Source organism: Neoarius graeffei, chromosome 22 (genome assembly GCF_027579695.1).
Source record: "Neoarius graeffei isolate fNeoGra1 chromosome 22, fNeoGra1.pri, whole genome shotgun sequence".
In the NCBI taxonomy this organism is placed as follows: domain Eukaryota; kingdom Metazoa; phylum Chordata; class Actinopteri; order Siluriformes; family Ariidae; genus Neoarius; species Neoarius graeffei.
In genome coordinates, this window is record NC_083590.1 from 55,174,446 (window position 1) to 55,318,624 (window position 144,179).

General features: G+C 42.5%; 5 protein-coding genes across 11 annotated transcripts; 2 read left to right on the top strand and 3 right to left on the bottom strand.

Moving 5' to 3' along the window:
- Positions 1-607: 607 nt before the first annotated feature.
- Positions 608-36,180, bottom strand: kdf1b (keratinocyte differentiation factor 1b). Of its 4 annotated transcripts, none has more exons than XM_060904105.1 (4): positions 35,963-36,180; positions 25,403-26,355; positions 25,021-25,089; positions 608-1,355 (listed from the first exon to the last, which is right to left on the bottom strand). In XM_060904105.1, exons 2-4 carry the CDS (start codon positions 26,334-26,336, stop codon positions 1,252-1,254), a joined length of 1,107 nt encoding a protein of 368 aa, XP_060760088.1. In that variant the 5' UTR covers positions 26,337-26,355; positions 35,963-36,180; the 3' UTR covers positions 608-1,251. The 4 variants fall into 4 exon arrangements, with proteins under 4 accessions (XP_060760088.1, XP_060760091.1, XP_060760090.1 ...); XM_060904108.1 differs by having other exon boundaries at positions 36,149-36,167; XM_060904107.1 differs by lacking the exon at positions 35,963-36,180 and adding an exon at positions 35,765-35,951.
- A 6,630-nt stretch (positions 36,181-42,810) lies between these two features.
- Positions 42,811-44,439, bottom strand: tpbga (trophoblast glycoprotein a). Its single transcript, XM_060904109.1, has 2 exons — positions 43,912-44,439; positions 42,811-43,733 (listed from the first exon to the last, which is right to left on the bottom strand). Exons 1-2 carry the CDS (start codon positions 44,169-44,171, stop codon positions 42,884-42,886), a joined length of 1,110 nt encoding a protein of 369 aa, XP_060760092.1. The 5' UTR covers positions 44,172-44,439; the 3' UTR covers positions 42,811-42,883.
- Positions 44,440-48,308: 3,869 nt separating this feature from the next.
- On the bottom strand, positions 48,309-84,977 carry tmem222b (transmembrane protein 222b). Of its 4 annotated transcripts, none has more exons than XM_060904981.1 (6): positions 84,848-84,977; positions 75,259-75,343; positions 73,626-73,657; positions 71,813-71,909; positions 71,547-71,677; positions 48,309-51,720 (listed from the first exon to the last, which is right to left on the bottom strand). In XM_060904981.1, the coding sequence occupies exons 1-6, from the start codon at positions 84,964-84,966 to the stop codon at positions 51,633-51,635; spliced, it is 552 nt and encodes a 183-aa protein (XP_060760964.1). In that variant the 5' UTR covers positions 84,967-84,977; the 3' UTR covers positions 48,309-51,632. The 4 variants fall into 4 exon arrangements, with proteins under 4 accessions (XP_060760964.1, XP_060760965.1, XP_060760963.1 ...); XM_060904982.1 differs by lacking the exon at positions 48,309-51,720 and adding an exon at positions 51,770-51,998; XM_060904980.1 differs by lacking the exons at positions 48,309-51,720; positions 84,848-84,977 and adding exons at positions 70,559-70,805; positions 76,447-77,806.
- Positions 84,978-98,214: 13,237 nt separating this feature from the next.
- On the top strand, positions 98,215-116,095 carry sh3bgrl3 (SH3 domain binding glutamate-rich protein like 3). The gene is made up of 3 exons (XM_060904110.1): positions 98,215-98,321; positions 108,833-109,000; positions 114,328-116,095. Exons 1-3 carry the CDS (start codon positions 98,277-98,279, stop codon positions 114,391-114,393), a joined length of 279 nt encoding a protein of 92 aa, XP_060760093.1. The 5' UTR covers positions 98,215-98,276; the 3' UTR covers positions 114,394-116,095.
- Positions 116,096-134,625: 18,530 nt separating this feature from the next.
- Positions 134,626-135,798, top strand: tmem200b (transmembrane protein 200B). Its single transcript, XM_060903961.1, is given in 1 exon segment — positions 134,626-135,798. A coding segment is annotated over 1 exon segment (1,170 nt). The 5' UTR covers positions 134,626-134,628.
- The last annotated feature ends 8,381 nt before the right edge of the window (positions 135,799-144,179 follow it).

Genomic DNA, 144,179 nt, shown 5'->3' on the forward strand with positions numbered 1-144,179 from the left:
ATGAGTCCCTAAAGTTGTAACCAACTGGAACACCCTTGGCCCCTCATACTTTTTTCGAGGCATGGAACTGACCTGTGTGTGCTACTGTTTTCTTGAGTAGAACTTTAAACATGTTTTTCTTGAATCTTCTGATATTTTCTTGTAAATTATAGTCAATTTGTAGTGTAATTAACAACTAATGTTGAGTGTAATTTGGCCTTTGAAGATCACAAAAATGTGCCTGGAAATAGCCGAGAAGCCATCTCCAGGCATCTAAAGCCCTTCAGCTTCCAGAACCCACCCTGGCCACATTATTCCAGACCTTTGGTCTGTCATTCAGACAGGCTGAAATTTGGACAGACAGAGACATTTCAGACTTGTCTTTTCTGTGACAGTCTGCTTAAAATTCCTTATTCCCCCCCCCCACACTACATACCTCTGTTAAACTGAGTAATATTCATCCCGGGAGCTTCATGATGAGAACTGTAAGAGTAAGTTTGTGCCAGAAAATAATAACCAGCCATCAGCACACACATTCATGTCCAACACTCCAACTGATCTGAAGGTCAACTTTACTCTTAGAGGCTTGCTGTTGAATTTAATTTACATTTTATTTACAAAAATCCTATGCAAGACAGAAAATGAATCAGATCACGTCTCAGAATCAATTCAATTCAACATTACTTACATTTATCTTGAACTGTTACAGATTAAACTCAAACAGACTAATAATTCTCTGAGACTAAACTGGAAAATTCCCATCATGTAAATTCATCCAAGACTAAGCGAAGGACTAAAGGCTAAAACTGAACATTTTATACAAATACATTTTATTCATCAGTATACAACCGGAGTTAACAAAACCATCCAGACCAAACATTTATCTTCCTTTAAATCACCTGTCTGGAACATAAAACTTCCACGCACGTGTCACAGATGCCCTAAACTATTATTTACATGCTTCACCTGTGCATCAACTGAAAGAGAGCGAAGACAAAGAGCAGAAGATAACTGGCCTTCAGTCATTATCTAGGAAAAGTGCAGCAGTGGTTCTTCTCATGAATAAAATTAAAACAAAATGCTAACCTAATCCTGATTTTTTTTTAAACCACATTTCACAATGATTATTCTTTTTATTTCATGTCCGCTAGTGTTTAACCATCATGACTATCTACTGGCTAGAAAGCACATATTCTTCATCCATCAGTCCCAGAGATCGAGAGACAGGACTTTCTTGGAAACAAACAAACAAAAAAAAAAACAAATGCAGGTTTAGTGTCTCACTCCATGAAAGAGCAAAGGAGTGTCTGATGTGACGGGCGTGGCGTTGTCCGTGCAGCTTGCTGAGCGAGATGCAGGAAAGCTGGACGAGTATGCTGCAGGCAGAGAGAGAGAGAGGGGGGGGAAAGCATGAGTATGGTCATTTTAACACCATAAGTGTCCAGGATCAAATGCGTCTCGAGATCCAAATCACTCGGATGACATCCGGTAGTGGTCTGGGTCACATGCAGCCACATTAGATCTTTACCAACGTGTCCTGAAGCGACACGGACTCCATCTAAGGCCCCGTTCACAATTCGCACCTGGTATTAACATATGTCCTGGATGATCCAATCGTAAATGGACAGCACCAAGTACAGCTGTAAACGGGGTCCACTGTGTCTCAGAGCTGCACTATGATCCAATCTGATCCCTCAAACCACCCTCACGCAAATCAGCACATAACATCCGTAGCGTGATAGCAAAAGTGCTTTGTTGTGTCCTGTACAACACCGAAGGAGCTCCTAATCCACTGCGTCATTGTCCTTGCTGGAAAATATGCAATCATTGCGAGACTGTATGGATATGGATCTGACTGGTAAAGTTCACCACCACTAGGCTAATTATTAAACGGTGATACTATAACAGCAGAGACGGAAGCAACCGCTTTTTGTAGTTTACAAGATTCTTTAGCAGCCCACATGTTCAAAATGGTTTTAGCCTGTACAAGATATGATAGATGGGACATTTCTCCCTGAAAACAAACGCACGGGAAGACGGAGGGGTAAACTGCTGCGTTTTGGCCGTGCACTCGTGATTGGATCACTTGAGACGGATGTTAATACCAGGTGTGAACAGGACCTGCTGAGTGCAGAGTCGCCAGCGCTGCCAGGCCGAACAGATTTTTAATCAAGTTAATTAAACTACAGTTGAGGTCAGACGTTTGCATACACGGACATGAAGGTCACGGCAACATTGGGCTTTCAGTGAATTCTTTGAGTGTTCTTTGCCTGTGGTACAACTTGTATCTTTAATAGAAATAAAACCACAAGAATTTGGTGCACAAGTTTTAATTTACAATCCCAAAAAAGTTGGGACGCTGTGTAAACTGTAAATAAAAACAGAATGTGAAGATTTGCAAAAATCATGGAAACCCTATCTTTCATTGAAAATAGTACAAAGACAACATATCAAAATGTTTGAAACTGAGAAATTTTATTGTTTTTAAAAAAATATGCTCATTTTGAATTTGATGTCAGCAACAGGTTTCAAAAAAAAATGGGATGGGGGAAACAAAAGCCTGAAAAAGTTGTGTAATGCTTTAAAAAACAAAAAATAATAAAAATAAATTTGTTTAATTGGCAGCAGGTCAGTAAGATGAGTGGGTATAAAAAGACCCTCCCAGAGAGGCGGAGTCTCTCAGAAGTAAAGATGGGGAGGGGTTCGCCGCTCTGTGAAAGACTGCGTGGGCAAACAGTGCAACAATTTAAGAATAGCGTTCCTCAATGTAAAACTGCAAAGAATTTGTGGATCACATCATCTATGGTCCATAATATCATTAAAAGATTCAGAGAATCTGGAGAAATCTCTGTATGCAAGAGACAAGGCTGAAAACTGACACTGGATGCCTGTGATCTTCAGGCCCTCAGGATACACTGCATTAAAAGCAGACACGTGTCTGTAGTGGAAATCACTGTATGGGCTCAGGAACACTTCAGAAAACCATCGTCTGTGAAAACACTTCATTACTGCATCCACAAATGCAAGTTAAAACCAGATATAAACAATATCCAGAAACACCACCACCTTCTCTGGGCCTGAGCTCTTTTACGATGGACTGAGGCGAAGTGGAAAACTGTCCCGAGGTCTGACGAATCAAAAGTAGAAATTCTTTTTAGAAATCATGGACACCACGTCCTCCAGGCTAAAGAGGAGAGGGACCATCCGGCTTGTTATCAGTGCACAGTTCAAAAGCAGCATCTGTGATGGTATGAGGGGGCATTAGTGCACATGACATGGGTAGCTTGTACATCTGGGAAGGCATCATTAATGCTGAATGATATTTACATGTTTCAGAGCAACATGCTACCATCCAGACAAAATCTTTTTCAGGGAAGGCCTTCCTTCTTTCAGCAAGACAACGCCAAACCACTTTCTGCACATATTAAAACTGCATGGTTCCATCGTAAGAGAGTCCGGGTGCTAAACTGGCCTGCTGCAGTCCAGACCTGTCTCCCATTTAAAACAACATTTGGCGCATTATGAAGCATAAAATATGACAAAGGAGACCCCAAACTGTTGAGCAACTGAAATTGTATATCAGGCAAGAATGGGACAACATTTCTCTTTCAAAATTACAGTAATTGGTCTCCTCAGTTCCCAAACGTTTACAGTGTGTTGTTAAAAGTAGAGGTGATGCAACACAGTGGTACACACACCCCTGTCCCAACTTTTTTTTTTTTAAAACGTGTTGCTGACATCAAATTCAAAAGGAGCATACATTTTCCAAAAAACAAAACAATAAAATGTCTCAGTTTCAACATTTGATATGTTGCCTTTGTACTATTTTCAATGAAATATAAGCTTTCCATTAATTGCAAATTATCACATTGTTTTATTTACAGTTTACACAGCATCCCAACTTTTTTAGAATTGGGGTTGTATTTTGGGTTTTCTGAAAGAAATACAGAGTCCAAAATTATACATTCACCCACTTAGATTATTAATTCAGTGGTGTTGAGAGTCCAAAATGTCTCAACTTGCCAAGGCCAACGCCTCTTAACTTCCTGTTAGTGATGACTGACTGCAGCTGGTATCTTCTCTGTGCACAACATAAAATGGGTTTGTATTTTTTTGGGAGGTGAAGTCACACTGCCAAAATCTGGAAGAAGACTCAAACTGTCCCCCCTCAGTTGAGAGGAAACTGGTTCAGATGGTCAGGAACAACCCAGGAACCACTAAAGGCACAGACCTGCCATGAACTGGAAGCTGCTGGAACACTGTCTACAGTCAGCTGAGTTTTATATCACTACGGACTGAGAGGCTGTTGCCCAAGAAAGAAGCTCCTGCTCCAAAATCTACACCTTCAAGCTCGAACAAAGTTTACAGTTGATCACATGGACAAAGAAGCTGCCTTCTGGAGGAAAATTTTCTGGTCAGATGAGGGGTCAATCCATGTGAAATCCCCAGAGGCCTCGCCACTGACCATCTCAGATTCGCTTCATACTTTCTTGAAATATTGTCAGTGTGCCCAGTAAATAGTGTACAAAATTTTAGGCTTGTACCTTCATCAGTTTCTGAGATATAGGGGCTTTAAAAAAGGGGCGTGGCCCCAATTTCACTGTTAAAACGCGTGCTACAGAAAATTTCAAGGATTGTTCTTCAATCCCGGATGCCTTTAAATACTGAAACAGAAAGTTCACAGTTCAATATTTTCCAAGTTTTGGCTTGCTGAAAATCGTTAAAAATAATAATAATAATAATAATAATAATAATAATGTCTTCTATCGTGCTTTGGAGCAACTTTGACCCCCCCATATCTCCACATTAAAGCACACCAGATCTTTCAAATTTTCTTATTTACTACTCATGTTATAGTACTCTTTAGGCAACTAGGTATGTGTTCAAAAGAAATCAAACGTTCTGATTTATTAGGCTTTAAAAATTAAAAAAAAAAAATTTTTGCACCTATAATTCAAATGCATATTACAAATGTATGACAAAGGTCTACCATAAAAACAATTGTACCACTGGAAAGAGCTTGTTTTGATTAGCAAATGCACAAAATATGAAGTTGTTGGTACCCTAAACCAAACTATAAATATTAAGGTATCAAGTACGGCATGTTTTACGATAGACGGAAATGCTGTTTTAAGGCATATTACAATACAATTACAAACCTACAGTGTAGGAAAAATAACCTTAAAAATACTTTATTTGAAGAGCTTAAACAGTGTATTGATTTGCTTTTCCACATCAGATGGAAGTTTATACTGCCTGCCAGTTGATGTAAGTGGGGCATCAATGATTTTCATGACATGCACCAGAGCGACCCAACAGTTATCATCTCTCCTGGGCCAGCTGTAAGTCTGAGAGGGACCATGAGGATGCGTAAATGTTACTTGTACATCTTGTTCCTCCTCTGATAATGAACGAATGTTGCCCATCCACCACTGTCTGCCATCTAAACATACAACATATTTACCAGGAATTGTATCTGCCAGAGAGACTGCTGATTTAACAGGGGTTTTATGCGTTACTTGTGGCCGATTCCCACTCATATCCACAATGACGCTAGGACCACCTGACACCCTGCTGACCAGCAGATGGTTGGACATGATTGGAACGAATGAGTGGTTGTCTCTTGTTCCAGGAATAGTAGCTGACCTTGAAAATCTTGTCTCCAATGCTTTTCCACTCTCCATAACTTCCCCTGTACCAACCCAGATGAAATGGATGTTCTTGATGTTTTTCTGCCCACAAAAACAGATCAGATGGGGTTAGTATGTGATCACTCGTGACTGCCTGTAAGCTAGCTCGAGCTGCTGACCGCTTTACAGTGCCTCCAATACCATCACAGGGTGATTTACCATGAGAAGTGGCAAAGAAATGCCATTCTGCCAAAAGTCCAAAATCGTCTGCATGCTTTATTAGATTTGTGAAATTTTTATAGTTTTTGTATTGGGCTGCTGATCCGTCACTGAAGTAAATTACCTTTTTCAGCTGGGGATGTAAATGGCATACATATGGTAAAACCTTTAAGAATGCATGCACGGCCACTGTATCATGCTTAAGGCAGTCACTTATTATGCAGCTAGAGATGCATTTCGTTACTTTTGTACCATCTTCATTCTTCGTTCTAACGTACACTGCAAATGGATGAAGAGTGCATTGGCTGTTGTCCCAGTGGGATCCCTGGGCAGAATCCTGTACACAGTGGAGTTGCAATATGATCGGTCAATGTAGTTCTATCTGTAGATACCCACTGCTTGTACTTGATGTGATCAACCTCATCACTGATTTTACTCTCAAGAAACTCTTCTAGACTGACTGTACCCGGGCAATTCTCACATCTGTGTAGCATGCATGCACTACTATCTGTAGAAGAAACCAGCTGTTTCAAAAGATCATGACAAGTCAAGTTACCATCAGTTAGTGGAAATGAGGCAAGCAAAAGTTTAACGTTCTGGTGCAGGGTACAGACACTTACAGAATGGATTCCTCTAGCTCCAACAGTTGTACACTTCTTTGGTCTCATTTCACAAAACTTAGAAATACCAATCTGTAGATTGGGGTGTCTAGTTTTGAACAGTTGATAAGCTTCATTTAGGTTCATCAACAATAATCTTTTCTGCTTCTGTGTGTTCCACCCTCTTTCACACTTTTGAAGTCCTTTGAACCAGGCATTAATCTAGAGAGATGTCATCCTCGTAGAAAAAAAAAAAATCCACAACGTGCTTGATTGTTCCATCACTAATAGGTCGACCTTTCTTGGTGGGAACCTCTGGTAAGATACCCTGCTCATTTTGTAGTTGCCTTGCCTTTCTTACTATGTATTTGCTTACTCCAAATTCTTCCATTACCTTAGGAATAGACCAACTTTTTGGAGCAAGGCTTCGCAGCGAAATCTTTTGACATTTAGATGATATACTGACTTTCTCCTTCAATGCATCTGTAAGGTATTCCATGTCACTGTCAGCAGCAGGCCTCGGTCCGACTTTCCAAGGACTTTCCAAAGCTTCAGCAGGTACATCAGCACAAAGAGATATTATTTCTTTTGATATTTCCTGTACTTGTTTCACCTTTCGTTTAGCATAGCTTAATTTGTCCCTTTGATGAAGCCTGGTAACTTTACATGATGCTCTGATTTAACTGTTCTTCTCTTTCTACATTTGGTAAATATTCCTCACTCTCTGTATCCATTAGCTCGGTCTCTGTTAGATGTTCCTCATCTTGTGGGTCACATGGAACCCGCTTTTCGGTACAACATACAGTGCACAGCTTCATACCAGCCTTAACAATCTGATGTCCTATCATTATATTTATTTCATTAGCTTGGTTTAGTGTCACTATTCTCAAACCTTTTCTCCTGGCATCCTCATGTACTTTATATGGATTGCAACACTTCTTTTGTAGACCTGAGTACAGGTCTAAGTAGACTTTCTTGTGGTGTAAACATATGACTGCCTCATCTGGGAAGGACTCCATATCACATCTGTGGAGCAGCGATTCCTGATCTCCGTCTGACAGTTTTTGAATCCTAATCAGATTCTTTGGTCTGTAATAATGAAATTGGTAATATTAAATTTTATATAATTTATAAAACTACAAGACTTCAAAAATCTGCTAATATTTTTAGGCACTAATAGTAGACTCATTAACTCAGTCCTCAAAGGGCTATCATTTACATTATTAAAAATATTACAAAATCAGTGTTTAATAATGGGTGAAAAGGCTACATATTTAAGTTCTTTATGTCCAAGTGATCACGAGTAGGCTTACCTTTTGAGGTTTTTCACATAATCTAGTTTGTGACAATCTTCGGGGCAATTTGCCAATTGTCCAATTGATCATGATGCCAAAGATGAAGCCATGTTTTATCCAGGTTTGTGTAGCATTGTTGGAAAGCGAAAGGACTACTGAACCAGATTATGGTGATCCCTTTTATAAACATTGAGAGAATGCTGACATCGGCCTCCAAATCTGGCTGGCAAGTCTGGTCATGTTTAGCGGAGCTCTGCTGAGATGGGCAGAGCTCTGCTGACATCAGCCACTGTATCTGGCTGGCAAATGGAAGCTCAAATATGTGCTTCTAAGGGATAGTGATAAAAATCCTCAAGAATTTTGTGGTTTTTCAGGTTTTATGCATCTCTGGATGCATCCAAGTAGATTATACGCCTTAAAACAGCATTTCCGTCTATCGTAAAACATGCCGTACTTGATCTCATCTCATTATCTGTAGCCGCTTTATCCTTCTACAGGGTCGCAGGCAAGCTGGAGCCTATCCCAGCTGACTATGGGCGAAAGGCGGGGTTCACCCTGGACAAGTCACCAGGTCATCACAGGGCTGACACATAGACACAGACAACCATTCACACTCACATTCACACCTACGCTCAATTTAGAGTCACCAGTTAACCTAACCTGCATGTCTTTGGACTGTGGGGGAAACCGGAGCACCCGGAGGAAACCCACACGGACACGGGGAGAACATGCAAACTCCACACAGAAAGGCCCTCGCCGGCCATGGGGCTCGAACCCAGAACCTTCTTGCTGTGAGGCGACAGCGCTAACCACTACACCACCGTGCCGCCGCCGTACTTGATACCTTAATATTTATAGTTTGGTTTAGGATACCAACTTCATATTTTGTGTATTTGCTAATCAAAACAAGCTCTTTCCAGTGGTATAATTGTTTTTATGGTAGACCTTGTCATACATTTGCAATATGCATTTGAATTATAGGTGCAAAAATGTTTTATTTTTAAAGCCTAATAAATCAGAACGTTTGATTTCTTTTGAACACATACCTAGTTGCCTAAAGAGTACTATAACATGAGTAATAAATAAGAAAATTTGAAAGATCTGGTGTGCTTTAATGTGGAGATATGGGGCGATAGAAGACATTTTTTTTAATGATTTTCAGCAAGCCATAACTTGGCAAATATTGAACTGTGAACTTTCTATTTTAGTATTTAAAAGGCGTCTGGCATTGAAGAACAATCCTTGAAAATTTCATGTATCTTGCATGAATAGTTTAAAAGTAATGACTTATGGAAGTTAGGTCCGTTTTCTGGAGCATGTGTTTCAATAGTGAAATTGGGGCCACGCCCCTTTTTAAAAGCCTCTACATCTCAGAAACTAATGAAGGTACAAGCCTAAAATTTTGTACACTATTTATTGGGCACACTGACAATATTTCCAGAAAGTATGAAGCAAATCTGAGATGGTCAGTGGCGAACATTTTTCTAAATCTGGTGATTTGGGGCAGAATTACCCTGAGACAAAAGACTGAGTTGTTTGACCAGAGGTATGTTTGGAGGAGTAATGGTGAATCATTCAACCCCAAGAACACTGTCCTAACTTAAGCATGGTTAAACAAAGTGGATGGAAATATGAGGAAGGAAGATTACTTCACAATTCTACAGCATAACCTCAAACCATCAGGTTGCCAGTTGAACCTTGGACACAGTTGTGTGTTCCAACAGGACAACGACCTCAAACACATTAAGGCTGGTTGTGGAGGATAAAGCAGGAGAACATCAAGCTTTAAACAAGCCCTAATGTCAACCCTGTCAAAAATACGTGGACTGTGCTTAAAATTCAGGTCCGTTCCAGGAAACACACCAATTTAATTAAACTCTACCAATTCAGCCAAGAAGAGAGGACAAATATCCAACCAGAATTCAGACAGAAGCTTGTTGATGGTGAACAAAAGCATCTGGTGAAGGAGAAACTCACTAAGGGACATTTAACCTAATATTAGGTGGCTGTATGTATAATTTTGATCCTGTGTTGAGTTCAGAAAACCCAAAATAAATTAAAACTTGTGCACCAAATTCTTGTTTTTTTTTCTTTTAAAAGATGTATTGTACAATCATTCTGCCACAGAAAAAGAACAGTTCAGAGAAACCACTGAAAGCCTGAGGCCATTATTAAAAAATGTTCTGTTTCCGGTCCACCGGCCGGGTGAGTGCCGTTTGTGCGGTTGAAATTTTTTTTTTTAACGCCGGTTTTTTGACATTTTTTTCGGGTTCGTAAATCTAAAATCGAACTTGACATTTCCGCATTCCCAGGGCTTTCCACTAAGGCTCATACTAGCCAGCCATGACAAATAAGTAGCCAGCCGGGGGGAGTAAACACAAAATAAACTCCTGTGCACGCAGTTCCCAGGATTAAATGTATTTTCCACAGACCGTTTATTTATTCACTTTACTCAAATACAAAGTAAAATGGCAGTAAATCTTCTTTCTTTTCTTGCGTATTGCATCATGAGGCGTTCCTGGCTTGTAAATCTCTTATTTTCGGTGCATGACACATTCACGCAGCTGAGCATGCTATGAATTAACAACGACAACGGTCTGCAGTGGGGCGACACAATTACACACTCGGCCAACATTTCTCCATTTGTGTATGAAAATACACTCCAACCACTCAGTTTGGGTTCATTTACAACCAACGGTGTCTTTTGATGCCAGCACGTAATTGAACAAGAGAAGACTGGTTTACCGGAGACAAAATAAGCGTTATCTCTGCTTCTGTTCCCTCCGACACACTACTGCCTCCGACACACTACTGCCTCCGACACACTACTGCCTCCTCCGAGTGCGCGGGCACACACCGCATGTCGGGGCCGCGGATGAGTTACTCTCCCTGATCAACGAAGTCTGCGGGGAATTTGTGGTTATTATCGGTACAAACAGCGCGAATCACAACTTAACCTCCTAGGGCTTAGCGGTCACATGCGTGGACAGCACTTTATAGAAATTCGGAACAAGAATCCACATATGTGGACATACTTTTTCTCTAAAAGTACATCTTATCAAAAGATGATGCTTAGTTTTTATTCTAATCAGGTTCTAATAAGCCCAAATAGCAAAGAGAAATAAAAAATGCATGTAAAAAAACAGCTTGGGCCTTAGGAGGTTAAATGAGTGCGGTTCAGTTTGACATTATTGTCAGTCCGTTAGATAAACATTTAATTTTATTAAAATTGAAAATTAATATTTAGAGCCTGTGGGCTACAAAAATAATAGTCATTAAAGTAGCCGGCTGGACTTAATTGTGCGCTTGTGGAAAGCCCTGCATTCCGCGCAGAATATAGAACTGAATCAGCTCTGCGCATGCGCCGTGCGGCACAAAAAACCGGCAGCCGCCATGAAGGAAGGAGATCCGGAGTTTTCAAACATTTGCTTAAGTGTGAAATCGCAAAATGGTATTCTAGCGAACAACAAAATAGTAAAGATTCAGAAAAACAAATCATTCAGTGATGATTTTAATAGTGTAATTTCATCCGAACTCGGCCTAACGCTCTATTTAGAACTACAAAAAGTCAGCGTGTCGGACATTTTAAGTACCTTTGTAAAAGTTTTGCAAATGTTGCAGTCAGCATTTAAAATGCTAACTTAAAGTTTTTGTACAAGTTTCAGTTGATTAAACTGTCATTTTATTAAATGTGTCTGCTTTTGTAATAAAGTACTGAAAGAAAAAGCAAACAGCATTGCGATTTCTTATCCATCCATATAAAAATAAAAAATCCCTCCCTCCCTCCCGAAAATTTTTTTGCTCACCCGGTGGACAGGAAACGGATTTTTTTTTAAGGATGGCCTGATATTACCCTGAGATCCCTGTCCATGACGAGTGTCTGTAAACTTCTGACCTCAGCTGTATATTCACACATGCACAGCAGCCACACACACTCCTTTCATATGAAAACACCGTTATCTTCAATGTAAACAATGGCTGATCATTATGATATGAAAATGTATGCCGTGTGTATCGGTGACCTTTACTCAACTATTCTTCATTTATTACAATCTACAGTACACTCACCGGCCACTTTAATAGGAACTTGTTGTTGATGCTAAGATCCCTGTTCTTGGCTGCAGGAGTGGAACCCAGTGGGTTCTTCTGCTGTTGCATGCTGAGATGCTTTTCTGCTCACCACGGTTATAAAGAGTGATTATATATGAGTTACTATGAGTTCCTTCCTGGCAAAAAAGCTCAAACCAATCTGTCCATTTCCCTCTGACCCTCTCTTATCAACAAGGCGTTTGTTTCCACCCACAGAACTGTCGCTCACTCACTCAGTGTTTTTTGTTTTCTGCACCATTCTGTGTAAACTCTAGAGACTGCTGTGTGTGAAAACCCCAGGAGATCAGCAGTTTCTGAAATACTCAAACCAGTCCATCTGGCTCAAACCAACACCCATACCACAGTGAAAGAAAGTCACACTTTGAGATCACAGTTTTTCCCGTTCTGATGTTTGAAGTGAACATTAACTGAAGCTCTTGATTTGCGTGATTTTATGCATCGTGCTGCTGTCGAGGGATCGGCTGATTAGAGACCTGCAGAAATGGTCAGTGAGTGTATGCAATGATGCAGGGTGATTTTATCAGATCTACAACACTATAAAAGGAAACATTACACTGCCAGTCAGAATTGGTGTATTAAAGCTGTCCTGGGCATAAATATTCAGAAAGCACACACGTACAGTTCTTTTTGTTTGTGCGACTATTGAAAGCACGTGAATCATGAGCTTCGTTAGATGAGCAAATTACTGAATGCATGAGTAAAACGTTCAGTGACCAGTCTGAGCACCTGAGGGTTTATTTAGGAAATACCGTCTGACGGATTAATATAAATAATTCGCATGCATTTTCATTTGGCATTGGGGTTTTCTGGTACTGGAATTCCTGGGCTTGGTTTTTAATGGACAGTGGGTTGTTTTTGGCAGGTGTGGTAGCTGATGTTACTGATGAAATGCACAAATGGGCACAGGATGAAGACACATCAGGGACACGTGGAAGATCCAGGTGTGAAGGGCTCTCTGTCTACCTGAGACGCATTAAGTGTAAACAATAGGACACAAATGGCAAGTGTGCTCGAGTACTGAACAAATACAAGGCAACATTACACAGCTGACAACATCTGAAAAATTACATGCTGTAATTTATTTAAGGCATGTTCCAGAAAGTAATAATTTAACGGTGTATAAAACACATTGTACTGTCAACGTACCGTGAGTTGGCCTAGCGGTTAGCGTGTCCACCTCTTGACCGGGAGATCGCGAGTTCTACTTGTGGTCAAGTCATACCAAAGGCCATCATAAAAATGGTACCTACTGCTGTCTGGCAAGCAGAGGTGGGTAGTAACGTGCTACATTTACTTGAGTAACTTTTTGGATGAATTGTACTTGTAAGAGTAGTTTTAATGCAGCATACTTTTTACTTTTACTTGAGTATATTTGTGAAGAAGAAGCGGTACTTTCACTCCGTTACATTGGGCTATATTCTGCTCATTACTCGCTACTTTAGTTTTATTGATCCGTGCGATGCGTGGTCTGTTTGTTTATGTTTTGTCGAGACTTCCAGCAGAGGCTCTGTCACATGACCGCATCTCACCGATCACATGTAGCAGCCAGAGCCATAGTGGGAGGAGCTATGGTTTAACTCCGTTTCGCCAATCAAACAGAGCCAAGCCGCCGCGCGTGCCCGCCCGCACACAAAATTCCCGCGGCAAGACCAGTCCAGGTGGAAAAGAGCACGGAGGCAGAAGAAAAATGGCAGAGACAGCGGCCAGCGTTTCTCATCAAGCTGAAGAGGCACACCCCTGCCCACACATACAAACCATGTTCACTCTCCAAACAACAACAAATAATAGTTATGCTATGCGGTGTCACATGTGTCTCCCCAAACCAGTGGACATTTCAGCTTATAAAAACTCAACGCCGAATTTGTGCGTGTGTGTATACAACCCTGATTCCAAAAAAGTTGGGACAAAGTACAAATTGTAAATAAAAACGGAATGCAATGATGTGGAAGTTTCAAAATTCCATATTTTATTCAAAATAGAACATAGATGACATATCAAATGTTTAAACTGAGAAAATGTATCATTTAAAGAGAAAAATTAGGTGATTTTAAATTTCATGACAACAACACATCTCAAAAAAGTTGGGACAAGGCCATGTTTCCCACTGTGAGACATCCCCTTTTCTCTTTACAACAGTCTGTAAACGTCTGGGGACTGAGGAGACAAGTTGCTCAAGTTTAGGGATAGGAATGTTAACCCATTCTTGTCTAATGTAGGATTCTAGTTGCTCAACTGTCTTAGGTCTTTTTTGTCGTATCTTCCGTTTTATGATGCGCCAAATGTTTTCTATGGGTGAAAGATCTGGACTGCAGGCTGGCCAGTTCAGTACCCGGACCCTTCTTCTACGCAGCCATGATGCTGTAATTGATGCAGTATGTGGTTTGGCATTGTCATGTTGGAAAATGCAAGGTCTTCCCTGAAAGAGACGTCGTCTGGATGGGAGCATATGTTGCTCTAGAACCTGGATATACCTTTCAGCATTGATGGTGTCTTTCCAGATGTGTAAGCTGCCCATGCCACACGCACTAATGCAACCCCATACCATCAGAGATGCAGGCTTCTGAACTGAGCGCCGATAACAACTCGGGTCGTCCTTCTCCTCTTTAGTCCGAATGACACGGCGTCCCTGATTTCCATAAAGAACTTCAAATTTTGATTCGTCTGACCACAGAACAGTTTTCCACTTTGCCACAGTCCATTTTAAATGAGCCTTGGCCCAGAGAAGACGTCTGCGCTTCTGGATCATGTTTAGATACGGCTTCTTCTTTGAACTATAGAGTTTTAGCTGGCAACGGTGGATGGCACGGTGAATTGTGTTCACAGATAATGTTCTCTGGAAATATTCCTGAGCCCATTTTGTGATTTCCAATACAGAAGCATGCCTGTATGTGATGCAGTGCCATCTAAGGGCCCGAAGATCACGGGCACCCAGTATGGTTTTCCGGCCTTGACCCTTACGCACAGAGATTCTTCCAGATTCTCTGAATCTTTTGATGATATTATGCACTGTAGATGATGACATGTTCAAACTCTTTGCAATTTTACACTGTCGAACTCCTTTCTGATATTGCTCCACTATTTGTCGGCGCAGAATTAGGGGGATTGGTGATCCTCTTCCCATCTTTACTTCTGAGAGCCGCTGCCACTCCAAGATGCTCTTTTTATACCCAGTCATGTTAATGACCTATTGCCAATTGACCTAATGAGTTGCAATTTGGTCCTCCAGCTGTTCCTTTTTTGTACCTTTAACTTTTCCAGCCTCTTATTGCCCCTGTCCCAACTTTTTTGAGATGTGTTGCTGTCATGAAATTTCAAATGAGCCAATGTTTGGCATGAAATTTCAAAATGTCTCACTTTCGACATTTGATATGTTGTCTATGTTCTATTGTGAATACAATATCAGTTTTTGAGATTTGTAAATTATTGCATTGTCCCAACTTTTTTGGAATCGGGGTTATATTATATATTATATATATGGAGTGTTTAGTCTATGTCTAGTTCTTCTTATCTAGTGTTTATACTGTTAGGCTATGTCTAATTCCTATCTAGAGTGTTTATACTGGTTATATTGTTTGTTTTTTTCAATTATTCTATTTTTATTTATTGCATTGCCTGTTTGCACCGTGGGTCAGAGAGGACTGAAATTTCATCTGTGCTGTATGTCGAGCATGTATAGCATATTTGACAATAAAGTTGACTGGACTTGAGGAAACACATTGCGGTAAGTAGGCTACGTGCTTTTGGCTGTCTTCGTAGGCAGACGTTAGCCCTGTTGTAACATCATAAATAACTGTAAAATACATTGTTTTGTGGAAATGTATTGACGCACTGCGGCCTCAGACGGCAAGATAACACACACACCAGAGAATCAAGAAATAAAACTACAAAAAAATCTTCCTAACAATCACTTTTTATTGATGTGAAACCAAAAAATGCTCATGAAAATACGGTAAGGTTGTTCGCCTAATGCCAGCTCCTCAATAGCGTTACAGTTGTACACGGCTCTGGTCAAAAACTGGGAATGGAAGACTGGTGAAAACTTACTAAATAACAAAACGTGTACCATATCGTTTGTGAAATCTCCATTTTTCAAGCTGCTGTACTTGTTGTGGATTCGAGGGATTTGTGAAGACTTTAGGTGTTTTTTTCTGCGAGATTTGTTTCATCACCCAGCCAAGCTGGGCACCGGCAGCTAGTTAGCAACCTTTCTGCTTGTTACTTCCACTTGCTAACTCCTCTGTGAGATGGAGCCAGTAAACAACTTTTTGGGAGATGAAAGGATTAACATCGTTGATCGCATCTTACAGGATTATTTCCAGTCTTTTTCGTATGAGGAGATATTACGTGTGATGTTCAGCTGCTGTTAAAGCTGAACAGTGGTGGGGATTGCTAGCAAGCGGTCAAGCTAATGCCCTTCCTTTTGTGAACAAGCACTTGTAGACAAATAATCACTTCACGGAGTGAACATGCACGCGCGCGCACACACACACACACACACACACACACACACACACACACACAGTGTTATGGTTTATGTGCAGACTGCCTTGAGCTTCTTGTTGTTATTGTTAATACAAAGAACTACACACACAGTTTGTGTGTGTGAAATATATAAGAAATCTCTGCCTGTTATGACATCCTGATCTAGGGTTGCCACCATTCAGAAATGAAAATAAGGGACGCCCACCACGGCTCCTTGGGGCCATGACCACCACGGGCACGACTCCCATGGGGTGGGGTGCCCGCAGCAGTGGTATGCTTTATTTTCTAGGTGTTTTTAGTAAAGGGGTGATCGAGAAAGCAATTACTCATACTTAAAGCTTGAAATGCTTTACTGCCAATGCTGTAAAAATGTATAATGTACAAGTGGGCAACAATGAACTTTTAAACTATAATCTAAATATACTGAGAACTTAATATCACTGTAAATGTAAGTGCATAACTGTTCTTGGTGCAGGGACTCTCTTTGTGAACCTTGGGGACATTTTTACTTAGAGAGGAAAAAAGAGAACAAAAAAACCCCACAACAAACATGTATCTGTTTACAGTTTGCTCTGTAGCCGTCTGCACTCACGCTGTCCAGCCGAGGATGTGCCTCTTCCCACTCGCGTCTGTATTTTTGTAAGCGTTTACGCTTTCGAGGACGTGCTGGAGTCCCGGGTGCAGCAGACATTTTTAAAAGGCCCGGGTTTTTGAGCAGCGCCGGTGTGTGTCGTCTGTCTCTAGGCAACCGTGACAGCGCCACACGCAGTGACGCAGGCAGCCGGGCACAGACGCACAGAGCGGGACGCAGAGTGGAGGGTTTGTGTCCTGGGTAGATCCCGCAACGGAGTATTTCCTGTTTTATTTTGTTCATTATTGTTAGATTTAGTGTTTATGTGTGAGACAGACATGTGTATTGGACATTTATGAAAATACGGAACAAATCGTGTCCCGTATCGGTTCAATACGGGACACAAGATTTAATTGCCAAATAAAGGACGATTCCGTATTTTACGGGACGGGTGGCAACCCTATCCTGATCAATCAACAAAGAAGTTACTCAGCAGTTACTCAGTACTTGAGTAGTTTTTTCACTTAGGCCCTGTTTACATTATTTCGAATCAGCGGATCGTCAGATTAACGTTTTTAAAACGATTAGCGTGCACACAGCAACGCCAATACAAGGATACGCTAATCACATGACTAATTAGACGGCACGCAAGTTGAAATGTGTAAATAAACTTCAGTGCGGCTCAGCGGCTGCGCTCCAAATCACTCCGCCCTGAACAGCGAGTGCCCTCTGGAGGGTGCGCACTCCCCGGCCCTGCGCAGCTCACAGAGCACGCGAGTGAAGCGCACGAGCAGTGATTCGGGACTGAGCCGCTGTGTGCGTGATCCCAGTGCATATCGGGCATGCGCAAGTCACTCACCACTTGCAAGTGGAAGGATGGCAAGCCTAAAGACAGACAATCATAACTACACAATGGGCAGTATTTGCATCTTACCATGAACAACATTAAGAATGACAAAGCAAAGCATTATATTCATACTTTTATACTCTTTAATGAAAAACAAAAAGGTGATACAAGGTGGAAACAATAGCAGGAAATGAAATCCGCGCAGTTTTTCAGCAGTCGCGTCACATGACCAACGTGGCATGACCAACGCCAGCGAATCAAGAAGGTGGATGTCACAGTGACGTTGTCCAATGACGACGCCAGCTAGAGCTCAGTACTGCGTTTCCTCGTTTCTCAATGTTTACACAGCAACGGTTCAAATACGAACTGGGCTGAATACGTGGGCCCTGGCGGATTCAAGTTGTTCCGCCTGTGGAGTCGTTTTCCAGCGTTTTAATGTGCACGGACAGTGCATCCGCGAAGAAAACGAGACAGATACGGTCTAATGTAAACACCACCTTAGTACTTTTTACTCTTACTCAAGTAATTAATTGGACGACTACTTTTTACTTGAGTAATATTATTCTAAAGTAACAATACTCTTACTTGAGTACAATTTTTAGCTACTCTACCCACCTCTACTGGCAAGGCATGCTGCAATACAGATGCGAGTGGGGAGTCAAACCCTCACCGTTACCAGAGGACCCGCCCACTGTAACCCTAGCTGTATAATAGGCAAGAAACTGAGGATTACGGAAACGGAGATCAGCACCGCCCAATGCGTGTCTTAAGGGCCTGGTTAGTACTGGCGCAGGAGACTGCCTGGGAAGACCAGATCCTGGCACCAGAGGGACTTTGACTTTCAGTGGGTTATGGTGTACTGCATTCAAAAACATTCATTACAAAAAGCAGTAAAGCAAGCACACGGAGAAGGAAAATGTCATTGTGCTGTAGAACCATGACCTAGAACGTGCTAGTGTGGGTGCACTCTTATACACAGGTTTCACATAAATATTAAAAAATTAAGAAACAAACCCATCTCATGAACACATGGGCTTGGATGCTTGGTGTTTTATTTTGGAAGCCAACAGTCCAAAATCCACAATCGTATTTAAAAAAAAAAACCCAACCCAGGGAAGGGGTCAAAGATACTGGTGTCAGTCTAATAAAGGGATCAAAGGTACGAGTGAGCAAACATGCTGTGGGATGAATATAGACAGAACAACAGACCCGAGCGTCATTTCTGTACAAACACGAGACATAACAAGAGTGCTCCGAGAGCACAAGATCCCCTGCTAATAATATACTGTAAACTAAATTGCAATGTGTGCATTACTGTCCTTTTGCCAAGTTTCATGAAATTCCTCCAAAAATTGCGAGAGGAGTTGATTTCAGAAGGTGAGAACCCTTTCCGGGACGGATGGACAGACTTTGCCACGACATGATTCCCCTTTAAAAACAGCAGAATAAACGAGCCGTCCTTTTCACTGATGTGGATTTAAGTGCTGGATTAAAAGGAACAGCCCATGTCGCATGTCATACTTTAGATGCAGCATGAAATGACACCGCCACTATGGCGAGCGTGATCCGCCTGGCTGACGTAACTTACGACAATATCACGAGTCTGCTCGGTAGACGTTTTAGCAAGCTTTGGAGTTAACCTAGTTTTCAACACCTGGAATCAGTTAATCAGCTCCCTTTTGGATCGACTTTGACATAAACTGAAAGTAGGATTGGGACTTGACACACAAAATATCATACACTCAACAACCACTTTATTAGGAACACCCATCCACCTGCAGGTCTCTAATCAGCCGATCCCTCGACAGCAGCACGATGCATCAAATCACGCAGATACAAATCAAGAGCTTCAGTTAATGTTCACTTCAACATCAGAACGGGAAAAACTGTGATCTCAGAGTGTGACTTTCTTTCACTGTGGTATGGGTGTTGGTTTGAGCCAGATGGACTGGTTTGAGTATTTCAGAAGCTGCTGATCTCCTGGGGTTTTCACACACAGCAGTCTCTAGAGTTTACACAGAATGATGCAGAAAACAAAAAACACTGAGTGAGTGAGCGACAGTTCTGTGGGTGGAAACAAACGCCTTGTTGATAAGAGAGGGTCAGAGGGAAATAGACAGATTGGTTCAAGCTGCCAGAAAGGATATAGTAGCTCATATAGTCACTCTTTACAACCGTGGTGAGCAGAAAAGCATCTCAGCATGCAACAGCAGAAGAACACATTGGGTTCCACTCCTGCAGCCAAGAACAGGGATCTTAGAATCAACAACAAGTTAATATTAAAGTGGCCGGGGAGCAGAGGTGGACAGTAACTAAGGACATTTACTTGAGTATCTGTACTTTGAGTATTTTTTTTGGAAACTTCTGACTTTAACTTCACTACATTTGAAAGGCAAATATCGTACATTTTACTCCACTACATTTCTATCAAGGTCCTCGTTACTATGAAGTGGCTTTGGAAGTTTTTTTTCCCTTTTCTTTTCCAAAACTTGATTGGTTTTTCCTCAGGTGACACGTGTCCCTTTTCCACCAAAGCAGTTCCAGGGCTGGTTCGGGGCCAGTGCTTAGTTTGGAACCGGGTTTTCTGTTTCCACTGACAAAGAACTGGCTCTGGGGCCAGAAAAACCGGTTCCAGGCTAGCACCAACTCTCTGCTGGGCCAGAGGAAAGAACCGCTTACGTCAGCGGGGGGGGGGGAGGAGTTGTTAAGACCAACAACAATAACAAGACCGCGAAAGATCGCCATTTTTAAGCGACGAGAAGCAGCAGCTGTACAAACGCAAAGTCATCCATTATTATTATTGTTGTTGCCGCTGCTTCCGTGTTGTTTTTGCTTCGATATTCACGGCAAGGTTTATGTAAACATAGTGACGAATACAGCGACGTAATGACGTGGCTCCGCTTAGCACCGCGAACTATGGAAAAGCAAACTGGTTCTCAGCTGGCTCGCAAGTTGAACGAGTTGTGAACCAGCACCGGCACCGAACCAGCCCTGGAACTGATTTGGTGGAAAAGGGGTAACTGAGAGCCGATCAGTAATCACTAGGGTCACGTCACGTCTGTAGACTGTATAAAATCAAGTTCAGTGATTTCTCAGCAGCGTTATTTAACATGATCAGTCGATGCCAGAATGGAAGGAGGCGGTTCTTCTTGGGAACGCACGCACCCATGGCCCATAAACCCATATTTCAGTTTCCTGAAAGATTTGTTTCGCTTTAAATGTTTGCCTAAATCGAACCACATCACGGCCTACAAAAACTCGCCGTCTAACCTGCGGAAGCATACTGAGGTGTGTAAATGTTTTATTCCAAGAGAAAGCTTGCAATGAAGAAGTTGTCAGTGCTTTTAGAGCTAGCGATAACGTTGCAATAGCTATGCAGTCTGGTTAGTCAAATGACTTTCTATGGATTTTCCCGCCAAGTTGCTGTAGCCTTGTCCACGGCTAACGATAACACATAGCTAGTTAACTTGGACACTTAGTTAGCATGTAAAAACGTTAACTTATCTGAAATTCTTTCGGAAATATATGTTTTAGCATAATCTTGCCAAATAAACAGATTTCTACATTCTTTTCTAGTAACGTTAGCTACCCAATATGATTTCGAGTTTGAAAAGCGTTTGCTAGCTCTACAGGTTCTACAAACTAGTCAGTAAATCCAGTCGGTTGCTTCAGAGGCGTTAGGTTTTGTAAGCGCTGTGGTAATAATACAACAACGATGCGTTGACAGAAAATGTACTTTTAATACTTAAGCATTTTTAAAAGCAAGTACTTCAGTACTTTAACTTAAGGAAAAAATTTGACTGTAAAATTTTCACTTGTATCAGAGTAACATTTGACCAGCGGGGTCTGTACTTAAGTAATGAAGTTGGGTTCTTTGTCCACCTCTGCCGGTGAGTGCACATACAGTTAGGTCCATAAATATTTGGACAGAGACAACATTTTTCTAATTTTGGTTCTGTACATTACCACAATAAATTCTGAACAAAACAATTCAGATGCAGTTGAAGTTCAGACTTTCAGCTTTAATTCAGTGGGTTGAACAAAATGATTGCAGAAAAATGTGAGGAACTAAAGCATTTTTTAAACACAATCCCTTCATTTCAGCGGCTCAAAAGTACCGTATTTTTCGGACTATAAGTCGCACTTTTTTTCATGGTTTGGCTGGCCATGCGACTTATACTCCGGTGCGACGTATATATGTTTTTTTTTTTCACCGCGGAATAACTGGAGCTGATGCTGAGTCTGACGACAGCCACGCAGAAGAAGAGGAAACGGCGCTTCGTCTGCCGCTGGAGTTGGCAGAGTTGTTCAGAAGCGACACCGAGGATGAGGAATTCAATGGATTTGCTGATTTGGAGTGAAATCATCAGCTTGATAAACTTGATTGACCTGTGTTTTATTATTAATAATAGGGCTATAGTTATTTAAATAAGTTATGTAGTGATTTTAGGCAGTGCTTAATTTGTGAAGTGGGAGGTCCCAGAACGCAGGAGGTGGGTGGGTCCGGCGACTCAAAAAAAAAAAAAAAAGGCGGGGGATGGTTTACTATAACTTTACGCACATGCGCTTATTGTGTGTGTAAAATAATAATAATAATAATAATAATAATAATAATATCAGACATTATGATCTTAGAAAACGCTTTAGTGACAAACAGTTACAGACAGTAATGTCGTGATATTATATTATAAAATATTAATTTTTATTAGTCTATATATTAAATTATATATTACATTTATCTTCTAAAATAACAGACTGTACTCATCACAGCCGGTTTATTTCACCATTGGAGATCAGATCACACAAGACATGAGTTAAATGACTCATTTTAAGGATTTAAGTAGGGGATTTAAAAGCGGTTGTTGTTTTTTTTTTTTTTTCACTAGACGGTTGTTTTTACTACCGTACCTGTCTTTGGAGATGATATACCTATAGCCTACTTGGCCTCTGATTTGATGAAATAAAATTCGACAAAAATGAAGAATAACACTCCTCGATGATGACTACAGCTTTAATAACACAGATGAAAGAGCCATGGGGCGATAATAAGCCCTACCGGTAAAAATATTCTAAAAGCAAACTGATTAATGCATCAGTAATAGGCTACTAATATTAGTTATAATAATAATATAGGCTATTAGTAATAACGATAGTGATAGTATTAAAGATAGTAGTAGATATTTAAAATAATCAGACTAGGCTACTTACAGGGCAAAGGGCGCGTTATCACTGCTCAGCTGTTCGTTTATTAAATAAACAATGCAGTCATGCAGTAACCACGCGCCGCTTATCAGACAGAGTCACAGATTCTATGGATAGAATAACCCTTCAAAAAAGTGCGACTTATAGTCCGGTGCGACGTATATATGTTTTTTTCGTCTTCATAATGCATTTTTTGGCTGATGCGACTTAAACTCCGGAGCGACGTATAGTCCGGAAAATACGGTAATTGGACAAATTAAATAATTGTAAATAAAATGTTCATTTCTAATACTTGGTTGAAAACCCTTTGTTGGCAATGACTGCCTGAAGTCTTGAACTCATGGACATCACCAGACGCTGTGTTTCCTCCTTTTTAATGCTCTGCCAGGCCTTTACTGCAGCGGTTTTCAGTTGCTGTTTGTTTGTGGGCCTTTCTGTCTGAAGTTTAGTCTTTAACAAGTGAAATGCTGCTCAATTGGGTTGAGATCAGGTGACTGACTTGGCCATTCAAGAATATTCCACTTCTTTGCTTTAATAAACTCCTGGGTTGCTTTGGCTTTATGTTTTGGGTCATTGTCCATCTGTATTATGAAACGCCGACCAATCAGTTTGGCTGGATTTGAGCACACAGTATGTCTCTGAATACCTCAGAATTCATCCGGCTGCTTCTGTCCTGTGTCACATCATCAATAAACACTAGTGACCCAGTGCCACTGGCAGCCATGCATGCCCAAGCCATCACACTGCCTCCGCCGTGTTTTACAGATGATGTGTATGCTTTGGATCATGAGCTGTACCACGCCTTCGCCATACTTTTTTCTTTCCATCATTCTGGTAGAGGTTGATCTTGGTTTCATCTGTCCAAAGAATGTTCTTCCAGAACTGTGCTGACTTTTTTAGATGTTTTTTAGCAAAGTCCAATCTAGCCTTTTTATTCTTGAGGCTTATGAGTGGCTTGCACCGTGCAGTGAACCCTCTGTATTTACTTTCATGCAGTCTTCTCTTTATGGTAGATTTCGATATTGATACGCCTACTTCCTGGAGAGTGTTGTTCACTTGGTTGGCTGTTGTGAAGGGGTTTCTCTTCACCATGGAAATTATTCTGCGATCATCCACCACTGTTGTCTTCTGTGGGCGTCCAGGTCTTTTTGCATTGATGAGTTCACCAGTGCTTTCTTTCTTTCTTTCTCAGGATGTACCAAACTGTAGATTTTGCCACTCCTAAAATTGTAGCAATTTCTCGGATGGGTTTTTTCTGTTTTCGCAGCTTAAGGATGGCTTGTCTCACCTGCATGGAGAGCTCCTTTGACCGCATGTTTTCTTCACAGCAAAATCTTCCAAATGCAAGCACCACACCTCAAATCAACTCCAGGCCTTTTATCTGCTTAATTGAGAATGACATAACGAAGGAATTGCCCACACCTGCCCATGAAATAGCCTTTGAGTCAATTGTCCAATTACTTTTGGTCCCTTTAAAAACAGGGTGGCACATGTTAAGGAGCTGAAACTCCTAAACCCTTCATCCAGTTTTAATGTGGATACCCTCAAATGAAAGCTGAAAGTCTGGACTTTATGTCCATGATATAACTATAACTTGAATATGTTTTAGTAAACAGGTAAAAAAAAGAAAATTTGTGTCAGTGTCCAAGTATATATGGACCTAACTGTATATTGTATGCTAATAAAATTTAAAATTGTAGCGTTTATCAAAAAATACCGTTAGGAAAACATGCATCTGTTAGCTTAATCGTTCATCATCGTCCATAGTTCACACTACAGTGTAAAACTGTCAGCGTTCAGATTTTTCCTAGAAGATTTCAGTTGTTCACAGTGAAAAGCTTTGATTATGAAGAATTATGAAGAAGGCTGTGGCTCATATTAACGCTGATTAAGAAATGAATGGGTTGAATGGACGGAGGGTCTAATGAGAAACTGTGGATGTCAAACAGTTAAGGAAGTGAAAGGAATAAGCCCAGTTCTTGCAATATGTTGCTATTAATCAGTAATAATCCAGGATTCAGCTTCTATTTGATTTGGCTGATTCACCGGAACATCAGCTCTGGGTGAGCAGCTGAAAATAACTTACACTGCTTACTGCTGTTCCGCAGGTTTCGTGCCTCTATGTCATCAGATCTCTCCTCTGAAATCTTTAGACCTAAAAGACAAATCAAAATGAATAAAACTAATTTCCCATGCTCACGGTCAGTGACAACACATCATATTACCTGGGACAGTGTCTGCGTGTCGTCCTGGTCCGGGAACTAACAAAACACTGCTCATCTTTAAGGACACAAATAGCTGTATAGCAGAAGCAAATCTACACGTTTACAAGCTGTGACCACCTAGAAACCTGACCCATAGACTGTTATGGTCATTCTCCTTCAAGACAGACGCTCATGTTTAAATTTAGCATGCTTCATTTCTGCGATAAAGCCGAAAAAGTAATAAAGCAGGCGGGTGCCACTTACTGCCATCGCTCATGGAATTGAAGCTGTTCTTCTTGCTGCTCCTCTTGCTGCTCCTCCAGGTGTCGTTGCCACTGTCTCTCTGCAGCTCCTGCTGTCTGACTGGCTGTTTCTTCTTGCCCTTTCGTGTGCTGATGCGGATGATCTCGCGCACTAACCGGCATTCCGCTTCCTGCTCCTTAATGTTATGCTCCTGGACAATATCCGAGATGAGCTGACTGATCTCCTGGGAGCGCTTTAGGAACATCGAGTCAGACGTGCATTTTGCTAGCTCGTTGATCTCAAACTCGGAGAAAACCTCAAGTAGCTTACGTGTGATTAGCGAGTCCACATCCTCGTCTGCGCCTTCATAAATAAAGTCCTCATCTTGTAAACCACTAAAATGCTTGCTGACACTCAGATATGTTGGGCTGTCCAGCTCCATCCTAGGAAGACTGAACGTGACCGGCTCGTGCTCTTCCACGAGCGTTGATCGGCCCACTTTGACACCACCGATACAAAGATCAGGATAAAAATCGTTCTTGTCATCTGGCACTGATGTCACAGTTTTTAGAACTTCTGGCTCGTCACCTTGAGTTTCTCCAGACAGCAGACATGGCATTTGCTTACACACCCGATATAGTCCACATGTCAACACGCTACACACAAACGTTCTACAGCTTTTCACTGAGACACAGGGACCACACTTGCAGGAACCAGATGTAGACTCGGTCTTTCCAGTCAGAAAGCTCACGGCCTCTGGCTCAGTAGCATTGCCATTAGCATCTTTTTGATAGACTTTGTGGACCGCTCCAGGGTACTGGGTCTCAGGGCTGACTGGGTCAACACAGCGCTCTTCATATACCCTGCTCTTAGTGCTGCAGCTCTGCATGGACAGTGCTTCAGAACTTCCTGCCCTCTCCCACCTCTGAGAGATGTTTTTGCCATCGCCTGACATGACGTAGTAGCGTCAGGGTCTGTCAAAGAGAGAAACACACCAAGATATCTCACAGGAAATGGAAAGCCCATTTCTATTGAACAGACCTCACTGCTGGTGTGACCGCTCTGCTCCTGCCTGGTTAGCATTAGCCGGTTAGCACCACTATGCTAATAAGCGGTTGTCGGATAAAACAATCCAATTTCATATGCTAACACACTGGGAGCATTTGTACTATACTACTATGCTCATGGCATCTATGAACTACGGGACATTTCATAATTAGAGCCGACCCAAATCAATTAACGCTGATAACAGAATGGACTGAATTACGTTTGGGAACATTATACAGCAGAGCCTGGAAACATGGTGTAAAGCCAAGTGTTATGACGTACGATAATTCTGAAAAAGTTGAGCGTTATAATATTTGAACATTTGACTCACTTGACAAGAAATATGTCTAGAATAAAGAAAAAAAAAAGTGTGTGTATAGTATTAAACGTCCTGTACCAAACTAATAAAAAACTGGCACTTTGTTGAAGTAATATTTTCGACTTTATCAACTTTATTACACCGGGAAAAAAAACCCCTTTATGACCATCATCCAACATGCATTAATGTAATCTAGAGCTGCACTATATGTTCAAAAGTATGTGGACACATGAGATTGTTAGAGATTCCATTCCAAACCCATTAGAGTTGTCCCTGCTTTGCAGCTATAACAGTCTCCACTCTTCTCTTCTACGAAGGCTTTCCACACTTTTTTTTAAATTTATTTTTTATTATATTTATTTTTTTTCTTTCTTTGTCTATAATTGTAAAGCGTCCTTGGGTTTTTTGAAAGGCGCTATATAAATTTAACTTATTATGTGTGGAAGGGGCGGCACGGTGGTGTAGGGTTAGCACTGTCGCCTCACAGCAAGAAGGTCCGGGTTCGAGCCCCGTGGCCGGCGAGGGCCTTTCTGTGTGGAGTTTGCATGTTCTCCCCGTGTCCGCGTGGGTTTCCTCCGGGTGCTCCGGTTTCCCCCACAGTCCAAAGACATGCAGGTTAGGTTAACTGGTGACTCTAAATTGAGCGTAGGTGTGAATGCGAGTGTGAATGGTTGTCTGTGTCTATGTGTCAGCCCTGTGATGACCTGGCGACTTGTCCAGGGTGTACCCCGCCTTTCGCCCGTAGTCAGCTGGGATAGGCTCCAGCTCGCCTGCGACCCTGTAGAAGGATAAAGCGGCTACAGATAATGAGATGAGATGATGTGTGGAGTTGTGTTCATAAGTGAGATCAGACAGTGATGTTGGGATGTTGAGACTCCAATTCCTGAACACACCACGTCTTCATGGAGCTCCTGTGCTTTGTGTACATGGGTACAGCATGCTGGAACAGGACGGGTTTTTCACCAAACTGCCACCATAAAGCTGGAAATGTACAGCTGTCGAAAATGTCTTTGTATGCTGTAGCATTAATATTAGCATTCCCCCTCACTGGAAATAAGGGGCTCAAACCCTGAAAAACAGCCTCAGACCTTTATCCCTAACCTTGCTCTGTGCACTTGTGTGATCTACCACTTTGTACCTGAGCTGCATCCATTTCACAATAATAGAAGAAACCTTTATTCATCACATGCACACTTCAAGCACAGTGAAATTCATCCTCTGCATTTAACCCATCTGAAGCAGTGAACACACGTGCACACCCAGAGCAGTGGGCAGCCATACCAGAGCGCCCGGGGAGCAGTCAGGGGTTCAGTAGCTCGCTCAAGGGCACCTCAGCCCAAGGCTGCCTCACGTGAACCTAACCGCATGTCTTTGGATTGTGGGGGAAACCGGAGCACCCAGAGGAAACCCATGCAGACACGGGGAGAACATGCAAACTCCACACAGAAAGGCCCTCACCGGCCGCTGGGCTCGAACCTGGAACCTTCTTGCTGTGAGGCGATCGTGCTAACCACTACACCACCGTGCCGCCCAATAGCAATTACAGTTGACCAGGGCCGATCTCCCATCAGCTGTCTTAAAGCAGGCACCCTCGGACAGTATCATGTTCACTGAGCTCTTAGGGCCTCTGCATGCTCTTGCGACAAGGCTTTCGCAGATAGCTTTTCGCAGACAGTTGTAATTTATCGTTGAGCGGGGAGTAATAGGCGTGCGCGATGTTATTCACCGCCACAACGCAAGGGGGCGCGAAGTCGCGAAATCGCTAGGAGTAGTTGGTGGGTGTGGTTAGTGGAGTGTTTATCCTCCGGTTACTTATAATGACTAGAACTGGAGTTGTATAGATGTACGTACTTCCTCACTTCCTCGATCAACCGCTCTTTGTGCTGCTCCATCTTCGCTCATGTTTTTAAAAATTGCGGTCATGAAAACAAAACAAACCGGGAAAGTAGGGAAGCGGAAGTGCGTGTACAGCGGATGTAGAGTGAACCAATCAGAGCCCTCTTGTCTACGACGCTGTCTGCGGCGGTCACAATTTTTTGGGAGGTGCGCGCAGAGCGTCTGCGAAGGGGGGGGGGGCTACGCAGACGCCATCTGCGACACCATCTGCGAGGACTGCGTTGTCAGCATAAATTGGCCTTTTAGTGTTTATCTCTGGAGTCTGTGTGGCAATGTGCTCGATTTTATCGAGCATCATTAGGAGGTGTGTCCACATACTTTTGGCTATGTTGTGCATAAATAATGCACAGAGTTATACTAATAAACTAATCAATTAGGATGCAGCAAATTCTTAAATTCCATACACAATTGTGGTGTGTTTGTGACCTTTTTGGCTTTCCATAGTCGCAGCTCAGTGTCTAAACAGCAAGACCAAGTATTTCTCTACAAGACAAATCATCTCACGAATAAACTGCACCATTTCCTAACACTCTGACAAATAGTTATTTCAGCTTTTAACGTCAATGTTTTATCCTTTTTTTTTTTTATATTCACGAACCCTACCACTCCACCCCTAGAAAGACGAATAAATAACCCAGATGTACAATTATAAGCAGCATGAGCAAGGTGTGTGAATCCTGGAGCTGACATTTCCTCAACCTCAGCTACAGCGTTCCCATTCTTAATCGGTCTCAACTCCAGATGCACTCTGGAGCGTTTCTTAAAATCCTTCTTGTACATTTAGTATATTTGTTTGTACCTGCCTGCGATAATTTTATAACATTTAGTTCCATTTCCCAAAATGTAAACAGCGGCCTCACTGAAACCACCATGACCCTGACCAGCTTGTTACTCAGGATGAACGCATGAATGCTGTAAATGTATAGAGTGTCTCGGTTTGTCCCACTTACTGGCACCAACATAAAAGGTCGTGTCACACTGTCCCTTTAACCCTGTAACATGCTCACTTTTTTTTTTTTGCATTATTTAAACATTAAGTGCCATTTGTTTAGCTGGGTGTATTACATCTGGAGTCCTCACATGGGCATAATTATAGACTACAGTAGATGATATTTGCACTCGGGGTGTCGGTCACCAAAAAGCGATTTGTACCCAGGGTGGATAACCAGCAAGGTTATTTACACAGAGAGACAACACAAGCATCCAGGCGTCGAGCACTGAATTTACACCCAAACCAGTTGTAAACCGCTGAAAAGCTGCCACATGACTATTCTCACCGGAGTGCAAATAATTACTTAATTTCCAATTATATTGATATATAATGATTAGGTGTAACACACAACCCTGGTTATAAATTTAATACATTTGAAGTTCTTCATACTCCTATAATGTATGTAGCCTCGAAAAATAAGTCTACGAATTCCGTTACTTATTATTTACAGGCCCCCGGGGCCATATTCTGAGTTTCTTTCTGAATTTGCAGATTTTATCTCAGATCTGGTTATTTCCTTAGACAAAGCTTTAGTTGTCGGAGATTTTAATATTCACTTCGATAACCCAGAAGACCCTTTAAAAACAGCGTTTGTGTCCATTTTAGATTCAGTCGGGATTAAGCAGAGTGTCATAGGACCGACCCATAATGGTGGTCACACCCTCGATCTAATACTAACATTCAGATTAAACGTAGACAATATAGTCATACTTCCACAGTCTGAAGTTCTCAGATCATTATCTCATCTCATTCAAAATATGTCTGAGTAATAATATATGCACCTCACCACGCTACTGTATTAAACGTACATTCATGTCAACTACTGCACAGAGCTTTATAAATGATCTCCCAGAGTTATCAACTTTGATTGGGTCACTGTCAGCCCCTGCAGAATTTAATCAGGCAACTGAATGCTTACACTACGTTCAGACTGCACCCTGAAACGACCCATATCCGATTTTTTTGCCCATATGCGACCTGTATCCGATTTGTTATTAACAATCTGAACGACACAGATCCGATTTTTTCACATGCGACCCAGGCCGCTTGGATATGTGGTCCTAATTCCGATGCAGATCCGTTATTTTCACATGCGACTGCAGTCTGACCGGACACGTCGCATTCATGCCACCTACACGTCATCAACAAGAGACAAACGTCACTATTCTGCGTTGGCTAATCCTGCCTCTTTGGTGGAAAACAACAACAACATTTGTACAGTTTTCAGAATTTAAATAGACTTTTATAGAATTGATCAAGCTAATGGTGGATTTGGTAGGGACCTGGATGTTAAACCATCCTGTATTACAAGATAAGATTGTTCTGGAAATTTCCAGTAATTTGACACCTTCGGTCTCATTAGTCTGCTGCCCACATTAATCAGATTATTGTGTGAGTTCCGCTGCCGCCGCCACAAAAACCACATCGCCAGGTCTCGCCTCATCTCCATGCTTTACTTGCAAACTTGAAGAGTGCGCTTTTTTTTTGTTTACGTATTACGTAGATGTGCTTATTACGTGTCAATTTGCGCATGCGGGACACTTTTGGGACGTTTTCCGTTCATATTGGAGATCGCATACAAGTCTCACATAATTGGTAATGTGAACGGCCTAACAAAAAAATCAGATTTCACAACAAATCGGATATGGGTCGTTTCAGGTTGCAGTCTGAACGTAGTGTTAGAGTCAACGTTCTGCTGTACTTGAGATAATGTAGCTCCTCTTAAAAGGAAAATGATCAGAGAAAAAAAATTAGCACCCTGGTATAACGATGACACTCGCACTTTAAAACAGACCACTCGAAAATTGGAACGTCAAACAAAATTGGTAGCGTTCAAATTAGCGTGGAAGGAGAGCTTCCTGAACAGGGGCGTGACTAGGCCTTTTTTACTGGGGCACGTGCCCCAGTAAAAATCAGCTGTGCCCCAGTAAGAAAATGTTGAAAGATTTTCGTAACAAACTAGTTTCTTTGGCAGATCATTTATCTACTGTAAGTTGTAGGACAGAGTGTGTTTCAAACTTCTATCGCCTCTTCTTTCTAACTAATTTTCTGATTGGTCTGGGAGATTCTCACTGTAAACATAGCGTGTGTGCGGCGTGCCATGACTCCATTTAGCCTACTGGAGAGATGAGTCTACTCTTTGGATGAGTCAGAGAACGGGCTCTGGATGAGTTAAGGTAGCGCGACGTTTTTGCAACAAAACTAAGCAAACCATATTCTAACAAACCCATTAAACTACATCGAATTAAACGATATTAAATGACTTTTCCAGATGGATATCAGACAATTCTTCTCACGAAGCAGAGACGGGGGCAGGGAAACAGTGAGAGATGAGGAGGAGGGTGAGAGAGGGAAGATTAAGGTTGTAGGCTATGTGCTAGTCAGTCATAACTAACCAGCTAAGTTCGTGAATCGTGAGAGTTGAGGTGACACGTTTAGCATCAGCATGCATTAAAAGCCCAAATGCCAACAATAAATTTTTTGGGGACTGGGATGTGTTTTCCGTCTCGTTGACCTATTCCTCGCATAACTTCATCCACGAGAGCATGAGAATTATCCACTTTGCATAGGTTGGGGACAGGAACGTTAAGGTGCATTTTGTGTGTGTGTGTCGGGGGGGAGCAGTGCCCCAGTAAAGCTTAATTCCTAGTGACGCCCCTGGCTACTGCTATACACGTAGAACTGTATCAGTTCGAACCATCGGAAAGTTGACCACGGAGGCCCCCACCTTACAAAATAAAGCCAGAGAACAAAGCCGTCTAGAGAATTGGACGGAATTTACCCTTCTGGATGAGTGTGTAAAGCAGCGTTTCTCAACCTTTTTTCAGTCACGGCACCCTTCAGAAATATGCAAATTCTCAAGGCACCACCATATAAAATATACGCAGTCACGCTGACCCCGGCAGTGACGTTGTGACATAGGAAAGGGGGCCGTGAGACAAATTTTGATGATGCATGAGGCGGCGATGATCTGCATTAGTGTAACTATTGTTTTTTGGGATTTTAATTCATTTTATTTATTTCAATGTTAGAATATATAATTTTTTGACGGCACCCTGGTTGAGAAAGGCTGGTGGAAAGGGACGTCAAGTCAACTCAACTCAACTTTCTTCTTCATGCCTAGGGGCACATAAGGCCTCCACGGAATGCCTCCACCTCTCTCTGTTGGCTGCAGCAGCCCTTGCCTCTTCCCATGACCGCCAACCTGCCTCTTTCCTCTCTCTTTCCACCGTTCTTCGCCAGGTCGTCTTAGGTCTCCCCTCTTCCTTTAGGTGTCCATGTGAGTGCGGTGTTGGAATCGCTCTTTCTGTCTTGCCGTAGGATATGGCCGATCATCTTCCATCTGCGCCTCTTTACCTCCTTGCTCAAAGGCTTCATGCCTGCTTACTTGAGTAGTTCTTTGGTAGTGACATGATCCTTCCACTCTATTTTAAGGATTCTCCTTAGACACTTACTGTGGAACACACCAATCCGCTTGTCATCTCCCTTGTTCATTTTCCATGTTTCACACCCGTAGAGTAGCACTGGCACCACTAGGGTTTTGAACAATCTGACCTTGGTTCTCTTTATGATGCTCTTGGAGTCCCATGTTCTTTTGAGTTTGGCAAATGCGCCTCTTGCCTTGAAGAGCCTATTCTTCAGATCCTTCATCCCTCCTCCCTCTTTACAAATGGTAGCTCCCAGATAGTTAAACTCCTCAAATTCACCCATGTTTTGTCCATCGACTGTAACCCTTTCTTGACTCTTCGTGCTGATCCTCATCACCTTTGTCTCGTCTTTGTTGATTTTCAGCTTGACCTGTCTCGCCTCTTCGTTCATTTTAGTCGTCTTGCTTTGGATACGTTGTTTAGTTGAAGACAGCAGCGCCACATCGTCCGTGAAATCCAAATCATCGAGCTTAGATGTAAACCACCTTATTCCATTCTCTCCATTTCCCACAGTCCTTCTCATTAAAGTAAAGGGACGTACTTTCATAAAAAAAAAAAAAAAAACGAAATTGGTCCAGGATATGCAGTTTAAATGTTATGGCTGATCGGTGTGTGTGTGTAGAAACTCTAAAGCCCAAGTGTCCTGCTTGATTAAAACCATCTACACGGTCACTCTGAGGATCTCCACCGGTCCTCGCATTTCTTCTTCAACTTTCTGCGGTCGCCATTTTCACCCCCAGTGTGACAAGCGGGTGTGTGACCAGCGCCTTCGTGGCTGCAGGAGTGGATGGCTGCTCGCTTGCGCTGGGTTACCTCTACCTCCCTCCCTCCCACCCCTCTTTCCCCCCCTCAAGTCCCGTGTTTTAAAGTGTACTTGTGTTATTGTGTGCAGAGGTTTTTAAATGTTCCCACACTGTACTCCTGACAGGAGCATAGTGTGTGTGTGTGTGTGTGTGTGTGGGGGTGTTCTTTTTTCCTCATCTCTCCTCATGTTATTATTGTGTTTCCTTTTCTTTTATCCCTGTCTTCCTGTCCTGTTCCCCCTCTGTATATGGAATCAATTTTGTGCCAAAATGTTCATACAATACTTTCATTTTGGCACAAAATTGATTCCATAGGATAGCGGTGCATTATAGGATGCAATTAAAGGTATGTAGGACGTTAAAATATACTCTTGCCTAAAGTTTGTGAAGTTTCATTGCAGTCTGAATATTCTAAGGTATATTTTGAAGCCCTGAATGTGACCATAACTACGATCAATAAAACTGAATATTTCTGCCAAGGATGGACCGATTTTGAAAAATATGATTATCATTTTGTTTGTTATCTCCTGCTCCAGCTTGTCATTAAAACAGATTTGTCATATTATATTTTTAAAAATATTGTTAAAGTGGCTACAAATTTTAAACCAAGTTATGTCTTATCATTTGGTTCAATCAGTTGCAATTAATTAACCAAGTACCATGCAAGTATACATTTAACAAGGAAAACTTGGCACTGCATTAACTATGTTGATATTATGCTGGCTGAAACGAGGATTCGTAATGCGGCAATTTGCATCACAGAATATGGACTCTGGGGCCTGTGATTGTATTGCCCAGACCAGTTGGTCTACTAGTGGAAAATCCTTAAAAATGCTCTGCTGGCAACAGTGATAATAAAGGGTTCATTCATTCATTCATTCTGATCAACCAGCTCTGTGGTGTGAAATGCGCTCTCTCTCTCTCACACACACACACACACACACACACACACACAAGGAGAATGAGATTACAGTGAGTAAGTATGAAAGAGAGCCCATAACAGAGGAGGCATGCTTTCACTTCCAGCCCTTCCTACACAAGCAGAGGAGCAGAGTCCGGGCAGGGAGGGAGTTTTAGTTTAAAGGGCTGAGACACACACAGTGCACACCTGTACATGCGCACACACACACAGTGCACACCTGTACATGCGCACACACACACAGTGCACACCTGTACATGCGCACACACACACAGTGCACACCTGTACATGCGCACACACACACAGTGCACACCTGTACATGCGCACACACACACAGTGCACACCTGTACATGCGCACACACACACAGTGCACACCTGTACATGCGCACACACACACAGTGCACACCCGTACATGCGCACACACACACAGTGCACACCCGTACATGCGCACACACACACAGTGCACACCCGTACATGCGCACACACACACAGTGCACACCCGTACATGCGCACACACACACAGTGCACACCTGTACATGCGCACACACACACAGTGCACACCTGTACATGCGCACACACACACAGTGCACACCTGTACATGCGCACACACACACAGTGCACACCTGTACATGCGCACACACACACAGTGCACACCTGTACATGCGCACACACACACAGTGCACACCTGTACATGCGCACACACACACAGTGCACACCTGTACATGCGCACACACACACAGTGCACACCTGTACATGCGCACACACACACAGTGCACACCTGTACATGCGCACACACACACAGTGCACACCTGTACATGCGCACACACACACAGTGCACACCTGTACATGCGCACACACACACAGTGCACACCTGTACATGCAGGTGTTTATAGAGGGGCACAAATACCTGTGCACGCGGTCACGTGGGTTTGGATAGACAAGGCCTAGTCGAGCAGTGCAACACACGCATGCGCACTCACCGACTCGAGCACCCGCACCGCCGCGCATGCGCGCTCAGTCCTTCACCGAGGAGGAAGCGGGATCATGTCCGCAACAACAACAAAAGCTTTTCCTCGGAAACACAGACCCTGCGCTTATTCACCTCACAGTAACATGTGTTTATCATCTTTAACAGCAGACTAATCCGAGGACTAAAGTCACTAACAAACTTGACTTACGGCAGAAGGAGAGAAATGACGCAGTCCGGAAGTGCAGAGTGTTTTTCCTCCCAAATGTTTCACCCAGAAATGTTTCCTGAGTGTGGATGCAATAACGCAAGTTCGATCTGAGTGTGAAGCTAACTTTATCTCTCCAACGCCTCCATTTCTCCTTCTGAGCCGCACACCGCTGCTGCTTTCAGTTACCTGAGGCAACAGGTAGTCCACGGCTCCTGCTGACGTCATCCATCCGGTTAATCCCGCCCACCCCGCTGTCATTTACACCCGGCTGCAGCTTCAAACATTATTATTCTGGTTTTAATAATAATAATAATAATAATAATAATAATGATGATGTAAAATAGGGGTTTAAAATATCAGTCCCCCAGGATTTCTCGGGCCTTTTTTGTGATTGTTGCGGGCTTTTCCAAATAATTGCGGTGTTTTTTAGGTTTTTGTTGCGATTATATTGCGGGAGGAAGTGAAAGCTGCGAGAGATTGTTGCGATTTTCTCTTTTTGTGATTAAAATTGAGTGATATGTTAAATATTAAGTTATTACTGAAAAACTATTGATTAAAAAAACAGACACTGAGAAATGGTCCTATAAACAACTTTACCAATATAAAAGATGACCAGGACTACAAAAATGCAGAAAAATAGGCTTTACTTATCCAAATGCACCTGTTGGTTCAAAAGTTAAAGTGCAGAGAACCTCACAGCACAACATGAAGTTACCTTCAAATATAATATAAATGCCTCAGTTTTCATGTAAGAAAAAAACACTATTAATACTAGTACTGTGTGCAGGCAGTCTCTCCTGAAGACTAAATTAAACAATAATTATCTCATCTCATTCTCATTATCTGTAGCCGCTTTATCCTGTTCTACAGGGTCGCAGGCAAGCTGGATCCTATCCCAGCTGACTACGGGCGAAAGGCGGGGTTCACCCTGGACAAGTCGCCAGGTCATCACAGGGCTGACACATAGACACAGACAACCATTCACACTCACATTCACACCTACGCTCAATTTAGAGTCACCAGTTAACCTAACCTGCATGTCTTTGGACTGTGGGGGAAACCGGAGCACCCGGAGGAAACCCACGCGGACACGGGGAGAACATGCAAACTCCGCACAGAAAGGCCCTCGCCGGCCCCAGGGCTCGAACCCGGACCTTCTTGCTGTGAGGCGACAGCGCTAACCACTACACCACCGTGCCGCCCCGGACCTGAATGTGCCACAGCAATAATCTGTAGGGAACTTGAGAAAGCAGAAATAGATATATGTGCGCTAACGGAAGTCAGAAGGCCATACTCGGGTAATATTGTCGAGACAAGTCATACAATCTTCTGGAGTGGTGGTCATGATAAAACAGCTGGTGTAGGTTTTGCTGTGTCTAATAAGTTCAAGAACATTAATCCTCTTCCTGTCAGTGATCGACTCATGACATGTCGCATAGATCTGCAGAATGGGAATTATCTCACTCCCATTGGTGCTTACGCACCAACTATGCAGAGAACACTTGACGAGAAAGAACTCTTCTATGAAAATCTTGGAGAGTGCATAACCAAGGCTAAAGATGACAGCGTAATTGTTTTAGGGGATTTTACTGCACGTGTTGGTAAAGATTGGAAATCCTAGCCATCTGTTATTGGTAAACATGGAGTTGGCAAGATAAACTCCAGTGGTCTTATGCTGCTGGAATTCTGTACCCGGTTTCAGCTCGTCATAACAGGCACCATATTTCAGTTAAGGAACCACCTCAAAAATGCCTGGATGCACATCTGTTCAAAACACTGGCATCAATTAGACCACATACTTGTCAATGAAAATGCTAGGTCTCTTGTTAAAGTCACCAAAGCTAGTCTCACAGCTGACTGCTTCACCGATCACAGACTACTGATCTGTAAGTGTAAAATCTCAGTCAGGAAAAAGAAGCAAGGCATAAAGCCCCCGAGGAAGCTTGACACAAACATGACCAAAAACAGGAAAGAAACTTTACAACGTTTTTTACAAGAATTGCCTAACTGTGATGTGAATTGGACACACATGAAAAACATACTACTTGATGCAGCAAAACATGTCTTTGGAAAGAAGAAAAGGAGACGGCGTGATTGGTTTGATGACCAAGATGAAGAAATACAGTGGCTTCTTAAGGAAAAGAAGCACAACCATGACAGACACTATTAGAGAGCAAATAAGGAAGTTAAATAATGAATGGTTTCAGAATAAAGCAGCAGAAGCAGAAAAGTGCAGCCAGGAGAAACACCACCACAAGTTCTGCGCTACACTCAACGCTGTCTACGGTCCAAGGTCTAAGAGCACACACCAAATCAGATCACAAAATGGGGAATTGCTGTCATTCCCCAATGACATCAAGCAAAGATGGGTCGAGTATTTCAGCAAACTCCTCAACCAACCCAGTGACATTGACATAGACGTTGTCAACGACATCACACAACTACCAGTAAATGGAGGACTTAGATGGCCCTATCATTATGGATGAGCTTATTACTGCTTTAAATAATACAGAACTTGGAAAAAGTCCTGGACCTGATGGAGTACTTCCTGAACTACTTGTCCACGGTGGTACGTAGCTGTTTGAGCTCATCATTACTGGCCCTCTTCAATCATCTCTGGGCAACTGAGGACATTCCATCAGAACTCATCAACGCTAACATCACCATCCTCTTTAAAAAGGGATACCGCAGTCAGTGCAACAACTACCAAGGAATTTCTTTTCTCAGCATTGTTGGGGAAGCTTTCATGGATATTATCCTTCAAAGGCTCCAGGTCCTTGCTGAACGGATTTATGCACGATCTCAGTCTGGCTACCGCAGAGGTAGAAGTACAATTGATGGTATCTTCATGCAATGTCAAATTATGGAAAGGAGTAGAGAACACTAAAAGGATTTGCATATAGCATTTGTTGATTTTACAAAGGCTTTCGACTGTGTTAATCGTGAGTTGCTCTTCATCATCCTGGAAAGGCTTGGCAGTCCGGAAAAATTACAAGAGTTATCAAGGCACTATACTCAAATGTACAAGCAAGAGTCATTGTTGATGGAGAACTGTCACAAGCATTCAATTATAACTGTGGTGTGAAACAAGGCTGCAAAATTGCTCCAACCCTATATGGTATCTATGTAGCTGTGCTACTCCAGCTATCTTTCAACACCATCAATCCTAACTGCAGCGTAAAAGTGCGCTTCCGCTACGACAGTGACCTCTTTGACCTGTGAAGATTAAAGGCAAAGTCAAAAGTCCAGTACATGTCCATACAAGAAGCCCAGTACACTGATGGCATACCGTAGCTCTATTTAGCAATAGTGCAGAAAGGCTTCAATGCCTTCTTACAGCCTATAATGAGGTATCTAAGAAAATGGGTCTCCGCATAAACACCTCAAAGACTGAAACAATGAGTATTGGCACCCCACTTGATTTCTCTGTAGACGATGTCAAGCTGGTATGAGTTGATCATTTCAAGTACCTTGGTAGTTATGTTTCCAAAGACTGCATGATGAATGAAGTGCACGAATACAAAGTGCTTCTTGTGCTGTCGGACGTCTGCGGAAAAGAGTGTTTGACTGCAGAGATCTGACAATAGTGACTAAAATGTAAGTCTACGACCAGTGTGTTACCCTTCTCCTTCTGTATGGCAATGAAACATGGACCCTTCACCAAACACATGTTAAGCAGTTAAGAACTATCCACCAACATCACCTTAGGTCTATACTGCGAATCAAATGGGATCATTTTCTCACGAATGAGGAAGTCTTAGAAAAAGCTAATGTGGAAGACATAGAGCTCAAACTGGTCAGAAATCGTCTCCGTTGGATGGGGTATGTTTACCGTATGGACGGACAGAGAGAGAGATAGAGAGAGTCAGAGACACAGAGAGAGAGAGAGAGTCAGAGACACAGACAGAGAGAGACAGTCAGAGAAACAGACAGACAGAGAGAGAGAGAGAAACACAGAGAGAGAGAGTCAGAGGCATTGAGAGAGACAGAAACACAGACAGAGAGACAGAAAGAGTCACAGACAGAGAGAGAGAGTCAGAAACAGAGAGAGAAACAGACAGAGAGTCAGAGACACAGAGAGAGACACACAGACAGAGAGAGCCACAGACAGAGAGAGTCAGAGACACTGAGAGAGAGACAGAGAGTCACAGACAGAGAGAGTCAGAGACACAGAGAGAGAGACCGAGAGAGTCAGAGACACAGAGAAAGAGACAGAGCGAGAGTCAGAGACACTGAGAGAGATAAACAGAGAGACAGAGAGAGTTAGAGACACAGACAGAGAGACCGAGAGAGTCACAGACACAGAGAGAGAGACAGAGCGAGAGTCAGAGACACTGAGAGAGATAAACAGTGAGACAGAGAGAGAGTCAGAGACACAGAGAGAGAGAGAGAGACCGAGAGAGTCAGAGACACAGAGAGAGAGACAGAGCGAGAGTCAGAGACACTGAGAGAGATAAACAGTGAGACAGAGAGAGAGTCAGAGACACAGAGAGAGAGACAGAGAGTCAGAGACACTGAGAGAGACAGAGACAAAGAAAGAGACAGAGAGAGAGTCAGAGACACTGAGAGAGACAGAGAGAGTCAGAGACACTGAGAGAGAGACAGAGACAGAGAGAGACAGTCACAGAGAGAGAGAGACAGAGACACAGAGAGAGACAGAGAGTCAGAGACACAGTCAGAGAGAGAGACAGAGAGCTTAGAGAGAGTCAGAGACAGACAGAGTGAGTCAGAGACACAAACAGAGAGATAGAGACAGACAGACAGACAGACAGAGAGAGAGACAGATAGTTAGAGACACAGACAGACAGACAGACAGACAGAGACCAGCTGTCTGCCTGTTGTAGGTTTGTCCTGAACGTATTTAACCCTTTGCCATTGTGGGTCTCACTCTGAGCATCATATCATGGATAAAGGCAGTTAAATCGTTGTTAGTGTGAATGTTTCTGACTGCAGTATAGGGATGTTCAAAAAGGTGCTGTTTGAAGTTTTTCCTTTTTAATAGTGAGTTTCTATTTGCAGTTCTGCCTCCTGCTCAGGACTGTAAACCGCTGACTGCAGCTGCAGTGGAAGCGCTCATGTGATCTTCTGAAATGAAGAGAAGTTCAGCGTGTGGCTGGACCCCGATACCACACACAGAGCTACACCCTGCTTCACAAACTCGATCACACTGAGACACAAAGCCTTTCTCACTGGAGGGGGGAAGTAGGAAGTAGGAAAGCAAACACGAATCAAGTTCAGTAGAGTGAAATTATTTCCTAGGAAGCTCTTAACAAGTAAAGAGGCCATTATTATTTACATTTCAACATTTTATTAAGAATGCAGATGAAACTGTCTTTGTGGAAGCCATTCATTTTGGTCGCTGAATGCATGACGTACATAGAGACTCTAAAAATATTTTGTATTTATCCTTTCACCTTTCAATTATTTCTCTTTTGAAAACCTTCTGATGTGGTTAATGAAATGCAGTCTGACAGCATGGAACGTACTCGTTAAATCACTTGTTAAGAACATTACAGAGCAACATTCAACTACTTTGGATGGTTTTTATGACAATGAAGAGCTTCAGGTACAAAGGAATATTCCGTCCATCATCTCTAGCGCTCATCCGTCAGGGTCATGAGGGAAGTTGGAGCCAATCCCAGCTGACTTCAGATGAGAGGCGGGGTTCAGTCTGGGCAGGTTGCCAATCAATCGCAGGGACAAATGGATATTTTAAATCAAAATCAGGAAGCGCTGTGCTAGTGGACGGACTATAATGGTTTATAGAGCGAGGTCAGTTTCCATGATACACACCAAGCCTCATCCTACATTAAAGTGAAGCTCTGTGACCAGTGCGCTTTACTTCAGACCAAATAATTATTCAGTCCTGATTGTGCTTATCCACTTGATTATATAAAGTCCAAACCCATGCTTTTGGCTCGGTGAATTCTGTCCATTTTGGCCCATCAAACATCTGAACCGAAACCATCCCAGGTTCATCTGCACCTTCTCACTGTAAAAGTCCCCTAAACACAAAAAGCTGCTGAAGTTACGAGGAGCTGAGGCAGGCTGCGCCTTCACACAGACAACAGGCCCACTGCTGTCTCCAGGAACCCTCTTGCAGGGCTGCTTTTCATCACTCTGACAATAAAAATGAGAGGAATAAAAACACGGTACAGCTTCTTCCGAAAAAAAGGAAGGCGAAGAGAACCAGAGATGAGATTTCCACAGCTGTTTTCCTTTCTCGAAAGATCCCTCTTTTCTTTTCATTTCATTTCATTTCATTCGTTCTGTTTATCTGGCACAAAAGAAGTGTGTTTCTCTGTGGCTCTGTGGTAAGCTTAGAGGAGGTTATCCTCACACTGGAATGCTTTGTAGAGAAAGGCAAGCACATTCTTCACAAGCTCCCTGTGGGTTGAGGGGCAGAATGGGCTCCGGATGCTTGCTGATTGTGTCCCAGCTCTTTGAGTCAGGGATAAAACATACAGCCATAGCACACATCTAATTGATTTATTATGACAATTACTTCCTCCGAAGTACTAAAGGCCTACTAGGTCTGAATGGAATAGCAGCGTGATCTTAGACCCATCCACAACCAAGTCACTTGGACCCTGTACTCCAGGGATACAGGGAATAACTGGGAAAATGTGGTGGTACTGGACTTTGGAAAGCAGCGTGAAGGCATCACTAGTAGTTAGTGCACTGAATGGAGGATGGATGAAAAAGAAAGTGTGTGCAAGTTGCTTGAATTAATTAATTAATTAATTAATTAATTAACGGTGCCTGAAAATAATAACAGTAGATTTGCTTACTTTTGTCACAATGTCCATGTTTAAAAATACATGTTTTTATACATTTATTCAGGTATAACTTTGTTAGAAATCAAGTTCAGATAAAGACAATGGGTTGAAAGAACTTGGCTCAAACTACCAGTAATCCAAGTTATACATCCGCACTTGTGGACAATTGTGACAACCTGGGATCAGAGTCAATCTCATATCGGTAATGATACCCCTCCCACATCTCTCTGCATGTGTCACGCATTTCATAGATGCGCTTCTTGATACCTTTCCGGTTCAGGTACAGAACAAAGAGGAACATTAGACCCACAAAACCCAGCACTACGCAGAGGAAAACATAGGAGGTTTGCAGGGCTAGGTTGTTCCTCTCCTCTTCGTGACAGCATCCCAACACCAACTTCCTCACAAGCAGTAAAGAAGTGTTACGCAGTTCAACAGGGAACACACAGACCAGATGCTCCACATCAACGACACGGTCCTGCGAGGTGTTTAGCAAGGTGATGAACGGCTCAATTCCACAGGTACATGTGTATGGGTTGTGCCCAAGGTGTAACTTTGCTTTTGGAATGCGCTCCAGTTCCATCAAGCCTTCCTTACTGAAGGTTTTCAGGGCATTATGGCTCAGATCGAGCTCTTCTAGGAGCTCCAAACCCAGCAATGTCTCATTGGTAAGAGATACTATGGAGTTGTTGGCCAAGTGAAGCCGGCGCAGACTACTCATATTGAAAAAGATGCGAGGAGGTAGGAAGATCAGGCCATTGCTTGACAGGTCCAGCCCATGCAGACCGTCCAGGCTGCTCCAGCGCAGAGCTGTGGCCAGGTTAATGACTGACGAGTGGTTATAAAGCGCTCGGCTGAAATTCAGCTCTCTCAGCGTGTGGTTGTGCATTGTAAAGGCCCCTGGGTGAATTGAAACCAGCTGGTTGCTGCTCAGATCCAATGATCTGAGGTTACACAGGCTGGAGAAGGTGTGAGACGCCACCTCAGATATTCTACACAGACAAAGAGGATCAGAGTCAGTCACTGTGCAAGGTAATGGAAAGAAATGGAGGGGAAACAACATGCTGCTTTAAGACACACTACAGCACCAGACTTGCTCAGTGCTCAAGTAGTTTGCTCCTAAAGCAAGCTGCAAGACCCCCCCCCCCCCCCTTTTTTTTTTTTTTTTACCTGTTGTTGCTGAGCGATAACGTTGTCACATTGTCCAGCCCCTTGAAACACTCTGGACCAACTCGCCTAATGTGGTTACCTGTGATGAACAAATTTCTTGTGTAAGCAGGAATGTGCTTTGGTATGTCCCGAAGATCTTTAGAAACACATTTCACAGTCTGCGCAGCTTCTGAACATTCGCAGCCAGCAGGACATGATGCAGAGCGTGAAGCGCTGACACACAGCAGCGCGAACATGATGCGCAACACAAAGACGCGCATGTCGGAAAGTCAGAAAATTAAGCAGGTAAACAGCTTCAGACTTTCTCCAAATTCACCTCAACTGCGTAGCTTAAACAGAATGAGAAAAACAAATACAGTCTGTACCAGCTGCCTAGGACGTCCTTTTCGAAAGGAAGACAAATCCTGAAAATGGTTGGTCTCCACACGTTCCTCCCCGAGATGCAAATTCTCTCCAGAATAACGCGGAGGTGAAGTGGTGGTCCTGGGGAGAACTTATGAGTGGTCAGGACGCTCTCTCAGCTCCGTCTGCATCCTGGAGAAGCCACGTGTAGTGCAGAGAGAAGCAGCAGCTGATTACCATGAGAAAGAGAACCGTCTGAACTTCTCCAGAACAATGAAATGAAAGCAGCAGCGCTGGACACACGTGTGGAGGAGGGGACGAGGAGGAGGAGGAGGAGGAGGAAAAGGGTGACCTACCAATGTCTAAAATACTGAAATAGAACAGCAGAAATATTGATAGATCTGTAGTCCTGATAAACTGCAAGTAATCCCAAAGACCTATTCTTTTCTCCTCTTTCCTTCCTGATAGTATTATATACACTAGTGCATCTCAAAAAATTAGAATACCATGAAAAAGTTCCTTATTTTCATAATTTAATTCAAAAAGGTAAACTTTCATATATTCTATATTCATTACATGTAAAGTGAAATATTTAAAGCCTTTTTTGTTTTAATTTTGATGATTATGGCTTATAGCTCATGAAAATCAGAAATCCAGTATCTCAAATTATTAGAATATTCCCTCAGATCAATCAAAAAAGGATTTACAATACAGAAATGTCCAACTTCTGAAAAGTATATTCATTTATACACTCAATACTTGGTTGGGGCTCCTTTACCATGAATTACTGTATCAATGCGGTGTGGCGTGGAGGTGATCAGTCTGTGGCACTGCTGAGGTGTTATTGAAGCCCAGGTTGCTTTGATAGTGGCCTTCAGCGTATCTGTATTTTTGGGTCGGGTGTTTCTCATCTTCTTCTTGACAATACCCCATAGATTCTCTATGGGGTTCAGGTCAGGCAAGTTGGCTGGCCAATCAAACACAGTAATATCATGGTCAGCAAACCATTTGGTAGTAGTTTTGGCACTGTGGGTAGGTGCTAAGTCCTGCTGGAAAAGGAAATCAGCATCTCCAAAAAGCTCGTCAGCAGATGGAAGCATGAAGTGCTCTAAAATCTCCTGGTAGATGGCTGTGTTGACTTTGGACTTGATAAAATACAGTGGACCAACACCAGCAGATGACATGGCACCCCAAATCATCACAGACTGTGGAAACTTCACACTGGGCTTCAAACACCTTGGATTCTGTGCCTCTCCACTCTTCCTCCAGACTCTAGAACCGTGATTTCCAAATTAAATGCAAAATGTACTTTCATCTGAAAAGAGGACTTTGGACCACTGAGCAACAGTCCAGTTCTTTCTCTCCTTAGCCCAGATAAGACACTTCTGACATTGTCTCTGGCTCAGGAGTAGCTTGATATTAGGAATGCGAAAGTTGTATCCCCTTTCTTGAAGATGTCTGTTCGTGACGGGTCTTGATACACTGACACCAGCCTCAGTCCACTCCTTGTGAAGCTCTCCCAAGTTCTTGAATCAACTTTTCTTGACAATCCTCTCAAGACTGCGGCCATCCCTGTTGCTTGTGCACCTTTTCCAGCCACCCTTTTCAGCAATGACCTTTTGTGGCTTACAGTACCCTCCTTGTGGAGGGCATCAGTGATCATCTTCTGGACAACAGTCAAGTCAGCAGTCTTCCCCATGATTGTGGTTGTGTGTACCAAACTAGACCGAGAGATACACTGTGTTCATACTGTTTTACTCAAACTCGAAATGAAATATTCTAATATTTTGAGATGTTTTTTTTATGTTTTTGTACTGTATGCCATACTGATTAAAATTAAAATAGAAAAATGCTTGAAACATTTTAGTTTATGTGTAATGAGTCTATAATATATAACATTTTCACTTTCTTAAATAACTGATGGAAAATATTGAACTTTTTCACAATATTCTAATTTTTTGAGATGCACTAGTATATCCGGCTCTGGGTTTAATCCTGAGCTCTGAGATTTGTGTTTTCTCTCCTGGACATTTTTTCTCCCTGTATATGGATCCATCCATCTTGCCTTCAACCCCAACCAGTCCCTGCTGATGAAAACCATCTCCACTGCATGGATGATGTTCTCAGGGTGATAAGCAGTGTTGAGTTTCCAACAAGTGCTGTGTGCCAACTTTTCTGCTGCACGTTTACTTTGGTATGCATTCTATTAAAAGACGGAAGAAAGGTCTTTAGATTTCTCTACAGATGTTCTTTTGGCCAGCTCTAGGAAGTGTCCTGGTCGTTCCAAACTTCTTCCATTTCACAGTGACGGAGCTCGCTGTGCTCCTGAAAATATTGAAAGCTTTAGAAATGGTTTTATTCCCTTGCTACAGAGTTCCTTGGACATGCACTGTGAGTTATGGAACCTCATACACTCCAGTGTGTGCTTTTCTGAAACAGGACGCACCCGAGCTCTGTTTGGAGAGCCTTCGCCAAGGGTCTGAATACTGAATACACACCCACACCAGTCACTTTAATCAGAACATCTGCAATATCCAATCAGTTGGCAGAAAAATGTCTTATTGATGAGAGTCAGTGAAGAATGACCAAAGTGGTTCAAGTAGACTTAAGTAATTCCCCTTTATAATTGCGAGCAGAAATACATCTCAGAACACACAACACACTGAACCTTAAGGTTGATGGGCTACAACAGCAGACTCGTGCCAGCGAGGAACAGGAACCTGAGGCTTCCGTGAGCACTGGATAGTTTGAAGATTAGAAAAAGATCTTTGAAAATTGTATATTCGTGATTTTATTTGAAAGATCAGACTGTTCCTGATGGATTCTTACCATCGTTGTGTCAGAGTGAAGGAGGGTGATGTACCTCATGATCAGTGGGTTTTGTACCTGAATAACTCATAAAGCCACATAGAGTGATGAGGCAATGTCTAACCTATACCAAAGCCCGGTTGAAACAGCATTACTTTGCTGTAAAAGTTGTTACAGGTTGTATGATATCACACACTGTATCTGGTGTCGGCTTTTCCTGGAACCAGCAGGGGCCACTCTCCTCATACACTCAACATCTGTAGCAGGAACGTCTGAAGAGCTGACTAGCCCAGGCTACCTGCTGTTTCCAAGAACGTGTACACTACCGTTCAAAAGTTTGGGGTCACTTTGAAATGTCCTTATTTTTGAAAGAAAAGCACTGTTCTTTTCAATGCAGATCACTTTAAACTAATCAGAAATCCACTCTATACATTGCTAATGTGGTAAATGACTATTCTAGCTGCAAATGTGTGGTTTTTGGTGCAATATCTCCATAGGTGTATAGAGGCCCATTTCCAGCAACTCTCACTCCAGTGTTCTAATGGTACAATGTGTTTGCTCATTGCCTCAGAAGGCTAATGGATGATTAGAAAACCCTTGTACAATCATGTTAGCACAGCTGAAAACAGTTGAGCTCTTTAGAGAAGCTATAAAACTGACCTTCCTTTGAGCAGATTGAGTTTCTGGAGCATCACATTTGTGGGGTCGATTAAATGCTCAAAATGGCCAGAAAAATGTCTCGACTATATTTTCTATTCATTTTACAACTTATGGCGGGAAATAAAAGTGTGACTTTTCATGGAAAACACAAAATTGTCTGGGTGACCCCAAACTTTTGAACGGTAGTGTACGTACGTGTGTGTGTGAGAGACAGACAGAGAGAGAGAGAGAAAGGGGCGAGAGGAGGAAAGGGACTGTGGAATTTTCCTGTTTGATTTCAAATAATGGCAGGAGTTTATTCAGACACAGGAACCGTAGTAATGGATCTTGTGTCCTGCTCAGGGTTTAGGATTACATTAGGGTTTGTCTGATGTTTGAAACCAAATGCAAAGTTAATATGTACACTGGAGAAAAGCAAACACGGCTTGCCATAATAGTCAGAATCAACTCGATATAACACAAAGCACACTTTTACCCGATGCGATTAGCTCATGTGGGTTCATTCAGATGGAAATATTTAATCCATCATCACGCTGGATGTCATTAAAGTGAAACACGTCCAACATTTGGAATAAACACTACAAATATCACTTGTGTGCAATTTTATTAAAACAAGTTTGCGATTAAACATTTTACGTTTCTCTTTTGCATAAGACAGAGTTGTGCTTTTGCTATAAATGTTGAAGTCAACTGCGTGGCGTGCGATCTGATGGATCTCAGTTCCACCTTGGGCACAATCCTGGACACGAAGCTCTACTGAACTTGACTCAGCCTCGTTGAGGGAAAGGAAACCTGTTTTAAAAACAAACCCGTTTCAATTTGTTGATCCGTGTGGCGTGATGAGGCCGAATACGCTACCGTTGGCCTTACAGCACCTGACACACACAGCCATCAACACGGCTGAAGATCTTACAGCAGGAACATCAGGCCTCTTCTTGTGTTCATGTGTTCTACAGACTGCAGTTATGGCCACATTAGTGTATATTAGAGAACATTTAATGTAAATTCACTTCTGCAGCTCAACATGGGGAATTTTGGTGGTTGACTACATTTGTTTATTGGTCAAAATTACTATGAAAGAGTGCGAGAGAGAGAGATTATGCTCTAACAGCCTCCCATGCCGATTGATGACTTGCAACCACGTGATCAAAATGTGCTACGTCATGAGCGTCCGCCGTGATGGTGGATCTACAAAGCAACTCGGACGGCAGCCGCTGAAAGCGTGTCTGTAAACAGCGCTGAATTTTCTCGGTATTACCACGATTTGATACAAAGAGAAGATAGATATGTGTGGCTTTGACCCATATTATTTAAAAAAGTCAGACTTTTCTGAAGATAAGACGCTTCTGCTGACCATCGAGTACAAACACAGGTCATTTCATCCAATGACCATTTCGTCCAGTAGTTAAGACATTTCGTCCAACACCTTTTTCATAGGTGTTGGACGAAATGTCTTAACTACTGGACGAAATGGGTTAGGGTTAGGGTTAGGCTATGTTCCAACTCTCACCTATGGTCATGAGCTTTGGGTAATGACCGAAAGGACAAGATCGCGGATACAAGCGGCCGAAATGAGTTTCCTTCGCAGGGTGGCTGGGCGCTCCCTTAGAGATAGGGTGAGAAGCACAGTCACTCGGGAGGAGCTCGGAGTAGAGCTGCTGCTGCTCCACATCGAGAGGAATCAGCTGAGGTGGCTCGGGCATCTCTTTCGGATGCCTCCTGGACGCCTCCCTCGGGAGGAGGCCCCGGGGAAGACCCAGGACACGCTGGAGGGACTATGTCTCTCGGCTGGCCTGGGAACGCCTCGGTGTTCTTCCCGAGGAGCTGGCCGAGGTGTCTGGGGAAAGGGAAGTTTGGGCTTCCATGCTCAGACTGCTGCCTCCGCGACCCGGTCCCGGATAAAGCGGAAGAAGACGAGACGAGACGAGACCTTTTTCATACGCACTATCAATTATTTTATATTTCACGTATTTGTTTGTTCAAAAAAAGGAGGAATTCTCAATGGAATTTCACTGAAGCAAAACACATTTTTGTAAAGCAAATGAGTTCCATAGTACGTGCGCTTCGACACTAAGGGTACACCATGTCGGCCCGTGCCACTTGCTGACCCTGGGATGAGTTTAACTCCCTTCTCATTGCAGGCTGCTCGCTTGCATGTCTATGTTTCTGGCTGGATCATATTAAATCTTCAGGTGTGGAGCAGCGCTCTCGCAAGGGCTTCGTTCGCGAATCCTGGGCTGAGGTGCGGTCCTACCGACCTGAGACTGTGCTCTTTTGAAGGAGGAGGCTTAGAAGGAGGTGCCTGTAAAATCTGGCTTCGCTGCGAGCTCCCGTGGCCGCGTTATTAATTTTTAAAGCCGGCTGGACCATATTAAACCTTTAGGCGCAGAGCAGCGCTCTCACGGGGGCTTCGTTTGCAAACACCGGAATACCTGAAATATAAAATAATTGATAGTGCGCCTGAAAAAGACTTTGGACAAAATGGTCATTGGACGAAGTGTCCTGATCCGCTCCGTACTAAGCCTCAGAGTTTCCTCGTTCTCTTTCCAAATCATGGCTGGAATTCTAAAAGATCAGAACGTGCCACGGTCATGAGTACTGTTGTGACCACAACCGTATACAGCACAAAGATATGGCATGGCAGAGCTAAAAGAACGCTTAAAGCAGTGGAAAAACAAAGAAAGTCGCGCACGCGTGACTATGTTTTGTATGGAATGTCGCTTGGCCCTGCATTTGTATCTCCACCAACATGGCCGACATCCGGGTTTCTATTTTGCTTTGACGTCACTTGCGAGTCAAGGAACTGACCTGTGTCTGTGCCACACGGTTGGGAAAGTGGTTATAGGAGGCTGGCAGAGCAGCAGTAATGTTCATCCTAATGCTTGGTGAATATGATGGGACTAATCTGTTGTATTCATCCAAAATTCAACTATTTACATAGCACTTAACAATGGACATTTCACAAAAACAGAAATCTGGATCGAGTTTTAAGGTTAAGAGGTGACTGGCGAAGAAAAACTGACAAGGATTCTTTCTTCAAAAACAAAAACCATAGCTTTAACATTACTCAATGAATTGAATGCTGAGTAAGCACTTTATCCTGGTCGGGGTCACAGTAAATCCGGAGCCTATCCCGGGAACGCTGGGCATGAGGTGGGAATACACCCTGGTTGGAATGCCAGTCCAAAGCATGGCAAACCGAGCCAGTCCACCTACTGGAACCTGGAGGAAACCCATGTGGGCACAGTGAGAACATGCACACACACGAACCCATACTCGGGATCGAACCAGGCACCCTGAGGCTCTGAAGCAGCAACTCTAAATGTCTGATATTTAACATTAAAATGTACCTCAAAAATACAATAAATCTCATGTTTGCATATAATAGCGTATAAAATGACTTCAGTAGCTGACTAATGCCCTTGAAAGCATGCTGTTCTGCAGCACAATAAAGAGAACCAGAAATAAACCAGACAGACAATAAACAGGATATAAAGACTTATGTTATCAGGACAGATCTTCAGAGGATATGCGGTTTCTGTTCAGGTATAAAATTAGTTGTATTAAATTGTCTAAACTGAGGTTATGATTGTGGGACAGAACAAGAATCCAATTTGCAACCAAACTATAAATCAGCACCACTAATTCCACACCTTGGAAGACAAGCGTTTCAGGATATAATTTCTTACGGTACATTACAACGAGACGCAGGACCCATAATGGGTTCCTTCTCTCCATCCTATGAAAAAACAGGCTGAGAATTCGCTTCCAGATGTGGAGCTCCTCATCTGCGTCTGGACGAATTTGTTGTCTCCTGTTGTAGTCCAGCTGACGTTCATTGAAGTCCCACACTCTGGTCCAGGCCAAGATCTCCATCAGGATGCCCTTCTTTCACTCACTCCCCCGTGTGGTCACCGCAAGTTCATGTACAGAGCCAAGGACACGATGACGCCGCATAATATAAAGAACGGCAGCCAGGTCTTTAGAAAGCCAACACAGCTGCAGGGTAAGACAGATGAAGACACGTAAACTGGGGCAATTTATATCAAGGAAGTAAAAAAGACAACGAGAGTACAAAATTAACGATTTGATCAGATATTTATTCATTCATTTTTAGTAACCGTTTTATCCTGGGGAACACGAGGCGCAGGACGGGACGACGTTCACACAGTCACTACAAACACCTTGCTGATAGGAGAGGTCAGAGGAAACGGTCTGACTGGGTCAAGCTGCCAGGAAGGATATACTGTAGTAACACTTCTACTCACTCTTTGCAACTGTGGTGAGCAGAAAAGCATCTCAGCATGCACAAAACATCAAACCTTGAACACATCATGTTTTTTGTTTTTTGTACCGTTCTATATAAACTCTACAGACTGCTGAGATCAGCAGTTTCTGAAACACTCAAACCAGTCCATCTGGTAGCAGATCAAATTTTCATCTTCTGCTTCCTCTTTACTTTCTGCAAGTACTTAAAGGCCCGGTCCCACTGGCCGATGGACACAAAACGTATGCAAAAAGGACACAGCGGACGAGCAAAATTTCAGGGGTGGCTCTATCCGTTTTCATCCGCTCCAGAAATGGACAAAATTGGCAAAAATTTGCGAAAACAGAACAGAAAAGAACGGACGTGGGTAGTATATAGCGGGGATGTTAAACGCATGTTCATAGGAAGCCTAGCGGATGAAAGCGGATGGAAGTGGATGACAGCTCCGAAGGGGTTACCGGTGATAACTGAGAAGCGGACGCATAGCAGAAAGAGCAGATGCATAGCGGATGAAGGGGATGCATCACGTACGCCTAACGGAAACAAAGGGGATGTTGCGCGGATGTATATCGGATGCAGACCGTTCACTGCGCATGCGGGGGGTATGAATTGCGTCTGTTCCGCGGATATAAAGGGATGCAGCACGCACGCCGTCAGCATAAAGCGGAAAGACGTGCTGGCGGCTACATCGATACATCTCTACTGAGATCCAGATGATTTTCTCCCCCTTTTTATACAAAATATCGATTGTCCGCTAGGTGTCCTTCTACATACTCTAGACATACTCCAGACATCCTAAATATACGAGATACAGCCCAGATATAAACGCTTTGTCCGTTTTGAATACTTTATACACGAGATGCATACGCTTACATCCTTTCTATTTCCGTGCTACTAACGATGAATAGACGTTTCATGTACCTTATCTTTCCTCCCTCTTTCCGTTTTCAGCTGCAGCGGATGTGAGTTGAGAGGATGCCCAGAGGATGCAGAGAGGATACAGCAGACGTTTAACGGATGATAACGGACATAGAACGTTTGTTGCTCGTATATGTCGCGGATTTACATCGTACACGGCGGAAAGTTCATCCGTTCTAAAAGTTTTGTGCAGCTCAAAACTTTTTGCGCGGATGAAATCACAGTGGACGGATGCTCGATGGATAGAGCGTATGAAGCACGTATGCAATGAGTATACAACGGATGCATAGCGTTTTCCAACGGATGGCAAAGATTTTTTTTACGTTTTACATCCTCTTTGCATCCGTAAGTGCAGTGGGACCGGGCCTTTATGACTTACTCTGTCCACTCTGACTCAGACTTCAGGTCTAGTCCCTCCACCTGCCAGCTGGAGTCGGACCCAACCTTTAATGCCACCCCATGCTCAAGCTAACATTTAATACGTCCCTTGACTTTGTGTCTTTTCTTTCACTGCTCATAAAACTACTGTGGTCTAAAGAATGGTCTTGAGATCTGTAAGTATGAACTTTTTGAAAGTTGACTTGAACGCTCCTACTCACTCCGATCAGCTCAAACATGGACCATCTAACTGGGAAACATGCTTCAGTTACATCGTGTCCACGATCATTTCCAGGGGGGCCAGTAATAATGGCAGATGTGTTTTTGTTGAAAATAATTTTCTTGATGAGGGATTTGTTTTTGTCTGAATAAATTTATTTCAATTAAAGTCAAGCTTATTTGTATAGCGCTTTTAACAATAAACACTGTCGCAAAGCAGTGTTACAGAATTTGAACGACTTAAAACATGAGCTAATTTTATCCCTAATCTATCCCCAATGATGAAGCCTGTGGTGACGGTGGCAAGGAAAAACTCCCTCAGACGACATGAGGAAGAAACCTCGAGAGGAACCAGACTCAAAAGGGAACCCATCCTCATTTGGGCAACAACAGACAGCCTGACTATAATATTAACAGTTTAACATGAAGTCAGTTTCGTTGATGTTACAAGCTCTTCACTGATGGAAACTTGAGTGCAAAACTTATTTACTTACCCTGGCGAAAAAAAATGTACTTTATTGTATTTAAAGTATATTCATATTTTCAATAGTATATTGAAAATGTATTTACACAAATTGTACTTTTTGTAAACATATAAAAAGTATACTAACATCACACTTTCACTTTTAACACACTTTAAAATAATTATACTATATTACACTTTATAGAAATATCTCATCTCATCTCATTATCTGTAGCCACTTTATCCTGTTCTACAGGGTCGCAGGCAAGCTGGATCCTATCCCAGCTGACTACGGGCGAAAGGCGGGGTTCACCCTGGACAAGTCGCCAGGTCATCACAGGGCTGACACATAGACACAGACAACCATTCACACTCACATTCACACCTACGCTCAATTTAGAGTCACCAGTTAACCTAACCTGCATGTCTTTGGACTGTGGGGGAAACCGGAGCACCCGGAGGAAACCCACGCGGACAACATGCAAACTCCGCACAGAAAGGCCCTCGCCGGCCACGGGGCTCGAACCCAGGACCTTCTTGCTGTGAGGCGACAGCGCTAACCACTACACCACCGTGCCGCCCTTTATAGAAATATATTATACTAAAATATACTTTGTTATGTGTAATTTCTAAAGTGTACTGATTTAAGGTACTTATAATACAAACAAAGTACACTTTAATTTGACTAATTAAGCATATATTAGTACATATAAAGTCGTATACTTAAAGTATACAAAATATACTTTAAGTTGTTCCACTTTAGCACATTAAAAATACACTAAATACACTTCAAGTTGCACTTTTCTACAATTTAATTACAATTCAAATATATTTAGTACAAAATTAGTTGTTCCAAAATAGCATGCCTCAAGTTAACTAATCATAAACACACTTGAAGTATATTGATGATTAGTGTGGCTTCAAGTACACAAAAGTATGCTCAATTTTAGTACACTCAGCACATTTATTTTTCACCAGGGTACTCAAAAGTAAATAAATAAGAATAAAAGCTGAAGACTCCTGAGAACAATAATTAAAAAAAAATAACTCTTAAACCACACTACGAATGTCTTATTTTTCCCATTTTTTCAGCGTGAGATGAAGCGACTTCACCAACACTTTCTACTAATCACTAACCCTTTATACTAATCTTTTTTTTCTGGGGGGGGGGGGGGGGGGGGGGTGTCCCACTCATGGTGGGCACTGTACACACACGTTTTACAGATCTTACTCCCAACTGACTGGAAGTTTCAAGTTAAATGAAATTTTTTAAAGTTTTTTATTTTAGTGGATAATCTAGACTTTGAATCTATCATTTCAGAACATTGGCCGAAATACTGTTACCCCTTTTCCACCAAATCAGTTCCAGGGCTGGTTCGGAGCCGGTGCTGGTTCACAACTCGTTCAACTTGCGAGCCAGCTGAGAACCAGTTTGCTTTTCCATAGCTCACGGTGCTAAGGGAAGCCACGTCATTACATCACTGTATACGTCAGTTACGTCGCTACGTTTGCATAAACCTTGGCGCGAATATCGAAGCAAAAACAACACGGAAGAAGCAGCAGCAGCAGCAACAACAACAATAATAATAAATGACTTCGCGTTTGTACAGCTGCTGCCTCTCGTCGCTTAAAAATGGCGATCTTTCGCGGTCTTGTTATTGTTGTTGGTCTTAACAACTCCGCCCCCCGCTGACGTAAGCGGTTCTTTCCTCTGGCCCAGCAGAGAGTTGGTGCTAGCCTGGAACCGGTTTTTCTGGCCCCAGAGCCAGTTCTTTGTCAGTGGAAACAGAAAACCCGGTTCCAAACTAAGCACTGGCCCCGAACCAGCCCTGGAACTGCTTTGGTGGAAAAGGGGCACGAGTGTTTTAGGCCTATGTTTTTGCAGTTGATCTGTTTTGACCCAGAAGAAAAGTGGATGAGTCAAGTTTTTTTTTTTTTTGCGGTTTTAACAATCTACATTGTCGCAAAGCAGCTTTACAGAAAATTAAAGGCTTTAAACATGAGCTAATTTGATCCCTAATGTATCCCCGATGATGAAGCCTGTGGAGATGTTGGAAGGAAAAAGTCCCTCAGACGACACGAGGAAGAAACCTCGAGAGGAGCCAGACTCAAAAGGGAACCCATCCTCATTTGGGTGATAACAGACAACGTGATTATAAATAATCCTGTCAGTGGTGAAGCTCATTTATTGTCCTGGCTGCTGCTATTTCGAGCAGATTGTCATCCACTCGTCCTTTCCTTCTCAAGCTGCGGTCTGTAGATGCGCGTGGCCGAGTGTTTCTCTACGCTGGTCTGAGTCAGAACGGCAGATTTATCAACGGACGCCATTCCAACAGCAGCTCTGATGTCCATCTACAGCTCCAGATGCCATCTTTCTATGCAATGTCTTCTAGCTGTTCAGATCTCCATTTCTCCCCGTGATGACGACCTTCATGTTTGCGGATTAAAACAAACAAACAAACAAAAAACCCGGTGCCTTTTTTCAGATTTGTGCAAAGAACATCTCGCCGGCAAAAATCAGAAATTGACATTTCTTTTCTTCCATTCAGGTCATTCCACCTTCTATTATGGCAGTTGGTTGATTTAGACAGCAGCTGGCCCATGCACCTGCGTGTTGACTTTGCATTTAAAGGCTGCAAACTGTTGACACAAGAATCCCTTTAATGTCCATCAACCTCATACAACATATCTACCACAGGGCAGTAAGCATATCCAGCAAACAGAAGCATCATTAAACATGCAAATCACACCGAACACATCTCCTCCCTCTTGATGTAATCCCCTCAAAACTTTCAAAACAAACATGAAGCGTCCTGCAGCATCGTGTTTTATCCATTCTTCGCTGAGGAATTGTGCTGGTAACCAATGTTTCAAACACGACTAAATCCACCTCAAATCGCCAGATTTCAGAAAACGTTCCCATCTGACCATTCCAGATTTGACATCAATCTTTGGAAGTATGAAGCATTAATCCCAATAAACAGTGTGCAAAATTTCAGCCGTACATATCTGTTAGTTTTTGAGATATAGGATCCCCACTCATATCCACAATGAAGCTACGACCACCTGACCGTTCGGATTAATTTAATAATATTCATTCATTTAACCAATATATTAGTTCTCTGACAGTTTTGTGATTATATCAGAAGAAGCGCGCCTCTATTTTACCTTTCCGTCTGTAGTAAAACAAGGCACGTTTGATCCCTTAATAAACATAGTTTGGTTGAAGATACACTACCGTTCAAAAGTTTGGGGTCACCCAGACAATTTTGTGTTTTCCATGAAAAGTCACACTTTTATTTACCGCCATAAGTTGTAAAATGAATAGAAAATATAGTCGAGACATTTTTCTGGCCATTTTGAGCATTTAATCGACCCCACAAATGTGATGCTCCAGAAACTCAATCTGCTCAAAGGAAGGTCAGTTTTATAGCTTCTCTAAAGAGCTCAACTGTTTTCAGCTGTGCTAACATGATTGTACAAGGGTTTTCTAATCATCCATTAGCCTTCTGAGGCAATGAGCAAACACATTGTACCATTAGAACACTGGAGTGAGAGTTGCTGGAAATGGGCCTCTATACACCTATGGAGATATTGCACCAAAAACCACACATTTGCAGCTAGAATAGTCATTTACCACATTAGCAATGTATAGAGTGGATTTCTGATTAGTTTAAAGTGATCTGCATTGAAAAGAACAGTGCTTTTCTTTCAAAGATAAGGACATTTCAAAGTGACCCCAAACTTTTGAACGGTAGTGTACCAACCTGATATTTTGTGCAGATGCTCATTAAGCCCTGCTCTTTCCAGCGGTCCAACTCTTTATGGCAGGCTTTGTTATACATGAGCAATGCGTTTGAATTCTCATCTCATCTCATTATCTGTAGCCGCTTTATCCTGTTCTACAGGGTCGCAGGCGAGCTGGATCCTATCCCAGCTGACTACGGGTGAAAGGCGGGGTACACCCTGGACAAGTCGCCAGGTCATCACAGGGCTGACACATAGACACAGACAACCATTCACACTCACATTCACACCTACGGTCAATTTAGAGTCACCAGTTAACCTAACCTGCATGTCTTTGGACTGTGGGGGAAACCGGAGCACCCGGAGGAAACCCACGCGGACACGGGGAGAACATGCAAACCCTGCACAGAAAGGCCCTCGCCGGCCCCGGGGCTCGAACCCGGACCTTCTTGCTGTGAGGCGACAGCGCTAACCACTACACCACCGTGCCGCCCTGCGTTTGAATTATGGGTGAGAAATTATTTATTTTTACTGGCTCATAACTCAAAGTCTGATCTCTTTTAGACAGTTTCCAACACAGGACTACAATATGAGAAATAAATACCAGAATTTGAAAGCTCGGACATGTTTACATCTGGAGATACAGAGGGATAAAACACTCCAAAGCATAAACCATTTCAGTTTTTTTTAAAGAGAGATTTGAACAGCACAAAGTGGTAAATATGCAACTTTTGAGTTGCAGTATTTCAAGATTTCTTGTACCCAAGAACGATTCCTGAAAATTGTATGCATCGAGCTTCAATAGTTCAAAAGTTATGGCTTATGGAACTTCAGAGTTTTTTCACACCCGGCATATACCGTGACGCGGGGGGTAGAACTGTCGCTCTGTCCATCTGTCAACATTTTAGTTTCCGGAGCATAACTCAAAAACTACGAGGAATTTTTTTCACAAAACCTGACAGTTAAGTGACTAGAAAAGTTGTGCCTTTTGACGTTTTGGGATTTCTGTGATTTTTATTTTTTCCGTATTTCCACGGCAACCAATGCAACTCAGGAAAATTTGAAGTGGGGTTTCATGTGGGGGCCGGGGGGATATGTCGTCATCTGATGACTCTTGTTTTTACAGTAAAATTCGAGCCACGCCCCTTATTCATGCCCCTATACCTCAAAAACTAACAAAGCTGTAAGACTGAAGCTAGATCTCAGGGATTACAGTAACTTCTGACCTCTCAAAAAAAAAAACATAATTCCTCTCCAAAGTTTTGGAAAATGTTATATATTCCCAGCTAGTCCCATTCCTGAATACAAATAATATACAGTGGTGGGCAAAAGTTTACATACCCCAACAGAATGTTTTGTTTCTTGGCTATTTCTAAGAGAAATTGAATGATAATACACAAATCCTTTATTTCACTTGTGGTTAATGGTTGGCTGAAGCCATTTATTGTCAAGAAAATGTTAACTCTTTTTAAACCATTATGACAACAAAAAAACTACACAAATGACCCTGATCAAAAGTTTACATACCCCAATTCTTAATACTGTGTATTTCCCCCTTTAACATCAATAACAGCTTGAAGTCTTTTGTGATAGTTGTCAATGAGTCTCTTTATCTTTTCAGATGGTAAAGCTGCCCATTCTTCTTGGCAAAAAGCCTCCAGTTCCTGTAAAGTCTGGGGCTGTCTTGCATGGACTGCACATCTGAGGTCTCCCCAGAGTGGCTCAATAATGTTGAGGTCAGGAGACTGAGATGGCCACTCTAAGACCTTCACTGACCAGTTGATTTGGCCTTGTGTTTTGGATCATTGTCGTGCTGGAATGTCCAAGTTCGTCCTATGCGCAGCTTCCGGGCTGAGGCGTGTAGATTTTCCTCCAGTATTTTTTGATAAGTGACTGCATTCATCCTGCCATCAACTCTTACCAAATTTCCAGTGCCTTTGTAGTTCACACATCCCCAAAACATCAGAGATCCACCACCATGTTTCACTGTGGGAATGGTGTACTTTTCATCATAGGCCTTGTTGATTCCTCGCCAGATGTAGCGTTTAGTGTTGTGCCCAAAAAGTTCAATTTTGGTCTCATCACTCCACACAACTTTTTGCCAGAAGGTTTGGGGTGTGTCTCTGTGCAGTCTGGCATATCGTAGACGGGTTTCTTTGTGGCATTTGCGTAGAAGGGGCTTTCTTCTGGCAACTCTCCCATGCAGCCCATTTCTTCTCAAGAGTCTCCTAATTGTACATCCACATCAACTTGTTTCAGAGAATCTCGAAGTTCACCAGATGTTATTTGGGGCTTCTTCGTTACATCACGCACAATTCTTCTAGCAGTGGTGGGTGAAATTTTTCTTGGTCTACCTGAACGGGCTTGGGTGTCTACAGAGCCCCTGACTTTCCACTTCTTGATTATTGTTTGAACAGTGCTGACTGACATTTTTAATTGCTTTGATATTTTCTTATATCCCTTCCCTGATTTATAAAGTTCAACTACCTTTTCACGCAGGTCCTTTGACAATTCCTTTGATTTTCCCATGGCTCAATCTCAAAGATGACGTGCAGCACTGGATGAGGGATAAAAGGTTCTCTCAAAAGTCCAGCAATTTACTGACTTTTATTTTCACCCACTAATTAGAAGAAAACAGATCACAGGTGAAGGTAGTTGCCTTTAATTGCCATTCAGTCCTGTTCATGTCAAACTGTGTACAGGTTTTCAGGCCAATTCACAGGGGTATGTAAACTTTTGATCAGGGTCATTTAGGTAGTTTTTGTTGTTTTCATGGTTTTCAAAGAGTAAACGCAGTAATGAATGCAATAAATGGCTTCGCCAACCATTAACCACAAGTGAAATAAAGGTTTTTGTGTATTATCATTCAATTTCTCTTAGAAATAGCCAAGAAACGAAACATTCTGTTGGGGTATGTAAACTTTTGCCCACCACTGTATCTGAAGTCTTCCAGTCAGGTTTCAGGACATTCCACAGCACCGTATCTACCGTATGTACTGCTTGCTGCTGACTCGGGTCCCTGTGCCAGTTTTATTCCGTTCGACCTCAGCGCGGCCTTCATCACTGTGGACCACGATGTGCTAAGCGGGTTCTTTTACTCTGTGGCTACTATTAAATACGAATGACCCCAGGGATCCCTCGAGGAGAGATCATTCAGCAGCACAACATCGGCTTTCACTGTTACACTGATGATACTGAAATATCTCTGCCACTGCGGCCTAATGATCCAGATTCCCAGAACAGGCTCAGGATTGCCTGGATGTTGGTTTTATGCCTTTTATTTTAGATACTACACTACCATTCAAAAGTTTGGGGTCACTCTGAAATGTCCTTATTTTTGAAAGAAAAGCACTGTTCTTTTCAATGCAGATCACTTTAAACTAATCAGAAATGCACTCTATACATTGCTAATGTGGTAAATGACTATTCTAGCTGCAAATGTCTGGTTTTTGGTGCAATATCTCCATAGGTGTATAGAGGCCCATTTCCAGCAACTCTCACTCCAGTGTTCTAATGGTACAATGTGTTTGCTCATTGCCTCAGAAGGCTAATGGATGATTAGAAAACCCTTGTACAATCATGTTAGCACAGCTGAAAACAGTTGAGCTCTTTAGAGAAGCTATAAAACTGACCTTCCTTTGAGCAGATTGAGTTTCTGGAGCATCACATTTGTGGGGTCGATTAAATGCTCAAAATGGCCAGAAAAATGTCTCGACTCTATTTTCGATTCATTTTACAACTTATGGTGGGAAATAAAAGTGTGACTTTTCATGGAAAACACAAAATTGTCTGGGTGACCCCAAACTTTTGAACGGTAGTGTATTTCAAGCACTTAAAGTGCTATATAAATAAAGTTGACTTGACTTCACTAAAAAAGAAGCCAAAACAAACCCAATTAAAGAAAAAAACACTTGCAATCTTATAGAAAGGAACACTGCCAGGGTAACTGTAGCTATTCTACCGTCATGGAGTAAACACAAATTTGTGGCGTTACTAAGGATATAGTTTCCTAATTCTTTGTACAAAACCATTGTTGTTTATGACAATAGTCTTGCTATTTCATGATATCAGAATATCCTTCAAGAAACAAGAGTGCTCTGAGAGCACAATATCCTCCGCTGGCAACTATATCCATGCTAGAAGGCCATAACTCTGGTAAAATACGACTGAATTGAACAAAATTACAATCTGCGCATTACCGACATATGCAGGGTGGAGCAGTTGGAGAAGGATTTCGGGAAAGTCCCAGCAAAAGTGAAAGGTAAGATGTATAAGACAGTAGTGAGACCAGCTGTGATGTATGGATTGGAGACCGTACCCTTAGGCAGCTGGGCCATAGAAGGTTCACGCTGCATGCTGCACGCTACACGTTCACGTGAAGAACCGGACCCTGGGCCATTAAACTTCATGCTTGGATGTTCACGTGTTGCGTCTGTTCTACTTTGACCGAGTAACCAACAATATGGACTCTTCGGATGACGACTAAAACAATGATATCAAAATCAAAACGATAGCCCAGTGCTTTTTGACGGCACACGCCCGAAGACTATAACACATACCTGTCGGTGATTTCACACGCTCATTCAAGTCCTCCCAAACTTGTGCCTTCTGGTCCCTGTCTTTATAATCCACCACACGCGGATCCCATAGCAGGGGCCTTTCTCGAACAAACTCGATCAACTTTTCTCGGTAGTCGTCCATTTTATCTCCCTAGACCCGTTCTGATTGGCTGGCGCGGCGGTGACCTTGGGGTCGTGCATGCATTGACTGGAATTTCCATCTTCACGCCTAGAAAAAAGTGTGCATGTTCATTTCTCGCTTCACGCGTGAAGTGTGCAGCATGCAACGTGAACGCCGTTCTATGGCCCAGAGCAAGTCATGCTACGTTTGTCCACTTTTCTTTACACGCGTGTAGCGTGCAGCATGCACCTTCTATGGCCCAGCTGCCTTAACGAAGAGACAGGTGGCAAAGTTGGAGGTGGCGGAGTTGAGGATGTTAAGGTTTGCGATGGGAGGTTGGACAGGATAAGGAACGAGCACATCAGAGGGACAGCACATGTGGAGAGCTTGGGAATTAAGCTAAGAGAGATGAGACTGAGATGATACGGGCACATCCTGAGAAGAGATGCAGAGCATGTGGGAAGGAGAATGCTGAGGATGGAGCTGCCAGGCAAACGAAAATGAGGAAGGCCAAAGAGGAGATACATGGATGTGGTGAGAGAGGACATGAAAGTGGCAGGTGTGGTAGAGAAGGATACAGAAGACAGGGAACAATTGAGACGAAAGATCTGCTGTGGTGACCCCTAATCAGGAGCAGCCAGAAGAAGAAGAAGTATTACCGACATATCACAAAGAATCCTGTCAAGTTTCATGAAATTCCTCCAAAAATTGCAAGAGGAGTTGATTTCAGAAGGTGAGTACCCTTCCTGGGAAGGAGGGACGGACATCGCCACGGCATAATCCCCTTTCGGGCCAGCGGGGCATAAAAATGAATGCACACACAAACGTGCACTGATCTCTTTAATAGGAACACCTGCACCCCTGCTCATTCACGTGGCAGCAGCGCAGTGAATAAAATCAAGCACTTCGGTTCACACTGAACATCAGAATAAGGAATCAGTTCATATATTTCGACGCTGTGCTTTCTGACTGGTCTCGTTTCTCCCTGATGGGACAGATGAGCTCTGACTGGTGCGATCTTTTCAGCTGTCCCTTTTTAAACACGGTACACAAGTCAACTTTTTTTTTTTTACAGTATTAAAGATCTAATAGGGCGGCACGGTGGTGTAGTGGTTAGCGCTGTCGCCTCACAGCAAGAAGGTCCGGGTTTGAGCCCCGTGGCCGGCGAGGGCCTTTCTGTGTGGAGTTTGCATGTTCTCCCCGTGTCCGCGTGGGTTTCCTCCGGGTGCTCCGGTTTCCCCCACAGTCCAAAGACATGCAGGTTAGGTTAACTGGTGACTCTAAATTGAGCGTAGGTGTGAATGTGAGTGTGAATGGTTGTCTGTGTCTATGTGTCAACCCTGTGATGACCTGGCGACTTGTCCAGGGTGTACCCCGCCTTTCGCCCGTAGTCAGCTGGGATAGGCTCCAGCTCGCCCGCGACCCTGTAGAACAGGATAAAGCGGCTACAGATAATGAGATGAGATGAGATGATCTAATAGTTCATTTTGTTTATTTCTTACTTGTACAAGTAACCTGCAATGTATGTAGCACATGACAGACTAAAAAATGTTTTCACCATGACCTCAGACAGCAGTATTGAGTATTGTGGGATTGAGAAAACTTTTTTTTTGGGGGGGGGGGACGACAAACCCCCCCCCCACACACACACACACACTTCCAGTCAGGAATGTGATAAAGAAGAAAAAAAAAAGAAAAAAAGACCCCCCAATGTCCCAGCTTTCAGTTATACTATGGGCCAGGGCAACTTTGAGGCCCAGGATGGAGGGATTTAGTCTGAGAGAGTGTGTGTGTGTGTGTGTGTGTGTGTGTGTGTGTGTGTGTGTGTGTGTGTGTCGAGCGCTTAAGTGTGGATGCCTCTGCACGGCTGGTGCACCAGAGAATGCCTGCTTGTGTTCGGATGGGCTTCCTGTTCATTTTGCAGACACTCTACGCCAGTGTTTCTCAACCACTGGGGCGCGGCCCAAAGCGCCATCTAGTGGGCAGTGAGTTTTGTTTTCCAAGTCGAAGCTAATTTTTAGTCGGGTACAATTACTGAGTTGCATCCGACGTCACATCCGCCTCATCAGATCTGCAAGACATGAAGTGGTGGTCAGCTGAGCTCACGGTTCACAAAGCGTTACTATCACTGCGGCGCCTTGCTAGTCGTTAAAATTCCCTGCACTTGTGTTGTTTTGAGCTGCTCGAATCAAACAAACCGTGAAACTGATAAAAGTTTCTTCTGGGTTCGCCATGACGTGATTAAAAGTGAAAGAGCGAAGGATTTTACCAAAAGACGAGGAGAAAGGCGTCTCTTGAATCTTTTGCTGTGATGGAAGGGGGCCGAGTCGAAGAACACTCGAGTTTACAGTGATCACTTTGTGAAAGGTTTGTAAATTCCTCTGATTTATTTCATTTGGATTCGCAGATCTCTTTTCTCGCCATTTTCCGTTATTTTGTGATGGTTTGAGGTTCAGGAGACGCTTAAGTCCTCAGATGTGTCACTTTTGTCTGAAGCCTATAGAGGCCCGTCTGTGTGTGTGTTTAACTGATTTTGAGTCTGTTTAAGAATGTAGTTAGCGTGCCAACCTCAGGTAGCGATTCCACAGTCACGGTATGGCGCCACTGCGTACTGACTATTGCCTCGGTCACAACCGGCCGTACGTGCTCCCACGGCCGGTCTACGTGCAAAAAACGCAAGAAACGCATGGAGGGCGCACGTGTGACGTGCTGATTTTCGAGCCGTAGACTGGCCGCAGAGGTTCTTTGTCATGTCAAACAAACTCTATGGGTGCTTACGTTTTTTTCAGGTTGCAAGACAAACTTATGGCCAACGTGCGTCTTTCTCCACGAACAAAAAAAAAACGCAGCGATTTGGGAAACGCCAAAAATCGCACGGCCAAAAAATCGTACGTCCGGTTGTGACCTAGGCTTATGTAAGCACGGTTCGTGATGTAATCCTCCGCAGCTGAGCAGTCTAGAGCACTGTCCAGGAAAGGAACAGATTTTGAAATGTCGGTTCGAATCCTGGCACTGACGTAAAAGGCTGAGCTCAGACCTGCACAGTTTGATCGCGGTCACCGTATTGTAAACTAATGCGTATATAATCTGCGTAATCCCCCGGTCTTTAAAGGGGTTTCTGTGGATCTTTGTGAATGATTTCCCTGGAAGAGAAGAGCAGGGAGGATTGAGAATTGAGCAGCTGTGGTTTGTTTATACCCGATACTAAAATTTGTAGTGTCCCAGCACTAAAGTGCCATGTCAGCATCTGATGTTGGCGACCACTAATCTGAAAGCACTACGATCAGCAGCAGGTCAATGATGATCTTTCCTGTCGCCAACGTCAGGTTGTCTGTGAAGGCTTTCCTAGGTCTGCCTCTCTTTCTTTTACCTTCTATACGTCCTTCGATACACAGTCGTTCCAGTTGGTTCTCTCTGACAACATGGCCCATAAATCTAAGTTGTCTCTGAAGGATAGTTCTCAACAGGCATGTTTTCTCCTGGACCATTTGCAACATCTCTTCATTGGTTTTCCGATCTATCCATGATATTTTCATCATGCGCCTATAAAACCACATTTCTGCAGCTTCTAACTGGTTCTTTACTGCCGCGCTCATAGTCCAGGATTCGCATCCATATAACAATACAGACTTTAAGAATCATTTCTTTGATTTGGTTGGGAGGGTTTTTATTCGTAAAGATATTCCTTTTTTCCATGGCGATACGTCTTCTAATTTCTACTGTGCTTCTACCATCATGGGTAAGCATGCATCCCAGGTATTCAAAGGACTCCGTCTGTTGTAGTTTTTGTCCATCCAGAATGGTTTCACACTTTGGGTTTTCAGTATTTGAAGAGAATACCATCTTTTTGTTTATAAACAGTCCTTTTTTTCACTTTCAGATTTCAGCTGCTTTAACATTCTTTCAAGACTGTCCTTGTCTTCAGTGAAAAGTACTGTATCATCTGCATATCTGACATTCTTCACCGGAACACCATTTATCTTGATTGCACCCTCTTCTGTTATTTTCCTCATAATACAATGAAAAAAGATCAGGTGACATGACGCATCCTTGTCTGACACCTCTTTTCACTGCAGAGACGTGTAGAAAAAGCCCAGAAATTCCTCCTTACCCGGGAATAAACGATACAGGATTCATCTTGTAGTGTCCTGATCCCCAGATCTTTAACCCAGCTACGTATAAAAAGTTGTTCTCCTCCAGGCTCTTCCAGGTTTTCATCTGTGTGTCCGTGTAGAACGATGTCTGCAGCACCAGGTAGTTTGAGATGTCGGGGAACTCAACAGATGGATAATTTTCCAACTCGGAGGAAAAATCCTTCTTTGTTAGCGTGTAAGGATCGAATCCCATTGAGTGGTTTCTATATCAACTTCTTGGGTTTAATAACTTGCTTGTTTGCTGAACACAAACATGGCAATAAGTTCTTGTGTTAATGAACCAGACTCCACTTTTGGATCATTAATCCCTTTAGACTGAGAATGACCTGCATGCATGGGTTTATGTTGGCTTCTGGCACATCCATGCAGTTTTAAATACAATACATACAATTAAACAGTTTGTTTTTATTGCATTTATTTAATTCCTGGGCTCCATCTGTAACAGGGAGTGATGTCGCATCTCATTAATACACTTTACAATAGATTATTAGATTCTAATAGAATAGATAAGCCAAAATAATTGGAGATCTTTTTAATGGGTCCCGACTCGTTACAAGTATGAATAGGTGGGGTTTAAAAGTAGAAAAGGATGAGAACCCCTGCTCTACACTACAGGCCACTGTAGATCCTGGAGGTTTGTGGGCATGAGTTTGTGGAATAAGGAAAGGCTCAAGACATATCAAACCCACCTACTTAAAGTGCCATTCCACCATTGGATGTATTCTTTGGCATAAAATACAATATATTTTATGACAACATGACTAGACAGAGAAATCTTTTAGCTTCAAAATGATATATCAAACATAATTTTTTGATAACGACAAGTATATTAATTTTGCGACCAAAGTCACCTACCCTTTTAATTTCCGCGCGGTAGTGAAACGTGATGTCATCGGCAGGTTCCCCTTCTTGTGTACCACATGTCGGTCTATTTTTAGACCAGGAAACCCCCAAAGTGAGAGAGTCATTTCTCCTCGTATATGGGGGCCAAAAAAATTGCGAAAAATTTTGAGTTAATCTTTCAGTTAGCTAGATTTATTGGTATTAGCTAGATTTATTGGTATTATTTTTATCGCGTTCTATCCGCCATTGCTGATAATATGTGCCACGTCACACAGTACACAAGAAGGGGAACCTGCTGATGACATCACGCACGGAAATTAAAAGGGTAGGTGACTTTGGTCGCAAAATTAATATACTTGTCGTTGTCAAAAAATTATGTTTGATATATCATTTTGAAGCTAAAAGATTTCTCTGTCTAGTGATACCATTTATCTCATCTCATCATCTCTAGCCGCTTTATCCTTCTACAGGGTCGCAGGCAAGCTGGAGCCTATCCCAGCTGACTACGGGTGAAAGGCGGGGTACACCCTGGACAAGTCGCCAGGTCATCACAGGGCTGACACATAGACACAGACAACCATTCACACTCACATTCACACCTACGCTCAATTTAGAGTCACCAGTTAACCTAACCTGCATGTCTTTGGACTGTGGGGGAAACCGGAGCACCCGGAGGAAACCCACGCGGACACGGGGAGAACATGCAAACTCCACACAGAAAGGCCCTCGCCGGCCCCGGGGCTTGAACCCAGGACCTTCTTGCTGTGAGGCGACAGCGCTAACCACTACACCACCGTGCCGCCCCCATACCATTTATATATGTTGTCAAAATATATTGTATTTTATGCCAAAGAATACATCCAACGGTGGAATGGCACTTTAACACACTGCAAAAAATGAAAATCTGTACAAGTCTAATTTACTTGAATTCAGCATTTTAATCTCATTAAACCTGTTTTTGAATGTATTTTCTTAGTAAGACTGAATATTGTAAAGATTATTTGACTTGTTTCAAGAAAATTCATCTTGTAGCATCCTACCTAGATAATACAACTAATTCTGAGCAGCTTTTTTCTGAAAATTGGCCACATCGGTGACGGAGTTGTTTTAACGTTTAGACTGTAAGTACATTTTTACTTGTTTCAAGAGAATACGACAAGCCATATTAACCTGTTTTAGGAATTGACCCCATCTCATTAAGATATTCAGGCTAATCAGCTTTGATTGCATACAAATTCAGAATACGCCTATTCTGAATTTGTATGCAATCAAAGCTGATTAGCCTGATTTGGCACGTTTAAAGGCCGTGGTTTGGTCTCTCTCATGAATCTCATCACCCAAGACCTCGGTCTGAATTCAGACCGAGGTCTTGGGTGATGAGATTCATGAGAAAGACCAAACGTGCCAAAGCTGACTGGTAGGCCTTTCTTAGCTAGTGCATGTGAGTGAGGTGTGCGTGCCTGAGACATTCATTGTGTGAAACAGAACAAAGTTTTATTTTTGTGTTCATTGAAGGCCCTCTTCTAATTCCTTGCTGCCCCATAGCCTGCTATGCCTCTCATGCCAACTTGTGTTTTGCAGCATTTTGTTGATATAATAAAAATTAAAATAAAAATGCAGATCTGAAGTTCTTGTCAAGTCTATTTTTCCCCTACATTCATCACACCTAAACAAGAAATTTATTCTAGATAAGAAAATGAGTATTCTAGCTAAGAAAAACAAACTTGTTTTGAGCCTTTAAATAAGCTGGAATCAAGCACATTTGCCTTGTTTTTAAGCCTATTAAATGCTTATTTTGAGCAATATTTGCTCAGATGAAATTGGTTTCTAAGCAATAATTACTGAAAATCAGAAGAAATGGCTTAGAATAAGAGAGAAAATCTCATCTCATCTCATTATCTGTAGCCGCTTTATCCTGTTCTACAGGGTCGCAGGCAAGCCGGAGCCTATCCCAGCTGACTACGGGTGAAAGGCGGGGTTCACCCTGGACAAGTCGCCAGGTCATCACAAGGCTGACACATAGACACAGACAACCATTCACACTCACATTCACACCTACGCTCAATTTAGAGTCACCAGTTAACCTAACCTGCATGTCTTTGGACTGTGGGGGAAACCGGAGCACCCGGAGGAAACCCACGCGGACACGGGGAGAACATGCAAACTCCACACAGAAAGGCCCTCGCCGGCCCCGGGGCTCGAACCCGGACCTTCTTGCTGTGAGGCGACAGCGCTAACCACTACACCACTGTGCCGCCCAGAGAGAAAATCTTAACAAGTAAAACAAAAACTAGCTTTTTATGCTTAATTTAAGATTTTTGGTATGCTTACTACTTGCATATTTTTTTCTTGTTTTAAGAAATCTTACCAAGTCCCATTATCTTACTGCACTGGCAGATTATTTTGCTTAAAATAACAGGGATCCCAGCAGTAATTGAAAAAAATAGAGGAATGTAAGAAACTATCACCGGGCGGCACGGTGGTGTAGTGGTTAGCGCTGTCGCCTCACAGCAAGAAGGTCCGGGTTCGAGCCCCGGGGCCGGCGAGGGCCTTTCTGTGCGGAGTTTGCATGTTCTCCCCGTGTCCGCGTGGGTTTCCTCCGGGTGCTCCGGTTTCCCCCACAGTCCAAAGACATGCAGGTTAGGTTAACTGGTGACTCTAAATTGAGCGTAGGTGTGAATGTGAGTGTGAATGGTTGTCTGTGTCTATGTGTCAGCCCTGTGATGACCTGGCGACTTGTCCAGGGTGTACCCCGCCTTTCACCCGTAGTCAGCTGGGATAGACAGCCACTCCAGCTTGCCTGCGACCCTGTAGAACAGGATAAAGCGGCTACAGATAATGAGATGAGATGAGAAACTATCAGCAGGGGTCAAGGGGGCTGCCTGAAGCTGTTGGGATTTTAACATTTAAAGATGCTATAGAACACATTTTTTACATAGATTTAACATAGAAAAGCAACAGAATTTAACCATAATGTGAATCTATTTGATGCCATATTTTGTAATCAATGACATAAGTGGCAAAAAAAAAAAATTATAAAAATTAGACGAAAATGTAGCTTTGAAGAATATACTTGCCTAAATATTCCACTGATTGTTATAACAATAGCATCCATAGTTCATCTCATTTGTTTATTTTTTTTGTTTCAAGTTAATGTCAAAACTAGTCTAATATAAGCCACATTCATTTTTCAAAAATCATCAATATGAGCAGAAATCAATGATTCAGTAATATTAGATATATACATATGTACAGCAAATACTGGAGATATGTGATTTAAACCTCTCTCTTTGAAAGGTTTCACTGCAAAGGAATGTAATGCTCTTTTCTGGGGTGCATTCTGTCTTTCCTCCAGTTTTCTCTGCTTTTGTTTCTCTGATCTTTCCTTCTGCTTTTCTGATGTTCCTGCAGGGCTCTGAATTAAGTTCAACGCATTAGAAACAAAAGCACGAACGGAGTTAAAACATGTTTTCTAGCAAATGGGCGCAGCCATATTGTTTTCTTGTTCTATCGTGTACAGTCTCGCGGTCAGTGTTGCCAGATACTCCTGACATTTTCCAGCCCAAAATATGTTCAAAACCCGCCAAAATGCACTTGAAACCCCCCAACTGGGCGGAGAACCGCGCAATCTGGCAACACTGCTCGCGGTATTTACATCAATTTAACTTCCGAGTGTTCCCGAATGTCAACGAGAACAAACGAAGCCGATGAAAACATCGCTAAACAAGCAAACCAAATCAGAACGTATTCTGCTGGTCATTTTACTTAAACATATTTTTAATAGATATACAAGAGATTTAAAAAAAAAAAAAACACTTTCGCTAGAAAATAGCGGAATTCCGCTAAATAGCGGACGTTTGGGATCCCTGAAATAAGTGATTTTCCCCCTAAAACACTATATATTTTTCTTTTTTTTAGAGGGCATTTTTTGCAGTGCAGTTCACATTAGATGTTGGTCCACAGCAGTGTTTATAGCGAGTTGGACGTTTGTGATGTGTGAACTCCTCTGTAACCTAAAGGGAACGTCGTCTTCATGTAAGCTCTTGAGTGAACACCTCCTTTCCTACACTTCACAATAACGTGCACTGACCTTAGGAAACATTTCCAATATTAAATACTACAACATTTTAATAACACGGCTCTCCATTACACTCACCTGACATGTTTGCCGTTAATGAGGGCAAGCAAACAGAGGTTCACCATGTTCCACGAGGTGCTGTTGTCATAGTGCATTAGGTTCAATGCCATGGCAACATGCGAGTGACAATTGTCACAACAAAGGTTATGCTGAAGAAAGAACGAAATAAAGTGAATATTTAATCCTGCCAAGAGAAACGCTGATGTTTGAGGTCAAAGCAGTTTCCAAAACAACTGAAGAAAATGTAGAGACACACACAGGACACACACATAAGTGCACGTTACCATTCTGTGTTTGTACTCCTCCGAGGCGTCATGAACGGCTGTGTCCCAAGCATTCGAGCCGTTGGCGTATACTTTACTAACATCCAGCATCCAGTACCTGAATGGAACATCTGGATTACTGAACAGCCCTTTTTAATCGAATGTATGTACAGTGCTGCTTGAAAGTTTGTGAACCCTTTAGAATTTTCTATATATTTCTGCATAAATACCTAAAACATCATCAGATTTTCACACAAGTCCTAAAAGTAGATAAAGAGAACCCAGTTAAACACATAAGACAAAAATATTATACTTGGCCATTTATTTATTGAGGAAAATGATCCAATATTACATATCTGTGAGTGGCAAAACTATGTGAACCTTTGCTTTCAGTATCTGGTGTGACCCCCTTGTGCAGCAATAACTGCAACTAAACGTTTGCGGTAACTGTTGATCAGTCCTGCACACCGGCTTGGAGGAATTTTAGCCCGTTCCTCCGTACAGAACAGCTTCAACTCTGGGATGTTGGTGGGTTTCCTCACATGAACTGCTCGCTTCAGGTCCTTCCACAACATTTCCATTGGATTAAGGTCAGGACTTTGACTTGGCCATTCCAAAACATTCACTTTATTCTTCTTTAACCATTCTTTGGTAGAACGACTTGTGTGCTTAGGGTCGTTGTCTTGCTGCATGACCCACCTTCTCTTGAGATTCAGTTCATGGACAGATGTCCTGACATTTTCCTTTAGAATTCGCTGGTATAATTCAGAATTCATTGTTCCATCAATGATGGCAAGCCGTCCTGGCCCAGATGCAGCAAAGCAGGTCCAAACCATGATACTACCACCACCATGTTTCACAGATGGGATAAGGTTCTTATGCTCGAATGCAGTGTTTTCCTTTCTCCAAACATAACGCTTCTCATTTAAACCAAAAAGTTCTATTTTGGACTCATCCGTCCACAAAACATTTTTCCAATAGCCTTCTGGTTTGTCCACGTGATCTTTAGCAAACTGCAGATGAGCAGCAATGTTCTTTTTGGAGAGCAGTGGCTTTCTCCTTGCAACCCTGCCATGCACACCATTGTTGTTCAGTGTTCTCCTGATGGTGGACTCATGAACATTAACATTAGCCAATGTGAGAGAGGCCTTCAGTTGCTTCGAAGTTACCCTGGGGTCCTTTGTGACCTCGCCGACTATTACACGCCTTGCTCTTGGAGTGATCTTTGTTGGTCGACCACTCCTGGGGAGGGTAACAATGGTCTTGAATTTCCTCCATTTGTACACAATCTGTCTGACTGTGGATTGGTGGAGTCCAAACTCTTTAGAGATGGTTCTGTAACCTTTTCCAGCCTGATGAGCATCAACAACGCTTTTTCTGAGGTCCTCAGAAATCTCCTTTGTTCGTGCCATGATACACTTCCACAAACATGTGTTGTGAAGATCAGACTTTGATAGATCCCTGTTCTTTAAATAAAACAGGGTGCCCACTCACACCTGATTGTCATCCCATTGATTGAAAACATCTGACTCTAATTTCACCTTCAAATTAACTGCTAATCCTAGAGGTTCACATACTTTTGCCACTCACAGATATGTAATATTGGATCATTTTACTCAATAAATAAATGACCAAGTATAATATTTTTGTCTAATTTGTTTAACTGGGTTCTCTTTATCTACTTTTAGGACTTGTGTGAAAATCTGATGATGTTTTAGGTCACATTTATGCAGAAATATAAAAAATTCTAAAGGGTTCACAAACTTTCAAGCACCACTGTAAGTGATATGCTGTGCTTAAATAACTCTGAAATCTAAAAAGGTTTATTTCTCACTTTGTTGGTCTTCCAAATGCCATGTTGTCTTCCTGCAACACAACAGTTAGTACACTCGCGTTACTCAGCCATCTGGATATTAAAGCCTGAGGTTTTTCATCATTTCAATACTTTTTAAAAATTTTTCTACAAGTTTCTCTTTAATTTATTCTTGGCCACCAGAGACGGCGTGACACACTGAGAGGAAAGCGCCGTCTGTCTAAATGTCTATCAATACATCCTCTTCTGCATCCATGAGCTGACAGACTCCCACGACTGCCTACTGTTACTGTGATTGACAAAAGAGAGAGAGAGAGAGAGAGAGAGAGAGAGAGAGAGAGAGAGAGAGAGAGAAAAACACACCCCGCCCACCCAGACAGCATGACCAATTTTGCTCCCTTAGACTCTTGACTATGGACCCTTTTCACGTGACGTCACGACAAACGCGGCCGCCATTTTGGACGTGTACTACCAGTAGTTTACCACAGCCAGCATTGAGGAACGGCAGCAAAGAAAGTTTTTACTTTCAGCAAGACTTCCATCATGCCACTATATTGTTGTGCACCTGGATGTAGTAACCATCAACAAACAAGGCAAGGGTTATCATTTTATCGGATCCCGATGGAGAAGATGGATAGCGGCCATTAACAGATTGGCAGCCCTCGGCATACCAGCGCTTGTGTAGTGACCACTTTGTTGGAGGTAAGACGAATAAAATTAGCCAGAAAAGGCATTACATTGCTGTTAACATTCTGTGGCGGCGAGTGTGTAACCAAATAGGCTAAAATAACCCATTGTAACCTCTTTGTTCTTCTGTAGTAGCTATTGTTGACTAGCTAACGTCAACAACATAGTAGCTGGTATGTTACTGTAGCAATGTTTACGTTCAGTCATTTGGATGACTGTTAAAACCTTTCAGTCTCAAGTTTTTCCTTTACTGGATTTACTAGTTTACTGTAATTATGATCCGGCAGCTATTTACACCGGATCCAGTATAAATAGCTGCTGGAGCCAACGTCCGAGGTTCCGGAGCGCGCTCCGGCTTGCTCTCCCTCAAATTAAGCAGCGCACGCCGGCTTGCTCCCGGAGTGCTCCGGCCGAGGTTCCGGAGCACACTCCGGCCGAGGTTGCCCTCAAATTAAGCAGCGCGCTCCGTAACCTCGGCCGGAGCACTCCTGGAGCAAGCCGGAGCGCGCTCTGGAACCTCGGACGTTGGCGTGTATGTGTATGGCGATGGGTTTTTAATGACATAGGTATACAGATCATGTGGGCTGAGGTCAGGTAAAGACGAGGGCTTCGTGTACTTCCGTACGTCAGTGAACAATCCTGGTGGAAGCAGGTAAACGTCGTTCTCTAAGCCTGCTAACCTCAATTTTTGCAAATCCCTCTCCCTCTGCTCGCCCTGTAAATGCCCTACGTCGCTGGATAGTGAAGGTGTTTTCTGCATCTCGCTCCTTTTTCTTTTATGTTTTTCGTTTGTCGCCTTCCTCGCATTCAAACCGATTCGAGCCGAAGTCCACTACATGTCCAAAATGGCGGTCGCGTTTACGAAGGTCACGTGACTGAAAAGGGTCTATAGCACTGTTGGGATTCAAACTCACAACCACTGGACAGAACATTTCTGTGGATGATAATATTATTACTACAAACTCACCGAAACAAAGTAAGGTCCTGCAAAGTCACGGATCACGCCTTCTGACGTGCAGATCCCCATGTGTCCAATGAACGGAAACAGCCATCTGAAACATCAACAAGACGGCACTTTAGACTCACAGCTGCAATGTCCTTCAAGAACAGTAAGGTTTCTCTCTCTTTCTTACCCTGTCCACACTCGGGATTTTGTACCGATACGATACTACTTTCGTACCGCAACACCTGTCCACACTAGCAACTATACCGGTACTGTAGCGGTATAACTGTATCGGTACGAAACCCACAAATGTATGGGTTTCGTACCGGTACAGTATCGGTACTGTAGCGCTTCGCTGTAGTGTGGACAGATGAAGCGGCTCTGTATCGATACAAATATAATGCGCAAAGTCACACACCTCAATCGATGTCTTCGCTGAATAAAATAGTGAAGAACGGAGATTCGTTTGTTTCTTTCTCAACTGCCTCGCACGTTTTATACGATTCAACTGAATAAATGACCACCAGAAATACAGACTGTACACTGACGACAAAAAGCGCACACACGCTGTTTCATCCGTACGGAAGCCGAGAGAGGCCCTTCATATAATCCTTTTTTTTTATTCACCTTGGTATCCCGAGATAACGAATTCAGGATCTCGAGAAAACAACACAACTAATTCGAGATCTCGAGAAAACAAAACAATTATTCCGTGATCTCGAGTAAACAGCTGAGAAATGGTTCATTCAGGTGCGCCAAGAGACTTGTGATATGCGACTTTGGGGCTATTTCTCATTCTGTATAGACGCAACTTTGGTCATTAGAATGTCTGGAATAATCGATCACCTAATAAGGCAATATTTTGATCAGGGGTTGACACAGGGAGAGACTGCATCAAGTCTTTTAATAAGGGATAATTTCAAAATTAGTCCGCGGCACCTCCGCAGAAGACTGGCCCGGCTTCGTCTCTACCGACGGAGATACAGTGATCCAGCTGAGATCATGGAATAATTGTTTTGTTTTCTCGAGATCTCGAAATAACGGATGCCATATATTCTCGGAAGGAAGTTACTCGGTAACCACGGAAACATTTCGCGCACGCGCATTTCAACTACCGTGAAAGAAAACCGCAAACATTTCTCGCTAGTGTGGACAGATGCACTAAACTGTACCGCTATACTTTGTATCGATACAGTTACACCACTTTCGTACCGGTATAAGTGTGAACACAGCATCTGTCTCTCTCTGTTCCTTAAAAAGTGAACTTTTCTCCAAGAGCTTTGATGATGTGATTGCAGGAGCACTGTGGACATTCTGACAGCCAGGATCTGATTACAAACTGCGTTAATGAGGCATTTCACTACAATACGTAGCTATCCAAAAAACTTCACTGTGCTGAAGGAAAAAACAAAAAACAAAACAAAAAACCAAGAGTGCTCTGAGAGCATAATATCCCCCACTGGCAACTCGGCCATGACTCCGGTAAAATGCGACTGAACTGAACGAAATTGCAATCTGGTTATTACCAACATATAACAAAGAATCCTGTCAAGTTTGGTGAAATTCCTCCAAAAATTGTGAGAGGAGTTGATTTCAGAAGGTGAGTACTCTTCCCAGGACGGACATCGCCACGACATAATCCCCCTTCGGGTCTTTCAGCCAGCAGGGGATAAAAACCACACACACACACTCAGACCTCTATAAGCCCTATTCAGGCAGGATGAAGTGTACATGGGGCTTCGAGGGTCATCAGAAACACCTCCGGCCTCCTCCGAGGCTGAAGTAACTCCTGCTTTCCACCAAACTCGGCTCTAGTCTGATCATTTTAATCCGATACACATATCCGTCATGTTCTACGCAGACGTCTGACTGCTGCTACTTGCTGGATTTATTCTCATAGCGCACTTAATATCAGTCACACTTCCAAGCAAAATGAAAAGCCGATGCTTTAGAAGAGGCCGGACACTTGGTCTGTGCGGTAAAACCTCGGCTACACATGACGCCTGGGAAAGCGTCAAGAGGAGAAAGAAAAAAAATTATTAATTAAGAAAATGATTAAGAGATCCTGCAGAGGGATTAAAGGAGTCATTATAATGGCAGTCACACGTATAAAGCATTACTTTACCGTTTACTGGTCAAAAGTTTTAGAACACCCCCATTTTCTTTGCGTTTTACTGAAATTTAAGCCATTCGAGTCTGACCTCAGATAGAACAGTTTGGGTTTTTTTTTTTTAAAGGGCTTTTTTCATGGAACAAGTACTGAGTTTACAACTTACAGCTTTTCTGCAGCAGCGGAAATAAATTAAGGTTTGAACGTTGATGGAAACTATTCCTACAGATGTCCTGAAATGTACTGATGACTTACAAACCCTTTGTTTGCATAAAAGCAGCGTTCGAACACTGTTACACTACAGCCTGAGAACATTATTTGGACAATAATGCACTGCAGGAAGTAGTATACTGCTACCATAATGGCAATAAAGTACGTCCTTCCTTTCGAGAAGTTGCAGAGGAAGCCATGGAGTACACACATGCCCCTTTTCCACCAAAGCAGTTCCAGGGCTGGTTCGGGGCCAGTGCTTAGTTTGGAACCGGGTTTTCTGTTTCCATTGACAAAGAACTGGCTCTGGGGCCAGAAAAACCGGTTCCAGGCTAGCACCAACTCTCTGCTGGGCCAGAGGAAAGAACCGCTTACGTCAGCGGGGGGGCGGAGTTGTTAAGACCAACAATAACAAGACCACGAAAGATCACCATTTTTAAGCGACGAGAAGCAGCAGCTGTACAAACGCGAAGTCATCCATTATTATTATTATTGTTGTTGTTTTTGCTTCGATATTCACGCCAAGGTTTAAGCAAACGTAGCGATGTAACTGACGTATACAGCGACGTAATGACGTGGCATCACAAGCGATGGAAAAGCAAACTGGTTCTCAGCTGGCTCGCAAGTTGAACGAGTTGTGAACCAGCACCAGCACCGGCCCCGAACCAGCCCTGGAACTGATGTGGTGGAAAAGGGGTATTAGAAGTTGAGTACACGTTCCTACACCATCAAAAGGCACGTGGAAGCTGGAGGAAACCGACAGAAAGAGGACCAGCAGACTCAAATCCACAACTGACTCAGAAGACACCTTTCTGAGAGTCGACTCACAGGACAGCAGCTTCAAGGGCAGCGTACCCGTGGATAAAGGAAGCGAATTTCACTTTCAACTGTGAAGAGAAGACTTCGAGCTGCAGGTCTGACAGGTCAGGAAAGCAAATGCTAAAATGGTAAATTAAGGCCATGAAGCACTGGCACTGGAAGATGACAAGATGGTCTTATGCACCGATGAATCAAAATTTGAAATCGCAGGATTTTTGTAAACCGTTCACTCGGTGAAAGAACAGTTCTTCGACTGTCAAACATGGGGGAGGAAGTGTGATGATCTGAGGCTCTTTTGCTAGATCCACAGTCAGTGACTTGCACAGACGGACTGGCATCCTGAACCCAGGGCCACCACAGCAAGAGAACAACCAGAACATACCTCAGGACTAGAACAAGAAGCCTTTATTTTTGTCACATGTACACTCAGGCACAGCGAAATTCCTCCTCAAACCTGTCTGAAGCAGTGAACACACGCAGTTGGGGGTTAGGTGCCTTGCTCAAGGGCACTTCAGCCATAATACAAAGGGAGGGAGGGGTAAGTGGTCATTCACTCAACTCCCCTCACGTTTTTCCTGCTGGTCCCAGGAATCAAACCAACAACCCTTTGGGCCCAAAACTGCTTCTCTAACCTTCAGGCCATGAAGCACCTTAGAAGAAGAAAACAAGATGGTTGGTCTTTAGAAAAAGTCTTACAGACATTCTACTGATAAACTAATCGCATCCGAATTAAGCTTTATGGCGTGTATACGCTGTGAGATTTTGGGCTTTCCTGGAGAAAAGATGACCAACATGAAAGAAATGTGGCGACATCTTTGGTTGTAGCTCCAAAACAGTGGCGCCACTTCTCACTGCGAGAGAAGTTCAAAACGAAAGACAGCCTGGGATACATTTCAAACCGCGTCAGAAACATAGGCTGACCATCTCACAATGTGACTCTGCTGCTACGACCTACGTCTATTAACCAACCAATAGGAACGCAGTAAGAAATGACGCCCTGATCAGTGTGACGCTGGCACCAAACCGGTAAGAGCTTAGCTTCAGTGTTTACCACAAAGAAATTCATGAATATTACCGATGCCTCAAATTTGTTAAAAATGACCCCTTAGTTGTGTTTGGTTTTTTGTTTTGTTAACATTGTGGGCTCTGTCTTCTCACAAGCCTATGTATGACTCGCCATAGAAAATGTACAACAATACACACTACCGTTCAAAAGTTTGGGGTCACCCAGATAATTTTGTGTTTTCCATGAAAAGTCACACTTTTATTTCCCACCATAAGTTGTAAAATGAACAGAAAATATAGTCGAGACATTTTTCTGGCCATTTTGAGCATTTAATCGACCCCACAAATGTGATGCTCCAGAAACTCAGAGGCTGTCCACACGGCAACGGCGTTTTGGGTGCCCCACAACGATATTTTTTGAGAACAGGTTCCAGAGTGGAAAAATCTGGCGACGGCGCCGTTGCGAAGTCGTCTGGATGAGTAGAACGGATTTGTTTACGATGACGTCACAACCACATGACTAGAACAAGCAGCACTCTCACTGTTTTGTATGAACCACAGCATTGCATTCACTTTTGTATACAGCTTTTCTTTTAAATAAACAAGTAACTGAACCATTTCTTGAATTTCTTTTTATTGGATAAGACTGCTTTTCAAAATGTTCACACACAATAAGAAAATTAAGTTATATAAAACTATGCACACTAATAAAACTAATTTGTACACACAGAAGGCACGATTTCCTCGCATAGTCGCAGCCATCTTCTTCTTGTTGTTGTGTGCTTGTTCCTGTGAGTGCTTCACGCCGGGTAGAAGAAGGGGTTTATGCGCATGTGTCTACTTCTTCTATTGTTCTGGTGTCTCCGATGGGACCGTCTTACAGCGCACGTAGAGGTGTGGCATGTGTATTGCATTGTTTTCAGCAAGCGTTGCGTTGCCATATGAACCTGATATTTTACTGATCCGCTGCCCATGTGGACGCGATATTTAAAAAAAAAATCTCGTTACCGTTGTCGTGTGGATGTAGCCTCAATCTGCTCAAAGGAAGGTCAGTTTTATAGCTTCTCTAAAGAGCTCAACTGTTTTCAGCTGTGCTAACATGATTGTACAAGGGTTTTCTAATCATCCATTAGCCTTCTGAGGCAATGAGCAAACACATTGTACCATTAGAACACTGGAGTGAGAGTTGCTGGAAATGGGCCTCTATACACCTATGGAGATATTGCACCAAAAACCAGACATTTGCAGCTAGAATAGTCATTTACCACATTAGCAATGTATAGAGTGGATTTCTGATTAGTTTAAAGTGATCTGCATTGAAAAGAACAGTGCTTTTCTTTCAAAAATAAGGACATTTCAAAGTGACCCAAAACTTTTGAACGGTAGTGTATCTCGATAAATTTAAAAAAATAAAAAATCGTTTACCGCTATATCGGCACAGACGATACACACTGATGATGTCTTGCATTGTATCCTATGATCACTGAGCTCTGTGTAAAATATGTGGAGAGCTCAGTGTCCGATACGCACTGTCGAGACGAGTGAAGCCATCTGGCCGCCATATTACCACTCGCATCGCGTGTATTTGGTTTGTGTGTTAAAACGTCGTACAAGTACAAAATTTGCCTCAAGAAGTTATTTCCTGACTTTTTTCCCTTTCATTCCCTCCTCTTATTTTCTCCACTTTACCCCCCATTCCTTACATCTCTTTACAGCGCTCCCCACGGTTATTGTTTTTCCTTTCCCAGTTCAGTCTCTGATCGTTTTTTTTTTGAATGGCTCTTTTACTACTAGACTACAATTATTTTACAGAGATTCCTTCAGTTTTTCTCTTATACAGTGTATATTTCTCTTTTGTATATTTCTTCTTCCTTTCTCTTTAGGACAGTTGTTGAAACAGGATTATTTTCTCGTGTTATTTGCCTTTTTCACTTCATTCTCTCAGTGTCATGTCTTAACGGTGTTTATTGGTCACATAATTCACATCACACGGGAATCGATCCTGATAGAAAGAAAAAGAAAAGCACAACTTTATTCATCACACACTTGTGAAATTCCTCTCTGCATTTAACCCGGCTGAAGCAGTGAACACACACACACACCCAGAGCAGTGGGCAGTCATGCTAACAGCGCCCGGGGAGCAATCGGGAGTTCGGTGCCTCACTCAAGGGCACCTCAGCCCAAGGCCGTCCCATACTAACCTAACCGCATGTCTTTGGACTGTGGGGGAAACCGGAGCACCCGGAGGAAACCCACGCGGACACGGGGAGAACATGCAAACTCCGCACAGAAAGGCCCTCACCGGCCTCGAACCCAGAACCTTCTTGCTGTGAGGTGACCATGCTCACCACTACACCACCGTGCCGCCCAATAACTTATAGATTATTCCTCAGAGCTCAGACTAATATCTCACAGCTCATTTTCTTTAACACACATTGGTTTTATATACTACTGAATTGTTATATTGATCTTATTTTTGTCTGATATAGGTATAAATAGATATTTTGCCTGATGTTATTTAGGTTTTCTTGAAATTCATGTAAAAAATTATTAATGTTTTGGAAATATTATAACGTATGGAAATATTTTCTAATAAATGAAGTATTAGAATAATGTATTGTTTTGTTATAATTATGCAGTAAATTATAATTAATTTAAGACTTGTTTAATTTTATTGTTATTGGATGATTGATTATACGCAATTTGTAACTATAGCGACGGATTGGTATCAGTCTGTTTGTAGATATTTAATCTGTAATATCTCCATATAACTCTCTGTTCCAGCTGTTATTCACATGATTAGTTTAATTTCATTTTTCATTCTGTGCAGTAGAATGGATTTGTTTTTTTTATTGCTGGTCTGGAACAGTATATGAGGGTTCACAGCCTCTGGGCAACAGGAAATGACATCACTGTTGTGGACCCACACGCTGTCTCCATCTCTGTGGAAACCAGAACTGTTCTGTCATGTACACTTTGTTTTCTTCTCTGTTATGCATGGATTGTCTATGGATTTGGTTGAAATAATAATAAATGCAGTAATTTTCCTGAATGTATCCATGATGATAAAACGCATTGAATGCTGTACATTATGATTTGTCAACGGTTCTGTTCATAATTTTTATGGACAGAATTTCTAGGCGCAGCCAGGGGCCGGAAGGAATCCTGTTTGGGAACCACAGGATTTCATCTCTGCTTTTTGCGGATGATGTTGTCCTGTTGGCTTCTTCAAACCAGGACCTTCAGCATGCACTGGGGCGGTTTGCAGTCGAGTGTGAAGCGGCTGGGATGAGAATCAGCACCTCCAAGTCCGAGGCCATGGTTCTCGACCGGAAAAGGGTGGCTTGCCCTCTCCAGGTTGGTGGAGAAGTCCTGCCTCAAGTGGAGGAGTTTAAGTATCTCGGGATCTTGTTCACGAGTGAGGGAAGGATAAAGCGTGAGATCGACAGGCGGATCGGTGCAGCCTCCGCAGTGATGCGGTCACTTTACCGGTCCGTCGCGGTGAAGAAGGAGCTGAGCCAAAAGGCGAAGCTCTCGATTTACCAGTCGATCTAGGCTACGTTCCAACTCTCACCTATGGTCATGAGCTTTGGGTAATGACAGAAAGAACAAGATCGCGGATACAAGCGGCCGAAATGAGTTTCCTTCGCAGGGTGGCTGGGCGCTCCCTTAGAGATAGGGTGAGAAGCACAGTCACTCGGGAGGAGCTCGGAGTAGAGCCGCTGCTCCTCCACATCGAGAGGAATCAGCTGAGGTGGCTCGGGCATCTCTTTTGGATGCCTCCCTTGGGAGGTGTTCCAGGCATGTCCCCCCGGGAGGAGGCCCTGGGGAAGACCCAGGACACGCTGGAGGGACTATGTCTCTCGGCTGGCCTGGGAACGCCTCGGTGTTCTTCCTGAGGAGCTGGCCGAGGTGTCTGGGGAAAGGGAAGTTTGGGCTTCCATGCTCAGACTGCTGCCTCCGCGACCCGGCCCCGGATAAAGCGGAAGAAGACGAGACGAGATGATTCAAACAAACACCCCACAAAAATCAACCATTCACACACGTGTATAAATAACATGTCCAGTTTTGTGTCGCTTCCTAGAAGAAAGAAGAAACCTTTATTTGTCACATGCACACTTCAAGCACAGTGAAATTCATCCTCTGCATTTAACCCATCTGAAGCAGTGAACACACGCGCGTGCGCACACACCCAGAGCAGTGGGCAGCCACACTACAGCACCCGGGGAGCAGTCAGGGGTTCGGTACCTCGCTCAAGGGCACTTCAGCCCAAGGCCGTCCCATGTCTTTGGACTGTAGGGGAAACCAGAGCACCCGGAGGAAACCCATGCAGACACGGGGACAACATGCAAACTCCACACAGAAAGGCCCTCGCCGGCTGCTGGGCTCGAACCCGGACCTTCTTGCTGTGAGGCGACTGCGCTAACCACTACACTTGGAGATATGACCGGACTGATCTGATGTGTGGGTAACATGGCGGTCAGATGGCTTCACTCTGACGGGCCAATGAGCTCTCCAGATATTTTACGTAGAGCTCCGTGATGGGGGCCCGTGGACCCAAAATATAATGTTCATGGAGTTTAAAAACCCTGCCAATTTTCATTATGTTTTCCATATAAGAGGTAGACAACAGCTACAGCTCATTAAAAAATCTTTTTAAATTGTAGTAACAGACTGACAAAGTTCTAAAAACAAGAAAGCTGCTAAAACTTTTCATTTGCGTTCATTATTCAATGTTTTTATTTGAAAAGCTCCTGGTTTGTGTTTGTATTAATAAATTTGTATTTTGTTTTCAATAAAGACTGAGATCGCGCGCTTGTTGCGTCATCAGAACGCGACACTCATGAGCTACATTAGCAGAATGCTAGCGCTTTACGGGTAAACCCGGCCTTCCTGTAAAGAAAAACAGGGGTGGGTTTTTTTTTCAATTTTGATATATAATCGATGATATATTTGCAAAAACTAAAAATCTGAGCTTCTTTAGTCGAGACGCAGGTGTAAATCATATCGATACTGCCCTTATTTTAACCGTTCGGCTCCATTCACTGCACTGTCTCGCGAGCGCCATCTAGCGGAATTGCACCCAATGGGACTGTATTAACCGGAAGTGAGCAGACTGTAATGGTTGTACACTCTGCACACGTCAAACTTGTTATCGTGCCCAAGTTTATTAGATCCATGCCCCGCAGTGTGGCTTGGAATAAACGTATCCGATTGCTGAAATCTCTCAGTCTGTAGGCGTCGTTAGACTGACTCGCTGTCTCTTTACAGCAGACACTAACACACAGTTAAACAGTAATAATATCTGTATGAATGTGTCCTTCTTCCTTCACAATCACAGCTAGTTTCATGCTTCATGCTCCAGTTACAGACAGGGAAAGGGCCCAGGCCGCTGTGTGGACTCTCAGCTCGAGGAAAGTATTTTTGAACTAAACAGATTAAACAAACTCTATTACTAAAACAACTCACGATAGCACAGGGATCGGTGTCCACACAATACAGTATGGATATCGACTGGTGTTTAGGTCTATCTTCTCAAACGCGATTTGATAATTCTTCACAGACTCTATTTCAACAACATCCGCCATCACCGGAAAAACAAACCGGAACTTCTTCTCAGCCGGAACTACTTCCGGCCTGCCTGCTGGGGCGCGCGCGGAGTGATACTGAACTAGCATTACCTCAGAGCTTAGCATTTCTTTTCAGGAATCAAGTTTGACATAAAATTATTATTATTATTATTATTATTATTATTATGTTTGTGTATCAGATTTAATATATTTTTGAGAGACAGGAAAAAATTAAAATCCGTACATAGGAATAGGAACTACTTTTCCTTCTGCCTCTTCTAATTCTCTCTCTCACACACACAAATTTTTTTTTTTCAGTTTTACAATAAAGAAAAAAAGCCCTCAGGGGTGTGTAAAGTTAGCAGTCTAGACCAGTGCATAATAAAATCGTTTGTTTAACAGAGATGGATGTACAGGAAGTTTGTCCATTTTTAATTCTCATGCTATTGAGGTTTTTCACCTGACGTCACAGGGTCACGTGACGCCCCGGTGTCCGCCATTTTGAAGGTCAAGCTAGCTAATGTCAACAGCTAGTATGTTACTGTAGCAATGTTTACGTTCAGTCATTTGGATGACTGTTAAAACCTTTCAGTCTCAAGTTTTTCCTTTACTGGATTTACTAACTAGTTTACTGTAATTATGATCCGGCAGCTATTTATACTGGATCCGGTGTAAATAGCTGCCGGATCATAATTACAGTAAACTAGTAAATCCAGTAAAGGAAAAACTTGAGACTGAAAGGTTTTAACAGTCATCCAAATGACTGAACGTAAACATTGCTACAGTAACATACCAGCTACGATGTTGTTGACATTAGCTAGTGCTAACAGCTAGCTGCTAGTACACTGCTACAACACAGACACCGACCCTAATAATACAGTTCTTGGTCATTGCCTGGTAACAGCAAATTTATAACGGGCCATGTCTCAACAGACTAAGAAGTTATTTCAATGACATTTAATAACATTTTGTTTATCCTGAGGACCGAAAGTAAATGAAAATGTGAACAAACCTTATCTGTAATAAGATGGCGACCACCGGCTCCAGGGACGACCCGCTGATGTAGGCATGTTACCCAGCCTGACACAAAATATTTGTAGGCATCCAAACTCTTATACGCTTTCAGATCAATACCTGTGTATGGCGATGGGTTTTTAACGACATAGGTATACAGATCATGTGGGCCGAAGTCAGGTAAAGACGAGGGCTTGGTGTACTTCCGTACGTCAGTGAACAATCCTGGTGGAAGCAGGTAAACGTCGTTCTCTAAGCCTGCTAACCTCAATTTTTGCAAATACCTCTCCCTCTGCTCGCCCTGTAAATGCCCTACGTCGCTGGATAGTGAAGGTGTTTTCTGCATCTCGCTCCTTTTTCTTTTATGTTTCTCGTTTGTCGCCTTCCTCGCATTCAAACTGATTCGAGCCGTGACGTCCAAAATGGCAGCCTCACATGACTTGGTCACGTGGGTGAAAAACCTCAATAGAATAGCATTTAAGTAAAAATCAATTTCATGACTTACTTAATAATTAGCCTTTCATTTAATCCTCTTGTCATGTTAAAAACAACTCCAAGGTCTCTGGTTCAATCCTGACCTCGGGATACTGTTTGTGTGGAAGTAGGTTTCCTCTGGGTTCTCTGGTTTTCTCCCTCGTCACAAAAACATGCCAGTCGTTGGGTTTCTCATCTCATTATCTCTCGCCGCTTTATCCTGTTCTACAGGGTCGCAGGCAAGCTGGAGCCTATCCCAGCTGACTACGGGCAAAAGGCGGGGTACACCCTGGACAAGTCGCCAGGTCATCACAGGGCTGACACATAGACACAGACAACCATTCACACTCACACCTACGGTCAATTTAGAGTCACCAGTTAACCTAACCTGCATGTCTTTGGACTGTGGGGGAAACCGGAGCACCCGGAGGAAACCCACGCGGACACGGGGAGAACATGCAAACTCCACACAGAAAGGCCCTCGCCGGCCCTGGGGCTCGAACCCAGGACCTTCTTGCTGTGAGGCGACAGCGCTAACCACTACACCACCGTGCCGCCGGCCCTAAATCAAATGCTATTAAACAATATTCAGGTTTTCAGTCCAACGATCAGAATATTTTTAAATAAATATTGCTTCTCATTCTTCCAAGTTCAATACTTGGAAGATTTGTTTAGTTGTAAATTGGATCCATCCATCCATTATCTGTAGCCACTTATCCTGTTCTACAGGGTCACAGGCAAGCTGGAGCCTATCCCAGCTGACTATGGGTGAGAGGTGGAGTTCACCCTGGACAAGTCACCAGGTCATCACAGGGCTGACACAGAGACAACCAACCATTCACACTCACATTCACACCTACGGTCAATTTAGAGTCACCAGTTAACCTAACCTGCATGTCTTTGGACTGTGGGGGAAACCAGAGCACCCGGAGGAAACCTGGGCAGACACCACACAGAAAGGCCCTCGCCAGCTGCGAACCCAAGACCTTCTTGCTGTGAGGCAACAGTGCTAACCACTACACCACCATGCCATCCTTGTAAGTTGGATATATTTGGCTTTTGTTTATTTGATTAAGCTTTGATAACAGGAGGCTTACAAAGTCACACAGGAGCAGTCCTTTGAATTTTTGATATGAGATAATTCATTTGATAATGAGGGCGGCACGGTGGTGTAGTGGTTAGCGCTGTCGCCTCACAGCAAGAAGGTCCGGGTTCGAGCCCCGTGGCCGGCGAGGGCCTTTCTGTGCGGAGTTTGCATGTTCTCCCCGTGTCCGCGTGGGTTTCCTCCGGGTTCTCTGGTTTCCCCCACAGTCCAAAGACATGCAGGTTAGGTTAACTGGCGACTCTAAATTGACCGTAGGTGTGAATGTGAGTGTGAATGGTTGTCCATGTCTATGTGTCAGCCCTGTGATGACCTGGCGACTTGTCCAGGGTGTACCCCGCCTTTTGCCCGTAGTCAGCTGGGATAGGCTCCAGCTTGCCTGCGACCCTGTAGAACAGGATAAAGTGGTTAGAGATAATGAGATGAGATTTGATAATGAATGGGGAAACCATGGCCTAAAGGTTAGAGAAGCAGCTTTGGGACCAAAAAATCACTGGTTTGATTCCCTGGACCAGCAGGAATGGCTGACGTGCCCTTGAGTAAGGCACCTAACCCCCAACTGCTCCCCAGGCTGCTCTGGGTATGTTGTATGTCGCTCTGGATAAAAGTGTCTTCTAAATGCCTATTAGGTAATGTAGATAAATCTCCTGCTCTTTAGATCTGCCTGATCCCCTACTTCTAGCTGGAGTTCTTAGTTCTCATCCCTTCGCTATGGACAGTCACTTAGGAGATGGCTCTAGACACTTACAGAACGTGGACTTCTTAAAGATTTCAGGGATTTAATTTGGACTATAAATACCCAGCCACTGGGGTTGTACAAGCCAGTGCATACTTAGTGCTGGTCTCAAACCCAGATAAACTGGGGAGGGTTGCGTCAGGAAGGGCATCTGGTGTAAAAATCAAATATGTGGATCATGATGTGATCCACTGTGGCGACCTCTAATGGGAGTAGCCGAAAGAAGAAGAAGGAGAATTTGGGCTAGATTTGGTTGATTGGTCACACTGTTGTCCGTTTACAAGCCGTAGCAGAGTATGTTGTGTTTCATATTCGGACGTTCAGGTATTTCTGGTCAACAGCATAAAAACAGCACACCAACCTATTGTAAGTCTACAATTTGAATGCGACATTAAAAGAAGAACCAACCACGGCCATTTAATCAAGTCTGATTCAGACTCAGAACTTTTTCTCACTCTGAAAATCTGTTTCTGTGTTACTACAACACGAGGGATTGTCACTAAAGTGCAGTAAAAAGTGTGAAGAGTTTTCTCTAATCTTAACCTTCTCATTTCACAAAGGTGTTTTTGCACAGGAGCGAAGAGGGACTGGGTAGCTGCTGTCAGAGGTGGACAAAGCACTGAGAAGTTATACTTCAGTGGAAGAACCCCGCCAAAACTATACTCAAGTGAACGTTTGTTTATGCTGTAGCTGTTGCAGTGATATGAGTAGCGTCTTTTCTTTGAAGTGCGCCTCTTGGTGGCAGGCTCAAATTTATGGCTGCTATAACTTCTATTCACCACCAGAAGTCGGTGTGGTCATTGTTTTCAGCACTCTAACACTTTGGCTCAGTTCCTGGCACCCAGAGCCATGTCCAGAGATCAGGCCTGAGTTTCCCAAAAGCATCGTAGCACAAAAACCATCGTTAAATGGAAGCTCGAGCAGCACAATGAATACGCTCTCTCCTAGTTAAGATGCTCTTAGCGTTAAGAGGCTTTTGGGAAACCCACCCCAGTTCAGTTTCAGTCCGATGGACAGAAAGCACAGATTTTGTTATTGTGGCAGTGAAAAGTGAAATATGCTCGAATCAGTTGTCCACTGGCACCAAAAGAAGAAGCAGTTTTAGTTACCGTTACCACGCATGCCACTTCAGTTGCTTTCTTCATTGTGTCATCCATTGTTCTACGGTGTAGGAAAAAGAAAAACAAACACATACAGGGCACTGTACATTTAGGAATAATATCAAAGATTTATACTGGTGGTTCAGCGTGTACTTATGAAAACATACAAAGCGACCATATGGTTCTTAACATCCATGTTTCACCAACAAACACTAGTCAGATATACACTTGCCGACCACTATCACAAGAACTTGTTGTTGATTCTAAGATCACTGTTCTTGGCTGCAGGAGTGGAACCCAATGTGTTCTTCTGCTGTTGCATGCTGAGATGCTTTTCTGCTCACCATGGTTGTAAAAAGTGAAACAATCTGGTGTGTTTCCCAAAAGGCTCTTAACACTAAGAGCATCTTAACTCGGAGAGAGAGTGTTCATTGTGCTGCTCATTCTACCACTTAACAATGATCTTTGTGGTACGATGCTTTTGCGAAGCTCAGCACTGGCCATTTTCAACAAGGCATTTGTCTCCACCCACAGAACTGTTGCTCACTCACTCAATGTTTTCTGTTTTTCGCACCATTCTTTGTAAACTCTAGAGACTGTTGTGTGTGAAAACCCCAGAAGATCAGCAGTTTCTGAAATTACTTTTTTCTGGCCACTCTTCCATAAAGCCCCACCCAGTCTGTGGAGTGTATGGCTTAAAGTGGTCCTATGGACAGATACTCCCATCTCCGCTGTGGATCTTTGCAGCTCCTTCAGTGTTATCTTTGGTGTTTTTATTGAATCTCTGATTAATGCCCTCCTTGCCCAGTCTGTGAGTTTTGGTGGGCGGGGCCTTCTCATCAGGTTTGTAGTGGTGCCATATTCTTTCTATTTTGCTATCATGGATTTAATGGAGCTCTGTGGGATATTCAAAGTTTAGGATATGTTTTATAACCCAACCCTGATCTATACTTCTCCACAACTTTGTCTCTGACCTGTTTGGAGGCTCCTTGGTTTTCATGTTGCTTGCTTAGTAGTGTTGCAGAGTCAGGGTCCTTCCAGAACAGGGTGATTTATACAGACATCATGTGACAGATCATGTGACACTTTGATTGCACACAGGTGGATCTTAATCAACTAATTATGTGACTTATGAAGTGAATTGGTTGGACCAGCTCTTATTGAGGGGTTTCATACGAAAGGGGGTGAATACCTATGCACACTCCAGATTTCTGTTTTTTCATCTTAATTATTGTTTGTGTCACAATAAAAAAAAAAAAAAAAGTACCTTTAATGTGGTAGGCATGTTGTGTAAATCAAATGGTGCTAACCCTCCAAAAATCCATTTTAATTCCAGTTTGTAATGAAACAATACAGGACAAACACCAAGGGGGATGAATACTTTTGTAAGGCACTGTATCCAATGGCAAAAGATTCTTGATACTGTTGACTGTTGAATCCCAAAGAAGCAGCTGAAAAAGTCCTCAGACAGATTCATCAGCGTAAGAAGTTGTTCCTGAGTAGGTTTGAGGGACTGGTTTGCAGTAGCAGGATGAATTGATGACACAAACCCGACAATAGCTAGCCTAGTAAACTAGACTCACCCGCCTAGCAGCCAAAAATATTTTTGCCTAGCGAGTGGGTCTAGCCTCGCACCATAGAAACAAAAACACCCCGGGCATCAAATCGTGCCCGCCAATCACAACGCAAGGTTTTTGTTTGGATTCTTTGGGCGGGCTTTTGCAGAAGTGACGACAAAGCTGCGCGACGCTGGAGAAAGCACAACAGGAAAGATGGCTACGGGCTAGAGAACAGCGCGCGTTTGACTCCGCTTTGGAATCAGTTTTAGAAGAATTAGACTTGGAGTTTTCGTTGAAACATGAGCAGGAAGAGGCTCTCCGCTCATTCCTTTTCAAGAAGGACGTTTTCGCTGTTTTGCCGACCGGCTATGGCAAAAGTCTGATCTACCAGCTGGCTCCGCTCGTAGCCAAAAGGATGGGATAGTTTGTGCAGTACGAATAATTAATAAACAGCTTTGAAACATTACTTTTTGATTGTTTCTTATTTTCCCGTTATTTTAAATTTAAGGGAAATTATTTCACCAAACACCACTAAATAAAAACTCTCAAAAACAGTTTAAGCAAACCCTTGAAAAACACTTGGAAAAAATGAGTGTATGTGGTACAGACTCCAAACTTGTGGTCATTATCTCCAAACTTCTTAATATCTAGAACCTGTTTATTAATTAATACGCATTTTGAAAAATTATTTATTTCAAGGCCTCCCCCACTGCTTTCTGTCGCTCTGACTACGTCACAGTCACTGTTGCGCTGATTGGTCAGAGCGTTGGCCTATACGCACAGAGACAGTTTGAAAGACATCGGGTTGTTCCTCCCACACCCGTCGGAAATGTCTACGGATCGAGGCCAGACTAAATATTCACATTTAGTCTGGCTTGCCAGGCTAGACAATAGCACAAAAGTCTGTAAATCGTGTAAGTGTCAAGAGTATGATGTTTCAGCTCACTTTCTAATTTGTGACTTTTATCCCTCAGTCAAGTCAAGTTTCAAGTCAAGTTTATTTGTATAGCGGTTTTAACAATAAACATTGTCGCAAAGCAGCTTTACAGAATTTGAACGACTTACAGCTAATTTTATCCCTAATCTATCCCCAATGAGCAAGCCCTTGGCGACGGTGGCAAGGAAAAACTCCCTCAGACCACATGAGGAAGAAACCTCAAAAGGAACCAGACTCAAAAGGGAACCCATCCTCATTTGGGTAACAGCAGACAACATGACTATAACGTTAACAGTTTTAACATAAAGACAGTTTCGTTGATGTTATAAACTCTTCATTGATGGAAACTTGAGTGTAAAACTGTTCATGACAACTGCAGTCCTAAAGTTAGCAAGTGATTGCTACTTCAGTTACCTCAGTGATTGACATTCAGTGTTTAAAGAATGAATCTGTTCTAATCATGTTCATGTTGCTGACATCAAATTCAAAATCTGAATATATTTTTCAAAAAACAATAACATTTCTCAGTTTCAACATTTGATATGCTGTCTTTGTACTATTTTCAATGAAATACAGGATTTCCATGATTTGCAAATTATCACATTCTGTTTTATACAGTGTCCCAACTTATTTTGGAACTGGGGTTGTAATGAAGCGTGTCGTCGTTCTTCTCCTCTGTATGCACCTCAGGCAGGACTTTGATACAGGTTCAGAAGAGCTGTGGCAACCTGCTCTCTACTTGCGTTTCTCAGAAACTTCCTGAGGTTGTAGATATTTTTCCAGGTTGTTGAAACCCAAGTTTGATCAGTGGTGGAAGTGAAACTGAAGAAACTTGGCATGAGTTTTATAAGTAATGCAATATTCATTTATTTATATCTCAGCATATGGTTTCATCATTACTGACACCATGGGACTTGTTTAGCTGGGGGTATTTTCACAGTATACAATCATAACGATTTGCCTCATACTTTTCTGTTATAACATGCTGTGCAGAAGGTACAGTAGATGCTAGCTATGTTCTCCCATGTTTGTTTTTGGAAACAAATCCAGTGACAGACCGGCTTTCTCTCACATTATCCATATTATTTTAATATTTCTATTTCTTAATTCTTGAAAGGAGTTCACTTTTGAAAAGTTAATTAACGGTTATTCCACAAAATCGAGTCATACATGAGCTGATCGCCGACAAGGTGCGTATCACCGAGTTGGCTATAAGCCATGTACGCCGAGATTGAGTGGAGTAAAGTGCTTTATTATATCCACATTTACTGCAAAAAATTAAAAACTGAATTTGAGGAGAAAATTACTTTATACGAGTGAAATGATCTTGCTGCATCTCATCTCATTATCTGTAGCCGCTTTATCCTGTTCTACAGGGTCACGGGCAAGCTGGAGCCTATCCCAGCTGAGTACGGGCGAAAGGCGGGGTACACCCTGGACAAGTCGCCAGGTCATCACAGGGCTGACACATAGACACAGACAACCATTCACACTCACATTCACACCTACGCTCAATTTAGAGTCACCAGTTAACCTAACCTGCATGTCTTTGGACTGTGGGGGAAACCGGAGCACCCGGAGGAAACCCACGCGGACACGGGGAGAACATGCAAACTCCGCACAGAAAGGCCCTCGCCGGCCACGGGGCTCGAACCTGGACCTTCTTGCTGTGAGGCGACAGCGCTAACCACTACACCACCGTGCCGCCGTGACTAATGTAAGTACCGATTAATAAAATGGTGGACGTGACAGATGTCCCTGTGAAACTGGAATAAAAGAGGTAAGATTATACATTATGTAAATAAATGTCATAAAAATGGTATTGCGGGACGGAACACTTGTTATACATGGGACAGAATAGCATATAAAAACCCGGAAGGCAAATAAGAAAATACATGACGGTACTGTTCTGTACCGGGTTATGGGAGATGCGAGAGAGGGTGCGTGGCAAGCACCAGGATGTAGTCGTAGCCATGGTGTGGACAGATATTTTTACTTGATAAGACATCTTAGAATAAGTTGGTTGCAATCTAGAACTAGGTTTAATAATCTCAGAATTGGTGTCTTGTATTTTTCTAATAGGAAATGCTAGATCGTTTCACCTATTTTCAAGATATTTTCACTTCCTAAGATATCATTTTTTGTAGTGCTCACTGGATTTTGAGAAACAGAGCATTTTTATTTTTTGTAAATTCAATAAATAAAAACTTTATACAAAACGTCCAACAAAATCATTTCCGCTTAGAATGCAAACAAACTGGCGAAATGACAGTAGCAATTTGTGAAAAATGGTATAATAATAATAATTCTTGAAAAATAAAGAAAAGATTCGTTCTTGCCATCAGATATTTTCATTCCACATTTTGTTGCTTTTTTTTTGTATTTCTTGGGGTTTTGTTTTTGAGTCAAATTTTTATTTTGTCCTCAGTTGGTTCAGTAACACACGCCGCCATTTTGTTCTTCTCTACTCACGGTATAGATGACTTGCAACCATGTGATCAAAATGTGCTACGTCATGAGCGTCCGCCATGATGGTTAGATACAAAGCAACTCGGACGGCAGCCGCTGAAAGCGTGTCTGTAAACAATGCTGAATTTTCTCAGTATTACCATGATTTGAATGGTTGAGTGAAGATTTGACACAAAGAGAAGATGAATATGTGTGGTTTTGACCCGTATTATTTTAAAAAGCCAGACTTTTCTGAAGATAAGACGCTTCTACCGACCATCGAGTATGAACACAGGTCATGTCGTCCAGTAGTTAAGACATTTCATCCAAAGCCTTTTTCATACGCACTATCAATTATTTTATATTTCAGGTATTTGTTCAAAAAAGGATGAATTCTCAATGGAATTTGACCAAAGCAGCTTTGACACTAAAGAGCGTACTAAAGGGGGGTAACCACGTCGGCCCGTGCCACTTGCTGATCCTGGGATGAGTTTAACTCCCTTCTCATTGCAGGCTGCTCGCTTGCATGTCTATGTTTCTGGCTGGATCATATTAAATCTTCAGGGGGCTTCGTTCGCGAATCCTGGGCTGAGGTGCAGTCCTACCGACCCGAGACCATGCTCTTTTGAAGGAGGAGGCTTAGAGGGAGGTGCCTGTAAAATTTGGCTTCACTGCGAGCTCCCCTGGCTGAGTTATTAATTTTTAAAGCCGGCTGGATCATATTAAATCTTTAGGCGCAGAGCAGCGCTTTCACGGGGCTTTTGTTCGTGAATACCGGAATACCTGAAATATAAAATAATTGATAGTGTGTATGAAAAGGGTTTGGATGAAATGTCTTAACTATTGGATGAAATGATCATTGGACGAAGTGTCCTGATCCCCTCGTCTCCTCTCCGTATGAAGCCTCAGAGTTTCCTCGCTCTCTTTCCAAATCATGGCTGGAATTCTAAAAAATCAGAACGTGCCACGGTCACGAGTACTGTTGTGACCACAACCGTATACAGCACAAAGATATGGCAGAGCTAAAAGAACACTTAGAGGAAAAACAAAGAGAGTCGCGCACACGTGACTGTTTTGTATGGAATGTCGCTTGACCCCACATTTGTATCTCCACCAACATGGCCGACATCCGGGTTTCTATTTTGCTTTGACGTCACTTGAAATTCAAGGATATGACTTGATATCCTAGTAGTAGAGTAGCCAATCAGAGCGTGAGATTGCTCATATCCAGTGAATTTATTTATTTATTGGAGGAGTTCTTTGCTGCAGAAATGACAAAGTCAGATGCTATTTGCACTCAGGTGTCAGGAGCCATCCATCCATCCATCCATCCATCCATCCATCCATCCATCCATCCATCCATCCATTATCCGTAGCTGCTTATCCTGTCCTACAGGATTGCAGGCAAGCTGAAGCCTATCTCAGCTGACTATGGGCGAGAGGCGGGGTACAATTTAGAGCCACCAGTTAACCTAACCTGCATGTCTTTGGACTGTGGGGGAAACCGGAGCACCCGGAGGAAACCCACGCGGACACGGGGAGAACATGCAAACTCCGCACAGAAAGGCCCTCGCCAGCCTCTGGGCTCAAACTCAGGACCTTCTTGCTGTGAGGCGACAGTGCTAACCACTACACCACTGTGCTGCTGCTGTCAGGAGCCAACAGAGCTATTTTTGTACCCAGGGTGGACAGCCAATGTATCCATCCATCCATCCATCCATCCATCCATCCATTATCTGTAGCTACTTATCCTGTGCAGGGTCGCAGGCAAGCTTAGCCTATCCCAGCTGACTATGGGTGAGAGGCGGGGTTCACCCTGGACAAGTCACCAGGTACAACTGCCATGATTGGCCATGGGCTACGTATACGCCAAATGATAGACATTCGCAACGTCCAATAAACGGCCGTTGACAATCGTAAACCACACCTCTCTTACGAGAAATTCAATAGGCGGATTCCAGACCATATTTCACTTGTGATAGGGTCTGGTGTTAACCAGACTAGGGGAAACCGGAGCACCCGGAGGAAACCCACGCGGACACGGGGAGAACATGCAAACTCCGCACAGAGTTGCTGTGAGGTGACAGTTCTAACCACTACACCACCGTGCCACCACTGTCAGGAGCCAACAGAGCTATTTTTGTACCCGGGGTGGACAGCCAATGTCTCATCTGTGAGGATTTTAAATGGTTTATTTATTTGTAGCCAACAATGTTGATTTTAATTAGATGAATGATTGCTAGATTTTGCTTGGGGATATAAGATACTGGTCTATATATGGTACATGAGATATGGAGATGGCATTGAGATACAGTGGTGCTTGAAAGTTTGTGAACCCTTTAGAATTTTCTATATTTCTGCATAAATATGACCTAAAACATCATCAGATTTTCACACAAGTCCTAAAAGTAGATAAAGAGAACCCAGTTAAACAAATGAGACACAAATATTATACTTGGTCACTTATTTATTGAGGAAAATGATCCAATATTACATATAAGTGAGTGGCAAAAGTATGTGAACCTCTAGGATTAGCAGTTAATTTGAAGGTGAAATTAGAGTCAGGTGTTTTCAATCAATGGGATGACAATCAGGTGTGAGTGGGCACCCTGTTTTATTTAAAGAACAGGGATCTATCAAAGTCTGATCTTCGCAACACATGTTTGTGGAAGTGTATCATGGCACGAACAAAGGAGATTTCTGAGGACCTCAGAAAAAGTGTTGTTGATGCTCATCAGGCTGGAAAAGGTTACAAAACCATCTCTAAAGAGTTTGGACTCCACCAATCCACAGTCAGACAGATTGTGTACAAATGGAGGAAATTCAAGCTCTATTGTTACCCTCCCCAGGAGTGGTCGACCAACAAAGATCATTCTGAGTAAGGTGTGTAATAGTTGGCAAGGTCACAAAGGACTCCAGGGTAACTTCTAAGCAACTGAAGGCCTCTCTCACATTGGTTAATGTTCATGAGTCCACCATCAGGAGAACACTGAACAACAATGGTGTGCATGGCAGGGTTGCAAGGAGAAAGCCACTGCTCTCCAAAAAGAACATTGCTGCTCATCTGCAGTTTGCTAAAGATCACGTGGACAAGCCAGAAGGTTATTGGAAAAATGTTTTGTGGACGGATGAGACCAAAACAGAACTTTTTGGTTTAAATGAGAAGCGTTATGTTTGGAGAAAGGAAAACGCTGCATTCCAGCATAAGAACCTTATCCCATCTGTGAAACATGGTGGTGGTAGAATCATGGTTTGGACCTGCTTTGCTGCATCTGGGCCAGGACGGATTGCCATCATTGATGGAACAATGAATTCTGAATTATACCAGTGAATTCTAAAGGAAAATGTCAGGACATCTGTCCATGAACTGAATCTCAAGAGAAGGTGGGTCATTGAAATGTTGTGGAAGGACCTGAAGCGAGCAGTTCATGTGAGGAAACCCACCAACATCCCAGAGTTGAAGCTGTTCTGTACGGAGGAACGGGCTAAAATTCCTCCAAGCCGGTGTGCAGGACTGATCAACAGTTACCGCAAACGTTTAGTTGCAGTTATTGCTGCACAAGGGGGTCACACCAGATACTGAAAGCAAAGCTTCACATACTTTTGCCACTCACAGATATGTAATATTGGATCATTTTCCTCAATAAATAAATGACCAAGTATAATATTTTTGTCTTATGTGTTTAACTGGGTTCTCTTTATCTACTTTTAGGACTTGTGTGAAAATCTGATGATGTTTTAGGTCATATTTATGCAGAAATATAGAAAATTCTAAAGGGTTCACACACTTCCCAGCAGCACTGTGTGGGGATGGCGCTGCCTCCTGCTGGGAGTTTGCTTGGTTTCCCAGTTGCCCCTCTGTGCTGGAGGTAAACTGGTGCTGTCCCTTTAAAAGGCGCAGTGAAGGAGGGGTGGAGGCTCAGTGTTGTTGTTACTCAGCTCCTGCAGCAGCTCCGCCATGGGGGTGAAACTCTACTACACCTCCGTCACCGCGTCCAGAGAGGTGAGACAAACCGGATGTGCTTTATTCAGGGTCTGTGCGGTAAGCGGAGCGCTTTAGCGGGGAGTCGGTGAGGAGACACACCCAGTCTCTCAGTCACTTACTGTAGTGTTTAATAGCGCAGGACTGAAACACACAGCCGCTCTGGAGGGAGGGAGGGAGGACCTTTAGTTAATAAACCTTTAGTTAATAAACAAACCTTTTATTAAAGCAGACCGGAAGCGGAAGTGCAGATGGCCCGGGCATGTGTGAAAGCTGCTCGCGCGGGTATTACGGTAGAGTGATAAACAGTGCAGAGAGGGAGGCGGTGCGGGTTCAGGGACAGACCTGCAGTGGGAGTTGGGGATCAGTGCAGTGGGAGTTGGGGATCAGTGCAGTGCAGTGCTGTGGGAGTTTAATAGCTGATCTGTTGCACTAATAACCATCAACTCCTGTCTCTAGTGAACAGGGGATTCACACACACACACACACACACACACACACCACCTCTCACAGGTTCTGCTCTCTGCACACACCCTAGCCTAACTCCTGTGTGTGTGTGTGTGTGTGTGTGTGTATACACACCCTGGCCTAACCACTGTGTGTGTGTATGTACCCTGGCCTAACTCCTGTCTGTGTGTGTAGCCTAACCCCTGTGTGTACGTACCCTGGCCTAACTTGTGTGTGTGTGTGTGTGTGTGTGTGTGTGTGTGTGTGTATACACACCCTGGCCTAACTCGTGTGTGTGTGTGTGTGTGTGTGTGTGTGTGTGTGTGTGTGTATACACACCCTGGCCTAACTCGTGTGTGTGTGTATACACACCCTGGCCTAACTCGTGTGTGTGTGTGTGTGTGTGTATACACACCCTGGCCTAACTCGTGTGTGTGTGTGTGTGTGTGTGTGTATACACACCCTGGCCTAACTCGTGTGTGTGTGTGTGTGTATACACACCCTGGCCTAACTCGTGTGTGTGTGTGTGTGTATACACACCCTGGCCTAACTCGTGTGTGTGTGTGTGTGTATACACACCCTGGCCTAACTCGTGTGTGTGTGTGTGTGTATACACACCCTGGCCTAACTCGTGTGTGTGTGTGTGTGTGTATACACACCCTGGCCTAACTCGTGTGTGTGTGTGTGTGTGTGTATACACACCCTGGCCTAACTCGTGTGTGTGTGTGTGTGTGTATACACACCCTGGCCTAACTCGTGTGTGTGTGTGTGTGTGTGTGTGTGTATACACACACCCTGGCCTAACTTGTGTGTGTGTGTGTGTGTGTATACACACACCCTGGCCTAACTCGTGTGTGTGTGTATACACACACCCTGGCCTAACTCGTGTGTGTGTGTGTGTGTGTGTGTGTGTGTGTGTATACACACACCCTGGCCTAACTCGTGTGTGTGTGTGTGTGTGTGTGTATATACGTACCCTAGCCTAACTCCTGTGTGTGTGTGTGTGTGTGTGTGTGTGTATACACACCCTGGCCTAACCACTGTGTGTGTACGTACCCTGGCCTAACTCCTGTCGTGTGTGTACACACCCTGGCCTAACCACTGTGTGTGTGTGTTGGAGTCAATCTGAAGAGTGCTGCAAGGATGTCCTTTAACTTCCCTAATCCAGTTAATCATCAGCATGGCTTTTTATAGTGACAAACCAAGTCACAGTTTAACCAGCTCTGTATAGTGCAGCGGCCAACCCTTGAAAAGCCCTCTAAAGAGGTGGTAGCCCTCCAGGCGGTAGAACAAAGCGGGACCTGTTTTATTTGAAGGGTATGGGTGTCTACTTCATGAAAAACATGGTTGTACAAAATTAATATTGTAACAACATATGGCCCTTATTTGCCGGACCATCTGCAAAATTCTGTATGGCCAAAGTTTTCTGTAATTTGAACCTAATTCTCATTCCAACTAAGGTAAGAGTTGTGGGAGGAAGGCCTACGGCCATCTTAACTACTGCATGCTGAACAGTCCTAAGCAGCACATGGCTTCATGTACAATGAATGGAACTCTGTTTCTATGGGCAGCCAACGCTGGATTATGTAATTGCTGTGGCCACCAAACCTCAGTCAGTGTGTTTCCTGTCCGAATGTCCCCCATGACCAGGAGACACTGGCAGAGATGTGAATGACATACAGCATGGCATTTCCTACATGAATCTCTACTTGACCAGCCCTTGGCATAATGAGTGAACTAGATTTCAACCTGAGAATAAAAAGGGTTATAATTACTGAAAGTCATGTTTGATCGAAATGAAGGCCTATTATTTACTAGTAACTGTTCAGGGTTAACAGCACAAAAGAATCCCCAGATCTGCACAAAATGAACAAAATATATTCTATTCGTTTTTGTGTTGTTGCACACACCATCCAAATATGTGTATTGTTTCAATACAAAAACAGGTTTTTCTAGAAGAGGAAGCAGATGTTTAGTGAGAGTGCTTTTCAAAAATATCTTATGCTAGCAAACCTAATTTCACGATCAAAGATGTCGGCAATGTTTTGTATGACCAATGACCCGATCAACCTGTATTAGCTAGGAAGGGGTTAAATTGCTTGAAAACATGTCTCAGACTACATTTGCATCTTTGAAATAATGATTTCTCTCCTTAGTAATGTACAACTCATCCATAGAGAAAATATCGGCTTCATTTTCTCAAATTGTGATTTCAACGTTAAATACGGGTTTATGCGCAGTCGCAAACAAAGGGTTAATTGGCAATGTTGTACCCATTCTGAACAATTCAAACTGGTATTTTTGAATAAAACACATCTAAAACTATAGAATGATATAAGTTTTCCCTTATTTTCCTGATAATCATTTATAATTGAAATATTCAACGAACAACCTGAAAAAAACTCAAATATTTGGATTCTAAGGGGTTAATACACCCATAAATTGATAAAAATCAAATTAAACGCCCAGAAAGGTTGCATTAGCATATCATGGACCTAAATGATGCAGTATATTGATGCCCACACATCAATATGTGCATTCATTGCAGAGGAAATGCCTCTGGTATAGCGATACAGAATTTTGCAGATGGTCCGGCAAATAAGGACCATATGTTGTTACAATATTAATTTTGTACAACCATGATTTTTATGAAGTAGACACCCATACCCTTCAAATAAAACAGGTCCCGCTTTGTTCTACCGCCTGGAGGGGTATGCCCTTTATTTTCAGCTCCTCGCCACTGGTATAGTAGTTTACATGCACACTAAAGGCCAATTTATGCTGACAACCCAGTCCTCGCAGACAGTGTCTGCGTAGCCGCCCCCCCCCCCCCCCCCCCTTCGCAGACGCTCTGCGCGCACCTCCCAAAAATTGTGACCACCGCAGAAGCCTCGCAGACAGCGTCGCAGACAAGAGGGCTCTGATTGGTCCACTCTACATCTGCTGTACACGCACTTCCGCTTCCCTACTTTCCCGGTTTGGTTTGTTTTCACGACCGGCATTTTTAAAAACACGAGCGAAGATGGAGCAGCACGAAGAGCGGTTGATCGAGGAAGTGAGGGAGTACGTACATCTATACGACTCCAGTTCTAGTCATTATAAGTAACCGGAGGATAAACACTCCACTAACCACACCCACCAACTACTCCTAGCGACTTTGCGCCCCCTTGCGTTGTGGCGGTGAATAACATCGCGCACGCTTATTACTCCCCGCTCAATGATGAATTACAACTGTCTGCGAAAAGCTATCTGCGAAAGCCTTGTCGCAGAGGCCTTAAGTCTTTACATCCACACAACAATGGCAACGAGATTTTTTTTTTTTTTTTTTTTTTTTTTAAATATCGCGTCCACATGGGCAACGGATCAGTAAAATATCAGGTCCATATGGCAACGCAACGCTTGCTGAAAACGATGCAATACACATGCCACACCTCTACGTGCGCTGTAAGACGGTCCCATCGGAGACACCAGAATAATAGAAGTAGACGCATGCGCATAAACCCCTTCTACCCGGCGTGAAGCACTCACAGGAACAAACACAACGCGAGAGTGCTGCTTGTTCTAGTCATGTGGTTGTGACGTCATCGTAAACAAATCCGTTCTACTCATCCAGACGACTTCGCAACGGCGCTGTTGCCAGATTTTTCCACTCTGGAACCCGTTCTCAAAAAATATCGTTTTGGGGCACCCAAAACGCCGGTGCCATGTGGACGCCAGGCCGAAACGATAAATTTTGTCGGATTCACCTGAATCTGTTGCCATTTGGACGGTTAGTAAAATAAGTCCCCCTTAGGTATCAACATCAGTATCACCATGGACGGCTGTTATACTCCCGCCCGGGTCAGACAGCAGGCTGCAACTAGTTTTCAACTACAAAATCGCAGGTAGACATATGACGGCGCAGAGGATCTTTTAGTAGAGGCAGGGTGACGCAAGTGGATCACTATCTGGGCTGCGATTCGCTTCCAGTTGACGCATGTAGAGGCAGGCGGTTGCGCAACACTTGAGCGACCAATTGCAGGTTGAATAAAAGCACGAGCGAGTCCAGAAACACAGCCCCGAAAGGGAGAACACAGTTCAGAAGTTTAAAAGTTCAAAACGCTTCCATGTCAGGAAAACAACACGCCCCAATAAAAGATATCCACAGAAGAGTGAAATGTTCCACAGCAAAATAATAGAATACAAAAACCAGGGAGGGGGAAACCATTTCCTGAGGCAAAGACAATCCCGAATGAATATCCGAGCGATATAACAGAGTTGTGGAAGAGCTGATGAGACAGGTGTGCCGACTGCAGCTTGGGGAAAACTGGGGAATGAGGTAAAGGATCGCATCACAACCTAGATGTCACGAGCCAGTCGGGAACAAGATTCAGCATAAAGTGCATATCGTAGGTAAATTCAGGAGCAAGATCAATGTAATTCTCCTATTTTATATTAAACTTCGGTCAAATATCTATCGCATTTTGTGCAATTTGTTTACCTTGCGCAATACCAGAAAAATTCAGTTGAAATCTAGCCATTTGAGGCGAATTGGTCCGCCTCTGAAAAAACTTGGCGTGTGGATTTTCCGAAATTTCTTCGTTATCACGTAATTATTAAAATGGTTAACAGATGTATCGTAGGGACAGCACGGTGGTGTAGTGGTTAGCGCTGTCGCCTCACAGCAAGAAGGTCCTGGGTTCGAGCCCCGTGGCCGGCGAGGGCCTTTCTGTGTGGAGTTTGCATGTTCTCCCCGTGTCCGCGTGGGTTTCCTCCGGGTGCTCCGGTTTCCTCCACAGTCCAAAGACATGCAGGTTAGGTTAACTGGTGACTCTAAATTGACCGTGAGTGTCTGTGTCAGCCCTGTGATGACCTGGCGACTTGTCCAGGGTGAACCCCGCCTTTCGCCCGTAGTCAGCTGGGATAGGCTCCAGCTTGCCTGCGACCCTGTACAGGATAAAGCGGCTAGAGATAATGAGATGAGACATATTGTACGAGGGTGTAGCAACACCAATCTTGATGGGATTAGTACTCATAGTTTCCCAAAAGAGAAATGGGAGTGCTTGGTGTACACAGGCTGTGCACTGAAACCGTGCAAAGCTCGCGCAGCCTGTTGGCGCTTCCGCAGGTGACGTCACGAATCTGGCTCCAGACTCCCTTGGGATTTTTCCAGACGCGTTTTGTTTGTTTTTTTCTGCTGTAGACAGATGGCCTTGTGCAAAATTACCCTTCTGGATGAGTGCGTAAAAGGACATACTTTCATATTTTAAAAAAAAAACGAAATTGGTCCAGAATATGCACTTTAAAGGAGAAACACAGAACCTTTTATTTTTAAATAAATTTTGAGTGGATAGTATCTCCATCCTTGACTCTCGTATGCTGCATAATTGGGAATAAAAATGTATATATTTTTGAGAGTTAAAATCAACCGCAAAGTTGGCATTCGAGCTGGCTGGCTCAGCTGGGCAGCCAGCCCTGAGCGCGTGACATCACAGCGGTACCCGGTGCTATAGACTAAAGCCACACTCCGCAGGCGAGAGCGGTTGCAATGGCCTCTTCGTTCGGATTTATTGGATTCCTCAGATAGTAATACAGCTGACTGTGATAGTCCTGAAATTGGAGTGTGTGTACGTGCTACTGCTACACACGTAGAACCGTATCAGTTCGAACCATCTGGAAGTGAATCCGATAACACGTTGACCACGGAGGCCCCCAGCTTACGAAATAAAGCCAGAGAACAAAGCCGTCTAGAGAATTGGATGGATTTGAACTGACAGTCTCATGTGCCTCTCATTAAAACAGGATGGGTGTTATAACTTATGCAGCATACATGTACATGCATGCATTTTCACTGATAAACCCTAAAAGGCTCATTAAATAATCAGATGAACTGAGACGATCACATTCTGAAGCAAATTAAATAACCTTATACCACTAACTTAAACACACAATACAAGTTACATGGATTAATCTAAATGCAGGGAAACAACGTGTGGTGGTTTTTGTTTTGTGTCCAAATGAGAGTCGCATCTCACCCATCTGTGTTCTCGCTTCTTGAAGGCCGAGCTAGTGGCCGATTGTTTTGAAACAATCTGACTTTCAGTTCTTCATTCATTCGCTTCTTCCGCATAAGGGTGAGATTGTTGCTGAGGCGAGCATATCCAGCGCGGGGAGGCTCGGAGTTGCAGTCAACTCTGTTTTAGTCTAGCGGAAATGGCGATGAGACCGATAGACTTCCTGCTGTGATGGCACAGATGTCAAGGTCATTCACTCGGACCGCTACCTATATGAGTCACTTTAATCGTAAAAATTGCTATATTAGATTTATTGTTAACGCTTAAAACTATTCCTGTGCCATTCTTGAGGTCTCAAGGCATTTATAAACAAAGTGAGGCCATGGTTCTGTGTATCTCCTTTAAAAACTCCTGTGTCTTACGGTACGTCTGACCACGATGAAGGATTTGACGCAAAACACCTGTCGCCACCTGACTGATCTCAGGTCGCAGCATGCGTCTTTCTGCTGTCTGACCTGGGCATAAATGCCACTCTTCCCTTCTCTTCTGTGAAGGCTTTCCACTAGATTTTGGGGTGTGGCTGTGCAGATTTGTGCTCGGTAGTGAGATCAGACACTGATGTTGAGGTTCCAGTTCATCCCAGAGGTCTTCTGTGGAGTTGACCTTCAGTCAGGGCTCTGTGCAGGACACTCGAGTCAAGTTCTTCACTCCAACGTTAACACACCATGTCTTCATGGAGCTCGCTTTGTGCATTTATTGCATATAAACATCTCATCTCATTATCTCTAGCCGCTTTATCCTGTTCTACAGGGTCGCAGGCGAGCTGGAGCCTATCCCAGCTGACTACGGGCGAAAGGCGGGGTACACCCTGGACAAGTCGCCAGGTCATCACAGGGCTGACACATAGACACAGACAACCATTCACACTCACATTCACACCTACGCTCAATTTAGAGTCACCAGTTAACCTAACCTGCATGTCTTTGGACTGTGGGGGAAACCGGAGCACCCGGAGGAAACCCACAGGGAGAACATGCAAACTCCGCACAGAAAGGCCCTCGCCGGCCCCGGGGCTCGAACCCGGACCTTCTTGCTGTGAGGCAACAGCGCTAACCACTACACCACCGTGCCGCCCCTGCATATAAACATTTGTTTACTTATTATATTTATATCTTGCGTGCACACACAATCCAAGACTACTAATAAACCCACCCAGTTGATTTTATTGAACCACGAGAGCTCAAAGGGCATTTGCTTCTTGAATTTTGAATTAAAATCTTGGCCATTAGTCGGCCTTCTTGTTTAATTTGCAGTCTCTTCAGTACGGCAGTCTCCAAGCAAGTTTGAGTTTCGATCAGCTCTGTGCCGAGGCTTCGGAGGAGATTTTCATGCAGGCTGCACTATTTATGGAAATGTTTAATGAACACTAAAACCTTGAATTCCACCAAGACTGATGAATAATAAAACACTTTTTAAGTAAACGTTTCTCATGTTGTCTTGGAGTAGCCAGGGACAATATGGACAGAAAAAAAGGGAACTGAACTTGGGCTGGGTTTCCCAAAAGCACTGTAGCACAAGGATCCGAGAGAGCAGCACAATGAACACACGCTCTCCTAGTTAAGATGCCCTTCGCGTTAAGAGGCTTTTGGGAAACCCACCCCTGTACCATTCTTTGTTGTTGAAGTGGTATCCAGCTTTTGTAACCCTAGTGTGTATGTTCTACTTTAAAAAAAAAAAGTATTTTAAATTTGATTCCAAAAGGTAATTGCAGTCTAATAATGTACCGTACAGTGGTGCTTGAAAGTTTGTGAACCTGAAGTTCTGATGGCAGTAAGACCTTTGTGAGCACCAAATAATGCTTGTACTCGGAGTTCTGGGTTTCATATGGAAGAAAATCTTTAATTTTAACTTAAATGTTAGTCATTTGAGCGAGGTCGAGGAGACATGTGACTCGTGGGTATTGTCCAGTTCTTGCTCAGTTGGATTCCACCGGGTTATTATTCACTGAATTTTAACCTTTAGTCTGTGCTGTGGTTGTATAAGTACAACCCCGATTCCAAAAAAGTTGGGACAAAGTACAAATTGTAAATAAAAACGGAATGCAATAATTTACAAATCTCAAAAACTGATATTGTATTCACAATAGAACATAGACAACATATCAAATGTCGAAAGTGAGACATTTTGAAATTTCATGCCAAATATTGGCTCATTTGAAATTTCATGACAGCAACACATCTCAAAGTTGTGACAGGGGCAATAAGAGGCTGGAAAAGTTAAAGGTACAAAAAAGGAACCGCTGGAGGACCAAATTGCAACTCATTAGGTCAATTGGCAATAGGTCATTAACATGACTGGGTATAAAAAGAGCATCTTGGAGTGGCAGCGGCTCTCAGAAGTAAAGATGGGAAGAGGATCACCAATCCCCCTAATTCTGCGCCGACAAATAGTGGAGCAATATCAGAAAGGAGTTCGACAGTGTAAAATTGCAAAGAGTTTGAACATATCATCATCTACAGTGCATAATATCATCAAAAGATTCAGAGAATCTGGAAGAATCTCTGTGCGTAAGGGTCAAGACCGGAAAACCATACTGGGTGCCCGTGATCTTTGGGCCCTTAGACGGCACTGCATCACATACAGGCATGCTTCTGTATTGGAAATCACAAAATGGGCTCAGGAATATTTCCAGAGAACATTATCTGTGAACACAATTCACCGTGCCATCCGCCGTTGCCAGCTAAAACTCTATAGTTCAAAGAAGCAGCCGTATCTAAACACGATCCAGAAGCGCAGACGTCTTCTCTGGGCCAAGGCTCATTTAAAATGGACTGTGGCAAAGTGGAAAACTGTTCTGTGGTCAGACGAATCAAAATGTGAAGTTCTTTATGGAAATCAGGGACGCCGTGTCATTCGGACTAAAGAGGAGAAGGACGACCCGAGTTGTTATCAGCGCTCAGTTCAGAAGCCTGCATCTCTGATGGTATGGGGTTGCATTAGTGCGTGTGGCATGGGCAGCTTACACATCTGGAAAGACACCATCAATGCTGAAAGGTATATCCAGGTTCTAGAGCAACATATGCTCCCATCCAGACGACGTCTCTTTCAGGGAAGACCTTGCATTTTCCAACATGACAATGCCAAACCACATACTGCATCATGGCTGCGTAGAAGAAGGGTCCGGGTACTGAACTGGCCAGCCTGCAGTCCAGATCTTTCACCCATAGAAAACATTTGGCGCATCATAAAACGGAAGATACGACAAAAAAGACCTAAGACAGTTGAGCAACTAGAATCCTACATTAGACAAGAATGGGTTAACATTCCTATCCCTAAACTTGAGCAACTTGTCTCCTCAGTCCCCAGACGTTTACAGACTGTTGTAAAGAGAAAAGGGGATGTCTCACAGTGGGAAACATGGCCTTGTCCCAACTTTTTTGAGATGTGTTGTTGTCATGAAATTTAAAATCACCTAATTTCTCTTTAAATGATACATTTGATATGTCGTCTATGTTCCGTTCTGAATAAAATATGGAATTTTGAAACTTCCACATCATTGCATTCCGTTTTTATTTACAATTTGTACTTTGTCCCAACTTTTTTGGAATCGGGGTTGTATGAGGCTGAGTAAAAATGAGTAACAATATTGAGTATGCATAATCAAACATCTATAGTTACATTCAAAAATGGATACTGCTTTTAATGTGGTTTTTTTTGGGGGGGGGGTGTTTGGTTAATTACTGTAGGATATTGAATCCTTCGCTAGCGTGACTGGATGTAGGACTGAATTTAGGACTGAACTTGACATTTACATGAAGGTCAAAAGTTATATTCAGGTGCTGTTACTGTATAAAAAGGGGTGTGGTTAGCATCAAAGAGGAAGTTGAAGTTTTTTTCATCAGGTTCTAAACCTGACTGAAATATTCCATGTGGAATCCTCAGATATTCTGTTGTAATTAAATAAGCATAAGAAAAGTGGCTTAAATACGGTATATTGAGATTTTATTTATTTGTGTAGACTATAAGCCTGTGTGTAACATTTTTGTCCTGAATGCTCAGTAATCTGATCTGCATCACGTCCCTGCTTTTCAGGTGAAATCACAGCAGGCTGAAGTGATGCGCGTTTTAGAGAGTAAGAGCATCCAGTTTGAACTGATTGACGTTTCTGTGGGCGGGGATGTCCGGAATGAGATGAGAACGAAGTCGGGTAAACCTACAGCTGTCCCTCCTCAGATTTTCAACGATGATCAGTACTGTGGGGTAAGGATCAGGTCTTTCAGTCCTGACGGTGTTTGACATGTTTATCTGTTTTGTTCAGTTATTGATTTCTGTCGAGTACGGTCATGCTTTTATTAGCTTTACCTTCCTGGAGAGTTCAGTTGGAGTGGATGCTACGTACGTGATGAGATGAACTGAATTTTGACTTTTAGGTGTTTATATACATCTGTTTGGTTTCTGTTCATGCTTTGAAGTGTCTTTTTGTAGTTGGAGCTCATGAGATCATATCAATATTTCATGGCCATAATCGCAACTAAAACTCATCCAAAGTGTTAAAAAAAAATCCAAATTACACTTAATTTTTTTAATAGCATAGATTACATACCCAATCAAATCAATTTAAACTAGAAAAGCACTCAGAGCGCAGACCTCCGCCATGAATCCTTTAAAAAATTCCGGGATCCAGAAGATGATCCGGATCACTGCCAAAATTTAAGGGATTGTTACTTGTACCCAGTCACACCTCTGGGAAAAATTTCAGAGCAATCCGTTCATAACTTTTTCCGTAATGTTGCTAACAGACAAACCAACGCTACCGAAAACATAACCTCCTTGGCGGAGGTGAAGATAAAACCAATGAAACATCAACTGAAAAGTGCAAGTCTGTATGTCCTGTTCGGGTTTCAGCATGGAGGTGCTGTTGGTGCCAAAAAAAGGGAACCGCATATGCTCACTGGTGCCACCTGCTGGCTGCTTTTCATTTTTAATTTTGCCCAGAATGCTGAGTAGCTATGGGTGGGGCTCGGACTCCGGACATGCAGGTGGTATTTCTTTTTGTTTTTCATTTTGGCCCAGTCTTTGTGCACAGATGAGGGGAAAGAAATAGCAAATGGGGGTTTGACTTTTAATTTTTTTTTTGGTACAAAATATGCTCCACAATACCACACGTATACATGCGACATGCAGCCTATACATAATTACAACAAGATGATGATTTCATGGACTTGCACCAAATCATGAAAAGGTTCCTCTGACTTCCAACCAGTCAAAACGTTTTACTGCTTTTCAGTGGTCCAGGTTTGGTGATGCTCCTGCAGCTACTGAACATTTGCTTTCTTGTTCCCTTCTGACCACCTCAATAAGGTCTTCGCTGGTTGCGTCCATTCCACATAAAGTGGTGTGATCCAAGATGACGTTCTGCACTGTTGAAATTGGGATGAGATCTATCAGGTTAAAACCTGCATGTTTTCTTGTCCTTCTGCTCTAACCCCTGCTTTATCTACAAACCCTTTGACACAGAGCAGTCAGTTTCTGTTGGAGATGGGGATGTGTAGGATTATGGTATCGTTTCTGTAATATTTATCTAGAAGTCCCTCTTGTCTTCTCAGTTTAGACCGAGAACAGTTTTTTCTGCAGATGTAGACAGACCAAATAACACTTGAGACACCACAGTATGCCACGTTTGGTGCATCTTCATGCAGAAATAATTGACACAGTGAGGCTGAATTTCAGATGGTTTCCTTTTCTTTACAGTTCAGATTCAGCCACAGGAAAAGTACGACCCCAGTAATGCTGTTCAGAACTTGCATGCAATATAATGTTAAGGAAGTGTGCGCAACTTTTTTGGATTAGATTAGTTTATTTATTTTAGGAAGTTGATAGTGAATCACTCTCCTCTGGGGTTTTAATAATGAGTTTTAGGCTACGTTCACACTACAGGCTGAAGTGACTCAAATCCGATTTTTTTTTTTTTTTTTTTTTTCTTCGCCCATATGTAACCTGTATCCGATCTTTTATTGACAATATGAACGACACACATCCGATTTTTTTTTTTTCAAATCCGACCCAGGCCGTTTGGATATGTGGTCCTAATTCCGATCCCTATCCGCTCTTTTCATATGCGACTTCAGTCTGAACCGCCAGGTCGCATTCATCCAACTTACACGTCATCAACAAGCCACAAACGTCACTATTCTGCGCTGAAGTAGGCGGCGGGTCTCTCAAAAAAAGTTACAACAACATGGCGCATGACCACGGGCGCAGATAGAGGGTGGGACTCGTCCCACCTAGATTTAAATTCACCTCGTTCGGTCCCCCCCACTTATAGGGAGGAAAAACGTCTATGCTGTCTTTCTTTGCATAAGGCAAACCTCACGGAAAAATCAAAAGACTAATTACCATTCGGTTTATTGAGGTGCACAGCAGTGTATACATAGTTGCAACAACTCACATAAAACAAAGACTGATATTCGGTTGGTTGAGCTGCGCAGACTGCACAGGTTGCGAGCTCGAGCTTGGTTGCTATGGTAACCCACAACAAGTTTGACAGGCATATCGGGGTTGGGGTTGGTTTGCTGGCAGCTTTGTCCCCCCCCCAGTTTTTTGTCCCTCCCAGTTCAAAAAACGTATCTGCGCCCCTGCGCATGACATCAATGCGAGGGACGCTTCGGGTTGTGAAGGTTCTGAATCTTCTCAATGGAAGGACGCAGAGGTTAGGGAGCTGATTTCCATTTGGGGGGATGCAGCTATTCAAGCTAGATTGGATGGGTCATGCCGCAACCAGGCGGTTTTACTTCCGTAAACACTGGCCATGCTCACTGCGTGTGACGTCGTCGTATCCTGCAATGCGCATGCAGAACACTTTTAGGTTGCTTTTCATTCATACTGAGGATCACATACAAGTCGCATATATTTGTTAATGTGAACGACCTCACAAAAAAATCGGATTTCACAAAAAAATCGGAATTGAGCATTAAGCCTTGCAGTGTGAACATAGCGTTACAGTTCCTAACCCAGTTCCAGGCATTTCCGTAATCTCCTTGGTAGTTTTCTGTGTTTGAAGCAGGACAATACTTTGACCTTCTGAAACACAGGAACATCTTTCCTACGAACACGTCAGGATACGTTTTCCAACATGGCTGTTTTTTTAAAAAAAATAAATAAGAGAAGCTACTCACTGCATCATTTAGGGTTCAAAGAATTGTTGCAGCTGAAACACATTAATCAGTGCAGTAATTATCCAGTCAAAGGAGCTTACATATTTTGTTTATTTAAATCCAAATGGTAACTTTTTTTTGTTTGTTTGTTTTGGCCAGGTGGTGAGCATTTTTGTGTTCCTATCTTGGCTGACACGTTTGGTTTTTTGTTTTGTATTTTTCCCTTTACATCAAGAGTAAGTGTAAAGACTGTGTTTTTATGCAATACTGATCACACACTAAAAATCTTTCATACAAGCAGAGATTATAATTATGGTCAACATAATGGACTGCATCAGTTCTATGAGGTCACCCCCAATTAAACAGCTACAAATACTGATCTACTGGATTTATAATGTACTTTTATTTATGACTTATTGGAATGTTGAATTTTGGTTAAGACATTTGACTCAGTGTGAATAACATTTTATAATAAAACGGATAACACCGAGACAAACTGAGGCTACATCCACGCAAGGGGTTTTTTTTTTTTTTTTTTTTTTTTTTTTTTTTAAATATTGCGTCCACATGGGCAACGGATCAGTAAAATATCAGGTACATATGGCAACGCTTGCTGAAAACGATGCAATACACATGCCACACCTCCTACGTGCGCTGTAAGACGGTCCCATCGGAGACACCAGAACAATAGAAGTACGGCGCATGGGGCCCGTTGCTGGGATACGTCAGAGTGTCCGCCATATTGGATGTGGCAAATCTTCCCCGTAAACCAATGCAAGTAAATGGACTGAACTTCATAAAGCCCCTTTCTACAATAATGTTTAACTCGATGCCTTTTATTCACCCATTAAGACACACACGCATATATTTGGGAAACAAACAGGCATCAAAACAACATGTATAACTTTAATGTGATGGTTATAAATAGTGTGCGAAATACCTGAAATAATGCTTCCAATCTCCTATTTTTGAGTGTGCCATCACCATCTGACAGCTGGTGGTGAAATTGGTTGGGTGGGCTATGAAATAAATTTATTTATAAATTATAAATTGTTTGGAGACAGGTTTCACCGAGCGGCTATTATGCACGAGACCTCATATTAGCCACAAAGTCAGAAAAATCTGTTCGTAAAATTACGTTATAATGACCAAATACAATGAAAAGTATTTTTCCAGTCTCACCTGTGAAAGGTAATCCCATGTGATCTCGTTTGGACGGTAAACCTGTTGGTACAGTTAAACGCAGCACATGAATGAGGCATCTTTATTCTCCGCTTTGCCACATCCAATATGGTGGTGAGGATGACGTATGATTCTACGCGGAAGGCGGCGTCTGTGTTTTATATGTCTATGCCCGGCGTGAAGCACTCAGTCATGTGGTTATGACGTCATCGTAAACAAATGTTCTACTCATCCAGATGACTTCGCAACGGCGCCGTTGCCAGATCTTTCCACTCTGGAACCCGTTCTCAAAAGATTTCGTTTTGGGGCACCCAAAACGCCGGTGCCATGTGGACACCAGGCCGAAACGATAAACAATTTTATCAGATTCACCTGAATCCGTTGCCGTGTGGACAGGGCCTGAGGTTCTGAAGTTAATGAATGCTTTCAGAAGAAACCAAAAACCTGACACACACACACACTTTAATTCATTTAACCTGCTTTATGAAGCCTGTGTGTAACCAAACCAAAAATTTTCTGCTCAAAATTGTTGCCGTGAGCCTCATTATATGAGCATTTGGAATCTGGTTTTCATGAAAAACCACAAATTCAGAAAGTGTGTGTGTCAAGTTACACACAAGAAAACTAACTAATGTAAAACTCGACTTGATTGACCAAGTTGTGTAATCTGCATGAATTACTGCACTTTTATACTGTATCTAGAATATATTGTAGAGTTTACACTGTTTGTTCTATGACCTTTTAGAACATTTATAGCGGACTGCCTTATCCAGAGTGAATTATAGAAGTGCTTTGGAATCTCGATCAAAAACGCACCCTCATGCTTGTTCAATGGGCCAGAGTTTTACAACACATCAAACACTTTAGTGCAATCCAGTTCCATAAGTTAAGACAAGTAAAATGAATCTTGAATATTATTAAACATATATATTTATTGGCATAGAGTCAAAATGCCTTTACCTTGATCGTTCATTTCGTGCTCCCAAGCTGTATGTGGTTTTGTGGGCGTCACTACATGCAAATGAGCTGCGTCATGCACGTACTTGGTAATTTATGCATGATTTGACTTTCCTCAACATACGTACATGTAAATGCACAGAAAAATCAGCATGTCTGAAATGTTTATAAGCTGAAATTTTTAGTTCGGTTTGACTTTGTGTAAATATTTACACACAACTGTACTGAAAAACTGATTTAGCAAGGCCCATGGTTCAGAAAATCATGCTCTGGAATTCTTTCTCTTCCTAACAGGACTATGAAATGTTTTCTGAGGCTGTAGAGGCAGATGCAGTGGAGCAGTTTCTCAAGATTGCATGAGAGTCCTACCTGGTAGCATCCGATGCCTTTTTCCTGTGCTTTTGCTGCACCATGAGTCCTAAAAGGAAGACCTGCGTCATATCCTCTACCCAATGGCAATGTCTACTGTTCTTTGTATCTATGCCATTTTAATATGCCAAACACATGTATACCTGTCTGCCATGCACCTGAAAGCAGAGTGCTCCACTGGATTTGCCACAATCATTTTGAAAGTGGTTGGTCATATTTTCAGTATTCATTTGTGCATGAATTGGATTATTATTATTTTCCCTTCCCTACATAGTTAATTTCATTACATTCCTGGAATCAGTGGAGCTCCAGAACATGGAGTAAATAATATCTTGATTGCAATCAGTTTATACTTTAACTAATCTACACTCAACAAAAATCTGATGATCCATGGACCAAAATATATATTCAGTTATACAGTCTTATTCTCTTTCTTTGTTTTATCTGTTGGCCTTTAGTTTTTTTTTTTTTTGGACAAACCAAGTCAGCATGACTTTGGTGGTTAGCATGCTTAAGTTTAATTGTATGTCATTTACTTAAAAAAAAAAAAAAAGTGGCTGCTGTTTGATGTGGACCAGGTGATTATGACCCTCAGTACCACCAGTTGATCTGAAAACGCTGTTTTGTCTGTATATGTGGCAAGATAAATGTTCCCAAGGTTCCTAGAATGAAGGCATTCCATTGTATTAAATTGTGCCAATAAATGTCGATGAAAATGCAGTTTCCACATGAATATTGTCCTCTTCTGAAACATTGGCTTTGTTGGGGTTCGGCCTCGTATTCCAGAAAAACCTAATAATCTACAAAGTCAGAAATTGCAGTATTTTAAAGTGAGATGGCAGGATGGTCTTCTGTTTTATTTGTTTGTGACCCCTGATGGCTGCTGTTCCCTTTAGTGTTGGAGCCGTTAACGGTTGCGGTGGATCCAGAGGTGACGACATTAAGGCTACGGCCATACTACATCTCGCGATGGGTTATCGAAGGAAAATGAAGCGTTTTTGGTGGTGATGTTTCCCTAAGCTTCAAGAAGTATTCCCAAACCTATCTGCGAGTTTCGCTGCTTTAGTTTGCCAATGAAACATCAAGTTTCAATGTGTGCAGTTAAATTTGTGATGTTTTTGGCTACTCATGAGGTAGACACACACCAAAAAACAACTCGTGAAGCTCGGTGAACATTTTGCTCTTTATTGTACGATTGGTGGCAATGGGACCAATTTCTCATCGCCAAGTATTCGCAAACCCATCGCCAGTTGTAGTGTGACCCAGGGCCTAATGATTTAATGCAGTCACTCCACCTACTTGTAGATTTCTGAACAGTGGGAGGAAACCCATCGACCATAACCAGAGCTCACGAGTGAGTTGGAGACCCTGGAGCTCAGAGGTGGCAGTGCTACACTCTGTGCCACTGTATCCTCATCGATCCCAACATACTTAATGAAGAGTTTAAACAAAGTTCATGCACTTGGTGTTTTTTATATTTGAAAGATAAAGGTTTCTCTCAGAAACGTGCCACAATTTCATGCTCTTCCTAAAAGTAGTGCTTTACAGCACCAGACCAGTGGACACCAAATGCACCTTAGCTGTTCTCAGGTATGTCATAAGCAACCGCAGCAGAGACTGAACCACACTGGCCTTTCCTGTAATGACTGTGTAATCTGTAGTCCTAAACTGAAATAAACCCTTTACCTCGCTACGATTATCTACGGCTCATCCTTCTGACCTTTCAATCATTAAATCAGGATATTTCATTGTCAATATGTTCCATGAAAGGGGGTGGGTGGTTTTTTGTTGTTGTTTTGAGTTGAGCTTTTTCAGCAGAAAATCAGTAAAAAGAAAATGTTTTGTCCTGAAGGTATCATGTTTGGGTTATATGAAAGTAAAGCAGAAAGCCAGTGATGTGTCTGTTGTTTTGGTACCAGTGGGTGAACATAAGGTTTAGCTTGACTCATTAAATGTCCTTCCTGGCAAATCATTCTTGATGGAGACTCCAGCAGTTTTCAGGGTTTGCCACAGATTCTCAATCAGCTTTGACTGGGCCATTTACAGTGGTGCTTGAAAGTTTGTGAACCCTTTAGAATTTTCTATATTTCTGCATAAATATGACCTAAAACATCATCAGATTTTCACACAAGTCCTAAAAGTAGATAAAGAGAACCCAGTTAAACAAATGAGACAAAAATATTATACTTGGTCATTTATTTATTGAGGAAAATGATCCAATATTACATATCTGTGAGTGGCAAAAGTATGTGAACCTCTAGGATTAGCAGTTAATTTGAAGGTGAAATTAGAGTCAGGTGTTTTCAATCAATGGGATGACAATCAGGTGTGAGTGGGCACCCTGTTTTATTTAAAGAACAGGGATCTATCAAAGTCTGACCTTCACAACACGTTTGTGGAAGTGTAACATGGCACGAACAAAGGAGATTTCTGAGGACCTCAGAAAAATTTTTGATGCTTATCAGGCTGGAAAAGGTTACAAAACCATCTCTAAAGAGTTTGGACTCCACCAAACCACAGTCAGACAGATTGTGTACAAATGGAGGAAATTCAAGACCATTGTTACCCTCCCCAGGAGTGGTTGACCAACAAAGATCACTCCAAGAGCAAGGCATGTAATAGTCGGTGAGGTCACAAAGTACCCCAGGGTAACTTCTAAGCAACTGAAGGCCTCTCTCACATTGGCTAATGTTCATGAGTCCACCATCAGGAGAACACTGAACAACAATGGTGTGCATGGCCGGGTTGCAAGGAGAAAGCCACTGCTCTCCAAAAAGAACATTGCTGCTCGTCTGCAGTTTGCTAAAGATCATGTGGACAAGCCAGAAGGCTACTGGAAAAATGTTTTGTGGACGGATGAGAAAAAATTGAACTTTTTGGTTTAAATGAGAAGCGTTATGTTTGGAGAAAGGAAAACACTGCATTCCAGCATAAGACCCTTATCCCATCTGTGAAACATGGTGGTGGTAGTATCATGGTTTGGGCCTGTTTTGCTGCATCTGGGCCAGGACAGCTTGCCATCATTGATGGAACAATGAATTCTGAATTATACCAGCGAATTCTAAAGGAAAATGTCAGGACATCTGTCCATGAACTGAATCTCAAGAGAAGGTGGGTCATGCAGCAAGACAACGACCCTAAGCACACAAGTCGTTCTACCAAAGAATGGTTAAAGAAGAATAAAGTGAATGTTTTGGAATGGCGAAGTCAAAGTCCTGACCTTAATCCAATGGAAATGTTGTGGAAGGACCTGAAGCGAGCAGTTCATGTGAGGAAACCCACCAACATCCCAGAGTTGAAGCTGTTCTGTACGGAGGAACGGGCTAAAATTCCTCCAAGCCGGTGTGCAGGACTGATCAACAGTTACCGCAAACGTTTAGTTGCAGTTATTGCTGCACAAGGGGGTCACACCAGATACTGAAAGCAAAGGTTCACATACTTTTGCCACTCACAGATATGTAATATTGGATCATTTTCCTCAGTAAATAAATGACCAAGTATAATATTTTTGTTTCATTTGTTTAACTGGGTTCTCTTTATCTACTTTTAGGACTTGTGTGAAAATCTGATGATGTTTTAGGCCATATTTATGCAGAAATATAGAAAATTCTAAAGGGCTCACAAACTTTCAAGCAGCACTGTACATTTTTTGGATACCTCATGGTAAACCATAATTCAAGCATATGATTTTAAATGGATGTACACAGTAATCAGAAAGTAGTTTCACTCACTAACCACTTTATTAGGAACACCCATCCACCTGCAGTTCTCTAATCAGCCGATCCCTCGACAGCAGCACGATGCATCAAATCACACAGATACAAATCAAGAGCTTCAGTTAATGTTCACTTCAAACATCAGAATGGGAAAAATTGTGATCTCAAAGTGTGACTTTCACTGTGGTATGGGTGTTGGTTTCAAATCAAATCAAGTTTATTTGTATCGCGCTTTTAACAATAAACATTGTCGCAAAGCAGCTTTACAGAATTTTAACGACTTAAAACATGAGCTAATTTTATCCCTAATCTATCCCCAATGAGCAAGCCTGTGGCAACGGTGGCAAGGAAAAACTCCCTCAGACGACATGAGGAAGAAACCTCGAGAGGAACCAGACTCAAAAGGGAACCCATCCTCATTTGGGCAACAACAGACAGCCTGACTATAATATTAACAGTTTTAACAGGTATAACCCTCAACTGTCCTCATGGGGCCGTCCTTCACAGGAGCGGTGCGATAAAACTCCGACCAGACACAGGGCACCAGGATGGATCAAGCAGGTCCGAGGGGCAGAAGAGGCCAGCATCTCAATCCCAGGATCAACATGTAACTCAGAGGGACAGATTGGGGGGGGGGGGGGAGAGAAAGAAAACACAGGTTGTTAGGTATGCCCTAAAAATGACAAGTATTAAATCTGTGTGGTAGACTCGCAGAGACGAGAGTCTTTACATCAGGCATAACACACAACAATGGCATGTTAATATGGTAAAAAATATCATGACCTGCTCTGGCTGGATGCTTGATTGGGTGATGGGAGCACACTCCTCAGCAATGATGGGATGCAGATGGGAACCTTAGGGCTGGCCAAGACAATTCAGTTACATTTCACCGGGTCTGGGACATGCGACAGAATGTCTGACGGCCGATTCCCTGCAGGCTACGATAGCCAGTCGAGGTCTCCACCCTCTCCACCAAAAGATTTCCTGTTGACTCCATGTAACTCAGAGGGACAGATTTGGGGTGGGGGGGAGGGAAAGAAAACACAGGTTGTTAGGTATGCCCAATGTCACCGGAATAAGTAGGAACAGTATACATATTGCACTGAGTACAAGCAGGGACTCCGGCAACTAACTATGACAGCATAACTAAAAGGAGAGAGCCAGAAGGTAACACAGGCATGAGGGAGCCCCGGGACATAAAGCAGCCAGCCACTACACCGTCAACAAACTCGAGTGAGCAAGCAAGTGGGGACTGACAGCATCCATACATCCCAGTTTACCAAAACACTCTATGTCTGAGGACCCTCCAGATCTACACCTTTACCTCATAAACACCATTAACAAAAGGCTTGACTAAACAGATATGTTTTCAGCCGAGACTTAAACACTGAGACTCTGTCTGAGTCCCGAACACTACTTGGAAGGCTGTTCCATAACTGTGGGGCTTTGTAAGAAAAGGCTCTGCCCCCTGATGTAGCCTTCACTATATGAGGTACCAGCAGATAGCCTGCACCTTTTGATCTAAGTAGGCGTAGCGGGTCATAGAGGAGCAGAAGTTCACTCAGGTACTGTGGTGCGAGACCATTTAGTGCTTTAAAGGTCAATAGTAGTATTTTATAATCAATACGAAATTTGATTGGGAGCCAATGCAGTGTGGATAAGACAGGCGTGATGTGGTCATATTTTCTAGTTCTAGTAAGGACTCTTGCTGCTGCATTTTGTACTAACTGGAGCTTGTTTATGCACTTATTGGAACATCCAGACAGTAAGGCATTACAATAATCCAACCTGGAGGGAACGAAAGCATGGACTAGTTTTTCTGCATCATGCAATGACGTTAAATTTCTTATCTTAGCAATATTTCTGAGATGAAAGAAAGCTATCCGGGTGATGTTATCAATGTGAGTTTCGAATGAAAGACTGGGGTCAATAATCACTCCGAGGTCTTTTACTGCTGCACGTGAAGAAACAGAAAGGCCATCCAGAGTTACTGTGTAATCAGAAAACTTACTTCTAGCTGCATGTGGTCCTAGCACAAGTACTTCAGTCTTGTCAGAGTTAAGCAGAAGGAAGTTAATAAGCATCCAGTGTCTAATGTCCTTAACACATTCCTCAATTCTATTAATCTGGTGTCTCTCATCAGGTTTTGCAGAGACGTACAACTGTGTGTCATCAGCATAACAGTGGAAACTAATACAATGTTTACGAATAACATCGCCCAGAGGTAACATATATAGAGAAAAAAGCAGTGGACCCAAGACAGAACCTTGTGGAACACCAAACTTTACCTCGGTACGTCTAGAAATATCACCATTTATATCAACATACTGATAACGATCAGTTAGATAAGACCTGAGCCAGGAGAGGGCCGTTCCCTTAACTCCCACAACATTTTCTAGTCTATCCAGAAGAATGGAGTGATCAATGGTATCAAATGCTGCACTAAGGTCAAGCAACACAAGCAGCGAGACACAGCCCTGATCAGACGCCAACAGTAGGTCGTTTACTACTTTAACCAGTGCTGTCTCTGTGCTATGATGAGGTCTAAATCCTGACTGATACATTTCATGGATGTTATTCCTATGTAAATATGAGCATAACTGCTGTGCCACAGCTTTTTCAAGGATCTTGGAGATAAAGGGGAGGTTTGATATTGGCCAATAATTGGACAGCTGACAGGGATCAAGGTCAGGTTTTTTAATCAGGGGTTTGATAACTGCTAGTTTAAAGGATTTGGGTACATAGCCAATCATAAGAGAAGAATTTATTATTTTTAGAAGCGGTTCAATTACTCCAGGCATTATCTGTTTGAATAGACGTGTAGGTAAGGGATCTAGTACACAAGTTGAGGCTTTTGATGTAGAGATTAATGAAAGTAATTCAGTTTCTTTTAGGGGAGTAAAACATTCTAACTGATGATCTGATACAGTTATATAGTTAACTACAAGGTCACTTTCATTGTCTGACCTTAAATTAGTAGTTTGAATTTTTTGTCGGATATTCTCAATTTTGTCATTAAAAAAATTCATGAAGTCGTTGCTACTACATACTGCAGGTGTGCATGTGTCTATAGTGGACTTATTCCTGCTTAATTTTGCTACAGTATTAAATAGGAATCTAGGATTATTTTTGTTATCTTCTATTAGGGAGGAGAAATATGTTGATCTCGCAGCACTAAGAGCTTTTCTATACTTCAGGAAGCTCTCCTTCCACGCTAATTTGAACACTACCAATTTTGTTTGACGCCATTTACGTTCCAATTTTCAAGTGGTCTGTTTTAATGTGCGAGTGTCATCATTATGCCAGGGTGCTAATTTTTTTGTCTCTCACCATTTTCCTTTTTATAGGAGCTACATTATCTAAGGTATGGTGGAATGTTGACTCTAAGCATTCAGTTGCCTGATCAAGTTCTGCAGGGGCTGACAGTGACCCAATCAAAGTTGATAACTCTGGGAGATCATTTATAAAGCTCTGTGCAGTAGTTGACGTGAAAGTAATACAGTAGCGTGGTGAGGTGCATATATTATTACTCAGACATATTTTGAATGAGATGAGATAATGATCTGAGAACTTCAGACTGTGGAAGTGTGACTATATTTTCTACGTTTAATCTGAATGTTAGTATTAGATCGAGGGTGTGACCACCATTATGGGTCGGTCCTATGACATTCTGCTTAATCCCGACTGAATCTAAGATGGACACAAACGCTGTTTTTAAAGGGTCTTCTGGGTTATCGAAGTGAATATTAAAATCTCCGACAACTAAAGCTTTGTCTAAGGAAATAACCAGATCTGAGATAAAATCTGCAAATTCAGAAAGAAACTCAGAATATGGCCCCGGGGGCCTGTAAATAATAAGCAATGGAATTAACTAGGTAGACTTATTTTTCGAGGCTACATACATTATATGAGTATGAAGAACTTCAAATGTATTAAATTTATAACCAGGTTTTTGTGTTACACCTAGATAATCGTTATAAATAACCGCGACTCCTCTGCCAGTGAGACGAGGCTGGTGTATATAACTGTATCCAGGAGGACTCGCTTCATTTAATGCTATATATTCATTTGGCTTAATCCATGTTTCAGTTAAACACAGTACATTAAACTCCTGATCAGTAATGAGTTCATTAACCATTAGCGCTTTAGATGTAAGAGATCTAATATTTAATAGCCCCACCTTTAGATCAAAGGTGCTGGCAGCGGCTGTACAGTCAGTATGATCTAATTTTATATTGATTAGGTTACTGGAACAAACTCTCTGAGTATTTCTACCTTTTTGTTGAGCTCGGGGAACAGACACAGTCTCGATGTAGTGGACCCTGAGTGACGACTCTGTGCAGCTAGAAGACAGTCGGTTTAGCCTGTTTGTCTGCTCCCTGGCCTTGGCTCTGGATTGTCAGAAATTAACTAGGCCTGTTCTGAGACTATGACCTATGCTGCAGGAAATGAGAGCAGCACCTTCCCGAGTGGGATGGATACCGTCCTGCCCTAACAGGCCAGCAGTGCCCTCAAAATTAGCCCAATTATCTATAAAGCCCACACTGTTTTCAGTGTGGGCTTTAGTTTTCAGTTGTTTTTTGGGCTCTATGCCCAAACTGCTTTCACTGTTTTTTCTGTTTTGGTTTGAGCCAGATGGACTGGTTTGAGTATTTCAGAAGCTGCTGATCTCCTGGGGTTTTCACACACAACAGTCTCTAGAGTTTACACAGAATGGTGCGGGAAAAAAAAAACATTTGAGTGAGCGACAGTTCTGTGGGTGGAAATAAACGCCTTGTTGATAAGAGAACTCAGAGGAAAATGGACAGATTGAGCAGTTCGAGCTGCCAGGAAGGATACAGTAACTTGTATAGTCACTCTTTACAACCGTGGTGAGCAGAAAAGCATCTCAGCATGCAACAGCTGAAGAACACATTGGGTTCCACTCCTGCAGCCAAGAACAGGGATCTTAGAACCAACAAGAAGTTAATATTAAAGTGGATGGTGAGTGTATATACAGTATATGGAAAGCATGAGATATAGAGAAGAAAACATAAGCAACAGATCCTTTGATCCATTTTCAGCAGTTGGTGAGTGGTAAAGATTTCTACATGTTTTAATGGATGTTATATTTGAGTTGCACTGGTAGCAAATTACTGTTGACTTTTATCCCATTACAGGACTTTTATAGTCTTGAAAAAAGTCCTTTTGTTAACTCAGATACTAATCTGCATTCATGTGCAGGAAGCATATGGAGTGCAGTGCAGTCCCTCAGGTCAGTGTCTTCCTGCACATCCCCTTTCCCCTGAGTTACTGATGTGAGAGGGAAGGAGAGGAAGGCTCAGGCTGGGAGGCGCTCTATACCCTCTTTATTTTAATGTGTGATGCCAGGAGCTTGCTGTACACCACCTCCGGACTGCGTGAGAGTGTGGTGTGTTTTGGGAGATGTTTTTACTCTTCCCCAGTATTTTTAATAAGCTTTATAACATTCTAATTGCTCTCGAAGTGGATGACTCTGCAAATCGTATGTCTTGCATATTTTTGGGGATTTATTGTCAGCCGTGAAACTTCTTCCCAGTTAAGATGATGAGAGGCTGTGTGTGACCTGAGGAGAGGAGAGGTTGGGATGCAGTGATCATGTGTGGATGCAGATATTATACAGCATAACCAAGGCAAGTATTTATCACTCAGTCACCGCCGTTAGACAGCTGAAATGACAAAACCTATAACATATAAACTGGTGCATTTCTTTGTTTTGATCTTAACCGGTCTGGACTGGAATAAATCTATTTCTCTTCAACGTCACACTGTGCTGCTGTTCTCAGGAAAACATCTGTTCTGCATGCATTCAACTACTCCCTGTAATTATACACAAGAAAATGATTTTGCATAGAGTTCAGAGTGAACAGAATGTTTACTAGAGCGCTGATGAGAGATCCAGGCTGTATCTGAACTCCACCACCAGCTCATGAACTGACCACCTTTGAGTACAAACACCTGGACACTAAAAGCTGTGAAACACCTTCTACCTGACTACATTGCTTTTAACCTGGGCTTCTCATTCTTTTCAGGGGAAAGTAGCTAAAGCAAGCTCACAGGGTCGCTCGAAGTCATTGTGTGATGTCACAGATGGATTTGTATAGTAGTAATTCATCACAGTCAGTGGTATTTCAAATCGCAAATAAGAGTAGGAGAGAGCTGGGAGACTGGGGACAGTTTGTCTCATCTCATCTCATTATCTCTAGCCACTTTATCCTGTTCTACAGGGTCGCAGGCGAGCTGGAGCCTATCCCAGCTGACTACGGGCGAAAGGCGGGGTTCACCCTGGACAAGTCGCCAGGTCATCACAGGGCTGACACATAGACACAGACAACCATTCACACTCACATTCACACCTACGCTCAATTTAGAGTCACCAGTTAACCTAACCTGCATGTCTTTGGACTGTGGGGGAAACCGGAGCACCCGGAGGAAACCCACGCGGACACGGGGAGAACATGCAAACTCCGCACAGAAAGGCCCTCGCCGGCCACGGGGCTCGAACCCGGACCTTCTTGCTGTGAGGCAACAGCGCTAACCACTACACCACCGTGCCGCCCGGGGACAGTTTGTATTCCCATAAATTAATTTCAACCAATCAGGTTTTAGATGACATCAGAAGTTAGATGTCGTCCCTTAGAGTAACCGACTTCCTTTGGAGCCACGAAGCTGGACACTGCAGTAAGGTTTGTGCAGTTCAATATTTTATTCAACCAAAACTTGTATTTTCACCTTCGCCTCCATTCTATGGTGTGATGTGAATTGGGGATTTATTAGGAAGTAAAGTCTGTAGCCTCGAGTTACCAGTATGATTTATTGAACTTAAATTCTGGGGAAAAATAATTTAAGGATTTGTTTCAAAATGTCCAGATGGGGAGAGTTGGGACAGTTCATCATGGTACAGTTTTTTTTCTTGTATTTTACAAATATAAAATTGTTTAAAAATATTTGTTAAAAATAATATGGGCATGAGAATTAAACTTGTTTCATTCCTTCTTGAGAACGGAACTGTTTTGTCGAGTCAGGTTTTGGGTAAATTAACATATTTTTCTATCGCTGTACCAGCATTGTGTGTTCATACAGTTCATACGGGACAAATTTTGATCATAAATAAAAATTAAACATGTAGGATTAAGCTAAGTATTTTATTTTTGTCCCGTGTCTCCCCACAAAAAATAATGACAGAAAAAGTGAAGTCTGCAGGCCAGTATATGTGACAAGCTGAGAAACTAATGTTGTGGTAAGAGGGTCCAGTAAATACTCTCTAATGCAGTATGAATGTGACGCGACCTGCAGAGAATTTCACGCAATCTGCAAAATCTGACACCTGTCTCAAGTTTCCCCGCTCTCCCCTAGACGAAAAAGAAATTTTCTCTTAGAATATAATATTTTAGAATTTTACCACAATATAAAATAATAGATTATCATTCATTTATTAAATAATTTATTCCGAATAGAAAGAAGTCTTCTTTGGTCATAGCACTATGAAGGAAATGTTTCACATTTACACTTACTCACTTTCAGTACTTGTGTAAAAATCTCTCCAAAAAGAGAGTCTAAAATGAAGAACAATGTGGCCAGAGGGTGGGACAGTGGTCAGAGGTGATCGGTGATGGGTCATGGGGTGGTTACCTTGGAGGAAAAACCCCAAGAGCTTTTCCTGTTCATAGCCTGAAAAATATTACAAAATGCCATCTCTGGGTTCAGAAAGCACTGTTTTCTCACATTTGCTTCAATGTTGTGTTACCGTAAAGCTCAACACTTTTCAGATTGTAATTAGCTCATGTTGATGTTGATGTACTCTGACAGGGAGCATTTTCATTCCTGTAACATCTGCATAACTAGCTATAACAGCTGGCTAGCTAACAACAGTATAAGTTACAAGTTAACTATAATCAGATAACCTATTTAACACCATTACTTCCAGTAGACATGATGATCATGAGTGTTGTATTTAGGAGGGAGGATTTCGAGTTTGGATCCCCACAAAAATATTTTCCAATAATTAACATGTAATTAACATATACATTCAGAACAAATTATTAGATGTAGGTTTTATAAACATCGTTATAGTGCAATTACTGTTCAAAACTATGTTATTCAATGTCAAATAAGTTTTGAGCAGCAGTTGCACTGTAATTATGTAAAAGGTCAATGGTATTATGATAGGGTACAGTGGTGCTTGAAAGTTTGTGAACCCTTTAGAATTTTCTATATTTCTGCATAAATATGACCTAAAACATCATCAGATTTTCACACAAGTCCTAAAAGTAGATAACGAGAACCCAGTTAAACAAATGAAACAAATATTATACTTGGTCATTTATTTATTGAGGAAAATGATCCAATATTACATATCTGTGAGTGGCAAAAGTATGTGAACCTCTAGGATTAGCAGTTAATTTGAAGGTGAAATTAGAGTCAGGTGTTTTCCATCAATGGGATGACAATCAGGTGTGAGTGGGCACCCTGTTTTATTTAAAGAACAGGGATCTATCAAAGTCTGATCTTCACAACACATGTTTGTGGAAGTGTATCATGGCACGAACAAAGGAGATTTCTGAGGACCTCAGAAAAAGCCTTGTTGATGCTCATCAGGCTGGAAAAGGTTACAAAACCATCTCTAAAGAGTTTGGACTCCTCCAATCCACAGTCAGATGGATTGTGTACAAATGGAGGAAATTCAAGACCATTGTTACCCTCCCCAGCAGTGGTCGACCAACAAAGATCACTCCAAGAGCAAGGCATGTACTGTAATAGTCGGTGAGGTCACAAAGTACCCCAGGCTAACTTCTAAGCAACTGAAGGCCTCTCTCATATTGGCTAATGTTAATGTTCATGAGTCCACCATCAGGAGAACACTGAACAACAACAGTGTGCATGGCAGGGCTGCAAGGAGAAAGCCACTGCTCTCCCAAAAGAACATTGCAGCTCATCTGCAGTTTGTTAATGATCACGTGGACAAGCCAGAAGGCTATTGGAAAAATGTTTTGTGGATGGATGAGACCAAAATAGAAATTTTTGGTTTAAATGAGAAGCGTTATGTTTGGAGAAAGGAAAACATTACATTCCAGCATAAGAACCTTATCCCATCTGTGAAACATGGTGGTGGTAGTATCATGGTTTGGGCCTGTTTTGTTGCATCTGGGCCAGGACGGCTTGCCATCATTGATGGAACAATGAATTCTGAATTATGCCAGCTAATTTGAAAGGAGAATGTCAGGACATCTGTCCATGAACTGAATCTCAAGAGAAGGTGGGTCATGCAGCAAGACAACGACCCTAAGCACACAAGTCGTTCTACCAAAGAATGGTTAAAGAAGAATAAAGTTAATGTTTTGGAATGGCCAAGTCAAAGTCCTGACCTTAATCCAATGGAAATGTTGTGGAAGGACCTGAAGCGAGCAGTTCATGTGAGGAAACCCACCAACATCCCAGAGTTGAAGCTGTTCTGTACGGAGGAACGGGCTAAAATTCCTCCAAGCCGGTGTGCAGGACTGATCAACAGTTACCAGAAACGTTTAGTTGCAGTTATTGCTGCACAAGGGGGTCACACCAGATACTGAAAGCAAAGGTTCACATACTTTTGCCACCCACAGATATGTAATATTGGATCATTTTCCTCAATAAATAAATGACCAAGTATAATATTTTTGTCTCATTTGTTTAACTGGGTTCTCTTTATCTACTTTTAGGACTTGTGTGAAAATCTGATGATGTTTTAGGTCATATTTATGCAGAAATATAGAAAATTCTAAAGGGTTCACAAACTTTCATGCACCACTGTATATGATATTTAACTACCCCAAACCTCAAATGAGCACATGAACATCATTTGTGTCATCACATTTTATTTATCAGTAACCAGCTGGAGAGAAACAGGATGAACCAGTAACAGGGTTAACACAGGTTCTTGAAGTACTTAAAAATGCATGGATTTATCTATTTGAAAAAAGGCCTGGAATACCCAGAAAAATCATGAGTTTTTGTTTAAAAGTGCTTGAAATGCACAGCGAGTGTGAAGACTCACTTTACATGCCATGTGCACAACTTTACTTGATGTTCCAATATTTTAGGGGGACCGTATCTCCCATCCCTCTTATCTTCATGAGCCATTCATCTTTTCTTCACATTTTAGGATTTAGAGTCAATTATTGAATCACACATTTTTTGCAAGTTTGCATGGGATAGATGAAACAAGACAGTGGGCCATGAAACAGGAGCTCATACACTTATGAAAGGGGAGACCATATGATTCATCATGTGGAAGCTTGAGTCTTTGGCTGTGCTCGCCACTCTGTTTCCCCAACATGTGATAGACATTACTAAGCCTTAGCAGTTTAGGTGGGCCCATATGAGTGACTCAGTTGCTTACTGGCATGCTTAAAATATCACAGAGAGGAAATTATCCTCAGAAATTATACCCAGATTTCCATTACTGCCCTCACTTGTGGTCAGAACCTCCTGGGAATCTTTCCACAGGAAGACTCGTTGACACAGATGAGTAAAAAGGCATGGGTTTTTATATGGACTTGATATGGTGAGCAAACTAATGCCTATATCTTAACACTAGATGGCCTTTCGATTTCATAAAATCAGTGAAATTTAGTTCCCTCTGAAATCTGGTCATTGTGATGCATGTTTATTTCTGTAATATTTCCAAAAAACCAACCAAACAAAAAACCCCAGGCCATTCTGTGGCTGGGAAGTTATTTAATTTCAGGGGATTAAAGCAAATAATGTGCATGAAATTGCTCACTTCATGCAGTCAAGCAGACAGAGGAAGTCCGTGTGCGCATGTGCAGACTTACCTTCTTCTTCTTCTTCTTTTGGGTTTTACGGCAGCTGGCATCCACAGTGTTGCATTACTGCCATCTACAGGTTTACCTTTGAGCGTGCACTGACAGTTCCATCATCCTGTTGCTAAATGAACAGCTGATCACACCGAGGTGCTCGCTGAGCGCCCATATTTATTAGTTTGGTCCTGCGTTTCCTTTCCTTCGCAACATAACATCTTTTCTTCTCACTTTCCGTTACTGTAGTCGATTTTTCACATTTCATTCGCGTCCTCCATTTTTCTCTCCTGTTTCAAATTTATATCCCACAGTGCCTTGTGTGAACAGGGCAAGCCCGCCACGTGATGCATGACGTAGTATCTTGAATTGGGTCATGGTGAAGCAGGAAAAAATAGCAGAGAATTTAGGGCTATGTGGCCCGAAATTCATTAATTATTATTATTATTATTATTTTTTAACTAATAAAATTTGAAGTCTGTGTTTCGAATTCAGTAGCTTTTGGTCACTAAACAAAAATAATTGGGTGTCGGGAAAATTATTTTTATGATCTAAATTTGAAAAATCTGAAAAGCCATCTAGCTTTAACATTTCAGGAGCACTAGAACTATAGCACAAGGACTTTATTCACTGGTAGGTGGAATAATGTTGATCTCTTGTCGAATTCCCACCACATCAATATGAGCACTATAAAGGCTTCACAGCAAGTTACTGTGTGCCCCTGGTTAGGATGGGAATCCCCTCCCAACGAAGCTATTCTGGAGCCAGGGCTGATCAGCTCTGTTACACTGCTGAGTTAACGGAAATATTTTGGGTCATCATCTGGACTGTGGCTCAGCAATTGACAACCATTGACCTACCGGTATAGTCTGCCAGTTGTTTGGTTCAAGAAGGTTTTTTTGCTTGTTTGTTTTTTACTTATGGTGGTTCTTCTAAGTAGAAGAAGACGTTTCCAATCCATCAATCGGTTTCTTCCAGACTGTTCTTTGCGGTGTTCATGAGAACATTGGTGGCTGAGGAGGCCAATTCTTGCCATACACCTTTTGCCACATTGCAGTTTGTTTTGACCACAAAAATATAATGCTGTACCAGGAGCGGTATCCTGGTCAGAATAACGGAACAGGCAACGTTTGAGCTGCCTTTTCTTCACCCCTCCATTGGTTGATGGCAGGCAGTGCTGAACTAAAAAGGACTGCCTGGCCACCTGAGTAGGACACGAAGGTGCTGTCTGTTCCAGGGTCTACCAGCCAGCAGCCATCACACTCATGTCACTATTGTGCAGGGTTCCTACTAAGAGCTTCCTGCACCATCCAATCCCTGCTCCCATCACAGGTTCCCCATCGCCAATAGACTTTCCAAAAGAAAAAAAGATGGAGAGAAAAACCAGTGCAATGCACTGATTTTGGTGCTCCTAAGAGTGTGCAATCCTTGGCGCACACACTTTGTATTCAAGGCATCTTTACCCAGTGAAGATACCAAGACAATTGGAGACACCAGGAGCACTGCAGCCTTCATCCACCATCCCTGCCAGACCAGAGGAGCATGTCCAATTCTGCGAGGTCTTTGCGTGTGTCCATTAGCCCCAGGAATCGCTAGAGTGGTTGGTGCACACGAAATGGTGTTATATCAATCCAACTATAAAATATCAGTACAGGTTGGCCAATTTTAAATGAATTGCCTGTAGCAAAACTTTCCCCAAAGATAAAAATACCAACCAAGGGACTTGAACACTCACTCACTAAGTAAAATTGCTATGCCTTAACCATTGCACCATTTTTTTTTTCCTGTTAGAAAAGGGAACTTTTTATGCCATTACTGTTATGTCCTGACAGTTTGGCTGCAGCTTTTATAATAATGCTTCTATGTACAGTGCCCTTCACAATTATTGGCACCCCTTGTAAAGATCAGTAAAAAGGATTAGAAAAAAAATCCACCTTTTGGTGAAGTCGCTTCATCTCACACTGAAAAAATGAGAAAATTCAACCTTTAATTGAAATAAATGTATTCAGAAAAAAACCCAAATCCCTCATAAGAAATAATTATTTTCAACAACAAAAAAAACATGGGCCAAAATTATTGGCACCCCTGCATTTAATACAGGTAATTTGGCAGTGAAACAGCACTGAGTCTCTCCTCTAACATTTTATAAGGTTGGAGATACAGAGCAGGGCCTCTGAGACCATTCCTCTCTACACAATTTCTCCAGATCACCCAGTCAGGAGAAAGTTTGATCAAACCCATTCAGTATGTGCTTTTTGTTTATAGCTCTAGCAGCTATATTACAAATGTAAAATCATTAACAAAAACAGTATCTGTTCTGTTTAAATCAAATATACTAATTACTATTAATGTATACTGTGTTTTACAGTGATTTGTTCTTCATATATCAAAGCTATTTTGAAAGCTATTTCCCATTTTGTTTTTTATCACATGGTATTTTAATTGGATGCATACATTCACATTTATCATAAAAGTCCCATTACATGGAATGTAACCTTGAATAAATCAATGACTGGCAGAATTTGCACTTTAAACATTTCAGCTTGTTTATCAGCTGCATCCTTTCTGCATCCTAACTGTTAAAAACAGTGCGTTCTGGGAGACTGCTGCTGATTCTTCACTGGCCAACGGCAGCTACATGCTGAATTCCTCAGAATATCTAATCTTTTCCATGGACAGTTCCTATGGTTGTTACTTTGCTTTTTGGCTTATTTGCATTGCCTGTTACTAAGAAACCACTCCTCGATGAGTTCTCTGCCCTTTCAGCCTGGCGTGGAAAATGTGAAAGTATAGATAATCAAAATTTAACTCAGTTAAAAGTATAAAAGATTTTAATTGATGAACTTAATGTCATGTTTTCATTGAAAAGTACAATCCCGATTCCAAAAAAGTTGGGACAAAGTACAAATTGTAAATAAAAATGGAATGCAATAATTTACAAATCTCAAAAACTGATATTGTATTCACAATAGAACATAGACAACATATCAAATGTCGAAAGTGAGACATTTTGAAATTTCATGCCAAATATTGGCTCATTTGAAATTTCATGACAGCAACACATCTCAAAAAAGTTGGGACAGGGGCAATAAGAGGCTGGAAAAGTTAAAGGTACAAAAAAGGAACAGCTGGAGGACCAAATTGCAACTCATTAGGTCAATTGGCAATAGGTCATTAACATGACTGGGTATAAAAAGAGCATCTTGGAGTGGCAGCGGCTGTCAGAAGTAAAGATGGGAAGAGGATCACCAATCCCCCTAATTCTGCGCCGACAAATAGTGGAGCAATATCAGAAAGGAGTTTGACAGTGTAAAATTGCAAAGAGTTTGAACATATCATCATCTACAGTGCATAATATCATCAAAAGATTCAGAGAATCTGGAAGAATCTCTGTGCGTAAGGGTCAAGGCCGGAAAACCATACCGGGTGCCCGTGATCTTCGGGCCCTTAGACGGCACTGCATCACATACAGGCATGCTTCTGTATTGGAAATCACAAAATGGGCTCAGGAATATTTCCAGAGAACATTATCTGTGAACACAATTCACCGTGCCATCCGCCGTTGCCAGCTAAAACTCTATAGTTCAAAGAAGAAGCCGTATCTAAACACGATCCAGAAGCGCAGACGTCTTCTCTGGGCCAAGGCTCATTTAAAATGGACTGTGGCAAAGTGGAAAACTGTTCTGTGGTCAGATGAGTCAAAATGTGAAGTTCTTTATGGAAATCAGGGACGCCGTGTCATTCGGACTAAAGAGGAGAAGGACGAGCCAAGTTGTTATCAGCGCTCAGTTCAGAAGCCTGCATCTCTGATGGTATGGGGTTGCATTAGTGCGTGTGGCATGGGCAGCTTACACATCTGGAAAGACACCATCAATGCTGAAAGGTATATCCAGGTTCTAGAGCAACATATGCTCCCATCCAGACGACGTCTCTTTCAGGGAAGACCTTGCATTTTCCAACATGACAATGCCAAACCACATACTGCATCAATTACAGCATCATGGCTGCGTAGAAGAAGGGTCCGGGTACTGAACTGGCCAGCCTGCAGTCCAGATCTTTCACCCATAGAAAACATTTGGCGCATCATAAAACGGAAGATACGACAAAAAAGACCTAAGACAGTTGAGCAACTAGAATCCTATATTAGACAAGAATGGGTTAACATTCCTATCCCTAAACTTGAGCAACTTGTCTCCTCAGTCCCCAGACGTTTACAGACTGTTGTAAAGAGAAAAGGGGATGTCTCACAGTGGTAAACATGGCCTTGTCCTGACTTTTTTGAGATGTGTTGTCATCATGAAATTTAAAATCACCTAATTTTTCTCTTTAAATGATACATTTTCTCAGTTTAAACATTTGATATGTCATCTATGTTCTATTCTGAATAAAATATGGAATTTTGAAACTTCCACATCATTGCATTCTGTTTTTATTTACAATTTGTACTTTGTCCCAACTTTTTTGGAATCGGGGTTGTATTGTTCATATTTATTATGTATCTAAAACCATTCGCTGATTTTTTTTTATTTTTTGTTTGTTTGTTTGTTTTAAAGCATCTACAGCATTTTGGTTCCCAGGAGAGACACAATTTCTGAAATACTCAAACCAGTCCATCTTGCACCAACACCCATGCCACAGTGAAAGTCACAGAGATCACAAATTTTCCCATTCTGTTTGATGTGAGCATTAACTGAAGCTCTTGACCTATATCTGCATGATTTTATACATTGTGCTGTTGCCACATGATTGGCTGATTAGATAGCTGCATGAATGAGCAGGTGTACAGGTGTTCCTAACAAAGTGGCAGTGAGTGTATAGCCAGATAACATTAGCAAATTTACAAAACTTACTTCAAGATGGAGTCCATACCTTCTAGGGACGTAAAGAAGTTATTTACCGTATTATTCAGACGAAACATAGTTCAGATTCAAAAGCCAGAAGTTATGTATAAACTTTTAAATTATACTGAATATTAGTGATCTCTATAATGTGCTGCCCCCCCCCCCAAAAAAACCCAAACAAATAAAAAAAAAAACAACCACCAGCCACCACTAGCTATAGTGCTAACTACATTGTGTAGCATGAGAAGGACATAGCAAATGACAAATAGGCACTATTTTTGGTAGGTTTTTTTTCTACAGTGAGGAACTTCATTGGATGCTAAAGTGGATGGCATTTGATTGATATCCAGTGTGTATATAGGTCTGAATAAAAATGGAAGAGGTAAAAAGTATGTTTTTTGTGGGGAAAGAAGTAAAATTCTTCATTTTACATCTTTTTCCCACTTCTACGTGGGGTCGATCTGAATAGGTTAAGCCAATAGGTTTAAGGGCCTTGCCCTTCAAGGGCCCAACAGTGGCAGCTTGGTGATGCTGGGGCTCAAACCCCCAACCCTTTGATCAGTAACCCTTATGCCTTAACCCGTTGATAAAGTATAAATATGCACAAATGGTGCTTTCCACACCTGCTTTCAGTTGCCTTAAAAGGGGCATACATCTTTTTTGCGAATTGGCTTCTGAACTTACATGAGCCTCCTGATCATTTCCCGGTTCAGTTGCCCCTGGTTTTCACAACTTATTTATGCAAGACACTATACTTGAATACCCAAATGTATGTATGTATGTAAGAAGGCATGTGTGCTCGGTCTGTCTTATAACATTTGACTTTTCCTTCCTTTGCAGAGCCAGAGAGTTGGAAGTATGAGAACCCACAAGACCCAAACCCAGGCTTTAGCCTCATCATCCTCTCAATGTTTGCGATGCTTCAATTTGCGCTCCAGGAAGACTAAAAAAGGGGTAGTCCAGGGTAAGGTGCGCATCCGCTCCATGCCGGGGGCATTCCTGGTGTTGGGGATGATAGTGGTGATTGTTGGCACAACACTGGCAGTGGTGGGGTACTGGCCATACAGGGTCCAGCGGTCCGCAGGAGGTTCACTGAGTAAGAGCCCCTCTCAGGGATCCAGTTGGGGCCTTGGAGCCAAAGGGCTGTTCTCAACAGCGAGTCTGATTCACACTGACAGGATGAAACTACTAGGTCCTGTTATTATGGGAGTGGGACTATTTATTCTAATCTGTGCTAACACAGTACTATATGAGAATCGAGACAAAGAGACTCAAATTTTGCTGTCTGAGATGCAGAGTATGATGTGCACCATGTCTACAGTGCCCTCAGCAGAGTTCACCCAAGTAAACTCACTGATCAGGCACTACCACTGGGTTGGCAGCCTGCCTGCAGCCCACTTGAATATTTTGTGCCTTAAAGAACTGGCCTCCTCTGATCCACTGCTGCAGGCCAAGACTACAAAAGAAGAGAGAGTTTCACTTCAGAGAGAAGTGATTCACACTGAGGTCCTTCATCATCAAGAGTCTTTATTCATCTCCTCTGTTCATTTATCAGACTCCTGCAACTCCAGCAAAGGAGACATCAGCACTTATCTGGATGTAGAAAAAAGAGAAGACTGTGGCCACCAGCCCCAGCCAGAAAGTCACTGTAACCTCAACAAGTACCTGACTTCATCTTTTATCTCTACCCCAGAGGGGGAGGACTGGGAGATAACCACAATCCCTCCAAGGCGCTCCCATAGTATGAGTTATAGACCTATTTCACACACATTGTCCAAGCCCTTAGTACACTTGGAGGAAAGGGCAGTGCAGAATACAAGCTGCCTTAAACAGTTCCCACAATTATGCATCTCTGAGATATGTGTAAATCAGCCAGGAATTAGCAGAAAAACTCTTGACATGGACCTTTCACTTGTTGAGGGTCAGAAGCACCACAGTTGGCCTTGATCTGATTTTGGAAATGCTAGAATGCATCTCAAGCTAGAAAACAATCCAATCATCTGGAATGGTTTTTCACTTTGGGTCTGAATAATCTCGTTGCCCAATCTCAGCCATTTGTCAAAATCTAGCTTGTTTTGATGTCTGTGGAGTATAAAGACATGCTGTGGTCACCACCACTTTTGCAGTCCATGACAGGATCTATAAACAGACCTGTTGGACAAACCAACAGTCAAACGTTATTGGACAAGAAATGCAGCGCTGTGTCACCAAAGACGACTTGACAAAATAGCTCCATTTCTCTGTTCAGCTGGACAATCAAAAAGGATTCAGTTGTTATTGTAGCCAAAGATTGGCTTCTTTCCAGGATATTTTACATAGCATAGAGCATAGTCTATGCTGTATCAGTACTAACCTCCCCAGCAGGGTTTAGTCTGATAGAGCTCTTAGACTCCGACCTAGTAACTAACATGAGGATGTGTTTTTGAAAGAAACTCCAAACTTCTGTAAGTGGCTCTATATAAGGGTGTCGGCCAAATGTCATAAATGTAAATGCACTATCAGTTTGAAGATTATAGATATGATATAAAAAAGCTTTCCATGAAGCACCAATGCTATAAATATCTAAAGGACTCTTTAACTAACCAAAGACAAAGTCTAAACTGTACGGTATGTTTGCTTCACTATCAGGTTGTATATAAGAAAACTTTATTTGTTTTTTATAGACTTGCAATAAGGAACATTTCCATCTCATCCAGTACCTTTGATTGTAACATTTATGCCCCATGACCCCTACTCCTAAAGCTACCTCTCTCCCTACTCCGCAAGGCAGCAATACATCAACAGTGTAGAAGGGGAAGAAAACTAATTATATTGGCTTCATTATTAAAGTGGATGTTTTGTAAATTGTTAAATGGTTAGTTCCTCTTTGGCGTCTGTTTTATTGTCACTGTGCAAAACCTTTTTTTTTTTTTTTAAACTTTACACAGAGAATTTCACAAATGTGTTAAAATATATAAGGAGAGCTCAGTTCATGAGCTCAGTTTTTGACGTCACAAAATATTCAGTTCAGGAAAATGTTATTTATACAGTGCTTTAACAAGTGTTTTCATAAAAATCTGGATGTAGATTTAAATTAGTAATGAATGACATGAAGAAGAAACAGCTTTTGGGTGATACCAGATAGAAGGATTTATATCGGAGTTCCATACTTAAGAGAATATAGTGAAGCATCGACTTGATTTTTCATGGCTTTTGCGACTGTAAGGAACCCGATCGTAAGTACAAGAGAATGTATCTCATAAACACGACCACCAGACAACAAAATTTGTATCTTTATTGACATATGATAGATGGGTTTTTATCCAGCGCTTATTTTTAATTTGCTTTTTAAAAACAATAATGTGGGGTCTTTACTAACACGTTTTACACTCATCGGGAGCTCTGCGTTTAGGCAGCACCTAACTATACATTAAATCATTACTTACCTGTGGTTGTTTATTATATAGTCAGACAGTATGGCGTGTGCTTAAAGTATGTTTAGTATGAGCAGATTGTGAATCAGAGTCCTGGAATAAGCACGGGAAAATCTTTATGATTGCAGCAGTTTTTAGGTACTAGTATACCCGGAAGAAATGGTGAGACTTGGGTATGAACTGTTTTTGGGAAATGCAATCTTTCGGATGTCCATATGCAGCAGAGAATGATTCATAAGTGCAGAAATGCTTCTGACTTATGATCACTTATGGTGTATTTAGAAATCACTGAGAATATGGCTAAGAAAACCAAGACTCGGTACCAAAAATCTCACTTATGCTCATCTGTGACAAATACAAATGTGGGTTACAATCTTACAACTTGACGCATGACTTTGCATGCTTGTGCAGAAGAAACTGCAATGTGAGCGGCATCTCCTGCATAGTTTATGAACATCTGGAGGATTGAAAGACACATCTGCTAGATGGCACGTCAAAAAAAGGGTTCTTCAAGTGTTCTTTAAGGGTTCACTGGATAATTAAGGATTCTGAGACTTTTAGTTCTTGGAACCCTTTCTGAAGGGGAAATGTGTTCTACATAGGATCTTCAGAGGTACTGTTAGGGGACAACTGAAGTTTTGTACATTTTCTAAGTTTTTTAGCTAGTTGTTAGCTTTTTGGGGTGACAGAGGAATGTTATTGTATGTTCAGGCAGTAAAACTGTAGACATATTCATAAAGCAGTTGTAATAGTTTTGTAGGCTATAAAAACATTATTATACTACATACTCACTGGCCACTTTATTAGGAACACACATACATACATACATACATACATCCACCTGCTGTTTTGTGCAGGTCTCTAATCAGCCGATCCCTCGACAGCAGCACGATGCATCAAATCAAGAGCTTCAATCAAATCAAGAGCTTCAGTTAATGTTCACAATGCTCAGACATCAGAACGGGAAAAACTGATCTCACAGTGTGACTTTCTCTCACTGTGGTATGGGTGTTGGTTTGAGCCAGATGGACTGGTTTGAGTATTTCAGAAGCTGCTGATCTCCTGGGGTTTTCACACACAGCAGTCTCTAGAATTTACACAGAATGGTGCGGAAAACAAAAAACACTGAGTGAGTGAGTGACAGTTCTGTGGGTGGAAACAAACACCTTGTTGATAAGAGAGGGTCAGAGGGAAATGGACAGATTGGTTCCAGTTTTTTTTCCAGAAAGGATATAGTAACTCATATAATCACTCTTTACAACCGTGGTGAGCAGAAAAGCATCTCAGCATGCAACAGCAGAAGAACACATTGGGTTCCACTCCTGCAGCCAAGAACAGGGATCTTAGAATCAACAACAAGTTAATATTAAAGTGGCCGGTGAGTGTAGATTACTTTTAGTGGGAGAAAGTTCAAATCGAGTTTGTTTACAGGTCCATCTCTGTGTCTGTTGTTTTGTGTGTTCTGTATGCTGCATGTCTGTTTGGATTGCATGCTAACTCACATCTGTGTTCTGATGGATAGTACCTGTGTACCAACCAGTGAACTGAATTTCATGTCTGTGTTTCAAATAAAGACAAAGTCAAAAAAAGAGAAGTGCTTACTTACGCTGTGGCAAAGAGTATAAAAGGTCATACATTATAATTTTGTCCTATCTTCGTTTCACACCGATATGTGTCGTCTCAGTCACAACATGACCTGCTCTGGCAAAATAAAATATATAAGTACACCAACTTGGTAAATGTGTCCAGTCTATTTCGTTACACATACCCGTAGGCTACAGCATGGAGAAAAGGTTCTTTCAGGTGCTTTAGAGAACTTCACCACACTCTGTTTGGATTTGTGTTGTCATTGTAGAAATTACTGGCCATTAAAGTGATAGCGACACAAACAGGTCTCCTCGGCATCATTTTACAGATTTTCACACAAACTAAATTTTCGACGTAATCGCAAGGTGAAAACTCAACAAAATAAATCATTTAAACCTCCCGTCACAAAGCGATGCCTGGAATTCCCTTCCCTTCCGCCGAGAACGGCCCAAATCGGAAATGACGTAGATCAGTGAACCCCTGCCTGGAAGGTGCGCTGAAAGAACATGTTTTCATGACAGAACATGAACTGTGAGCTATGAGCTGTGTCTGAAATCACTCACTCATTCACGACTCACTATCTAGGGAATTATTATATAGAGGACTATATCGTGAGCTCATTGGTAAAATGTAAAAACGCTTTCGGACACTACTCCGCCACGCCGTTATTTACGTCATTAATGTCACACAATTGAAACGTGCCAGAACAGTCGGCTGGTGGGTTTTCAAAATAATAAATACAGATTACACTGAGTGTATTTCCCACATTAATAAATACAAAGTACTTTGTGTCTGCTGCATCTTTCAGTTCTTTTAAATCGAGGCTGAATCCTTTCTTTCTTCTTCGCCGCTGCCTTTTATTAAATCACATTTGAGGCTTTTGATTAATTCCGCAGTCTGCACTTGAAATTGTATTCTTGTATTTTATCTGTCTTATTCTCATCTCATCTCATTATCTCTAGCCACTTTATCCTGTTCTACAGGGTCGCTGGAGCCTATCCCAGCTGACTACGGGTGAAAGGCGGGGTACACCCTGGACAAGTCGCCAGGTCATCACAGGGCTGACACATAGGCCCTGTCCACACGGCAATGGATTCAGGTGAATCTGATAAAATTGTTTATCGTTTCGGCCTGGCGTCCACACGGCACCGGCGTTTTGGGTGCCCCAAAACGAAATCTTTTGAGAACGGGTTCCAGAGTGGAAAGATCTGGCAACGGCGCCGTTGCGAAGTCGTCTGGATGAGTAGAACAGATTTGTTTACGATGACGTCACAACCACATGACTGTGAGTGCTTCACACCGGGTAGAAGTGTAACGAACTCGATGCGAGTTGTCAACAAATCCTATAACTTGGTTCATGAAACGCGCTTACAAAATATTTTTACTGTGAATATTTATTGTGTAATGGTGCAAAGTGAGAGAGAGAGAGAGAGAGAGAGAGAGAGAGAGAAAATAGCCCTTAGGGCAGAGTCAATCCCACCAGCAAAAATAGGGAAAAAAAAGGAGCGATCTCACCTCTTCAGATGTTGGTTTAAGTCCGACAATACATTCCTCAAAAAGGGCGTAGAAGAACAAATTAATCCATCAATGTGTAGCATTCAATTTATTCCGGACCATTAAAGACGCCGCCTTCCGCATAGAATCATACGTCATCCTCGCCGCGATATTGGATGGGGCAAAGCGGAGAATAAAGATGCCTCATTCATGTGCTGCGTTTAACTGTACCAACAGGTTTGCCGTCCAAACGAGATCACATGGGATTACCTTTCACAGGTGAGACTGGAAAAATACTTTTCATTGTATTTGGTCATTATAACGTAATTTTACGAACAGATTTTTCTGACTTTGTGGCTAATATGAAGTCTCGCGCATAATAGTTTATGCGCATGCGTCCTTACTTCTTCTATTATTCTGGTGTCTCCGATGGGACCATCTTACAGCGCACCTAGAGCTGTGGAATGTGTATTGCATCGTTTTCAGCAAGCGTTGCGTTGCCATATGTACCTGATATTTTACTGATCCGTTGCCCATGTGGACACGATATATATATTTTTTAAATCTCGTTGCCATTGTCATGTGGATGTAGCCATAGACACAGACAACCATTCACACTCACATTCACACCTACAGTCAATTTAGAGTCACCAGTTAACCTAACCTGCATGTCTTTGGACTGTGGGGGAAACCGGAGCACCCGGAGGAAACCCACGCGGACACGGGGAGAACATGCAAACTCCACACAGAAAGGCCCTCGCTGGCCGTGGGGCTCAAACCCGGACCTTCTTGCTGTGAATCGACAGCGCTAACCACTACACCACCGTGCCGCCCTGAAAAATGATCAAGACTATCTTTATTTTCACGGACTCATAGGGAAGAGTGAATTTATTTAGGTGTCTGTATTACTTTAAAACAGCTGATTGCAGTATATATTGCATGAAAGGGCTGGAAACATATACTGTATGGCCAGAAGTGTGTGGGCACCTGGCTGTGGTGTCTTCATGGAGCTCGTTTTGTGCACAGGAGCATCGTCATGCTGGAACACAGCATGTTTCTACAGCATACAGAGACATTTTACACAGTTGTGTGCTTTCAACGTCCTGGAAACAGTTTGGAGAAGAACCATTTATATGTGCGTGATGGTCAGGGAGGGGTGCACATACCTTTGCCTATATAGTGTAACACTCATTAAGAGGTCATAGCCAATGAATTTGTTTGCATTCAGCTGCATTAACTGCAATCTGGCTACATTTATTAGATGTTTATTGATGTTGTCAGAGCATTTTAAATTAAGTTTAATTTAAAGAAATGTGAAGTGGAAGATGAAATGCGCAGGGGTGGAAGATGAAATTCCTCCACTGTAATTATCCTCAGTAGTGTACTTCTCTGAGGCCAACTTGTCCCCTCTTATTAGGCTTTATAGTTGCTTCCAGGCATGTAAGGCGTTTCTTATGGTCTCTTTTCATTAAATTGGTCGTTTACAAGATGGCTTCAGCAGTTCTTCGAGCTTGTAAAGATGGCTTGCTAATTCCTTCAGACTGAAGGAGTGAGCCTGAAGGAGGCTCTAAATCTGTGCATTTGTTAAAACACTCTTATTTATTTCCAAGAATATTCCAGCTATTATTCTGGAATATCAAGGAGCTCGTGACAGTGGTACTGGACTGGCTTGTGCTCACAGTGGGTTTTGCTCTTAGTATGGAATTATACCCATTATCATTACATTTCTGTTGGATTATAGCCAAACGTGAAGCTTTTTTACGTGGATGCAAGTTTTAAACAATGTGTCATGTAGCTCAGAGCACTGGGTGTAAGGATGTTCACATGTTTTTCTCAGTGTGTGTGCATCTGCGAGCAGGAGATCTGTGGCCGAAAGCTGGTTGTAATTTGTTTTTACTGCTGCCGGTCTCTGAGGCACAGTTTTATTCCCCTGTATTTAGCAGTCAATAGGATCCAGGTGTCGACATAAGACAGCAACAAGCTGAAATGCTGCACAGCAGGGGTTTACTTTAACTTAGCCTTCCTACTTCTGCAACAATATAGAAGATAAATCTGCTTTTCAGACTCTTGAGGGTTAAACTGTATCAGGAGATTTGCCTGAGATCGTTGAAGATTGCTGTCTGTGAAATCAGCATTCGCTCTGTGGCCTTGAAAAAACACTGAGCAGAATATTACGAACTAGGATAAATAACAACTTACTAAAGAAAAGTTTTACCTGAACATTTTCAGGAAAAATGAAGAGAATGTACTCCAGGAAAAAAAATATCAGTGTTAAAGAAGAAGCTGATGACCTTCATTCATCTTCAGTAAGCGCTTGATTCGGGTCAGAGTGGCAGTGGCTCCAAAGCCTATCCCAAGAGCACACCATGAATATGACACGACTTCATCTCAGTGCACTATGGACACCACATACACTTCTACACCAGTGGCGGCTGGTAGTCTTTCAAACAGGGGAGGCTGGTCGGTTACGATATTTCCAGATTTTAAAAGAAAAAACACATAAATTTTGCCCATACTCTTGCCTCTGATCTGGCTGATTGTTGGCAGCGTCACAAACTGTGAAATAACAGGTTCTTTTGGCCCATTAGCCTACTGCCCAATATACATGATGGTGGTATGGGGGGGGTATATTTTAACATTTTATATTTTAAAATTGTGGCATGTTGTTTAAAAATTGATCATTATTGAAAGCAGCTCTTTGTCAGGAACCTCAGCAGTAACAGCAGAGTGTTCTGGAATAGGCACAAGCACTGACCTTGGGGAGCCAAACATAGAGCTGGGGGCCACACATTTCATTCAATGACACTTTCCCTATATTTTACTTATTTTGACTGAGAAATGTTTTATTGACAATTTTGATAACCCTTCACTTTTAATCCAGGTCTGTAGTGTGAAATGTTCTCGGCTGTGTTTTTGTTTAAAAATGTTTTCCAAATTGTAGCTGTGTTTAATTCATATCCAGAGAAATATATATTCCAATATAATATACTCAGCATAAACATTTTAAATAGATTCTATATTTTTGGTCCATCCATGACATATTACTAAAGTAGCCTATTTACTGTTGTTGATGTGGGTCACTTGCTGTTAGCCAATTCACTTTCTCGTACCAGGAGAGCTGAAAGGAACGAGTATTATTCCCTACCTTTTTCACCAAGTCAATTTGAGGCGTTGGTCTACCCTGCTCTTTAATTTTAATTTTTTCCTCGAAAGGAAGACTGACAAATGGCTTCGCCAAAATTAAATCAGCAATGCTTGGCATCCGTGCGCAGCTTTCTTGCTAGCTGACTAGCCCCCTCAAGTTCAAGTTCAGTCACTCAAATAAACGAAATTTCTGGAACTAAGATAGCAAACTTGACAACACTATATTTACACTCAATCAAAGAAAACATCCGGCCGCTTTCACCAATCACCAGTCTCCTCGCGGAAAGCTTTGCCATGTCCCTCCCACTCTCAGGCTGGGAGTCCGTGGGCAGGCATTTTCGCAGTATTTGTCCAATAATCGTCTTGCATTTTAAGATTGAAAGTGCATAGCTCCCAAATGCCATTGAAGTCCACTGAGGCTGGGCTGCATCGCGCTGTCACGAGGGGGAAAAACTCACGCGCACATTAGGCGAATTGGGGAAAGTTATAACGGAATGATTTCGCACTGTAGTTGGGTTGAGCACATATATTTCTATGATTCTGGATCTGAAATAGCAATGTTATAAGGTCGGCTATAACATAAGCCTAGTGCAATTCATCCTACACGATGTTCGTCATTTTTAGAGGAGGCTGAGCCTCCCTCGTTGTCTTAGAGCAATCGCCCGTGTTCTACACCTAGGGGCAATTTAGAGTATCCAATCCACCCATTGGAATTTGTGCATTAAGATCCCAAAGCAGGAAGAAAGACAGGAGAAAAGAGAAACCAAGAAT

What these genes read in the sequence shown, in the direction of transcription:
- tmem222b (XM_060904979.1), bottom strand. Translation starts at nt 84,966, where the DNA reads ATGGCGGATGTTGTTGAAATAGAGTCTGTGAAGAATTATCAAATCGCG. An exon ending in ACACCGATCCCTGTGCTATC is followed by an intron (nt 75,344 to 84,847) that starts GTGAGTTGTTTT and finishes TTGATGTTTCAG; the next exon opens with ATGGCTGTTTCCGTTCATTG. An exon ending in AGGAGTACAAACACAGAATG is followed by an intron (nt 71,678 to 71,812) that starts GTAACGTGCACT and finishes TTCTTTCTTCAG; the next exon opens with CATAACCTTTGTTGTGACAA.
- sh3bgrl3 (XM_060904110.1), top strand. Translation starts at nt 98,277, where the DNA reads ATGGGGGTGAAACTCTACTACACCTCCGTCACCGCGTCCAGAGAG. An exon ending in CCGTCACCGCGTCCAGAGAG is followed by an intron (nt 98,322 to 108,832) that starts GTGAGACAAACC and finishes CCTGCTTTTCAG; the next exon opens with GTGAAATCACAGCAGGCTGA. An exon ending in ACGATGATCAGTACTGTGGG is followed by an intron (nt 109,001 to 114,327) that starts GTAAGGATCAGG and finishes TCTTCCTAACAG; the next exon opens with GACTATGAAATGTTTTCTGA.
- tpbga (XM_060904109.1), bottom strand. Translation starts at nt 44,171, where the DNA reads ATGCGCGTCTTTGTGTTGCGCATCATGTTCGCGCTGCTGTGTGTCAGC. An exon ending in TTATCGCTCAGCAACAACAG is followed by an intron (nt 43,734 to 43,911) that starts GTAAAAAAAAAA and finishes TTGTCTGTGTAG; the next exon opens with AATATCTGAGGTGGCGTCTC.
- kdf1b (XM_060904105.1), bottom strand. Translation starts at nt 26,336, where the DNA reads ATGTCAGGCGATGGCAAAAACATCTCTCAGAGGTGGGAGAGGGCAGGA. An exon ending in CAATTCCATGAGCGATGGCA is followed by an intron (nt 25,090 to 25,402) that starts GTAAGTGGCACC and finishes TTTGTCTTTTAG; the next exon opens with GTCTAAAGATTTCAGAGGAG. An exon ending in GCGGAACAGCAGTAAGCAGT is followed by an intron (nt 1,356 to 25,020) that starts GTAAGTTATTTT and finishes CTCTGCCTGCAG; the next exon opens with CATACTCGTCCAGCTTTCCT.